The sequence below is a fragment of the Aulonocara stuartgranti genome (assembly GCF_965226115.1).
Source record: "Aulonocara stuartgranti genome assembly, chromosome: 13".
NCBI lineage: Eukaryota > Metazoa > Chordata > Actinopteri > Cichliformes > Cichlidae > Aulonocara > Aulonocara stuartgranti.
Genome location: NC_138949.1, coordinates 186,042 through 330,220, shown reverse-complemented (window position 1 = coordinate 330,220; position 144,179 = coordinate 186,042). Strand labels below are relative to the sequence as shown.

General features: G+C 43.6%; 5 protein-coding genes across 10 annotated transcripts; 3 read left to right on the top strand and 2 right to left on the bottom strand.

Annotated features, from left to right (window-relative positions):
• Nucleotides 1-32,925: 32,925 nt before the first annotated feature.
• On the bottom strand, nucleotides 32,926-55,112 carry qkib (QKI, KH domain containing, RNA binding b; the record flags this gene model as incomplete). The annotated part of the gene is made up of 9 exons (XM_082557859.1): nucleotides 32,926-36,858; nucleotides 37,096-37,183; nucleotides 44,067-44,210; nucleotides 46,873-46,989; nucleotides 47,185-47,321; nucleotides 52,204-52,597; nucleotides 52,740-52,807; nucleotides 54,507-54,581; nucleotides 54,866-55,112. 9 exons carry the CDS (start codon nucleotides 55,110-55,112, stop codon nucleotides 36,476-36,478), a joined length of 1,653 nt encoding a protein of 550 aa, XP_082413985.1. The 3' UTR covers nucleotides 32,926-36,475.
• Nucleotides 55,113-60,060: 4,948 nt separating this feature from the next.
• Nucleotides 60,061-78,001, top strand: prkn (parkin RBR E3 ubiquitin protein ligase). Its single transcript, XM_082556867.1, has 11 exons — nucleotides 60,061-60,143; nucleotides 64,141-64,304; nucleotides 67,720-67,951; nucleotides 68,582-68,697; nucleotides 71,138-71,221; nucleotides 76,270-76,385; nucleotides 76,480-76,616; nucleotides 76,807-76,868; nucleotides 77,255-77,485; nucleotides 77,561-77,678; nucleotides 77,752-78,001. Exons 1-11 carry the CDS (start codon nucleotides 60,137-60,139, stop codon nucleotides 77,853-77,855), a joined length of 1,371 nt encoding a protein of 456 aa, XP_082412993.1. The 5' UTR covers nucleotides 60,061-60,136; the 3' UTR covers nucleotides 77,856-78,001.
• LOC309720199 (uncharacterized protein) lies at nucleotides 61,609-63,935 on the top strand. Its single transcript, XM_082556874.1, has 3 exons — nucleotides 61,609-61,855; nucleotides 62,172-62,307; nucleotides 62,585-63,935. Exons 2-3 carry the CDS (start codon nucleotides 62,194-62,196, stop codon nucleotides 63,371-63,373), a joined length of 903 nt encoding a protein of 300 aa, XP_082413000.1. The 5' UTR covers nucleotides 61,609-61,855; nucleotides 62,172-62,193; the 3' UTR covers nucleotides 63,374-63,935.
• Nucleotides 78,002-98,869: 20,868 nt separating the features above from the next.
• Nucleotides 98,870-124,193, top strand: LOC309720190 (uncharacterized protein). Of its 5 annotated transcripts, none has more exons than XM_082556853.1 (20): nucleotides 98,870-99,010; nucleotides 107,468-107,572; nucleotides 107,740-107,842; nucleotides 107,911-108,071; nucleotides 108,156-108,242; nucleotides 108,390-108,540; nucleotides 108,623-108,784; nucleotides 109,747-109,856; nucleotides 109,934-110,045; nucleotides 110,163-110,191; nucleotides 113,876-113,961; nucleotides 114,040-114,154; nucleotides 114,253-114,423; nucleotides 117,286-117,356; nucleotides 120,905-121,072; nucleotides 121,145-121,263; nucleotides 121,339-121,543; nucleotides 122,900-123,107; nucleotides 123,181-123,239; nucleotides 123,318-124,193. In XM_082556853.1, exons 2-20 carry the CDS (start codon nucleotides 107,498-107,500, stop codon nucleotides 123,550-123,552), a joined length of 2,427 nt encoding a protein of 808 aa, XP_082412979.1. In that variant the 5' UTR covers nucleotides 98,870-99,010; nucleotides 107,468-107,497; the 3' UTR covers nucleotides 123,553-124,193. The 5 variants fall into 5 exon arrangements, with proteins under 5 accessions (XP_082412979.1, XP_082412980.1, XP_082412977.1 ...); XM_082556854.1 differs by having other exon boundaries at nucleotides 113,870-113,961; nucleotides 120,953-121,072; XM_082556851.1 differs by having other exon boundaries at nucleotides 113,870-113,961.
• Nucleotides 124,194-132,415: 8,222 nt separating this feature from the next.
• Nucleotides 132,416-135,794, bottom strand: LOC309719823 (uncharacterized protein). Of its 2 annotated transcripts, none has more exons than XR_014280331.1 (6): nucleotides 135,604-135,794; nucleotides 135,183-135,348; nucleotides 135,009-135,065; nucleotides 134,413-134,587; nucleotides 132,875-133,040; nucleotides 132,416-132,722 (listed from the first exon to the last, which is right to left on the bottom strand). XR_014280331.1 is itself a non-coding variant. In XM_082556205.1 (6 exons), exons 2-5 carry the CDS (start codon nucleotides 135,228-135,230, stop codon nucleotides 132,875-132,877), a joined length of 459 nt encoding a protein of 152 aa, XP_082412331.1. In that variant the 5' UTR covers nucleotides 135,231-135,348; nucleotides 135,604-135,794; the 3' UTR covers nucleotides 132,416-132,722. The 2 variants fall into 2 exon arrangements, 1 of the variants encoding a protein (XP_082412331.1); XM_082556205.1 differs by having other exon boundaries at nucleotides 134,996-135,065.
• Between the last annotated feature and the right edge of the window lie 8,385 nt (nucleotides 135,795-144,179).

Genomic DNA, 144,179 nt, shown 5'->3' with positions numbered 1-144,179 from the left:
AGAAGACCAAGTGCACATGGTAATTTCAAACTTACCTGTGACAAGTGCAAAACTAGAGGAATTCAGAAAGGAAACAAGGAATGATATGACACTGACTAAACTTACAGAGACAGTTTTGGATGGAGAAGCAAGAAACCAAGCTGCAACAGAAATCCAAGCGTATTGGAATTACAGGGAACAAATTTCAGTAGTGGATGGAGTTCTGTTCAAAGGAGAGCAGCTTATTGTTCCTGCAGCACTGAGAGCAGAAATGCTAAAGCGCATTCACGAGGGTCACTTGGGTATTCAAAGCTGCAGACACAGAGCAAGAGAAGCACTCTTTTGGCCTGGAATGTCACAGAGTATCACAGAGATGGTGAACTGCTGTGATGTGTGCAGTACTCACCAGAAATGACAGAACAAAGAGCCACTACATCCACATAGTGTTCCAGAAAGACCCTGGCAGAAGATAGGTGTGGACCTATTTACCTTTGACCAGCAGGAATATATCCTCTTAGTGGATTACTATTCCAAGTTCATTGAGGTTGAGTGGCTGAAGTCGGACACAAGAAGTGCAACAGTTATCACTCATCTTAAGCCACAATTTGCCAGACACAGAATTCCTGAAACAGTGATTTCAGACAACGGACCACAGTTCAGCTCCCGTGAATTCCAAGACTTTGCAAAAGAGTGAGAGTTTTGGCACAACACTATGAGCCCCCACCACACACAGTCAAACGGAATGGCAGAGAGAGGAGTACAAACAGTGAAACTCGTATCTACACCCGTATCTATCATTAATGAATCTGAGGAGTACACCATTGGAGGACATTGGGGCATCACCAGCCCAGCTGCTAATGGGTCGACGCATAAAGACAAGACTTCGAACAACATCGCAAAGATTGAAACCCCAAATGGTCACTAAGACAGTGCAGCAATTGTTGGAAACAAGACAACAGAAACAGAGAGAATACTTTAACCAAGCACTTCAGCAACTGCAGGTTGGTGACACTGTCAGAATGTGGCAACAGGGTGCATGGAATCCAGCTCAGGTGACAGGTTTATGTGAACATCCAAGATCTTATGTCGTTCAGATGCCTGATGGACAGACATATAGAAGGAACAGAAAGTTTCTAAGGCAGTCAAGGGACAATCAAAATGTGACACAGCAAAATGAGTGTGATAAATCACAGGGACAAAGTGAGATGGACATGCAAAGTAAAAATGTCATTCCTACAGAGTTTCCAAGTTCCCCACCCAAAACAGCGAATGGACATATTGCTTCTAAGCCCAGAAGGCTTGTTGAGAAATAAAATGAACATTATGTTTTGAGTATATGCTTTGACTTAAAAAAAAAAACATGGGAAGAAAAAATATGTTCACAAGACAGAAATGTGAGTATGCCAAGAAGCATTTCTTTCTCCCTTTCTTTTTTTGATTGATTGATTGGTTGAATATTTATTTTGAACATGTTGAAAAAGTACAACAAAATAGAATTAAAAGAGACAAATGAACAAAGCAAAACAAAAGGAAAACGAGCAACCACAACTCCAAATAACGTTCATGTTCAAAAAGGAGCAGGAAGAAGCATAAGCTTATTTAATCCCACCCCTTTTCCACTATCTAGTATCAATAGACTACAGAAATACCTCATTGCAATTACATTATATGTTATTTGTAATTTTTATTTATTTTTTTATTTTTTTATATATATATGCATATATGTTTCTATCTATCCATACATACGTATATACACATACGCACATATACACATTTTCAATAACCCCATTAACACCTCAAGGATACACAACCTACAATATATATATATATATACATATATACACACACCCATACCAACATACCCGTGCACCCGCACACACATGAAAATATTAGACAAGAACACCCTATCAAATCTCTACCTTTTCCCTGTACCCTGTAAAAACCACATCCTTAAACTGCTTTTTAAACTGCGCCATGCTTGGACATTGCTTCGTATCTTTACTTAACCTGTTCCACAGCTTCACTCCACACACAGAGATGCAAAAACTTTTTAATGTTGTACGGATACGAGGATGTTTTAAATTTAATTCCCCCCTCAAATTGTATCCCTGTTCCCTTTTAGAAAACATTTTTAGAATATTGTCAGGAAGCAGGTTATTTATTGCTTTATATATAATTTGTGCAGTGAGAAAATGAACCAGATCTGTGAATTTTAGAATTTTCCACTGGTCATGGGCCTTGGTTCGTGCTGTGAGTTACTTTGTTGTTTGCACCTGTTGTTAAAAAAAAAAAAAAGGGGGATGTCATGATATGCTGAACAGTTGTTGTTTAAGGTGCAGTTCACATGGAAGCCACAGGAGGGTGGTGTTGAGCGCATAATAAAAAGTGATGGCAAAACCTAAAAGACGGTGTCATGTCTGCTCCCTGAAGTAATATCGTAACACCGTGTACCTCTGTGCAACTGTGAAACGCAACGGCAAGGGGTTCTATGGCCAGATCAAAAAGCAGGGGGCTGAGAGGAAATCCCTGGCATGTGCCTCTGTGAAGTTTGAAAGGTTTTGAGAATTGGAGGTTAGCTCGTATTGTAGCACGTGCACAGCAAATTCAAAAGTGTTAAATGTTTTGGTGTTAATAGTCTTCTTGCAAAAGTAGAGTTAATTTTACTCTAAGCAGAGTCACATTCTTTTAATGTAACTCTGAGGTGTAAAATGATAGTAGTTAAAATCGAGTGTTAAAAATGAGTGTTTCTATGTCAAATCTGGAGGTGTTACAATGGAAACATTAACTCTTGACCTCTTAACTCTGAACTCCTACAGGGGCTATGACACCAACAGAGTACATTCACAGACTCCGCCCCCAGCACGGCTCCAATCGAAGCTGAAGTGAAGCCGTTTCAGAACATTTTGCTCTACATATTTGAGTTGTTTGCCATGCTTGGTAAGTCATTTTTTCAAAGATTGTTTCAATTATTATTATGAGCTTTTACTTCTGTGGCTCTTTGGAGTTGAGACAAAGCTGTGTGAAAGGCATTAGCCATGTTGCTCGCTGATAGCATAACATTCTGTTTTAGCTAGCTGAAAGGTATTGTTTGCGGGCAAATACCACAGCCTTGAAAAAAGCTTGCATGTGAATTTTCAGTCAAACTTTTGGTCAAATACACTTAAAACAATGTGTAGAATGTGAAATGTTGGTATAATGGTGCTGCTTGAAGCCTGAAAACGATCGCCCATAAAAATAAATAAATAAATAAAATTTAAAAAACACGAGCAAACAGCAGTAGCTGACGTCCTGACTGGATTCTACGTTAGCATAGATCCCTCCAGAGTTTTGTGCACACGGTTTAGGTAAAAATGAAAAAGGTTGAGGTTTTACATTTAGTTCAGTATTACCTGTTGCCTGTGTCTTTGTCTTTTGGGAAAATACTTTACACAAGTAATGGCTTAAAGAGGATTCCTTTTTTTTTTTTTACTGTGCTGCAATTGTTTACTGGATTATTTGTGCCATTAATTAGTGTCAACTAATTTTTATTCAATCTCCGCACAGGATATGCTTGTGAAGATGGAATATGGGGGAGAGCAGAAGTGCGTTGAAGTTCCACAAAGGGATGAATGAAGGACATGCATATTGTTTTGAAGAAATAAGTGATGAGAATGCTGTTATTTGCATTTACCATGTCAGACCTTTTGATAAACAAAATTCTAATGAAAGTGAGAACATGTACACTGTTACATCTTTCAGAAAATGTTTTGAAATTGTGGTGCACAGTTCAGAATAAATGTTTTTCAAAAACCATTGCATCTTTTTAGTAAATGTTTATTTCCAAAAGAAATTTCTAGAAGTTCAGAACAGTAAAGTTCCCGCTTTTTAGAATGAATTAGAAGATAACTCTTACGTAGTTAAACTAAAATGCTCTTTGAGAGTTAATATATAAACTCTTAACACCAAGTGTTAAATTATCAACTCCAGACAGATTTGGTGTTTAACACTAAATCAGAGTTAACGTACCAACTCTCCAAAAAGAGTTAAATTAACACTCTCTGGTGTGGACCCATATAGACACTTTAATAGTGTTGAAGTCAAATCCGACAGTGTTAATTTGGACATGCTGGATTTGCTGTGTGGTTAAGAGTAGAGTAATTTAATCCATGAGGTAAATTTTGCTCCAAAGCCAAATCTATCAAGGACTGCAAAGAGATAGTGGAACTCAACTCGATCAAAGGCCTTTTCAGCGTCAAGAGAGACTACACATTCATCAGAATATGTGTGGCTGGAGTAGACTATATTAAACAGCCTCCTTATGTTAAAATATGAATGACGATTTTTAATGAAGCCTGTCTGGTCTTTTGAAATAATTTTTGGAAGAACTATTTCTAGTCTACGGGCAAGTATCTTGCCTAGTATTTTAGTGTCTGTGTTCATTAGAGAAATGGGTCTATAGGAGGCACATTCCAACGGATCTTTTCCTTTCTTTGTAATAAGTGTAATACAGGCTTCATAGAATGACTGAGGAAGAGATCCCTGTCTGATGCAGTCTTTGAGGGTAATGAAGAGAAGTGTTTGAAAAACTCTGACGGAAAGCCATCTGGACCTGCACACTTCCCAGATTGCATTGAAGCTACAGCTAAGGAAACTTCTAACTGAGAGATGGGTTCATCCAGCCTTGTTCTATGTTCTGGTGGAATTTCAGAAATGTCAAGTTTAGCTAAGAAATCATTCACGGAATTGCAGACAGTTTGGGACTCTGAGGTGTAAAAATCCCTGAATACTTCATTGATTTTTTCATGATCTGTGACTATGTTGCCGTCTTGTTGTCGAATTTTAAGAATACTTTGCCTTGCCCTAGAACCTTTTAGAAGGCTCACCAGTAATTTATCAGGTTTGTCACCATGCATATAAAATTTTTATTTCTCATGTAAGAGTAAACGTTCAGTTGAGTACGTTGTGAGTAGGTCAAGTCTTGTTTTGAGTTCAACACGCTTTTTAAATATTTCACGACTCTATTTAAGAGCATACTGTTCATCAGTCTTCTTAATTTGTTGCATTAACTTATTTCTTTCACGGGTGGACTGTTTTTTTAATTCTTGCTAAATAACCAATAATCTGGCCTCTGATATACTGTAAGCCTTAAAGGCATCCCATACGACAAGGCTGGAAGTCTCTGGGGAAGAGTTGGTGGCAAAGTAAAAGCGTATCTCATCCTGGATAAACTTTACAAAATTTTCATCAGACAGAATGGTTGAATTGAAGCACCACTGTGCAGCTTTAACAGGAAGATGTGGAAGAGACAGAAACAGAGTAAGAGAAATAACTACGCTATTGTAGGCACAGGAGTGGACCTGCTGCAGACAAGTAGTGTCAATGATAAAGTAATCAATTCTTGAATATGTATGGTGCACATGTGAAAAATAGGAGTAATCTCTTTTATGAGGATTTAGGGTACGCCAAACATCACACATTCCATATTCTGATAGAAAGGCATGAATGACAGATGCAGATTTGCTTAGAACATTACTCTTAGTAGATGAGTGATCCGGGGCTGGGTCTAACCAGCAGTTAAAATCACCCCCCAGAAAAAGAGAGTAGATGTTTAAGTCGGGTAAAGAGGAGAATAGTTGTTTAAAGAAATTCTCGTCATTTATATTAGGAGCATACACATTTACTAGGGCAACAAGACTGTTATACAGTTTCCCACTGACTATGACATATCTGCCATATTTGTCTGCTATGACATTGTGGGCCTCAAAGGGAATGTTCTGCCTGACCAATATAGAGACCCCATGTGCCCTAGCTTGGAAAAGTGAGTGCGAATACTGGCCCCTCCAACGGGAGAAGAGACGGACGTTATCAGAAGCCCTGACGTGGGTCTCCTGCAGGAAAGCCACGTCACTGTTATGGTGTTTAACATGTGAGAAAACCTTTTTTCTCTTGACTGGATGATTTAGATCATTACCATTCCAGATCAGAAAGTTTAACTGCAGACTCATCTGATTTATAGAGCAAAGACAATATGCACACTGGCTTTAAACGATAAGAACAGAATAACTGTACAGTGGGTGGAAATTCGTTCAGAACAGGTGAAAAAAAGGAACCAAGTCAGTGTATGAGGTTCATAGCAGTGCAAAACTTTATCTGCCTGTTAAAAAAAGAAGATAATCTTATCACAAACTGGTGTTTGATTTTGAAACAGGAAAAAAGTGGGGAAACAACTGAAAAGTAGGGATGGGTACCGGTTTCTGGTGCCATCATGGCACCGGTTTTGACATAAACGGTAGTAACTAGACCGAAAAGCAGCGCACATGTCGGTGCTTTTTTCCTCCCTGAGATGTCACACACTTTAGATTCTAGCCAATCATTTTACCTTTCCGAGGATAGTAGGCGGGCCCAGGTACGTACATTCTTTTAGAGCAGAGCTACAGATTAAAAATGCCCAAGGTGAAGCGGTCAAAGTCTGGCTGTACTTCACAGCAAAAGATGCAAATTCAGCAGCCTGCAACAAGTGCTTTAAGCTGATACTGTCAAAGGAGGTAACACCTCAAATCCGATGAAACACCTGGTAACGCATAGCGTTTTTTTAAAAGCCGAGAAATGCACAGTATTTGATAGCTTGCTGCGAGACCTCACACCGAGCACATCTACTGCGGGTGGGTTGCCTGTTATCGGACCCAGAGTTAGCAACATCCCCCAAGAACCCGAAGAGGAGAGTCCTGGCCCCTAGCCCTGCCAGTGTAGCAGAAATGACGATGATGGCAGCAGCAGCTGTTCTTCTCTGCTTAATGTTGTTCGTGTGTAATTTACGTTTAGTAGGCTAACCACATTATTACATTAATGCATGTAAGGTGAACTAGCAAACACCGTCGTAGTTACATGCAGCTGTCTTCTTGTTTTGATGGCAGATACTCCCTTCACCCTGGCCAAAAAAGCTAAAATGACCAAAGAAAAAGTGGAAAACAGTTAAACATGAGAGGTTTTTGGACAAAGTGTCAGGGCTCTGTGTGCGGGCAGGCAGAGATGAGGATCCAAATGCAGGACTCGAACACAGAATTGAAACTCAAAAACCTCAGCTTTATTGCTGGCAGGAAAACAAACATGAAGTGATGATGGAACACTGAGACCAAGGACACACAGGTATAATCTGATGGTACGACGCGACACCGAACATGGGAAAAACACAGGGCTTATATACACAGGGTAGTAACGGGGGAATCGGCAACAGGAGGGAGACACAGCTGGGAGAGATCAGGGCTAATGAGACAGGGGGAACAAAGCTGCACACGCTAACATCAGACAGGAACAAGAACCCTCAAAGTAAAACAGGAAACAAAACACACTTTACTAAGACACAGACTAGACAGAGACAGACTTGACACTGACCAAAGGCTACTAAATGATAATCATAATCACAACAGTATCAGATCATAAATCATAATATAGAAAAACACCAAGATAACTGAAACACCAAGTACCAGAGAAACAAAGGAAAATCCATGATGCAAAAGTACCAAAACATAATGAACTCAAAATACTGGGTCCAACAGACCCAGAACCGTGACAGTACCCCCCCTCTAAGGGCTGACTCCCGACAGCCCCAAACAAAAAAAAAGCACAACAAAGCACCAGGCCAGGGCGGGCGGAGGGGGTCCAGGATGGAGGGACAGAGCCCAAACAAAAAAACAAGGAGCACCAGAGTCCAAAAAACGCAGGAGAGCATATCAAAAACAAAACGAAACCAGAGCTCACCAAGAGTCCACAAAAAGTTCAGGGGGCCGACCGTGCACGCGGCAACGGCGGCGACGGGCGTACAGTTCTGGAGGCCGACCGTGCACACGGCAACGGCGGCGACGGGCGAACAGTTCCGGAGGCCGACCACTTGGAAGGCAGTGGCGGCCACTGAGCAGGTTCGGAGGGCGGCTGCGATGCCAGCGGCGGCGACAAACCCTTTCCGGAGGCCGTCCCCGAAGGCCATGATGCCACCTTAGAGGCCCGGAAAACGGCCGGCAGAGGCGAGGCGGAACGGATCGAGCTGGCTCTGACGGCGGCGTGGCAACCACAGGACCAGACGAGGCAGGACCAGACGAGGCCGGACCAGGCGTGGATGAAGACACAGAGGCCGGACCAGGCGTGGATGCGGCTGCGGAACCTGACGGCAGCGGGACGGCTGCGGAACCTGACGGCAGCGGGACGGCTGCAGGTGATGATGTAAAAGTCGCGGGGGACGATTCAGCAGGTGATGGCTGAACCAATTTCCCCGGACCATCAGCAGGTGTGAGGATGGGCTGGCTGGGTCCCCCAGGACCCTCAGCTAACAAGGCGTGAGGCTGGACGGGCTCCTCGGGCCCTCCAGCAGACGTGGCGTGAGGCTGGACGGGCTCCTTGGGCCCTCCAGCTGACGAGGCAGAACGCTGGCTGGGTTCTCCCGAACCCCCAGCAGACGAAACCTGAGGCTGGCTGGGTTCTCCCGAACCCCCAGCTGACGAAACTTGAGGCTGGACGGGCTCCTCGGGCCCTCCAGCTGGAGTAGATGCAGGGCCAGGGGCAATAGGGACCCCTGACTGAGGGTGGAGATGAGAGGCTGATTTAGCAGAAGACAAAGCTAACGATTCCTGCACTAGTTGCGCTACTGACTGGGCCATGGACCGTAATAAAGTCTGCAAAAAGTCTGATTGAGGTAGCGACTGAGCCATGGATAACTGAACTTGAGGTGATAGTGGTGGTGGTGGAGTTGGTGACTGGGCTACAGACGGCTGCTGACCAGGTGACACGGAAAACTGAGCTGAAGGTGGCTGCTGATCGGAAAACTGAGCTGAAGGTGGCTGCTGATCGGAAAACTGAGCTGAAGGTGGCTGCTGATCGGAAAACTGAGCTGGGAACTGCCATAAAGGTTGTAGTGATGGTGGTTGTGATGGTGACTGAGCTAATCCTCCTGAGCCTTCTGAACACGACAAAAACTGCTGGAAGGGCTCACCTGAGCCTCCAGCTGACACAGGAATGGGTGCCGGCACCAGCTGAACACCAAACCCTTCCACCCGAGGAACTGAAACGGGTGGAGGGGAACGCTGGGCCCGAGCTACCCTAGAAGCAGAAACAGGAGGAGCGAGAAGCTCAGGAATGGTCTCAAAATGCCCAATATTGCCAACTGGGTCTGGGCATATAGTCTTAGCAGAGTGGGCAACCTCAGAAACATTCAACCGGGACACAGAACAGTCCCTGGGAAGAGCCACGGTCTTAATAGACTGTAGAGAGGTGCAACTAGAGTCCTTAAATGTCCTTGGGGAACAGACAGCCCCTTCCTTCAGAGAGCCTGAGTTACAGCCTGCAATTTCTGTCCCTACCAACTGCCTGCGCCCTTGCTGAAAAGTACATGGTTGAAAGGCTGGCTTAGAAACATTAACCACCCCCCTTTCAGCTGACTTGAAAACAGAACTTGAAGCCTCCGGAAATTTCACAGCAGTTCGAACATTTCTCCCCCCAGATTTAAGTGGAGTATTCTTATTCATTTTAACACTAGGTTCAGATTGGGCAGAATGAAAACCGGTTCTTAAATCCTCAGAGCAGGGGTTCACAGGGTTAACAAACACAGACTCAACTACCTTTAAGTTAGTGGATTTAGATTCACTTGAATGGCAGGTAGTCTTCAGAATCTTAGGGGTGGATTTATTGTTTGTTATGTTCATGAGTTCAGGAGGTGCATGAGATAGACAGTCTTTGTTGCTCACCACTGCTGACTGTCCAGAGGAAGCGGAGCGACGGCTGCGTGAGCGTCGCTCACTCTGGGAAGAGGGAGATAAGCCAGACTGCGAATCCTCCTGCAGACCGGGCCGAAAGTCTTTCGGTGGGCCGGGCTGGGACGAAGAGGCGGGAAGTTTGTGTAGCTCCGAACGTGGAAGTCCCAAAAACAAAGCAAAGGATTGCAGTGGAGTAAGCCCAGTGTCTTCCACCACATAATCCTTCTTTCGTCGCTGCTTGCCCCTCCTGCAGGGCCTGAATTCTGAGAGCAGCGGTGGAGTGACGCCAGAAAACGGAGGAGCTACTGCCGTCGAGGGAGAGCGCTTGGCCCCTCGCATCCCTGATGGAACAGCTGATGGAACGGCGGTAGCCATCGCAGTTTGGAAGCTGCGGGGCCCACCCAGAGCCAAACGAGACCCATCGAATGGTGACTCGTGCTCCCAGGCACACCTAGCCCCCTGCCTCTCCCTCTCCTTGAGGAAGGTGGAGACTGCGGGTCGCCGATACCATACGGAGTCTGCTGGATCCATTACTGGTCGCGTCGTTCTGTCAGGGCTCTGTGTGCGGGCAGGCAGAGATGAGGATCCAAATGCAGGACTCGAACACAGAATTGAAACTCAAAAACCTCAGCTTTATTGCTGGCAGGAAAACAAACATGAAGTGATGATGGAACACTGAGACCAAGGACACACAGGCATAATCTGATGGTACGACGCGACACCGAGCATGGGAAAACACAGGGCTTATATACACAGGGTAGTAACGGGGGAATCGGCAACAGGAGGGAGACACAGCTGGGAGAGATCAGGGCTAATGAGACAGGGGGAACAAAGCTGCACACGCTAACATCAGACAGGAACAAGAACCCTCAAAGTAAAACAGGAAACAAAACACACTTTACTAAGACACAGACTAGACAGAGACAGACTTGACACTGACCAAAGGCTACTAAATGATAATCATAATCACAACAGTATCAGATCATAAATCATAATATAGAAAAACACCAAGATAACTGAAACACCAAGTACCAGAGAAACATAAAGGAAAATCCATGATGCAACAGTACCAAAACATAATGAACTCAAAATACTGGGTCCAACGGACCCAGAACCGTGACACAAAGTTTGTGTTTTTTCCATTGTTTAAGCACTGCTTCCAGCCAAGAGTGATACCAAATATGCCCTATAGCTGCAGAAAACGCTAACATTGTTATCTTTTTACAAAAAAAACAGCTGAACATGAGAGGTTTTTGGACAAAGTTTCTTTAAGCACTGGCACCATTTCAAAAGTACCGGTTTGGTACTGGTATCGGATAAAACCTAAACGATACCCATCCCTACTGAAAAGACTAACATTTGAATGAAACCTGAAAGCAAGTAAATACTTTCTATGCTGCCTTATGGTAAACTTTGGTAATATTGATGTATAAAGAACAACACTGGCTGATGATGAAATGCAGTCAGCTGGCATGGTGACACTACCAGTATTAACCTGCAGGGCTGGACTGTGACAAAAAAAAATCGGGCATTTTGACTAGAGACCGGCCCAACAGGTATTAAAGCCATAAAGCCTTTGAATGAAAATAAACGTTGTTGTGACAGTGATGTAGAGTCTTTTTGGTATGTGTATGATTTCTATACATTTTACATCAGATAAAAACTTTGGTTGTAAGATTCAGATAATTATTTATTAAAAGTGAGAAATTTTAAATGAGAATAAGAAAGAAAAGTATTTCTTTGTGCCCTCCTCTCCCTGTTAATGCCCTACCTGGCCCCCTGGCAAAACTTTGCTAGACCCGCCCCTGCACAGTTACCAGCTGTCAGCTACGTAAAAAAAGGATCCTGGTGTTATTTGTCTCTCAGAAACAGTTCATAACTTCAACTCATCTATGTCACCTAAAAGGTAAACCTGTTTCTCCATCACCTGTTCAGCTCTGATGATTCAGTAAGGACATCTCCTGGTTTCATCTTCATGTTTCCCTCTCACCACATATCCAAACCGACATCATGACCAGCAGGTTTACAGCTGTGACTCCAGCAAACATCAGCTGATACTAGAAAGTAATATTAAATAAATTCTAACAACAGCTGATCAAGCTTAAACGTGCTGCTGTTGTTTAGCGCGACATCCGCTGGTTTCCTCTTTCTGGCGCAAAGTGGGCGATAAACAAGCAAGAGAGCCGATCAGCTGATCATTGATCAGTTTCATGATTGAAGTAATAACAGGAGAGGGAGGGGAGAGAATGAGAGAAGTAGATGCAGCTGTGCAGCGTAAACACAGAATAACTCCAGCTTTGTGTCTTTTTTTCATTATAGCTAAAGTCCGGGACAAACTGCATCTCTACTCAGCTCAATACGAAACGTGTAATATTTTCTCTGAATGAGGGACCATTCCATTTTTAAGGAGCCATTGGAAACTCTACTAACTAACCTTATAAATAAAATAAAGTTCACTATCAGTAACATCATAGCACCCACCCAGCTGTATAGAAACTCCGTCATGTTAGCTAGCAGTACAAGTTATTGTAACTGACTGTAAAAAGTCAGCACAACGAAAATAAACTCCACCTAAACTTGATTTACTACTAATTGTATTCAGTTGTGTTGCACCAGGGACACATGGAAAAGTTGCATGACACCGGCCCTCGAGGACTGGAGTTTGAGACCCCTGTCATACAGAATATGACAGGTGTGGTTGAACTGCACGAAGACTGAAGTTTCTCTTCTCTTCTGGCAGGACAGGAATGTGGCCTTGTCCTGTGAGCCACTGTAAGGATGTACTTAGAGTAGAACTGGACTGTCACCGGCCTCAGGCTCTTCACCTTTTCAAAGACAAAGCAGTCATTTAAATAAAATATAAGATATTGTTTACCTGTAAATGCACAAAGAGAATGTAGAAATGTAATTATTATCAAGAGTGAACAAGCACTGATAGTGTAATCTACAGCTGTGGCCAAACGTTTAGAGAATGAGAAGTGTTGTTTGTTTATTTACAAAGTTTGCTGTTTCAGTGATAGTTCAATCAATCAATCAATCTTTATTTATAAAGCACTTTTCATACAAAAAACAATGTAGCACAAAGTGCTTTACATAGTTAAAAACAGCCCACCCCACCCTCCAACTCACTCCCCACACTCTCATTAACATAAATGATGTGAATACACACATATCCCCCCCCCCCCCCCCCACACACACACACACACACACACATACACACACGCGCACACACACACACACACACACACACCCACACACACACACACATACACACACGCGCACACTTAAAGAGTAAAAATTGGGCTGGGCTCGCATGAGCCAAGTGAGGAAACACTATAACAGGGAGCCGTCTGCACCGGGAGCCGGTCACAGACCGCAGCCTCCAGGCTGGGCACACAGCAGGAGGGAGGCCAAGGAGCCCCCCAACCAGGCTGAGAGGACCCCAGAGACCCAGCAGCCACAGTCGATCACAGCCCCGGTGCAGAGAGCGCCCTCTGAGGAAACACTGGAGATATGACACAATAGGATATATACAGGGTAAAATGATAAAATAAATAAGAACAGGATACAATATAAATATAAATATAAATAGAGTAAGAAGATTAAAAAATGAATAAGAATAAAATCAATAAATATTAGGTAAAGTCTAAATTAATAATAGAATAACAGGATAGAATAAATAAGCATAAAATAAATAAACGTTAAGTAAAAGCTAAATTAAAAAGGTGGGTCTTGAGCCTGTTCTTAAAAACATGTACGTTCTCTGCGGCCCTGAGCTCCTCCGGCAGGCTGTTCCACAGACGAGGACCATACCACTGAAAAGCTGCCTCTCCGTGAGTATGTGTCCTGACTTTAGGGACAATCAAAAGGCCAGTACCAGAGGACCTCAGGGTCCGCGAGGGTTCGTATGGTAAAAGCAGATCTGAGAGATAAGAAGGCCCAAGACCATTAAGACATTTAAAAACCAATAAAAGAACTTTAAAATCGATCCTGAAACACACGGGGAGCCAATGCAGTGATTCTAAAACCGGTGTAATGTGGGCCCGCCCTCTGGTCTTCGTCAGCACACGAGCTGCCGAGTTTTGCAAAAGTTGTAAAGTTGAAATATTCTTCTTAGGAAGACCAGAGAGCAGGGCATTACAGTAATCAATGCGACTGGTAATAAAAGCATGCATCAGCATCTCCGTGTTGGCCCGAGAGAGAATAGGGCGGACTCTGGCTATATTTTTTAGATGATAAAATCCAATTTTGGTTACATGTTTAATATGTGGGATAAAACCAAGCTCAGAGTCAAAAATAACACCCAGGTTTTTCACTTGTAGCGAAGGACATAGTGAAAATGCCTCTAATTTAGACAAGAGTTTCTCTCTCTGAGCCTCGGGACCGACGATTAAAACTTCAGTTTTGTCCTGGTTAAGCTGTAAAAAGTTTTCTGCCATCCAAGATCGTATATCTAAGATACAGTTAAAAAGGGCATCCATTGGTCTGGTGTCATCAGGAGACACGGAGATGTACAGCTGCGTGTCATCAGCGTAACTGTGGAAGTTCACTCCATGCCTCCTGATGACACCGCCGAGAGGGAGCATATACAAATTAAAAAGTACAGGGCCTAAAACCGACCCTTGAGGCACACCACATGTCATTCTATGGATCTTAGAGGAGCATGTAATCATACTCACCATAAAAGTTCTGTCAGAGAGATAGGAAGTGAACCAGTTGTGTACAGCACCAGAGAGGCCCACCATGTGTTTCAGTCTGTTTAAAAGAATAGCGTGGTCTACTGTATCAAAGGCTGCGCTTAGATCCAGTAGCACCAGGACTGAGAGCTTTTGGGAGTCCCAGTTACATCTAAGATCATTTAAAACCTTTAGGAGAGCCGTCTCTGTGCTGTGGTTCACCCTAAATCCAGACTGGAATATCTCCAGGATCTGTCTATCATTGAGAAAATCAGTAATCTGAGTAAAAACAAGTTTTTCTAAGATTTTACTTAAAAATGGTAAGTTGGATACAGGTCTGTAGTTATTAAAATCATTACAATCCAAATTGCTCTTCTTCAGAAGGGGCCTCACCACCGCCGTTTTAAAGGCAGCAGGGAAGACACCCAACTGAAGAGAGCAATTCATCATGTATAAAAGCTCAGCCTCAAAAAATCCATAAAGTGTTTTAAAGAGTGAAGAAGGGATTGGATCTAAAAGACATGTGGTGGGTCTCACTGTGGAGAAAACTTTCTGAAGGTCCTCAGCATTAACCAGGACAAAGCTGTCCAGTGTCTCCTCAGGTACAATCGAGCCCTCAGATGTGTTTACAAACATATCGCGATTAGATAAAATATCAGATCTGATGGCGCTGATTTTTCCCCTGAAGTGGTCTGCAAACTGTTGTATATCATATTATATCACTTCAAACAGAGATGATCCAGTAATGCTGCACTAATTAGACTAACTATTCACAGAGTTGGGATGCTGTGTAAGACATAAATAAAGCTAAAACACAAAGGTTTGGACACTGTTTTGCATGTTTCCCTACTGTAGGGTCTCTGCAAGCATACAGAGGGGGTACTCTGAGAGGGTCCAAGATGACAACTTTGGAATTCTGCTAGAAACAGTCTGAATTCAGGGTACGGCTATCATTTGTTAACATGACACTTGTTCTTATACATGTAATACATTTATTACCAACCTGAGAGTTTATCCGCTGGTCATTCAACATGACGAATGACTTCTGAAGTTTTAATTCAGCTCAAGACGCTGTAGATTCCCGTCAGTAACACTTTCGGTCCGCTAGTACAAAGTAGAGATGGCACGATACCACTTTTTTATGTCCGATACCGATATCATAAATTTGGATATCTGCCGATACCGATATGAATCCGATATAGTGTTTTTTAATCAACAAAACTGTTTTTTAAATATCTTGCTGCATTTTGTATAAGTTCATACTCAAGTTTAAAACAACAACTACACTAAAGCTATTCTGTTATACCTGTATGCAAAAAAAATATTTCATAGTTCAGCAATACTGATCAATCTAATAAACTTAAACCTACACCATCCTCCCTATTCTGGTATTTTAAAGAGTACTTAGCATAAATATTAAGCAACCTAACTAATAGGGTTCCAACTCCCAGCAACAACAAAAATAAATAAATAAAAAATAGGGAACCACCCCTCACGCTCCACCTCATGATGCTTAATCGACGTAATCAACCTTAATTTGATGCAGTGTGAAAAAAAATGCACAGAAATCAATTATTTTTCAAGAAATATTAAATAGATTCAACATCTTTCTTCAACAAAATTGCAGACTGCACAGATGGTAGCTTCCCAAAGGAAAAAGTACTATAGCTTACTAGGGTATATTAGACTTAACAGTTACTATATGCAGTAATGGACTTCTATACATTTTAGATCAGATTAAAACTTTGGGTGTAAGATTCAGATAAATATTAAATAATTAAAAGCGAGACATTTTAAATGAGAATAAGAAAGAAAAGAATGTCTTTGTGCCCCCTTTTCCCTGTTAATGCCCTATCGGCCCCCCTGGCTAAACTTTGCTAGATGCGCCCCTGCACAGTTACCAGCGTCAGCTACGTTGAAAAAGATCCTCGAGTAGAAAGTAATATTAAATAAATTCTAACAACAGCTTATCAAGCTTAAACGTGCTGCTGTTGTTCAGCCGCTGGTTTCCTCTTTCTGGTGCAAAGTGGGCCAAAAGCAAACAAGAGACACGGACTCGCGACAGAAAAGCCGATCAGCTGATCATTAAGCAGTTTCATGATTGAAGTAGCAGCCGGAGAGCGAGAGGCAGTCGTTCGTTAAGCTTAACTCAGGAATGCTTTACAAACATTCAGAGATGGACTTACACACTTGCTTTACTTCTCTCGGGGATAACTTTGTCGGAGATGAAATGCCGGGTTGCTAGCGAAGCTCCAAATGCTATCCAGACCACCGACAGGTCCCGCATGCCACAGCTGCTCTATCACGTGATGCCTACTGCTCCGACGTGCTAACGTTCTGAGGTGAGTTACGGCGTGTTGCAAGTTTTGTGAGGTGCTTTCGTGATATTTAATGGATCGGATTACATTTTTTATTTTTCTCCGATATCCGATCCAGTAATTTAGGTCAGTATCGGACCGATACCGATACGTAATATCGGATCGGTCCATCTCTAGTACAAAGTAGTTCTATTAATCTGAGCTAGATTAGTCTTCAATTCAATTCAATTCAGTTCAATTTTATTTATATAGCGCCAAATCACAACAAAAGTCGCCTCAAGGCGCTTCATAGATACAGAGAAAAACCCAACAATCATATGACCCCCTATGAGCAGCACTTTGGCGACAGTGGGAAGGGAAAACTCCCTTTTAACAGGAAGAAACCTCCGGCAGAACCAGGCTCAGGGAGGGGCGGCCATCTGCTGTGATTGGTTGGGGTGAGAGAAGGAAGACAGGATAAAGACATGCTGTGGAAGAGAGACAGAGGTTAATAACAGATATGATTCAATGCAGAGAGGTCTATTAATACATAGTGAGTGAGAAAGGTGACTGGAAAGGAAAAACTCAATGCATCATGGGAATCCCCCGGCAGCCTACGTCTATTGCAGCATAACTAAGGGAGGATTCAGGATCACCTGAACCAGCCCTAACTATATGCTTTAGCAAAAAGGAAAGTTTTAAGCCTAATCTTGAAAGTAGAGATAGTGTCTGTCTCCTGAATCCAAACTGGAAGCTGGTTCCACAGAAGAGGGGCCTGAAAACTGAAGGCTCTGCCTCCCATTCTACTTTTAAATACTCTAGGAACAACAAGTAGGCCTGCAGAGCGAGAGCGAAGTGCTCTGATAGGGTGATATGGTACTACAAGGTCATTAAGATAAAATGGGGCCTGATTATTTAAGACCTTGTATGTGAGCAGCAGGATTTTGAATTCAATTCTGGATTTAACAGGAAGCCAATGAAGGGAAGCCAAAACAGGAGAAATATGCTCTCTCTTTCTAGTCCCTGTCAGTACTCTTGCTGCAGCATTTTGGATTAGCTGAAGGCTTTTCAGTGAGTTTTTTGGACATCCTGATAATAATGAATTACAGTCGTCCAGCCTGGAAGTAATAAATGCATGAACTAGTTTTTCAGCGTCACTCTGAGACAGGATATTTCTAACTTTAGAGATGTTGCACAAATGGAAGAACGCAGTCTTACATATTTGTTTAATATGTGCGTTGAAGGACATGTCCTGGTCAAAAATGACTCCAAGGTTCCTCACAGCGTTACTGGAGGCCAAGGTAATGCCATCCAGAGTAAGAATCTGCTTAGATACCATATTTCTAAGATTTTCAGGGCCGAGTACAATAACCTCAGTTTGATCTGAATTAAGAAGCAGAAAGTTAGCGGCCATCCAGGTCTTTATGTCTTTAAGACATTCCTGCAGTTTAACTAATTGGTGTGTGTTATCTGGCTTCATGGACAGATAGAGCTGGGTGTCATCGGCATAGCAGTGAAAATGTATGCTATGTCTTCTAATGATGCTGCCTAAGGGAAGCATGTATAATGTAAACAGAATTGGTCCTAGCACTGAACCCTGTGGAACTCCATAATTAACCTCAGTGTGTGAAGAGGACTCTCCATTTACATGTACAAATTGGAGTCTATTAGATAGATATGATACAAACCACTGCAGTGCAGTACCTGTAATACCTACAGCATGTTCTAATCGCTCTAATAGGATATTATGTTCAACAGTATCGAATGCTGCACTGAGGTCTAGCAGGACAAGCACAGAGATGAGTCCACTGTCAGAGGCCATAAGAAGATCATTTGTAACCTTCACTAAAGCTGTTTCTGTGCTGTGATGAGCTCTGAAACCTGACTGAAACTCTTCAAATAAACCATTCCTCTGCAGATGATCTGTTAGCTGTTTGACAACTACTCTTTCAAGGATTTTTGATATGAATGGAAGGTTGGAGATTGGCCTATAATTAGCTAAGACTGCTGGGTCTAGAGATGGCTTTTTGAGTAAAGGTTTAACTACAGCCAGCTTGAAGGCCTGTGGTACATAGCCGGTTATTAGAGATATCCATCCATCCATCCATCCTCATCCGCTTTGTCCGGGGCCGGGTCGCGGGGGCAGCAGCCTAAGCAAAGAGGCCCAGACCTCCCTCTCCCCAGCCACCTCCTCCAGCTTGTCCGGGGGAATACCAAGGCGTTCCCGGGCCAGCCGAGAGATATAATCTCTCCAGCGTGTCCTGGGTCTGCCCCGGGGCCTCCTCCCGGTGGGACATGCCTGGAACACCTCACCCAGGAGGCGCCCGGGGGGCATCCTTGTCAGATGCCCGAACCACCTCAGCTGGCTCCTTTCGATGTGGAGCAGCAGCTGCTCTACTCTGAGCCCCTCCCGGATGGCCGAACTTCTCACCCTATCTCTAAGGGAGAGGCCAGCCACCCTTCGGAGGAAGCTCATTTCCGCCGCTTGTATCCGCGATCTCGTTCTTTCGGTCACTACCCACAGCTCGTGGCCATAGGTGAGGGTAGGGACGTAGATCGACCGGTAAATTGAGAGCTTCGCTTTTACACTCAGCTCCCTCTTCACCACGACGGACTGGTGCAGCGTCCGCATTACTGCAGCTGCAGCCCCAATCCGTCTGTCGATCTCCGGCTCCCTTCTCCCATCACTTGTGAACAAGACCCCGAGATACTTGAACTCCTCCACTTGTGGCAGGAACTCATCCCCGACCCGGAGTGGGCACTCCACCCTTTTCCGGCTGAGAACCATGGCCTCAGATTTGGAGGTGCTGATCCTCATTCCCGCTGCTTCACACTCGGTTGCGAACCGCTCCAGTGCGAGCTGGAGGCCTTCACCCGATGAAGCCAACAGAACCACATCATCTGCAAAAATCAGAGATGAGATTCTGAGGCCACCAAAGCGAAAGCCCTCCGCCACTTGGCTGCGCCTAGAAATCCTGTCCATAAAAATTATGAACAGAACCAGAGACAAAGGGCAGCCCTGGCGAAGCCCATCACCCACCGGGAACGAGTCCGACTTATTGCCGGCAATGCGAACCAAGCTCTTGCAACGGTTGTATAGGGATCGAATGGCCCGTAGCAATGGGCCAGACACCCCATATTCCCGCAACACCTCCCACAGGACACCCCGAGGGACACGGTCGAATGCCTTCTCCAAGTCCACAAAACACATGTAGACTGGTTGGGCAAACTCCCATGCACCCTCAAGTATCCTGGAGAGGATAAAGAGCTGGTCCAGTGTTCCGCGACCAGGACGAAAACCGCATTGTTCCTCCTGTATCCGAGGTTCGACTAACGGACGAACTCTCCTTTCCAGCACCCTGGCATAGACTTTCCCAGGGAGGCTGAGGAGTGTGATCCCCCTGTAGTTGGAACACACCCTCCGGTCCCCTTTCTTAAAGATGGGGACCACCACCCCGGTCTGCCAGTCCACAGGTACTGCCCCTGATCTCCACGCAACATTGCAGAGGCGTGTCAACCAGGACAGCCCTACAACGTCCAGAGCCTTCAGGAACTCGGGGCGGACCTCATCAACACCAGGGGCTCTGCCACCAAGGAGTTGCCTCAGTGACCTCGCCCCCGGAAATTGGCGGGCCATTCCCCTCATCCCCAAACTCTGCTTCCTCCTCGGAAGACGTGTCAGTGGGATTAAGGAGGTCCTCGAAGTATTCCTTCCACCGCCTGACAATTTTCTCAGTCGACGTCAGCAGCGCTCCGCCAGCACTATACACAGTGCAGGTAGAGCACCGCTTTCCCCTCCTGAGACGTCTGACGATTTGCCAGAATCTCTTCGAGGCAGTCCGAAAGTCTTTTTCCATGGCCTCTCCGAACTCCTCCCACACCCGAGTTTTTGCTTCAGCCACTGCCCGAGCCGCATTCCGCTTGGCCTGTCGATACCTGTCGGCTGCCTCCGGAGTCCCACAGGCTAACCAAGCCCGATAGGACTCCTTCTTCAGCCTGGTGGCTCCCTTCACCTCTGGTGTCCACCATTTGGTTCGGGGATTACCACCACGGCAGGCACCCACCACCTTGCGGCCGCAGCTCAATGCAGCAGCTTCGGCAATGGAGACTCTGAACATGGTCCATTCGGACTCAATGTCCCCAGTCTCCCTCGGAATGCTGTCGAAGCTCTGCCGGAGGTGTGCGTTGAAGATCTCGCGGACTGGGGCCTCTGCTAGACGTTCCCAGCACACCCTCACTACGCGTTTAGGTGCACCAGGTCTGTCCAGCGTCCTCCCCCGCCACCTGATCCAACTCACCACCAGGTGGTGATCAGTTGACAGCTCAGCCCCTCTCTTTACCCGAGTGTCCAGAACATATGGTCGCAGGTCTGCTGATACGATTACAAAATCGATCATCGACCTACGGCCTAGAGCGTCCTGGTGCCACGTGCACTTATGGACACTCTTATGTTCGAACAGGGTGTTCGTTATGGCCAAACTGTGGTTAGCACAGAAGTCCAATAACAGAGCACCGCTCGGGTTCAGATCAGGGAGGCCGTTCCTCCCAATCACGCCCCTCCAGGTCTCGCTGTCGTTACCCACGTGAGCATTGAAGTCTCCCAGCAGGACAACAGAGTCTCCAGGTGGAGCACCCTCCAGCACCCCCCCCAGGGACTCTAAGAAGGCTGGGTACTCTGAACTGCCACTCGGCGCATAAGTGCAGATGACAGTCAGGACCCGTTCCCCGACCCTAAGGCGCAGGGAACAAACCCTCTCGTCCACCGGGAAAAACCCCAACGTACTGGCAGCAAGCCGAGGGGATATTAGGATACCCAGCCCGCCGCCTCTCACCAGGGGCAACTCCAGACTGAGACAGAGTCCAGCCCCTCTCCAGGAGACTGGTTCCAGAGCCCAAGCCATGTGTAGAGGTGAGCCCGACTATATCTAGCCGGTACCTCTCAACCTCACGCACTAATTCAGGCTCCTTCCCCACCAGAGAGGTGACATTCCATGTCCCTATTGCCAGTCTTGGCAGCCGGGGGTCAGTCCGCCAGGGCCTCCGCTCCTGGCCGCCACCCGGCACACAATGCACCTGACCCCTATGGCGCCTCCTGCGGGTGGTGGGCCTGCGGGAGGATGGGCCCATGTCTCCTCTTCGGGCTGTGCCCGGCCGGACCCCATGGACTAAGGCCCGGCCACCAGACGCTCGCCCTCGGGCACCCTCCCCGGGCCTGGCTCCAGGGCGGGGCCCCGGTAACCCTATCCCGGGCAGGGTAAACTGTTCCCTTGGTGTCCTTTTCATAAGGGTCTTATGAATCGCTCTTTGTCTGGTCCCTCACCCAGGGCCAATTTGCCATGGGAGACCCTACCAGGGGGCAAAAGCCCCCAGACAACATAGCCCCTGGGATCCCTGGGACACACAAACCCCTCCACCACGATAAGGTAGCGATTCAAGAGATTCAATATGATCAACCTATTAGAGATAGGTTGATCATATTTAAGATCGAAGCATTAATTAATGGCAGGACTTCTTTGAGCAGTTTTGTAGGAATGGGGTCTAAAAGACACGTTGATGGTTTGGAGGAAGTAATTATTGAAGTTAACTCAGAAAGATCAATTGGAGAAAAAGAGTCTAACTTAACATCAATGGTACTAAGAGTAGCTGTAGATAATATTACATCTGTGGGATGATTATTGGTAATTTTTTCTCTAATGAAAAAAATTTTATTTGTGAAGAAGTTCATGAAGTCATTACTAGTTAACGTTAAAGGGATGGTTGGCTCAAAAGAGCTCTGACTTTTTGTCAGCCTGGCTACAGAGCTGAAGAGAAACCTGGGGTTGTTCTTATTTTCTTCAATCAGTGATGAATAGTAAGATGTTCTGGCTTTGCGGAGGGCTTTCTTATAAAGCAGCAAACTATTTCTCCAGGCTAAATGATGATCCTCTAGATTTGTGACACGCCATTTCCTCTCCAGATTACGAGTCATCTGCTTTAGGGTACGTGTTTGAGAATTATACCACGGAGTCAAATACTTCTGATTAGAGACCTTAGTTTTCACTGGAGCTACAGTATCCAGAGTCGTACGTAGTGAGGAGGTGAAATTATTAACAAGATGATCGACCTCTGTTGGGTTAGCATTCAGATAGCTGCTCTGCTCTGTGTTGGTACAGGGCATTGGAGATGATAACAGTGGGTGGATTATATTCTTAAACTTAGTTACAGCGCTTTCAGAAAGACATCTACTTTGATAAAGTCTACTCTCCACCGCTGTGTAATCAATTATTGTAAATGTAAATGTTATCAGGAAATGATCAGACAGGAGAGGGTTTTCAGGAAACACTGTTAAATGTTCAGTTTCTATGCATATGTTAAAACAAGATCTAGAGAGTGATTAAAGTGGTGGGTGGGTTCTTTTACATTTTGAGAGAAACCAATTGAGTCTAATAACAGATTAAATGCCATGTTGAGGCTGTCATTTTTAGCATCTACATGGATGTTAAAATCACCCACAATAATTATTTTATCTGAGCTCAGAACTAAATTAGATATAAAGTCTGAGAAATCAGACAGAAACTCTGTGTAAGGCCCAGGTGGACGATAGATGATAACAAGTAAGACTGGTTTCTGAGTTTCACAGCTGGGGTGGACAATGTTAAGCATCAGGCTTTCAAATGAATTAAAAGTCTGTCTTTCATTAATTAATAGGCTGGTGTGAAAACTTGCTGCCACACCGACCCCTCGGCCTGTGCTTCGAGGTTTCTGGTAGTTAGAATGACTCGGGGGTGTTGATTCATTTAAACTAACATAATCATCCTGCTGCAACCAGGTTTCTGTAAGGCAGAGTAAATCAATTTGTTGATCAATTATTAAGTCATGTACTAACAGAGACTTGGAGGAGAGAGACCTAATATTTAATAATCCACATTTCACTGTTTTACTCTTTGGTTCAGATGTGGATACTGTATTGCATTCTTTGTGATTGTTTTTGTTTAAGTTGTTTATTGCTGATTTTTAGTTTGTTTTTTGTTGTTTGGGAGCTGACACAGTCTCTATGGAGATGGGTTTTTGGGGGGGTAGCAGGAGGAGAGAAGCTGCAGAGAGGCGTGTAAGACTGCAACTCTGCTTCCTGGTCCCAACTCTGGATAGTCATATTTTGGGGGCTTTAATAAATTTGTCCATATTTCTAGAAATGAGAGCTGCTCCATCCAAAGTGGGATGGATGCCATCTCTCCTAACAAGACCAGGTTTCCTCCAGAAGGTTTGCCAATTATCTATGAAGCCCACATTGTTTCTGGGACACCACTCAGACTGTCACGATCTGAGGAGACAGACCATGCGGTGGTGTGTGTGATGGACCCAGGTGCGAACACAAGAGAGTAGACCGGAGTAAACTTAAACTGAAAGCGAGCCTTTATTATGGCTGATGACAGGTCTCACACAAAGCAGAAACACCGTGACTAAACTGAACTTAACTAAACTGGGAAACAGATATGATAAACTAAGAAGACTCAGAGGACCATGATGATGACTGTAAAGACTGGCCGTGAGGACATGGAGGGTGGGAACACAGACGACGTGACACAGACTGCATGAAACACAGAGACTAAATACACATGAGGGATGATCAGGGGAAGTGGCCACACATGGGAGCACAGCTGACACACATGAACCTAAAGACAGGACAGGAGAAGTGAAACTAAATACACTGACATTGAATACAGACTTTCAAAGTAAAACAGGAAACATGGAGATTAGACATGACATGAACTAAACATAACCACGCAGACATGATGCATGACAGGTAGACGCACGAACCAGGGAGACTGAGTACAGGGAGATGACAGAAACAGCTAAGAAACAAAGGGCTAAACAGCACCCTAGAAATTAACTAGACGAACTAAGCTAAAGCATAAATGAATACAAAAGATACATAAAACTCAATACTGGGTCACACGACCCAGGACCATGACACAGACAGCCAACATTTTAAGGAGAACATGCGGCTAGTCCCACATTGTTTTGGCAAAGTTGCACACCGATTCAATATTGATTTTAGTGACCTCCGATTGGTGTAACCGGGTGTCATTACTGCCGACGTGAATTATGATTTTACTGAATTTACGTTTACCCTTAGCCAGCAGTTTTAAATTTCCTTCAATGTCGCCTGCTCTGGCCCCTGGAAGACAATTGACTATGGTTGCCGGTGTCTCTAGCTTCACATGTCTGAGAACAGCATCACCAATTACCAGAGTTTGACCCCCGGCGGGTGTGTCGCCGAGTGGGAAAAACGGTTAGAGACATGAACGGGTTGGTGGTGTACCCGGGGCTTCTGTTTAGGACTTTGCTTCTTCCTCACCGTGACCCAGCCGCCCTCTTTCCCCAGCTGCTTGGGGTCTGCCGGGGAACAGCTAGCGGGGCCTACGCTATCTTTGGCTGCACCAGCTACAGGGGCCTGGCTAGCTACGGGTGAATGAAGGGTGCGAAGCCGAGTCTCCAATTCAGTAATCCTGGCCTCCAGAGCTGCAAATATGCTACATTTGTTACAGATATCATTACTGCTAAAGGAGGCCGAGGAGTAACTAAACATCTGACACAATGAGCAGGAAAGTGCAGGAGGGACATGTGAAGAGGCCATGCTGCTAACGAGTCGGCTACGAGCTAAGCTAGTTAATAAAGACACAGTGAGTGAATATTGTGAAAATAAATTTGTGAGCAAATCAAAAGAGTGTGCTTCGGATGAAGCCCGTGAAGATTATACTATGAAATTCAGTTAGTAAGTAAGAAGAGTCTTTGTTCAGAAATGAGGTGTTCAGTGACCAGGTCAGACCCGAGGTAATGTGGAGGCCCAGGAATTTGATGTTGTCCACAAACTCCACCACCTCCCGTTGGATGAGGAGAAGTGAGTGCTCTGTCCTCCTGGACCTCCTGTAGTCTACTATGACTACAAGACTATGCAAGACTTGGTCTTGCTGGTGTTAAGCACCAGATTGTCGACTTGGAACGGCGAATCGAGGACCTTGAACAATAGTCAAGAATGGATGACTTAGTCATAAGTGGATTGGAGACGCAACACCAAACCTATGCCAGAGTAACAGCTGGCGGAGGTAAAGACGGTGAAGATGCCCCGGTAGAGGAGCTGCAAACGCTTGAACAGCAAGTGATAAAATTCCTTGAAACGAAGAATGTAAGTATTCAGAGCCATCATATTGCAGCATGCCGCACGCTCCCCAGAAAAGACAGTAAAACAAAAACTGAAACAGGGTAGGAAGCTAAAAGGGACCGGTTTGTATTTAAATGAACATTTAACAAAAAAGACTGCTGAAATTGCAAGACAGGCACGCAGCCTGAGAAAAAAAAATAAGATACAAGTGACAGGATGAGGAACTGCAAAGTAATGATAAGACTAAATGGCAATCCCGAAGAAGCGAAAGTTGTGATGATAAGAGAACTCAAAGACTTAGAGCAATACAAATAATCAGGAATCTGCTATGGAATCTATTGGAAAAGTGACGATTGGATAATGAACAATGGGTATGGAAAGTGTTTCTGGCCTTACGGCTCAAAAAACAATGGAAACAACAAAAACAAAAACACATAAATGACAAGTTTGGACACAGATTATAGGTTTCCATTCAGAGATATTGAAGAGGAAGAATTTGATTATGAAAAGGACTGTCAAGGTGGTTATTTTGCCACACTCTGAGAAAACGAACTTCAAAACGTTTAACTATGCAGAGCACAACATGCAAGACCCTGAAAGTAACATTGACCCAGATACCCACTTCTACAATAACACCAATAATACTTGTGCGTACTATACAGATGACCGATTCAATATGAATATTAAAATGGCAAATGCATTGTCGGTCATACATTTCAATAGTAGAAGCCTGTATAAAATTTTTCTAAAATTACAGAATGTTTAAGTAAGTTAAAAAAGTTTAATATAATTGCAATATCAGAAACATTGCTCGATAATGAGAAAGTTAGTGAAATGGGACTGGAAGGATACGAATTATTTACAATGAACAGGGTGAATAAAAAAGGAGGCGGTGTTGCTTTATATGTTGATAAAGTTTTGAAATGTAGTCTGATTGAATATATGTAAAGCACCATAGATGACGTATTGGAATGTGTTACTATTGAAATCCATGTTGAAAAAGCTAACAATATAATTATAAGTTGCATCTATTGTCATGGTCCTGCGACCATGACTCAGTGACTTTATGTTTATGTTCTTTATTGTTATTACTTTCATTATTATTCATGGCTGTTTTGGGATGGTTTGTGTTTGGGATTTTAGACACTGGGTTCTGGGTTTGTGCTCCCTCTGTTGGTCCCTGGTGTTAGTGTTCCCCTGTCTCGTCAGGTTAATCAGGTCCAGCTGTTTCCCCCACCTGTGTGTGATTTCCCAGTGTCTCTTTGTGTACTTATAGTGTGTGATTTCCTCTGCTCCTCGTCGCGTCGTCTGTGTTCATACCTGGTGTAATCCCCTGCGTGCTCTCCCTGCTGTTCTCCCTTCATGCTCAGGTTTGCTATTTCTTTGTGTAGTTTCTCCCAGTTAGTTCATCCTTAGTTCTGTTTTACCATCCCCACTTTATATTGGATATTATCAATAAATCACCCTCACACCTGAATAAGTGCTGCGTTTTGAGTCCTCCTTCCGCTCTCCACACGGCCGCTGCCCCGGACCGTGACATCTATAGGACACCAGGTTCATGCCTTGAGATATTCAATGAAAAACTTGCTGCTATGTTTAGCAACCTAAATGATAAAAAAGTGCAAATAATTTGTGGTGATTTTAATATAGATTTGCTAAACCCAAATGGACATCAGAAAACAACAGATTTCATCAATACAATGTATAGTAACTCCCTTTTCCCTGTAATTATTGTCATGAGCCTGTGCCTTCTCGGCTGACTCTGTATGGCTACAAGTGTTTTTGTTGTGCTGCATCTCCCTCTCTCCCCTTCCGCGCACTGCGCTCTACCGGGGCGGAGTCATGACGGCTCCAGCCCCTGGCTCGGACACCTGCAAACAATCATCTCACTCACTTCTTAAGGCAGCTGCTGAGAGTGCTTCCTCGCTGGATTATTGTGTAACACTCGTCAGTGTCATCACCTATCTGAGCCTTTTTCCGAGTTTCTGTCGTGCCACTACTTACCTGCCTTTCCTCTCTGTGCCAGATTTCTCGCCAGCCTGAGGACCGCCGTTCGGTGACCTAAAGACCGGAGCCCGAGCTACCTGAGCTTCAGTGGATTGTGTATATAGCCGTTCCCTTCCCGTGCCTGTGTTCCCCGGAGACCCTCTTCCTGTGCCCCCTCACTTGTATATACCCGCACCTGGTGTCTACGTGTAAATAAATTGTGAACCTTAGTGACGGTCTGCCTCTGAGTCCCTCCTGAGCCTGACAATTATAAAACCAAGTAGAATAACAACTGATACAGCTACACTGATAGATAATATATTCACAAATAAAATTGACCATGAAATAGTAGGTGGATTTCTTATAACTGATATAAGCGATTATCTTCCTGTTTTTGCAATTTTCCAAAATTATTTTGGGATTAAAACTGAACAAAAGAATCAAACATTTGATATGATACGACATAGAACAACAAGAGCCATTGCTGTCCTCCAGGTGGACTGAAAGGAACACAATTGGAATGAGGTTTTTGCAAATGAAGATTCAAATAGTGCATATGATGCATTCCTATCAACTGTAATTTCACTATATGAAAAACATTGTCCTTTAATGAAGATCACTAGAAAGCACCACAGATCAAATAAGCCATGGATCACAAAGGGGATAGAAGATGCATGTAAAAAGAAAAATAATCTATATAGAGGACAAAAGATGCTGAAATAAAGTACAAGTTATATAAAAATAGATTAGTAAATATTATAAGAACAAGTAAGAAAGAATATTACCACAAATTATTGGAGCAAAGTAGAAGTAACACACAAGAAACATGGAGGATATTAAACAGTCTAATCAAAAAGGGCTCAAAAAATAAGAATTATCCAGATTATTTTAAAAAAGATAAAGATATTGTGCTTGATAAAACTGAAGACATAGCAAATGAATTTAACGATTTCTTTGTAAATGTTGGCTTTAATTTAGCAAAAGAAATTCCAGAGTCAAGAAATAATAACGACCTAAATAAACATATTACTCAGAATGTGTCCTCCATGTTTATTGGTGCTGTAACTCATAGAGAAATAATTAACATTGTGAAGACATTTAAAAATAAAAAGTCCACTGACTGTTTTGGTATTGACATGATATTAGTTAAAAGTATTATAGAATATATAGTGCAACCTTTCGCATACATTTGTAATCTGTCCTTTCAAACTGGTGTGTTTCCCTCACAAATGAAAATAGCAAAAGTTATTCCAATCCATAAAAACGGAGAGATGTCAGTTTACCAATTACAGGCCAATATCACTACTCCCACAGTTCTCAAAAATTTTAGAGAAGTTATTTGTTAATAGACTTGATAAATATATTGAGAAGCATAACCTCCTAAGTGATAAACAACATGGCTTTAGAGCAGGGCTGCCCAATCCCAGTCCTCGAGAGCTACTATCCTGCAGCTTTTAGATGCATCCCTACTCCAACACAGCTGAATCAAATGGTTTGATCTCTTCAGCATGCCATCATGTTTGGCAAAGGCCTGATAACAAGCCATTCATTTGATTCGGGTGTGTGGGAACAAGGATGCACCTAAAAGCTGCAGGACGGTAGCTCTCGAGGACCGGGATTGGGCACCCCTGCTTTAGAGCATGCCTATTCAACTACGAAGTTAGTTGGGCCAGATTTTCAAACTGAGGAATTTATCTGGGCCAGATTTTTTTTTTTTTTTTTGAAGCCAGTAAGCAGCAGATCATGATCAGTTTCAAACCCACACAACTGTACTGAAAAACAAGTATTTTTTTTATTCCTTTTCCCCTATAAATCTGGTGGTGACCTCTCACAAATGCACACTAAAAGGTCCATTTAAAAAAAAAGGGAGCTATAACTAAACTATTTTTTGCACATTTGAAATACTAATAATAATAACAAAAAACATTTTGATAATTCCCTTTCAAATTAAAATATATATTTCGCTGACCACTCACTTTTCCTGCCATGGATGGAGCCCCATCGGTCACAAGTATACAGACACGCTTCATATCCAGACCATTTTCCTCAAAAAGAGCTTAAATCTTCTCAAACATCATTTCGCCAGCTGTGTGTCCCTCTAACGGTAGCAAGCCGAGCAATTTCCCATCCAAAAAACGGACATATACGCACAACTGTGCATTATCAGTTCTGTCTGTGATCTCCTGCTATAGACATTACATCAGTTTTCTTCAGGTCATCTAACAGCATTTCAAACTCGTCTGACGCCTTCAATTCTACGAATATTTGAACTGTCCTACAGGGGTACGTTTTTAATAGCAGATGTCACACTTACTTTAATTTATTCATCACTTTTCACTGCATCCACCACGGCCAGCATGCAGTATTTCACCGTTTCAGAATCTGTGAAAGGCCTTTTCTTCTTCGCCAAGAAGCAAACACGAAGGGAAGATGCTGCAGCTCTCTCTTGGGCTGTACAGGACCCTCACCATGGTAGCACAACTCCGGTTGTAAGATTATTAAACTCGGTAAAATGAATAAGTATTTGTCAGTCCAGGCAGGGTTAAACCGACAGTTTTCATTGTCAATTTTGCGCCGTTGGAGTGAGAAAGACATGCTGTTGTCGCATCTTATATTACGATGATTGTTTAATATGTTTACATCACGGTGCATTGTGGGTTAAATATTGCTAGGCTACTAGGAGTGTTGCATTCACAGTCTACACTACGCTGTAGGAATTTTTAATTTTTTTAAAATTAATTAATGAATTAATTTTTTGCGTTTTCTCTGTGTTTCTGCCAGGACCACAGGCAGGGCCACTCGCAGGTTGCTTCTGGGCTGCATTTGGCCCGCGGGCCGCCATTTGAATAGGCTTGCTTTAGAGTGAAAAGGTCCACTTCGATGGCAGTGATGGAACTTGTTGAAGGGATATCTAATGCTATAGATAATAAGGAATATACTGTTGGTGTTTTTATAGACTTAAAAAAGGTGTTTGATACAATTGATCATTCTATATTAATGAATAAACTAGAGAGATATGGCATAAGAGGGATAGCATACAAGTGGATGAAAAGTTACCTGGATGAAAGATATCAATATGTCGAATTCAATAATGTAAAATCTAAGCAGTTGAAGGTAACTTGTGGTGTTCCTCAGGGCTCTGTGCTGGGCCCTAAATTATTCAAATTATATATAAATGACATATGTAGTGTTTCCAAACTGTTAAAATGTGTATTGTTTGCTGATGATACCACTCTGTACTGCTCAGGTAAAAACCTAGAACAGCTTCTGACTACAGCGGAAAAGGAGTTAAATATATTAAAAAACTGGTTTGATGTAAATAAGTTATCATTAAATATAAAGAAAACAAAATTGATTATTTTTGGCACTAGACAAATGAAAAATGTATCTAAAATAAGGGTTAATGGAATTGAAATTGAAAGAGTGTACGAGAATAAATTTCTTGGAGTGATAATTGATGATAAGCTGAGTTGGAAGTCTCATATAAACCATGTGAAAACAAAAATGTCAAAAACCATCGATATTCTCTATAAAACAAAGCATGTCCTGAACAAAAAATCATTACACACACTTTATTGCACTCTGTTGCTTCCATATATGACTTACTGTCTGGAGATATGGGGTAATGCATATAAAACGAACACTCTTCCTATTTTCAAGTTACAAAAAAGAGCTATAAGAATTATAAACCAATCAAACTATATAGAACCAACTAACATTTTGTTTATTAATCTGAATACCCTGAAATGTTATGATTTAGTTGAATATAAAATGGCACAGATAATGTATAAAGCACAAAATAACTTGCTTTGCTGCAGTACTCAGAAGCTGTTTAAAGTCAGAGAGAGTCAATATGACTTAAGGGGAACAGATTTCTTTAAGAAAAACAAGATGAGGACAAATATAAAGCAGCGATGTGTTTCTGTTAGAGGAGGTAACCTGTGGAATAGTTATGACAGTGATTTAACAAGGTGTAGTTCATTTTCCTTGTTTAAAAATATGTTTAAAAATAGAGTATTAGAAAAATATATAAATCACGAATGAAAAGAGCAAAAATAATAATACTGAAACTCTTGACTGTTCTGCTTTGATGTAGTTACTTATCTAAGGTGGAAAGTTTTTTTGTTTGTTTTTTTGTTTTTGCTTTGCTTTGTTTTATTCTTTGCTTCGAGCCCTGTGTACAGGAGCTGCATGCAAAAAGATCTTTCGTTAAAAGGGTTGGCGTAATAAGAAAATGATTCAGCCAAGACCTTTTGATTAGCCTTGTCTCATGCTTTCTTGCTTTGTGGTACATCTTTATTCTGTATTCACTGAGATATTTGAATGCTAATCAATCAAATCAAATCAGATTGTTCAATAAACAGCACTGGGATCTCCTCTCTGTACATGGTTTGTCATGAGACACTACTGTGGTGTCGCTTGCAAACTTGAGAACCGTGTTTGAGGAGTGGATAGCTGTGCTTTTGGTAAGAGTGAAAAGAGGCGAACTGAGCACACAGCCCTGTCCCTGTGTGGGACCGGATTGGATGATATTCTGGCCCCTAGTCTCACCACCTGAGGTCTCATTTAAAGAAGCACAACTTTAACTTTCTGCATGATTATTGGGGAAACTAACCCTACATGGAGTTTGTTCAAATTATTTAACCCTGACTAAATTTTAGCTGAATTAACTCATAGGGTCAGGGTTATTTCTTCAATCCATTATAAGGGTGGGGTAAAGGTTTCTGAGAGGTAAAAGCTCAGCTTCAGACACTCTAAACTCTCAGACAGCCAGAAACATGACAGGTGGACTCATCAAAAGCCGTGGGCGCTGCCCCTCTGCAGGCTTCCTGAAACTGTCCATTCAGAAAAAGGTAGGCATGAAGTGAGTAGCTTCACTGAGGTTCAAGATCACCTAAAGAAGCATTATTTTGAAAAGTGACTCAAATCTGCTCTGATACAAAGCCTGAGAGCATTTCTGCTGATGTGGACCAACTGAGCTGTAGCAGTCTGAGTGAAATAAGACCGGTTTCCAGATGAGGCAGGAGCTAAAGCAGAGCCAAAGCAGGTTTAGTAGGCTACAGGTTAATATGAGAAGACTCACGATGTTCACTTCCTGCAGAAATGAAAGAAATTCTGAGTCATTTTTTACTCTGTAAAACTTTTATTTCTTTTTTAAAATGAATCATTTCTGTTTAGAACAAACATGAAAGTCATGAAGCAATGCTACATTTTCCTAACAGCAGGTTTGCTAGTGGTGCTGAAACACGTGAGCATCCATAGAAACATGCACCTAAACAGGAGGCCCTGTCTTCATCATAAATTCAAAAAGCTGCTACAGATTTTTACTTCTATTGCATCTCTTTGCAAAGTTTCACATTTCATAAACACTTCTGCTCTTTACATCTCACATATATATTTGTATACTTTTACACATAAAAGCTACTCTCTCTTTGCGATAAAACTAAAATAATAGAAATAAAAAGACAGTAAGACACGAAAGTGTCTGAAATGGTCAGATGCATTCATCAAGTCGAACATTTTTCTCTTCAAATCTTCTCTGAGGTTTGAACATCTGCTGTACTGACACAGGAGGAGGAGGAGGAGGTCTGTTCCAGAGATCAGACAGATACAGATTAAAATCTCATTAGGAACATCTGTCCCTCACCTGACCACCACCATCACTGCCAGACACCAGCAAACACTCTGGTTTACTGGTTACACCTGAATGCAACCCGCTGCAGACCAATGCTAACTCTCAAAGTTTGGAATCGCTCACAAACGTCCTCATGTTTAACTTAAACAGATCAGAAAGGTCAATTTTTTCTGAATGAAAGGAAAGGTATATGTTCATTTAACACCACGCTGCAACCTGTACATACTACCTGAACCACTTTAGGGCCAATTTCCTCCTTCAACATCTCAACGAACAACCAAGACTGAGTGGTTGAGCAATAAAGGACTCTTTAGATGAGCTGGTGTTGGCCAGCTGGAGCTGGCAAATATCTGAACCGACTGCGTTTACATCCAGTCTGAAAAATAATTCCGACATGAAACACGCATTAATGTCAGAGGTGTAAAATCACTGTCGGCTCAAGCACTTCCTGAAGGTCTCCTGGACCTCCACAGTCCTCCGTGTTAAATCTTCTAGGAAGAGGAAGTTTGTGTTCTGATCTGATCTTTGTATAAATGAGAACAAAATGAAACCACATTTTCTTGATCCAGAGAAGGGTGGACTCCCGTCCCTCACTCTGAAGACGCTTGCCGAGCTGTTCCTGTCGGTGTTTGCGATGAAGAGAAGCAAGGCGAGAGGCCATCACAGCCTGATGTGTGAAGTCTACAACATCTCTCGGCGTTGAGTTTTACCGCGAACCGTTTTCACCAGGGAGACACCGTGATGAGAAAGGTCTCGTGATCACCTCGTGGTACTGCATGTGGACGATCCTTTAAGTTCGGTTCTTTCAGGTAAAAGTCTTTCTGTACGTCTCCTTTCACCCTGCAGATCATCTCTTTAACCAAAGTCCGAGTTTTAAAGGAAAACGTGACATCCTGTGAGAGATCCTCGAGTGCGAATAAAAGTTCACATCTGAGTGTTCGGACCATGAACTCGGTTAATGTGGCGGTCGGGTTTACGCCAGGTTTCTGTGCAATTTCATCGGATTTGTTTCATTAGTTGTGTCAGTGTTACCTATTGATTACTTTCCAACTACAGATTACAGTTTGATTGTTTTAGTACCAAACCCCCGGCAGACAACAGGTTTCTGATCTTTACAAGTTCACAGAGTAAAATCATGTTTCTGATTTCTGACAGGAAGTGACCTCACAGTGAAGCTGGGACTCTGATTAGCTGATTTAATTTAGTGGCCTGATTGGTCAACAGCTGCTAATATTTTAGCAATGTTTTACCATGTAGACTTTTGTTATTTCAAGAAATATAATACAACTTAAAAAAATCATTATTTATTTTTGATCTTTTGCCCTTTTTTGGAGAGAGAAAATCAGAAATGTTCACATTTATGTCTTGAGAAACAACAGCGTAGACTTTAGCTCTACACTGACCGTCAGCAAAAACACCTGGTTGGCGTGTTTTAATCACATAGTGATCCCAGAATACTTGATAAACCTGTCAGTAACCACCAGGGCTTTGGTCACATCACCAATCATCTCTGAGGTCAAAGTTCAGCATTAAATCCGTCATGAGCAAAGTCATTGATGTTTCAGACGTAGATCTGCACAGAGGTAAGTTTTGTTAGCAAACGTCATAGCAAGAACTTTAATTGAAAGCTTCCTGTTTACTGTCTCCTCTAGAGTCACACCTAACTTAGCTATAGGACTGTTAGCTCTGTCATCTATCCACGCTGTAACATGTTTAAAGTAACATATGAAATGGAAGAAAACGTAAAATAAACCCACAGACATCTGTAGCTTTACAGGCCTTACCCTAGCTTAACTTAAAGTCTGACCTGAACTGAAACCCAGATCAAAGTTGGTTTGTTAAAAAATTCACTCAAAGACAGTCCATTATTTTTCATTAACCTCAGAGGATCCGTAAAGTCTTCAAAAGCACGGAGCTGTCTGTTCTGCCTAAAGGTGAACAGCTGTGCCACTGTCACACATCAGGACTGCGTTTCCCAGAAGCCACCTGTTTTCTTACTGGTTTCTTGCTGGGCTGGTTTTCTCGGATCACGTTTAACTCTGTGTTCATTGACATAAAGCGTCCACAGCCTGAAGCAGGGGGCGCTGTAAGCAGTTTTGTTTAATTATAGACTGAGTCCAAATAAAACACGACTCCACGCTTGTTCTGGCTGTGTGATGAGTTATTCCTGAAATTTTAATTTAAAAAATCTAAACTTTGATCGGCCACAGCTGTGTCTGTGTTTGGTTAAAGCACGGTTTTATCAATCATTTCATTTTTAAAGCTCTGACCCTTCCTTTCAGGTGTGTTTGCATTATGGCTGTAACAAACATAGCTTCAGATCAAAGTGAATCTGTGGCGTGGGAAAGGTAGGCGTGCAGCCAGAAGGGCGGGGCTAGGCAGAAGTTTAGCCCCATCAGCCCTTGGAGGACAGGGACAGACCTGTCCATCGTGACAGAACAGGTACGTCATGACATCATCGTTGGTCAGTGATGAAAACAATAAGAAACTTGCATTAAGGCACACACTGGGAGACAATTTCACTCCAGATGAGATCTGAGAGGCTTTCAGGACGAGACTGAACTGAGACATCATCACAAAGGTGACACCCCTTTGAGTGCCTCACTTTGATTGGTCACTGTGGCTCATAAAGGCCAAAGTAATATTTCATGCTTGGATGTGTAAATTTAGCTCTTCCTCTCACAATACCAAAGTCCTCATTATTCTGATATTTAAACCTTTCTAATACTTTTCTCTGAAATTTTATTTCCTGAAGATTACAAATTTTCAAATCACTTGAATCAACTTTTACTTCCTCTCCAAAAATCGGCGTGTTTGCATCGACCTGAAAGCGTCTGCAAGTGGAGGCGTGTTTTCAGTTCACAGGCGTGTTTTCAATGCAGGAAGCTGTGGTCACATGACATCAGTGCTAGAAGTCAGTTCAAACATTTTCAGCCAATCAAACGGCAGATAATGATGGAGCAATGACGACCTCATCCGTCCAGCAGGAGGCACAAGGCCGTGTGTGTGTTTGTTTGATCGTTTGTTTGTTTTGTCTCTCAGGAAGCATGTCGGAGGACCAGTGTAGGGGCAGGGCTCCACTGGCCATGAGTGTGGTGGTGAGGGGTGGGAGAGCATTCACAGGAACAGGGGGGGGCGGGCTTACCCAACATCCCTCCAGAGTCCAGCGGGTACTCCAAGATGGACGCTGGTGCCGCCAGAGTGTACGGGTAATCGTATGGCGTCGTGTAGATCAGGCCAGACTCAGGCCCCACCCCTGCCATCAGTGCCGGTGTTCCATTGGGCAACACTGTCTGGATCTGCCGAATCAGAGGCATGAGAGTGGGGCCTGTGGGGGCGGGTGTACGCAGGGCAGTGGGCGGTGCCAGTACGGGGGCGGGGCCTGAGAGGACACGAGAAGCCTGTTGCGAGACGCTAGATGCTGCGAAAGAAAAGGCGAGGGATGCTGGGTATGGGTAACAGGAAAGGGGAGGGTTTATAAAAAGGGGAGGAGTTTTAGTATGCTTGCTGTAAAAAGACAAAATGAAAATCTGAATCAAACGGTGTGAATGGCATCTAAAACACTGCATGCTTCATGTTTTTCATTTTAACCAATACATTTGGCACAAATGATTCATGTTTAAAATGACTGTGTATGATTGGCCAGTCTGTCTCTTACAGGTTTTGATGCTGGCGTCTCTGTACGTCCCGTTCAGGATGGCCAACTCCATCAGCTGCATCTTCTTCAGACTGTCCTCGCCCTCTGCCTGAAACACAGACACGACTTTCAGACACGCGTGTGCTGTGAGAACATGCAGAACCGACACACACAGCAGCTTAAGTTCACACAGAATTTCATTCAGCCTGAAAGTATCAGATGTATTAAAAAGTATGAAAAACTGTAAAATACATTTAAAAAGAATCTGAAATCAGCCACTACAGAAAGATTCATGTTGTATAAAACAATCTGTAAAATATCCAAACATCAGTAAATGATCACAAAAGATCGTACGGTTACTGTGTAACCTGAGTTCTCTCCTATACTCACTCTACACCTACGACTGCACAGCCACTAACAGCTCCAACATCATTGTGAAGTTTGTGGACGACACTACAGTGGTGGGTCGTATCACCAATGGTGATGAGACGGCTTACAGGGAGGAGGTCAGCGCCCTGACCCACTGGTGTCAAGACAACCATCTCACCCTCAACGTCGCAAAGACAAAGGAGTTGATAGTGGACTTCTGGAGGTGCAGAGAAGTACACACCCCCATCACCATCAACGGCGCTGCTGTGGAGAGAGTGAGCAGCTTCCGGTTCCTTGGTGTACATCTGGCTGAGGATCTTACGTGGTCAGTACACACAAACAAAACAGTGAAGAAGGCGCAGCAGCGCCTCTTCTTTCTCAGGAGACTGAAAAGATTCGGCATGAGCCCCCGCATCCTCAGGACCTTCTATCACTGTGCCATTGAGAGCATCCTCACTGGATGCATCACCACCTGGTATGGCAACAGCACCGCCTACAACTGCAAAGCTCTCCAGCGAGTAGTGCGGTGCTCTGAACGGATAATTGGAGGTGAGCTTCCCTCCCTCCAAGACATCTATAGGAAGCGGTGCCTGAGGAAAGCGGGGAGGATCATCAAGGATTCCAGTCACCCCAGCCATAGCCTGGTAGCCTAGCCTGCTGAAGTGGAGGGCTGAGCAAGGCGATGACCCGAAGGTCCACCCCCAGCACCGTCACCACGTGCTGTCCGCAGACAGATGAACCTCAAGAGTAAACTCGAACAAGACACTCGAGGTCAGTCATAAAGTCCCAGCTCACTGAGCGGGTCCGTGCTGGCCGTGTAAGCCCATGACACAAAGGCAATGCACCAGATAGGGAGTCAGCAGGCTGGAGAGCTTTCACTCACAGGCCGTGTCAGACACAGCGAGGTCTGACAAGCATGTAAACCCGCGGCACATGGTTAGCAGGCCAGAAAGCACAGGCAGTCAGCTACAATGAGCCTGTGTGCACGCTCTCCACATGATCTCCAGCTGGAGCCTGGGGTGCACAGGGCCTGAACCCGGAATCCTAGGAGCACAGTGAGGAGAGGAAGCGTCGCTCACCGAGCAACTGAGTGGGGACCCTACTGGACACACAACCCAGCAAGAAGTGGGCAATGCCAGACAGGGAGCCAGTGCTGCTGGAGCGTAAGCCGGTGAACCGTGGGCAATGTGCCAGGGGAACACAGCCCGCAGCGTCAGCACGGCCGCTGAAAGCAGAGGGCTGAAGTAGGGACGTGACCCAAAGGGTCTGTCCCCAAGCCGCAACACCACCCTGCGCCGTCAGCAGACTGGTGAGGGGGCTGGCGGTCCAGCCAGCCGAAGCCCAAGTGGGGAACACAACCCGAAGGTCCACCCCAGGGCCGGGCGTCTGCTAAGTGCTGTTGCAGCAGGGGCGAACTCGCTACTTGTGCACAGTCGGCCCTACAGGCTGGAGAACACTTACTCACTTACTGACTGGCTCTGACTCACTGCAGTCAGAGCTGAGAAGCCACTCCGCTCGACAATGACAGGAGCCCCGCTGGTTGTGTGAACGGCGCACTGCGGGTAACACACCAGACAGAAAACTGGCTACACTAGGCTGAAGAATTCTCACTCGCCGCAGCGAGGTCCAACTGGCGTGTAAGCCAGCGAATACGGGCAATACTCCAGGAGAGCACAGCCTACCAAGCCACTTGAGCACGGCAGCTGGCTATCGCCATGACAGAAACCCGCGATATGCAGACGACGCCCCAGATGGGAAGCAAGAGTGGGCCCGACAAGACACCTGCGGACAGTAGGGAAGTGTCAGCTCACTGAGCGGGCACCTGATGGCCGTGTGACCTGTGACACAGGGGCAACGCACTAGACCGAGCCAGCGCCGCAGGCTGGAGAATTGTCAACTGCTGGCCCATGCCTGCAGCAGAGCTGGCCACTATGCCCAACTCAAAGGATGTCAGGAAGAAGGAGGGTGGTTGGAGGACAGCTGAACCTAGGCTCCGAGTCCTCCCCGCCTCACCTGAACACGGCCATCTCCACATCCCTGCATAGGCCCCTCAGCACAGCGAGGTGGCCACAGGGTAGACAGGCAGTCCCATCAGGTACAGTGGGGCAAAAAAGTATTTAGTCAGCCACCGATTGTGCAAGTTCCCCCACTTAAAATGATGACAGAGGTCAGTAATTTGCACCAGAGGTACACTTCAACTGTGAGAGACAGAATGTGAAAAAAAAATCCATGAATCCACATGGTAGGATTTGTAAAGAATTTATTCGTAAATCAGGGTGGAAAATAAGTATTTGGTCACCTCAAACAAGGAAAATCTCTGGCTCTCACAGACCTGTAACGTCTTCTGTAAGAAGCTTTTCTGTCCCCCACTCGTTACCTGTATGAATGGCACCTGTTTGAACTCATCATCTGTATAAAAGACACCTGTCCACAGCCTCAAACAGTCAGACTCCAAACTCCGCCATGGCCAAGACCAAAGAGCTTTCGAAGGACACCAGGAAAAGTATTGTAGACCTGCACCAGACTGGGAAGAGTGAATCTACAATAGGCAAGCAGCTTGGTGTGAAAAAATCAACTGTGGGAGCAATCATCAGAAAATGGAAGACATACAAGACCACTGATAATCTCCCTCGATCTGGGGCTCCACGCAAGATCTCATCCCGTGGGGTCAAAATGATCATGAGAACGGTGAGCAAAGATCCCAGAACCACACGGGGGGACCTGGTGAATGACCTGCAGAGAGCTGGGACCAAAGTAACAAAGGTCACCATCAGTAACACACTACAACGGCAGGGAATCAAATCCCGCAGTGCCAGACGTGTTCCGCTGCTGAAGCCAGTGCATGTCCAGGCCCGTCTGAAGTTTGCCAGAGAGCACATGGATGATACAGCAGAGGATTGGGAGAATGTCATGTGGTCAGATGAAACCAAAGTAGAACTTTTTGGTATAAACTCAACTCGTCGTGTTTGGAGGAAGAAGAATACTGAGTTGCATCCCAAGAACACCACACCTACTGTGAAGCATGGGGGTGGAAACATCATGCTATGGGGCTGTTTTTCTGCCAAGGGGACAGGACGACTGATCCGTGTTAAGGACAGAATGAATGGGGCCATGTATCGTGAGATTTTGAGCCAAAACCTCCTTCCATCAGTGAGAACTTTGAAGATGAAACGAGGCTGGGTCTTCCAACATGACAATGATCCAAAACACACCGCCCGGGCAACAAAGGAGTGGCTCCGTAAGAAGCATTTGAAAGTCCTGGAGTGGCCTAGCCAGTCTCCAGACCTCAACCCCATAGAAAATCTGTGGCGGGAGTTGAAAGTCCGTGTTGCTCGGCGACAGCCCCAAAACATCACTGCTCTCGAGAAGATCTGCATGGAGGAATGGGCCAAAATACCAGCTACTGTGTGTGCAAACCTGGTAAAGACCTATAGTAAACGTTTGACCTCTGTTATTGCCAACAAAGGTTATGTTACAAAGTATTGAGTTGTATTTTTGTTATTGACCAAATACTTATTTTCCACCCTGATTTACCAATAAATTCTTTACAAATCCTACCATGTGGATTCATGGATTTTTTTTCACATTCTGTCTCTCACAGTTGAAGTGTACCTCTGGTGCAAATTACTGACCTCTGTCATCATTTTAAGTGGGGGAACTTGCACAATCGGTGGCTGACTAAATACTTTTTTGCCCCACTGTAACCCTGGTCGTCTGACCAGAGTCAAGCGTCATAAACATCATCCTCCTGAGAATCAACCTCCACCGGCACAGGCCTCACAGAGGCGGGGCAATGGGAGGCAACGCTGCAGCCATCATCTCCATTTTAGCCCAAGAGGCACAAGATTGGGGAGGGCTCTCCATGTCCCCAGCCTGCCTGCAGCTGACGTGTCAAGCTCCATCCCTGTAGAGGGAGCGACGAAATGGCCGCCAGCAGGGCATCAGTTACCCTCACGCCCCTGTTAGGGCATGCTGCCCTGCCCAGGGAGGGCCCGAAGGGGCGTCCAAAGAGACCAGGGACAGGGCTATTGGGGGAGGGGCCAAAGGCAAACTACTCCCACCATGCATAGCAGCAACCATCTGCGGGCAGGGGACCACAAATGCTGGGATGCAGCACACTCACTGCCTGCAACCAGACCAATCAGGCAGCAGCGGCACATGAGATAGGAGGCGCTGTGGCTGTATGACATCATCAACCTTGAGGTTCGCTCTACTAGATGGGACCTCAGGAAAGGCTAGTTCCCACACCCGTCATGCTCTAATTAAGAGCTGAAGGGACCCATTTTGCCCGACACTGTGCCTGGGGACCAGCAGGGGGCAGCCCAGGGACAGGTGGGTGACAGGTGACAGGTGAAAGCGTATGCTTGGAAATCTGACATCCTTCCCACTGTAGCCGAGCAACGAGCCGAGTCTTGCTAGCTGCACCCAAGCTATGGGCAACGGCAGACAGGCTAACAGACCGGAGAATGCTCACTCGCCAGCTGTAGCACAGCGAAGTCCCAGTGCCGTGAAGCCTGCAAGGCGGGCAAGATGCCGAGGGAACACGGGCAAGATGCCACACACACAGACGGCAGCTCGATCGGCAAAGGAACCGGGCCACAGGAGACCAACTAGGGGAAACCGGGGCCGAGGGAAAGATAAAGGGGAACCAAGCTAAGGGGAACCACGGCTGAGGGAAACCAGCTAAGGGAGACCAAGCTAAGGGAAAGGGCAGGGGAGAGGCTAGCACCCAGGGAGGCTGCCGAAAGAGGCTCCTGACGGATGCACACACACACACAGCACTCTCGAAGAAAAGTCACTCACACACACGACACAAGTGGAGATCAAACAATCACGTCAAACAGTCATGTCATGTCTGCACAGCTGTTTTATACGTGAGCTGTGGGGCGTGGCCGGGCAAGCTGGAGTGTCTTAAAGAATTATCAACGCCCCACGACCAAGGGGGTTCATACCCCGTATATATGGAATATATAACGGTGTGGAGAGATAGTCTCGATATGCTAGAGACCATTCAAGTCCCAGAAATAAACTTTTGTCAAATTAAGATGACTTGAACTCATGATGGTTACAGTATCCTATGAGCACGCTCAGTAACCAGCCTGCTTAGGGCTGTGCAGACCACATGGGGCGCTGCTGTCCACCACACAACGGCGATTATTTCTACCAATTCCTGAGAGGAAACACAACACAACATCAAACACACACGACACACCTGCCACGAGCTCGTTAGACAATCAGCTCGTCAGTTAACATCTTTCATTTTCTTCAGTCCAACTACAAACTGACTTCTAAACCACTTTGTGTCTCTGCAACATGAAAGTAACTTCAATGCCTCCCTCCAACTTCCTGTTAGAAAACACGCACACACACACACACACACACACAAAGAGAATCATCAGGTGCCCAGACTCACTTCCTAGTTTTTTTTCTTCCTGCCTCTGCACAAATCAAGGAAGTGAGAGTGGAGGAAGTGAAGATCAGCAGAATAACTGCACTTCCTGTCTCTCTCTCTCACACACACACACACGCAAACACACACACTCCTAAATCTAGAAGTGATTCTAACATGAACATGAAGGTTAAAGCCCAAGGGCTGAAACCCCAAAGTGAGGTTGATGTCAGCGACCCGAGTCCGTTTACCTGCCGAATCACCATGGTGACTGATGCTGAGCATCACCAGGTGAGGCTCAGAGTTTCCTCTGATTCTTTAATGCAGCATGTTTTCAGAGTGAGAGATTCTCTGTGTGCAGCATGTTCCTGAAAGCAATGAATGAAGAAGCTCCAGCAGATCAGACTGAAAGTGCACGTGTTCATGGGGCGATCGTGGCTCAAGAGTTGGGAGTTCGCCTTGTAATCAGAAGGTTGCTGGTTCGAGCCCCGGCTTGGACAGTCGCAGTTGTTGTGTCCTTGGGCAAGACGCTTCACCCGTTGCCTACTGGTGGTGGCCAGAGGGCCCGGTGGCGCCAGTGTCCAGCAGCCTCACCTCTGTCAGTGCGCCCCAGGGTGGCTGTGGCTGCAATGTAGCTGCCATCACCAGTGTGTGAATGTGTGTGTGAATGGGTGGATGACTGGATGTGTAAAGCGCTATGGGGTCCTTAGGGACTAGTAAAGCGCTATACAAATACAGGCCATTTACCTTTCATGTGATCAAGTGTTCATGTGATCATGAAACATGAACGCCTTTTCAACCAATCACATTCGTTCCCTCTGATCTGATCTCACGTGCCCTTCATCAGGCTGTGGGACAGGAAGCTGTCATGTTTCACAGCTGTGATGTGAAGCTGTCACCTAGGAAACAAACAGCAGCGCTGAGCGCGCTCAGAGCAACATCCTTCCTGCCATTCAAACCTTTATTCTTCTCTGTCACAAATCAGCAGATTAACCAGTTTCTGCTGCTCCACCTCTGAGGGGTTCACCTCTTTACAGGTTTCATCATCATCATAGACCTTTAATGTCTCTGGTCAGAGCACCTGGCGCTAATAGAGATCCCGGCTTAACAGAAAAAGTTGATAAATAGCAAGTTTTAGAGTTCATCAAGCCAGCGAACTTGAAGAAAGCCTGGATATGTAGAACTTCCTTTGTCCTCACAAAAACACACACAGGTCAGAGGTCAGGGGACTCACAGCAGGCACGAGCAGCTTGGTGACTTCATCTACAGCTCGTTTGAGTTTGATGTCGGCTCGGTTCTGGGCGTCTTCCACCATGATGAGGACATGAAGGTCCTCGTTCAGGTGCTCCCAGTTTGGCTTCCCTCTGTTCTGGTCTTCCTGCAGGTGGAGACATGAGTGAAGACAGAGACAAGTAGTAAATATTCACATGCTGTCTGGTGTTCACAATTGACTGACTTTGGTGAAATGCATCCAGGGAGTTACAGTTTGTTTTTACATTCACTGTCTGTAGTCCTCAGAAGAGGGGCCTCAAAGCTAAAGGCTCTGTGTCCCATTCTACTTTTAAATACTCTAGGAACTATAAGTAAGCCACCAGATCACAACAACAGTCACCTCAAGGTAATTTATATTATAAGGTTAAAAAAAACTGAGATTAACTGAAGGCTTTACAGGGAGTTTTTAGGACTTCCTGATAATAATGAATGACAGTCGTCCAGCCTGGAAGTAATAAATGCATGAACTAGTTTTTCAGCGTCACTCTGAGACAGGATATTTCTAACTTTAGAGATGTTGCACAAATGGAAGAAAGCAGTCTCACATATTTGTTTAATATTTGCATTGGAGGACATGTCCTGGTCAAAGTTTAACTAATTGGTTACACTTTTTAACTAATTGGTGTGTGTTATATGGCTTCATGGACAGATAGAGCTGGGTGTCATCTGCATAGCAGTGTAAATGTATGCTCTGTCTTCTAATGATGCTGCCTAAGGGAAGCATGTATAATGGAAACAGAATTGGTCCTAGCACTGAACCCTGTGGAACTCCATAATTAACCTCAGTGTGTGAAGTAGATTCTCCATTTATACGAACAAATTGAGTCTGTTAGATAGATATGACACAAACCACTGCAGCACAGTACCTGTAATACCTACAGCATGCTATATATTGCGATCTTCTGCTGGCGTTCAGCCTGTTAGCGTGTTAGCAGGAAGTCTGCTGAGTTAGCAGAGGATCGGCAGATGATTGGACGATCGTTTTCTTGCACAGATGAGTGGTCTTAACAAAAACTGTATGAGTTTCAGCACGACATCAGTGCAAAACCAACACCCCCCTCATTCATTGTCCTCCCTCTCCTCTAGCTCCATCTGGCTTGTGTTGAACTGTTGCTACGCCTGTCTCATGTACCTCTGTTAGCGTAGCAGGTGGCTAACCTTGTCAGCGTCACACACGCAGAAACACAAACACGCATGTTTTTTCAGCAGTTTGACCTGAAATGTTTGAAATAGTTTCTTCACTGTGAATCATTCAGAGAGTCTTAATCCTGAGGAGACCGTGTGACTCGGCTGCTTCTGCAGACTCAGAGCTTTCACAGGAAGCAGCTCGTCAGCTCTTATTTTAGAGTCTCAGCTCTTCCTGAAAGTTGGCAGACAAACTTTCTGACACACGGGTGCATGAAGCAACATCCTGTTCGGAGTTGTATTTAAAATCTCAAGCTAAAGACAAATTCATGTCACAAGTCTTTCTTCAGTCTGACAGGACCTAACCCTAACCCAAAATGTCCTGTCCTTTCTGCCAAAGCAGAATGAAACTTTATAAAGTTCAGAATGCAAGCTGGGATTTTGGCTTCAGTTTGAAGTTCAAGCAACAGAAGAGTTTAAGAGCTTTTTTGGAAGGATGTGTGACTTTATTTTTATAGTTTTCAAACTGAACTCTAATCAGTGAAAGTCTCAGTTTTAGGGACAGACCATCCATCTGAGACAGCGACAGATTTTCGGGCTTCGTTGGAGCCACAGATACTTCCTGTTTCGGACATGAACTATTTCTCCAATCAGGCCCATCCCACATTAGTCTGCACCTGCATGAAGAAAGACCCTGCTCAAACTGGTTTGGTCCACTGAGCTCAGGCTGGATCCTGCATGTTCTTCTGCAGGTATCTGTTTCGGGTTGAGTGGACGTTCGCTGTGATAGGATAGAAGTTCAAGTAAAAGGAAAGACGCAGCTCAGCGTTCGTTGATGCACTCAGAACCTGCAGATTCACAACAATAAGCGGTCACTTCACTGAGCGACCTAATTCTACTGACACGTTCTATTCTGACTGATCTCCTCTGTGCACACATCAAACCGAATGTTACAAAGTCCTTCAGAAAATGCACAATAAAACACAAGCAGAATGCAGAGTTAACCCTAACATCTGGAATAAAATTCATAAGAACACACTCTCTGTGATAAGGAAATGTGTCATACCTCAGCAGCCGTGCACGTTCTCACTCTTCTAGCTTCTCAAACAAAGAGAAGGCTCTTCGTTCGTTTTAAATGTTGAAACACATCTGAGTGATGCTCAGGCTCACGTGTTCTGTCTCTGGATCAGCCCTGCATATCTACACCAGATGTGTATTTTCATATGTGTTGTTCTTTAAATGAAAATCTGCTGACTGACCTCTGACTGTGTTTCAGTGTCAGGCATTTTCACTTTTTACGTCACTGCTTTGATTAAACCAAGAAAATCAAATATTTGAAATATAAGAAGAAAAATTTCATCTTATGCCTTCTGTGTGCGTGCGTATGAGCGTGTATTCATATCTTTGTGGGTAGCAATAATTGGAAGTTTACTACACTTATGGGGACCAAAATCCTGGTCCCCACAAGTCTGAAGGCATGTTTGAGACTAAATGTGTTTTTAGTGTCAGGGTGATAGCTAGGGCTTAGGCTCAAGGTTAGGCATTCATTTTTCATGGTTAGGGGCTAAGGAACGCATTGTGTTAATTACATGTCCCCACAAGATATGAATACCTGACATGCTGTGTGTGCATGTGCACGTTACCTTCTTCTTGTCTCTCATAGAGCCTCTTCCTCTCACCATGATCTTACATCCAGTTTCAGCCTCCAGCTGCTTCGCTGTCAGACCGCGAGGGCCCAGAATCCTCCCCACAAAGTTAAACTGACATACACACACAGGTCAGCCTGTTACCATGACAACCTAAGCACTAATCAGCCAATCCTCTTTCAGAAATAGCCATAAATAGTTAGAATGAATCTACTGAGTCGTAAAACTTTGAAACAGAGCAACACTGATGGAAACACAGGAAATGAATTATTATTGGTGCATCACGATGATCCACACACACAGACATACGTCGGGATGCTCCTTCACGGGGACGTAGAGTTTCTCCTGCAGCTGCACCGTTGGGCCGACAGCGTCCGGCAGCTCGCTGCTCTTCTCCGATCCGTTCAGCGTGTCCGTGTACATGTCCTTCCTCACGCGGCTGATCTCTGAAACACACACACACGCAGGAAGTGGAAAACTGTTCTGCGGTCTGGCCAATCAGAAGCTGATTCTGTTTGGAGTTCGTGGCAGAGGTGAGTGGGACGCACAGGCCATCAGCACTAAAACACCTGCAGCAGGTAAAGAGGAGCTGATGGAGCTCGGAGGGAAACAAACAGCTGGAATCAAACTTAACTGAAAACCGATGTTTCAGCGCGCCGTCTTCAGACTTGTCCTTTATGTTCAGGTTTTCAGCGCTGGAGGCACTGTTTCTCTGCGTTTTGTTTTGCTGCTCACCTTTTCTTTGTGTTTGGAGTAAATCTGATCAGACATTCAGGTTTTATATTTGTAACTGATTTAAAGGTCGTGTTCATATTTTTCCAAACATCACCGTGCGAACCTCTGAAACCTGAGGTGACGATGATGTTCTCACCTGATTCCATGATCTGTCATTCCCGTGTCCTCTTTAGCTTCTTGTATCTGCAGGTGAGATGGATGTGATGGATGATGAAGGTGGAACTGATGATCTGTGTGACTGCTGCTCTCCTCGTGGAGTTTGAACCTTGAAGCAGCCAGACGATAACCTGACCTGCAAACATCGGTCAGCTTTCCCTTCATGTTGAGCCTGATCAGTGAACAGCTGAGTGTAATAATGTTCATGTTTCACAGATCAAGCTCAACTGAAGAGAACACTTTAACCTGTGTGGTTTCTTAGTCTTCTAGGTCCTGCAACTCCTTAAGTTCTTAAGTTTAAGGCATTTGGAGGTTCTTGCAAATGTTTCACTGGACAGAACGATGTGGTGTCTCGGGTCTTTGTCCTCTGGTAGGCTTGTCCTCTCGGGGGTCATCCTCACAGTTGCTGACCCACCCTGTAATCGTGTGAGTTATGGGTCAAGCTGTGAGTTGGTGTCGAACCACCTGAGAGGAGGTCTGAAGACTGTGTTACAGGCGGCTGATTGCTGATGGGTCCCCCCTCTGTGGAGACCACCATCCACCTTTACTGCAGTTATAACGGTTGGTGTTCTCGGTCCTTTCTCCTTTACAGAGCCGCAGCTTTATCACTGTGATAACTTTGACAGATTTGGTCCTGCAAATGTTTAACACTGGGACATGTCTGGTTACAAAATAAAGCAAAAAAGCAAAACAACATGTGACAACAATCATTTGACATCACCCTGCAGACGAAGACTTAGGCCAGCAGACCTTTGGAGAGGTCTGTAGTTAGAAACCAGCTAAAAACTCTGTGTTATAGCAGCTAGCTGTGGGGTTCCTCAGGACTCCTGTGTTGCTTCTGTATTCTTTCATGTGCATGTTTTTAGCATGTTGGTTTAACATGTGGCATTGAACGTGTGTTTAAGCTGCAGCTCAGCTCTTTGTTTCTGTCTTGAAACAGCAGCAAGTAGGGACGTGAAACCAGTGCAGCTTTCACAGGAAGTTGCAGTATCCCAGGTAACTGTTTCCATGATGATCGCACATCTTATACTGACCACCACCCCGGTAAGATTTATTTCTCCCTCGCAATGCATGCTGGGAGACTTTATGAAGCTGTCTGTGTGGTGATTCAGAGCAACAAAACAGCCCTCACCATCAGCCAATCAGGAGCTAGGAGTGCGCACACACACGCACACACACACACACACATGCGCGCACACACACACACACACACACACGAACATGCAACTCTGAGTTCTGAGTTCATCCTCATGTCAGACGGCTGTTTGCAGCAGACGTCTGTGAGCAGGAAACAGGAAACAAGCAGCTGCACAGGTAGGAAACACCTGAGCATCTCCTCAGCAGGTTAGAAACACACTAACCTGCTGGTTAGCATCAGAGACTTTCCATCACATCAAGTGATCTCCTCACAGTCTGCAGCTCCTGCAGCATCACGGCCACAATAACCAGCAACATGGGAGCAGGCAACCCGCCCTCAGGACCAGTGTTGGTCAAGTTACTTGAAAAAAGTAATCAGTAACTAATTACTGATTACTTCCACCAAAAAGTAACCCTCTTACTTTACTGATTACTTATTTTCAAAAGTAATTAATTACTTAGTTACTTAGTTACTTTTTAAAAACATGATTTACAACCTGAAGAGGTGATAAAGCGACAGATCTTTCAGCCCAATTCTACTTTTTCTGCATAATCCATCATACAAAATGTAATCAAATGGAAAAGTATCTTTTTAAAACTTGTTTTATCAGTTTTAATCTTTTAACTTTATGCATCAAGCAAAGATTTAATTATATGCAACATTCTCTGACTGGAAGAAATTAGTTTAACATTTAAACCTATTTTCTGCACATTCCAGCACATAAAATAAAATATTTTTTGTGTTTTCACTCAGTCTTTCAAATAGATGCAAGTAAAACACAGCAGAAAATAAATAAAGTCAAAGACTCAGCGGTCCTGTTGCTCTATTTTCACCTGTAAAGCAGGAGTGGGGTAGGCGGAGGTTTACCCTGGTGCAGGTGTGCCGCGGTCAGTGGAAGAATCCGCGAGTTTCTCTGTGAGTTTCCCATTACGTCGTAGCTACTCGGTGCTTGTTGGAAGTTTAGGGGTTTTTTCGCTGTAAAAAGAAGTTTTCTTCCCACGCACAGCGGACACTAATGTTTTTGTCACTTTTTATGGAATCAAACTCAAAGTAAGGTCAGTACTTCCACGCTTTAAACGCTGCACGCTCATACTCTCTCTGCACTCGATATATGATCCATTGTTGATCTGCACACAGCTGTTGTCACGGACGTCGCACTCGCTTACGTCACTGTCATGAGACAGACAAAAATCACGGTTTTAGTAACGCAGTAACGCAGCGTTCCTACGGGAAAGTGACAGTAATCTAATTATCGTTTTTGCAATAGTAATCCCTTACTTTACTCGTTACTTGAGAAAAGTAATCAGATTACAGTAACGCGTTACTGCCCATCTCTGCTCAGGACACACCTCCAAAATAAACCAACGTGCTTTCAGTCCGCCTACAACATTCACTTCAATGTCAATGCCCCGAGTCATGGCGCAGAGGAGGAGATCACCAGTCATGAAAGGTTATCGTATAAGCACCATGTCCTCACATGGTCTCTTCGTCACCCTCATTGTCGCCCTGATTCCAACGTGAACCATCACAGAGGTCTTCAAAGGATCATCTTACACTGAGGAGTCAACACAGAGACCTAACAGGCAGGAACGTCCTCTCTACAATGGTTAAAATGGGATGTTGGTCCTCACAAAGTCAGACAGACACACACACACTGGTACTAGTGGTTTTACTGTCTGAGGCTATTACAGCAGGGACGCCAGCCAGAGGGGATTCTGGGTAAATTGATTTTCTTCTCTCTCTCTGACTGACACACACACACACACACACACACACACACACACACACACACACACACACACTTCATCTGAGCTTTTGAATTAATTGATTAGACCAATTAAATGATGAATAGCTGCACTTAGTGTAATTGAGACGCACACAGAGGACAGAAATAAAGAGGAGTAAGGTTTCATACTGTGGTGTGTTCAGGTGCTGTTGGAAAAGCAGTGTTCAGACACATGCCACAATTCTCCCTAGCGTCAGGTCTAGCCGTCCAATCACAGCGCACTTTCTACATCAGTAACTCACAGGTAAACAACACACCTGACACGTTGGCCATGTTGGTCCGAGTTCACAGGACTCTACTGTAAACGAACCTAACTGTTATTAAGTGTTTATTAGGTAAATACCCCCTGTGGCCATCTAGTGAAATGCAGTCTAACCCTAGCATCTACAACCCGGCTCTAAAAAAGCTCACTCGCTGAGAAAATGTAAATGTAAGCAGAATATTGAGTCATATTTCATTATCTATAGAAATCAAGTGTTTAAACTGAGGAAATCATTTCACCGTTTTAATATAAATATCAGATATATTTGAATTGTCTCCAAAAAGCCTGGTGTTTAGCAGCCAATCAGGTGAGCGGGCAGCAGGTCAGTCTCATGACTGGGTATAAAAAGAGCTTCTTGGAGGGCGTGTGCTGTACAGACGTGTCTATATCCTGCACACCTGAGTGTCAGTGTAGTGATAGCAAAGCTCATCTGGGCATGTGTGGCTAACTTACAGATAGCCGGCCAGCCTCAGCGTGCTCGAAGTATGAACTTCATGGAAAAGCAGATCACCTGACAGAGACACAGGTGAGCTAATGTGAGCCAGGTGGACGTCTGCTGCATCAGTCTGCAGATCAATCGACCCTCACTGACCATGAGCTTCTTGTATTTCAGTCCTTCTCAAACTGTGAAACTTTATTCAAACATTCACACCTGCAGAAAACATCTGTGCGCACACAAACTGAACCAGATGTTCTCATTCCTCCACCTCGATGTCCGCTGGAGCACTGCCACATAATGTCAGCAGTCACATGACCACAATAACCTCACAGCAGCCCAGAAGGCTCCAACAGCACAAACACAGCCGAGGTCCAGTTCAGGAGAAGCTAGCAGACAGCAACAAGAGCCGCCTGTGTCCCATCCACCTGTCAGTCACAGAGGCCATGCCCCTAATAATGCAATGAGGCTGTAAAGTGACTGAGTTGGATTCCTACTGATTAGTGAAAATTGTGGGTGGGGTTAAACGTGCCAGCTCACCCATTTGTTTTTTAATCTTTCTGATCAATGAAATCAATAAATGATGATCAGTTATTAAAATCCATGATCACTAAAGTATGATACGTTACTCGAGTATGCTTCAGACAGTACTTTTACTCTGAAAACACATAGCACACTTTCTGACAGTACTTACTGCAGTACATGTAGTACTGCCAGCACTTTAACTTGTAGAAGTTTTAAAAGAAAAAGTATCAGGATGGTTTCAGTAAACTTTTCCTTTGATTTAAACCCTCTCGCGCGCGTGCGGGTCTCACCTTCGTCCAGGAGCCTCTCCAGGTGCTGGAAGATTCCGCAGAAGTTCGGCAGACCGCTCATCAGCTTCTTGTCGTTCATGAGTTGCATCAGGTAATCCGGACCGGGTCTGGGCTTCTCCCTCCCCTCCATCCTCCCCACCACGACCCGCCGAACTACACGGATCCGGACCGCAGCGGACTGCACGGCATCAGCATGAATCCAGACCCGCTCCAGACACGGAGGCGCCTTGAGTCCCGCACGCTCGGCTCCGAGTCCGGGTTTAACGCTCCAGCTGCTTCGGCTTTGCCCGGCTCTCCGCCCTCCGCTCCGCGCAGAACAGCGCTGTGTGTCGGCCAGCAGCGGCTCTGAGCCTCCGCTCCGCGCACACGGGGGGGCTTCAAAATAAAACTCTAACTAACTAACTAACTAACCAAATAACTAACTAACTAACTAACGTGTGTGTGGTATTTTGTTCCCAGGCGTCACCATCAATAAAGCTGCTCCGTTTGAACGTGTCCCTCTAAATAGTTTTATTGGTTTTAATGGTTTTTTTCACATGGAAATGAGTCTCGTCCGCCTCCTCCTCTTCCTCTCCCTCTTCATCACCCACCTCCTCTCCAGAGCCTGGGACTCACAGAAGAACAAAGGAGGGGAAAACAAAAACTTTTCTTCTTTGTGAGTTTGGCTGAAAATCGCTTTGGGTGATGAAGAGCAGGAGGGAAATGAAGAGGAGAAGCGTGATGAAGAGGAGCAGGTGCAGCTGCTCCTCAGAGCAGCTCATGAAGAGTTTAAGGGTTGATCCGTCACCTCCGTGAGGAGGTGTTTACTTCCTGTAATGAAGGCATCCTCACCGTCGTGCTCACCTGTACACTTACCTCAGGGGTTGGATCATAAACACATCTAAAACCTGCAGGATCCCGGCCCTCGAGGCCTGGAGTTGGACACCTGTGCTCTACTAGCTCTGAGTTAACAATTACTGAAAGTAGTTTTTTCCTTGCCTGCCCAGCCCTTTCCTGGTGTGGACCCAAAGTGCCCTTTTGTTGAGGGTTTTTTGTGTATGTGTGGCGTCCTGCCTGTGCTCCTCAACAATAATATTTAACTTTTAATCACAGTTCTGCTAAATTAAAGGATCTTTCTTGCATCTGTCACATGATGACCATTAACCAGTGATCGCTCTTGACTGCAGATACGAGTCGGGAACCAGCTCGCAAAGAGCCCCTACGTTTTGACACTTGAGCTGTGAGGAGTTGTGAGAAACAGAAAGTAACTGGGAGACGCAGACTGAGGCAACAGAAACCAGTTAGTAGGTGAATAGCCTACACTGTAGTCTACAAAACACAGGAGTGTTAGCTTATTATGGACACGTGGGTCAGCTGTTCTGTGGAAACATGGTGTGTGTGCCTGTACATTACCTGTCCTTTATTACCTGCACACGTGTCCTGGTCATTAGCTGCTAGCTAACTGTGTAAGGCTGTCATGGATCTGCAGCTCTGTCCACCATCTCAGGGAACAAGTTTAAGAAATCTTATCGAGTGATATATCACATGAGAGGAGAGAGCTACCGCACAGATTTTCATTATTTTAATATGATGCTCTACGACGTTACAACGATACCAGAAAGTTCCTCAAAATTACACACAGCACAGATAAAATCTCAAAATTTTATAGAAGCCAAACATTTCCGCAGATTTTGCTCCAAGCATATGTGTAAATATCATAAAACTGGATAATAAAACGGAGGCTGCTCAGCCTGAGCTGAAGGCTCTGAGTCTGAACAGACAAAAAGTCACCGTTTTGGTTTTAGGACGTCTTTCAGCTGGTGGAGGTCAGTCGGGTGGACAAACAAGCCCATCTGGGGTCAGCTGACAGGGTCACGTGACCAGAGCCTGGACGACCTGTTACGAGTGGAACAATGAAAGTTTTCTCTGACGGACAAACAACAGAGTGAGAGTGTGTGAGCGCAGGCGAGGTGTGTGTGTCCACTGGTTTCATCAGGAGGTCACTCCAGTTTCTCCCCTTTACTTTGATCACATGATCAGAGCACCACATTGTCAGCTGAGCACTGACGAGTACTACAGACTACTTCAGTGTACTGAGAGGTACTACAGGGAACCACAGTGTAACAGAGATTTATGCAGTACTTGTACTGGCATTTTGTTTTCGGATGAATTTCTGGAACGACAGAAATCTGCGGACCTCTCTGCCCACTCTGATTGGTGGGAACAAACAACATCGCTGTCATGTGACCTTTAGGAGACCTTCAGACTGCGTAGGTCACACTGACCTCAGATCATAAGGTCAAAGGTCACGGTGATAGACTCACAGCCTCCTCTGTCTGCATGGGGTCTGTTCTGAGCTGGCTTGAGCTTCTTCTGCTTCTCCTTTGGTTCGATCCACACTGTGGACAAGCGCACGCACCTGTGACTCACCTGTGCACAGATGCTCTCTGTCATCAGGCTCTCTGAACGCTGACTCAGTGAAGCCCTTTCATATCCACAGCCTTCAGTCTCATCTTTAGAGGAAGGTTTAAAAGCTCAAAGACAGACATCAGCAGTCTTCTTGTGGTGTGTGTGTTTGTGTGTGTATGTGTGTCACAAAATGTACTTGATAATGAGGGTGGGAAGTTGCAATAATCCCCCCAAGGACCAGAAGCAGACAGAAATGGACCCAGGAAAATCAGACCATCCGCAGCCACCAAGAGTACCGAAGACCCGAAGCCACACATCTCTGCGATATCCACCTGCCTATCCCAGCAGGAGAAGGAGGGAGGCTCCAGATGTGGTGGCAGTCCCAGACAACCAGTGGCGAGAGCAGCCGAACTCGCCAGAGGACGGCCACCCCAGTGCGAGCCGGAATCAGGGTTCCAGGGATCCAGGCACCTATAAACCGCCCGGTACCTGGCAGGTACCTGGGAGCCCCCTCCCAACATATTTAAGATTGAATCATTAACTAATGGCAGGACTTCAGACATGAGAATGACACCAACAGAATGATCTGCCATTTGACTTTCTTACTTTTCCCTATGAAGCACCGTTGCCTGTGGGAGGGCTTCCAGGAGATTCCACAGCTGTTTCTGTGCAGGTTCATCCATCCATTCTTTTCCACTTATCAGGGTCGTGGGGCATGGGGGGGCTTACCAAAGGCTGAGAAGCAGGGTACACCTTGGATAGGTCGCCAGTCTGACGCAGGGCTAACACAGACAGCCATTCACACCTACGGATAATTCCAAATCATCGATTAAACTAACCCCACTAACTGTGTGTGTTTAAACTGTGGAAAGGCCCCGGCCACATGGTGCTTTATATTCTAAGGTAAAGCAAGCATTTGGTGACAGTGGGAAGTAAAATCTTCCTTTTAACAAGAAGAAACCTCCGGCAATACCAGGCTCAGCGAGGGGTGGGCGTGGTTACAGGAGGGAGATAATAATAATAATAATAATGGATTGGATTTATATAGCGCTTTTCAAGGCACCCAAAGCGCTTTACAATGCCACTATTCATTCACTCTCACATTCACACACTGGTGGAGGCAGCTACAGTTGTAGTTACAGCTGCCCTGGGGCAGACTGACAGAGGCGAGGCTGCCATATCGCTCCATCGTCCCCTCTGGCCAACACCAGTAGGCGGTAGGTATCTTGCCCAAGGACACAACGACCGAGACTGTCCGAGCCGGGGCTCGAACCAGCAACCTTCCGATTACAAGACGAACACACAATCGCCACGATCGCCCCTAGATAGGCGATTTAGTCATTATCATACCTGCACACAGCTGCACAGGTGCGGCTCTGCAGGAATCATTGACAGAGTCAAACTGAGTTAAAGCTCAGTCAGCAGCTGTAGTACTGCACAGAGTACTGCAGTACTGTAGTGTAGTGCTGGGTGTCATACAGTGTATGATACAGTATATAGTAGTAGTACTGGTAGCTCTTTATGTGTTGACTGTCCAGGTTCACTTTGTGAGGACGTGCAGTGAGCATTCCTGCTCCCCTGCGTGCCTACCCTCTCTGGGACTCCTCCTCCTCCTCTGATGGACGAAGGAGGTCCTGGGAAAAGGTCGTGGTTTTTGGTTCAGACTGATTACCAACCCCACAAATCACCACAGACACTTTCATTAAAGGAGCAGCTCCTCTAAGATGAGGAGGCCGAAGAGGAGTCAGGGAGACGCCACCACGTCTTCCTCTTCGTCCTGCTCCTTTCACATTTTCTCCCACAGTCGGGCCTTTTAGGAGTCCTGGATCAGCTCTGGCTGTTTGGGTTCAGTCCAGACCTCCGAGCTGTTTGAAAGGAGGCCGGAGCGCACCCCCGCTCCCCCTCCTCCTCCTCCCGTTGTCAGCAGCGTTAGACTCTCAGAGCGTCTTTCAACAGGGAAGAAAAGAAAACGGTCTTCATGAAGAAGGCCGGCTGGTTTCAGGAAGTAAGGGGGGGCACAGTGAAGGAGTCTTTGTGTCGGCTGTTTTCCGCCCAGCGACCACTGATTCATATTCAAATGGAGTTCTGAATGGACACACACAATGATGTCATTCGAAAGAAAGAGAGAACTCAGTGGGAAGAACGTCATGTGACATGTTAGTCACATGACGTTCTACAGAACAGAACCATCTGTACAGCACCTCCTCAGTGGTCCAGCTGCCTCAGCCAGCTCTGATTGGATGATCTGGGGTTTTATCAGGTGGGTGGAGCCACCAAAATTGACTGAAACCTATTGGTTGGTTTCTTGATGACCTTTGACCCTGCACAAACAGTGTTACTGAGGAACAGAATGAAGCTTTTTAGGACGCCCGTCCTGATAAAGCCTCCCTCCTGTCCCAGCAGCAGGGAGAACACGTTCAAGGTTGAAGGTTGAAGGTTCTTTATTTGTCACATGAATAGTTATACAAGTATAACACACAGTGAAATGTAGCCTGACACGCTCCTCGACATGTGCAAAAATGGGGGGGGGGGGGGGGGGGGGTAGAGGTAGAACATTATATATATATAGTATATACACTGGGTGAATGTGCAGTAGTAGCAGCAAGCAGGTGAATTCTGTACATTAATATGAATAGACATCTGACTATTTTACAGGATAGACAATATAAACATATTTAAAATGAAAGGAATTGAAATGTACATTGTGCCTTGGTTTAGAGTGTCTGGAAGAGTCCTGTCTCAGTCAATTATAGATGATGTGAGAGGGCGGGTGTGTGTGTTTAGGGCACGGATGGCTTGGGGATAGAAGCTCCTCTTGAGTCTCTCTGTCCTTGCCCGGAAGATGCGGAACCTTCTACCAGATTGCAGAAGTTGGAACAGTTTGTTGCCAGGATGGGACGGGTCCTTCAGTATCTGCTCTAGTCCGGCATCTCCTGGTGTAGGTGTCCTGAAGCGGGGGGAGAGCAATCCTGCAGCAGCGTTCTGCTGTACAGATCACTCTCTGGAGAGCTTTTTGGTCCTTCACACAGCTGTTCCCAAACCACGATGTCATGTTCTGTGTGAGGATGCTCTCCACAGCGCCTGTATAGAAAATCCTGAGGATCTTTGGAGAGACCCTGAACTTCCTCAGTTGTCGTAGGTGATACAGGCGCTGCCTAGCCTTTTTGGTCTGGACCTGAATGTGGGCAGCCCATGTCAGGTCTGAGGAGATGTGGACACCAAGATACTTGAAGGACTGCACCCTCTCCACTGGAGCTCCATTGATGATAATGGGCTTGTAGTCTCTGTGCTGACCCCTTCTAACGTCCACGTTAGACTTCATGCAGTAAATTGTGTCACATTTACATAACTCGTTTAAATACTCTCCTCCTGGGAGTGAAACAAACACATGTGCATAAGGCCCAAAATGTTGCTGTTCACAGCTGTCGGGACAAACAGACTCTGAGCCTCTGCAGGAACCCTGTGTTTGTTCTCTGCAGACATCAGTGACTCTGACCCCAAATGCTCCTCTTCCTTCCAGCCTCTGTAGTGCACTATACATTCACAGGCTGCTCTCATTTATATGACCTCCAGAAGATTTGCATTTTGTAGTCCATCTTCTGGATATTGTAGTTTCAGCACGGTGGACACGCAGCATCCCATTGTTAAGCAGAGACGAGTGTGAGGTCGTTCCACTTCTCAGCGCACCGCTCTGCACTTCTCCTCACCTCCTCTCTCAAGCTCTCGAGGCCTTTAAACCCAGAGTTCAAATAAATCAGCCAGGCCCTCTGCAGGGGAGCAGGTGAACTGTCAGAAAGGGAAACTGAGCCACTTCCTGCTGCAGACGTCATTTCCTTGAAAATCATAATCAATAACTGGGCATCAGACAGAGGTCGGGATGTCAGAACAAGAATTCAACCGGCAACTGTGAGGAACCCGGACAAACACATAGACACAGATACACACACACAAACACAGATACACGCACACACAGACACACACACACGTGTGTGTATTCATATCCTCATGGGGACATCTCATTGACTTAACCCTTCCCTAGCCCAGGGGTCGGTAACCTGCAGCTCGGGAGCCGCATGCAACTCTTTGGTCCTTATACTGCGGCCCTGCGTGGTTTGGGTAAAATAAATGAGAAGTGTTTAGCTGAAGTGTATTTTATTTGTGTTTAGTTCTTTTTTAACTTGTAGTTCTACATTGGAAGATTATTGTGATATTGAAATATAAAAATAAAATTATATTTCATTATTTTTCGTTGCTCAAAATAAGCGTCACACTGGCGGAAGCCGGTGTAGCCGCCGAAACGCTGTGCATTTATCGAGACTTTCGACCCCAGGTAGGCCAGTTATGGATCTTCGGATCCACATTATGTCACCAGCTGTTCTCCACCGTGAACTGTGTTAAAAACAAACACGCTCACGCCTCACAGACGACAGCTTACAGTCCTGTAAAGATGAAAGTGACTTCGTACAGCCTTGATCTGCAGACGCTGTGCGCAGAGGTTCAGGAGCAGAAGTCACGGCAGGCCCGACGATGTTTGCATGAACACGTTTTTCAGCATCTCTTTATCGACCGCTTTTCACACACGGTTGCTGTACGCACACAGCAGGCTGTAGCTTTGCAGCTCACAGCCCGACACACACCAACACAACAGCATAGAGAGCACAGACTTGTGATTTTGGGTGCCGCTCAGGTGCATCCGACTCCCCTGCAGCGGCGCTGCAGACCACGCCCCGCCACACACGTTAACATGGTAAAATACATATTTATGCAGAATTTTGCAATATTTTTTTTAGCAGCATAGTGTTTTTTTCCAATTATTTTTTAACATTCAGGTCAAAGCTCCAAAAACCCAAAGGCGATACAAGGGTGGCGGCTCTCAACAGTTTTTCTTTGCTACATGGATCATTTTAGTTCAGCTTTTAAATTCATGTAAGAGACCTTCAACTGAGTGTCTTTCCTTTTTGTTATATTTCTTTAAGAGTTCAAAATGTGTTAATTACATAAATAAAATGTAGTTTTCTCTGTAGCACTTCATGGATTTCATAAGCAACACACCTTAGTTGCTCACACAAAGCATAAAGGTAAAAAAAACAATGTATACAGTGTTATCTTCATTTTAGATGTCAGAAAGTATTTGTGGCTCCCAGTGTTTTTGTTTGCGTGGAAACCGGGTCCAAGTGGCTCTTCGGGGGTTAAAGGTTGCTGACCCCTGCCCTAGCCCCTTAACCTCACCTAAATGTAACCCTGACATTAAAACCATATTTTGAGTCTCAAAAGTGTCTTCAAACTAATGGGGACCGGGATTTTGGTCCCCACGAAGACATTAATACCCATACACAGGTACACACACACACACACACACACACACACACACACACACACACCTGACACACAGCCCTAAAGCTACACCTCCAACCAGTAGGTGGGGGTAATGCGCCTGATTGTTGGAGTCAACTGAAGACGAAGAAAAAAGAACTACAGCCCCCAGGGGGCACTGCGGCCCGCAGACTGTAAACACACATGAAGGACGGAGAGAGCAGAGAGAAGCATGATCGGTGAGTCTACCGGACCGATCAGCTGATTGATCCGGTCAGTCAGCTGATCTGCTTTTTTTGGTTGATGCGGGTCAGTGAGGGTTCTGTGTGGGCTGTCCTGTGTGCGGATCGGTGGCTGTGTCCCAATTCAGGGTCTGCACGCTTGAAATACGCATTTTAAGGGCGATTACGTCACCGCCACGCGACGACGGCTGTCCCAATTCGAAGTGTACTTCAAATGCGCCGTCGATTTCCCCAAATATCAAGCGTGGTCCGGTGCACGCTTCGTGGTCCCATATATCACACAGTGGCTGTCTCCCAATTCAGGGTCTGCAGCCTTAAAGTACGCAGCCTCAACGATCCTCAAGGGCCGCGTACTCAAAGACCGCTAAGGCCGGAAGTGCGAGGCTTGTGAAATGGGACGGTCTAGCCTCCGTTGCGCTGATACTGTTGTTTGTCAATAAAGTAAAAAAAAAAAAAAGCCTCCGTTGCGCTGCCCAGGTTGCCTAGCAACCATGATAATAACAGCTGGAAACGTGTCATAGCTTTGTTTGACAGAAATGAAGGAGAAAATCTTTTGTTCATTTGTTTGTTTGTTTCTACATGAGCTTTGATCATTCTCTGTGAGATGAAGCTCAGCTATTGAACGGCGTATATTTTAAAGTAAAGACTTTAAAACCAAGTTAGTACAAATGTCACTAATGTCACATGACTTTGCCGACATGTGGCCAACAGGAATGTTTTATTGTTCTTCGTTATTAAACATTTGCACATAAATAAGTGACATAATATTCAGTACTTAAAGTGTACTCTTCGGGCGCCCCTCATCCGCCGTTTTTTTCTGCAAATTTATCCACACCCACTGCTGCGCTATGCATTCTGGGATATGTTGGGCCACGAAGTCTACACTGCCACAGCCTTAAAATTCAGGGAAATGAAGGACGCATTTCAGGGTCGCATTTTGAGCAGCCTTTGAATTGGGACAGCCTTCGGCGCGCCGCTGTGACGTAATCGGCCTTGAAATGCGTACTTTAAGGCTGCAGACCCTGAATAGACTACTTGCACTAGGGCATGTGACGTATTTCCGTTTCCAAATAGTACCGCTTGTGCGTTTCCGGTACGTTTGCTTATCTATCGGTAGCTATGCTAATGTCGCTTCAGAATGAGTATAAAAAGGAAAGTGTTTAAAACAGACCATTTTCAACAGCAGGAGAAGAAATACTCCGAGCATCGCTGTGTCCCACTTTGTTCAGCTTCAGCCAAATTTAACGGCATACTAAGTTTTCATGCCTTTCCGACCCATTCCACTTGAGAAGACAATGGCTGGTAAACATACGCCGGGATCATTTCACGATTACCTCTCACACCAGGGTCTGCTGCAGACACTTTGCCAGTGATCAACTCATAGAGCCAACAACCCTCGATGGTCGAAGGAGGCTTATTAAAGGTGCTGTACCAACACTTTTTGAGTAGAATGGCTATAAAGTTGAACCACCGCGGCGTAGTGTTTGGGAGAGAACGGAGCGACGCCCTGAACTAGTTCGTCTTACAAGAGATCATGACTACTGCTCAGTCCCCGAGCCGTCTGCATTGGACATATCTGCATCAGCTGCAGAAGACCTGTTCAAAGACGTGGAGACTCTGAGGAAGGAAATACAGGAGTTACGTGTCCAGCGAGAATTTGGGTTACAGCGTTTTGCTGGCTCCGACACTGACATCCGATTCTATACCAGGTACATCTAAGTTCTATTCAAGCTAACTGTTTAAAATATACCAAGGTCACCATCAGTTAAATTTAGAAAGTTTTTCCAGTCTTAATGAAAACAAAATAGAAATTTACTTTTTCTCTGCTGATTGTATGTTTTATGTAGATGCTTTAGTATTTAAACGATATCCTAATGCTACAGGTAAAATACAACACCAAATACTCTTAATCAGACTATTTTATACAGCATTCCATTAGCATATTTGTCACAGTTCACATTATTTTTATGTCAGTGTGTAATGTTAATTAATGATTGACACGATGTATGGCTCTCTCGTGAATAGATTTCCAAGCTATGATCATTTGATGGCATTCTGGGTTTTGATTGAGCCTTGCATCTATAAAATGATCCGGGTTTCAAGAGCCAAGTCAGCTGCCAATCGGAACGAAGAAGTGTTGACACCTGCACGCACATCAACAGTAGGTTATGGGTTTGTTGGTAGTTAGAACTAGAGGTGTAATGTTATTGTATTTATGTACAATAACATTACATTATGTACAGTAGCATACATACACAGGTGTATGTATGCTAGACTCAGTATCCTTTACATACATACACCTGTGCACTACAGCACCTCATTGTTTACCCCATGGTACGGTATGCATAACCATTACAAAACATTTAGCCAAGAAAAGCATAATTTTACTAGTTCATAGCTTAAGGAGTAACATTTTCCCTTTTGTTTTCACCTTCCAGAGGCAGCTGCTACAGCCAATTGACGAGTTTTTTCTTTTCCTGGTTTTCCTGTCAGTTGGTTTGAAGGAGAGGGACCTGGCACACCGATTTAACATACACCAGTCCACAGTGAGCCGCATTATTGCAACATGGACAAATTTTCTTGCCACTGCACTGGGGTCTCAATGCATCTGGCTTACACGTGAAGGAGTGCAAGCTTACCTCCCTGAGGAATTCAAAGATTTCTCAGACACCCAGATGATCCTTGACTGTACAGAGCTGAGGTGTCAGACACCATCCTCACCACTTCTCCAAAGTGAAATGTACTCTTCGTACAAATCCCACTGTACGATGAAAGCCCTGGTTGGCATAGCTCCACATGGTCCAGTGACATTCATCTCTAATCTGTATGCTGGTTCGGTTAGTGACAAGGAACTATTCAAACAATCAGGCATTGCTGAGAAGTTGACTGAAGACATGGCAGTGATGGTAGATAAGGGCTTCCTAATCACTGATTGTTGTAAATGCAAAGTGTACTGCCCACCTTTTCTATCTAAGCAGAAGCAGATGCCAGCATACCAGGTTAAGGAGACGCAGGCCATAGCCAGACTCAGGGTACATGTGGAGCGAGTCATTAGGAGGATCAAACAGAACAAACTTTTTGATAGCATCATTACCATGTCACATGTTTATAATATCAACCAACTGTTTGCAGTGGCATGTATGCTGTCAAATTACCAGAACACAGCATTAGTTAAAAAATGGGTTAAGGCTCTGATATCTATTCTGTATGACTTACAGCAGTTATGACATGGTCTGATTTTCTCACCCAATAAAGGAATATTTCATATATCAGTCTACTCTTCATTCTATCAGACACAGTTATCACAGCTCGTACATTTTCCTTTTTACACATGTATGTAAGCATTGAGCCAAATTTAGTAATGTCAACATATTAAAAGAACAATATTTGTCTCTTATATATAATACATCTATATATACACTGTCACAGATACTCGTCTTTGAGTGAAGATTTGAGGTGATAAGAAATATAAATAACTGCAACTTGAATCTTTGACCCAGAGTTCAAGCTCACTGCTATAACACACACACACACACACACACACACACACACACACACACACACATATATTTACAGTCCCGTGGTCTCAGCCTCAGATACTCAACTAATCAAAGTGATGTCATGACAAAAATGAATGACCAACAAAACATTTTTTCTCCTTCATTAATTTCAAACAAAGCTGTATGTAACGTTTCTCGTGGTTAGTATCATGGTTGCTAGGCAACCTGAACAGCGCGACGCAGGTTAGACCGTCCCGTCCCATTTCACAAGCCTCTCACTTCCGCACTTCTCGTACTTATAGTACGCACCGTACGTAGTACGCGTAGTGCGTGTAGTGCGCGTGCCTCAAGCGTGCAGACCCTGAATTGGGACACAGCCAATGACCTGATTAGAGTTCAGGTGCTACACGCAGTGACGTCATTTTACTTTCAAAAGAACACGTGGCAAATAACCTACGTGAAGCTGAAGTGTGTGTGTGTGTGTCTGTCCTCAGTGTTTGTGCGCTTTAACCTGGGCCCTGGCGTCCCGGTGGAGTTGCAGGAGGAGGCGAGCGTGGCTCAGCTGAAGGAGGTGGTGGGGAGTCAGCAGGGGGTGCGGCCGGAGCGCCTCAAGGTGCTGTTTGCAGGCCGGGAGCTGCAGAGCACCGCCACACTGCAGGTACGCTAGAGGTCAGGGGTCACTGCGGGGTCGAGGCATCTGCAGGAGGAAGTGATCACTCAGAGGGGTCTACATGCCAGTGATCTCCTCCTCTTCCTCGAATTTCAGTAAAATTCCGGTTAAACTATCTAGTTTTCTCAAACAGGTCCTCTCCTTCTCCTCGTCTCACATGTGGACACTTTGGAACAATAGACTGATAACCGCTAGAAAGCCATTATTTACCAGAAACTGGTTTGAGAGCGGCATCTTGTTTGTAACTGACTTGTTAGACTCTAATGGTGCTTTACTGGATTATGTATCTTTTCTGAAGAGACACAATTTAGACTGCCCACTAAAAGATACCAGAAAGGTTTGTCATGCTATCCCATTAGCTCAGCTATTATGCAACACATTGTTACATTCTAACATCAAACCAGCGCTGCCAAGCTTCAAAATTGGAAACTTTAATTTAAATGATAGTACAATAAGTTTATTAGAGTGAACTTCAAATCGATTCTTTTCCATGAGTTTGACTCGGGTAGACGTGTGCAGGCCTTTCACGGGGATCAGTCACTAGTGGAAAAGGTGTTTTCTGAATTTGTTAAGTAGCCTGTTCCTCCAAAAGTTAAAGAAACCCATTTTAAGGTCATTAATAATAAATACCCCGTATCTGAATTTCTAAAAAGGAGGTTTACATTTGGACCCGTGTTCTTTTAGTGATTCAGCCTGTGAAACATTACACCATCTGTTTTTCTCATGTCCTGTATCAGCTGGTTGTCACTCAAATCAGTGAAAATAACTCCTCCCAGACTGAGCTCCAACAGGGAGATCAGTTTGAGAACAGAAAAAAACACCTCTGCACATGAAAAAACACTTAATACACCAAAGAAACACATGACAAGCAACGGGGGGGTGCAGCATCGGGAGGGAATAAGTGTCGAAGGCGTTTGGAAAGGGAAGGGAGATGAGTGTGTGCATATCAGTGTATATGTATGTGTGTGTCCAGAGTTCAGCTGGGACAGTGTCCTTCGCCCTGCCAGGCTAAGTAAACAGTCTTCCTGCCAACCCAGGTGGCCTTTATTCCTCTTTTAGGTTTTAGAGAACAGACTGTGAGAGAATGTTCCAGGGAAAGTAATACAAAAAACACGAGACTAGACAAGGACACAAGAGGCTAAGCAGGGAAGCTAAGGGAGAGGAGGAGGAGAGGAGAAAAGTGCGACCGCCTTCGTCAAGAGCAAGAGCAGAATATAGATTACCTTCTATGCAATAATAACTCCAGTACTGAAAAGAATGGTTCAGATCCCTCCAATCTAAATAATTTCAGGCCAATTTCAAATCTGCCTGTCTTAGCCAACGTTCTGGAAAAGATAGTGGCTGCACAGGTTCATCGTCATCTCACTGGAAATAACCTGTACGAACAGTTTCAGTCCGGCTTCCGTTCATGTCACAGTACAGAAACATGTCTAGTAAAAATCACCAATGATCTTCTGCTTGCAGCTGACTCTGGACTCATCTCCATCCTCATTCTTCTTGAGCTTACAGCAGCTTTTGCCACAATCTCCCACCACATCCTTCTTCACAGATTAGCATCTATTGGCATCAGTGGTACAGCACTCGCCTGGTTTACTCTGGCTGCTCACAGTTTGTTCAATTACTCTCTCACAGATCAGTATCTACTCCAGTTAATTCTGGTGTACCCCAAGGCTCTGTCCTGGGTCCTTTACTTTTTATCATCTATCTCCTACCCCTAGGTAATATTATCAGGAAGCCTAACTTCCAGTTTCACTGCTGCGCAGATGACACCCAGCTCCAAACCCACAGCTACTCTCCCACCCACATCCATTTCTGACTGTTTAAGTGAAATCAAGGTCTGGTTTACTCACAACTTTCTTAAATTTAATAAAACAGAATTCATTTTAATAGGCACCAAATCAAAACTGACCAAAGTCCCAACCAGTCTTTCGTTATCCATCGATGACTGTTGTCACACCCTCCCCTCAGGTTAAGAGTCTTGGTGTCATCATCGACAGCGCTCTGTCCTTCGCAGCACATATAAATTATATTTTCATCTCTGTAATATTAACCGCCTTCGTCCTTCACTCACTTCAAACAGTACCGCCATACTTGTCGATGCTCTTGTCACATCTCGTTTAGCTTACTGTGAATCCCTTTCTTTGTGGTCTACCTCATAAATCTCTCCATAAATTGCAGTTAGTTCAAAATACAGCTGCTCGTATTATTTCCAGAATTAGATCCACTGAACATATAACAGCTGTTCTTAAACAGCTCCATTGGCTTCCAGTTCACCACCATGTCAATTTCAAGATCCTTCTTCTCACTTTCAAAGCGCTTCATAACCTCGCTCCTCCATATTTATCTGATCTTCATACGTACTCACTCCATCGTACACTCCGCTCTTCTTCCCTTCTGTCTGTTCCACCTGCTCGCCTGACTACCATTGGACTCAGAGCCTGTCACTAATGAGCCAAACGCTCTCACCACTTTTAAATCATGTCTCAAAACTCATCTATTCAGCATTGCATACAGCTGATCTGTCTTAGTCCATTTTTACCTTGCTCAGTTTTTATATTTGCTTTTATACTTTTATGACTGAATGACTGACTAAATTAGATTTTACCATGTTTAATATATTTTTTGCTGCTATTGCTCACGTGTTTTTGTAAGGTGACCTTGAGCGTCTGAAAGGCGCCTATAAATAAAATGTATTATTATTATTATTATTAGAATAAAGATATGATGCACCAATGCAGACCAGTTCATTGCTATTAAGAAGTTGGATATGGTTATTGTCCGTGAGAGGGGGGCAGAGAGTTCAGGAGCCTCACAGCCTGTGGATACAGGCCGTTGGCCAGTCTGGATGTTCTGGCCTGTATAGACCTGTACCTTCTCCCTGAGGGCAGCAGATGGAAAAGGTGGCGCGCAGGGTGATGTTGGTCCCGCAGGATACTGTGCACCCTCCTCAGACAGCGAGTGGGGAAGATATTACTGATCTCTGGCAGACTTGTTCCAATAATTCTGCCAGCTTCTTTCACCACCCGCTGGAGTGCTTGCTGATCGGCCTTGGTGCAGCTGGGGAACCACACTAGAAATCTATACGTCAGAACGCTGCTGATGGCACAGTTGTAGAAGTTCAACATCAGAGATCTGGGAATGTGTGCGCTCCGCAGTCTCCTCAGGTAGTAGAGGCGCTGTTGGGCCTTCCGTACAACTGAAGAAACTGAAATCCAGCAGATCTGTTAAAATCTATGATGACGTTTCTCATCTGTTACTGTTTTGATTTTTGCCTCCAGTCTTTTGTTGTTTTTGTTGTCTTTGAATATTGTTCTACAGTTTTATCCTCTACGACAGTTTGTATTTGCATTGTTTTAATTATTAATTTAAAAAAAAACCTCCTCTTCCTCCTCCTGTCACTCAGGGCTGCGACCTCCCAGAGCAGAGCACCGTCCACGTCGTCCTCCCTCCTTCAGGCGCCTCCTTTCAGCGGCTCATGCAGGAGCATCGAGCTGAGGACGGAGAGGAGGAGCAGGAGCAGGGCTCTTTGACCAGGCTGGACCTCAGCTCTTCTCGACTCCCTGCCAACAGTGAGGGAGGAGAGGGCAGAGCAGAGGGGGAGAGTCTGAAGGAGGTGCAGGCTGGAGCTCACAGCAGTGAGTATGTCATGGTTACAGGTGCCTCGATGCCCCGTCCCTTGCTGCTGCTGAAATTCCTGAAATGTAATGTTTTTTCTAATGAAACAAATAGCACACTGGACTCTCAGAAAGACTTATTTATTTATTTTATAACCGATTTTTATTCAATTTAAATTTTATTTTAACTGTTGCCTCAGCTGACAGTACATCCTGTTTGAGTCCCGAGTTTACGAGGGCACCTGAATGCATCACCTGTCTCTGATCAGTGATCCATCACACACCTGAGATGGAGGTGTGAGGGAGGAGTCTGATATATTTCTGATGAAAGAATTAAAAATGAGCTGAAACACGTTTTTATACATGAAACACATGAAGTGCTGTAATACTCCCTTCAGAGTAGTATTACTCAGTACCTCGCTGGAGCTGTGAGTTCCAGTGCTTCTTGTTTCTTATGTACGATGATAAAGTAAAACGTTTGTATAGAAATGTCCCTGAGCACTTGAGCGCCACCTTCTGGTTGCAGTAGCACATTACATTCTTTCTGCTGCCTGGAAAAGACGAGTACCACCAAATACCCTGAAATTGTATTTATAACCCTAATCATGCTTGGCAGCACCTTACTACTCTGACTGTGTACTGTGTGTAAAGGTGTGCGTACCTGCAGTACCTTCTTCGTGTTCTGTAAGAGCTGCCGCTCCATCGAGCCAGGAAAACTGCGAGCGCGCTGCCGACGCTGCAAACAGACGGCGCTGACGCTCAGCAGGGTGAGAGACGTTTCTGCTTAAACTACACAGCAAAATCTCCAGTGTTAAATTAACACTAGAGAGTGTCTATATGGGTCCACACCTCTGAGTGTTAAATACAACACTGTTGAGTGTTAAATTAACACTTTTGACAGTGTTATATGTTTAAAAGTAACCTAGTCAGTTTTGAAGATTAACAAAGACTAACACTGAGCTGTGCTGATTTTCTAACACTGGAAAATAACTCAAAATATTAGAAATATTCCAGTGTTAGAAAATCAGCACAGCTCAGTGTTAGCCATTGTTAATCTTCAAAACTGACTAGGTTACTTTTAAACATATAACACTGTCAAAAGTGTTAATTTAACACTCAACAGTGTTGTATTTAACACTCAGAGGTGTGGACCCATATAGACACTCTCTAGTGTTAATTTAACACTGGAGATTTTGCTGTGTACAGTACTTTTATTACAGTGCTTATACTGCAGTACTTGTACTACAGTGCTTATACTGCAGTACTTGTACTGCAGTGTTTGTACTACAGTGCTTATACTGCAGTACTTGTACTACAGTGCTTGTACTACAGTGCTTGTACTACAGGGTGGTCCATTTATATGGATACACCGTAATAAAATGGGAATGGTTGGTGATATTAAAGTCCTGTTTGTGGCACATTAGTATATGTGAGGGGGCAAACTCCTCAAGATGGGTGGTGACCATGGTGGCCATTCAGAAGTCGGCCAGCTTGGATACAACTTTTGTTTTTTCAATAGGAAGAGGGCCATGTGACATATCAAACTTATTGGTAATGTCACAAGAAAAACAATGGTGTGCTTGGTTTCAACGTAACTTTATTCTTTCATGAGTTATTTACAAGTTTCTGACCACTTATAAAATGTGTTCAATGTGCTGCCCATTGTGTTGGATTGTCAATGCAACCCTCTTCTCCCACTCTTTACACACTGATAGCAACACCGCGGGAGAAATGCCAGCACAGGCATCCAGTATCTGTAGTTTCAGGTGCTGCACATCTCGTATCTTCACACCATAGACAATTGCCTTCAGATGACCCCAAAGATAAAAGTCTAAGGGGGTCAGATCGGGAGACCTTGGGGGCCATTCAACTGGCCCACGACGACCAATCCACTTTCCAGGAAACTGTTCATCTAGGAATGCTCGGACCTGGCACCCATAATGTGGTGGTGCACCATCTTGTTGGAAAAACTCAGGGAACGTGCCAGCTTCAGTGCATAAAGAGGGAAACACATCATCATGTAGCAATTTCAAACATCCAGTGGCCTTGAGGGTTTCCATTGATGAAGAATGGACCCACTATCGTTGTGCCCCATATACCACACCAAACCATCACTTTTGTTGTTCCAACAGTCTTGGAGGGATCCATCCAATGTGGGTCAGTGTCAGACCAATAGCGGTGGTTTTGTTTGTTAACTTCACCATTCACATAAAAGTTTGCCTCATCACTGAACAAAATCTTCTGCGTGAACTGAGGGTCCTGTTCCAGTTTTTGTTTTGCCCATTCTGCAAATTCTGTGCGCCGATCTGGGTCATCCTCGTTGAGATGCTGCAGTAGCTGGAGTTTGTAAGGGTGCCATTTGTGAGTAGCTAATATCCGCCAAAGGGATGTTCGACTAATGCCGCTCTCCAGTGACATGCGGCGAGTGCTACGCTGTGGGCTCTTGCTGAATGAAGCTAGGACAGCCACTGATGTTTCTTCATTAGTGACGGTTTTCTTACGTCCACATTTTGGCAAATCCAACACTGAACCAGTTTCACGAAACTTAGCAAGCAGTTTGCTAACTGTAGCATGGGAGATGGGTGGTCTCGTAGGGTGTCTTGCATTGAAATCTGCTGCAATGACCCGGTTACTGCGTTCACCAGATATCAACATGATTTCGCTCTTCACGTGTTAACCTCTTCGACATGTCAATGGCTGTGAACAAAGAGAAACTTGTAAATAACTCATGAAAGAATAAAGTTACGTTGAAACCAAGAACACCATTGTTGTTCTTGTGACATTACCAATAAGTTTGATGTGTCACATGGTCCTCTTCCTATTGAAAAAACAAAAGTTGTATCCAAGATGGCCGACTTCTAAATGGCCACCATGGTCACCACCCATCTTGAGGAGTTTTCCCCCTCACATATACTAATGTGCCACAAACAGGACTTTAGTATCACCAACCATTCCCATTTTATTACGGTGTATCCATATAAATGGACCACCCTGTACAGTGTTTGTACTACAGTACTTGTATTACAGTAGTTATACTGCAGTGCTTGTACTACAGTACTTATACTGCAGTACTTGTATTACAGTGCTTATACTGCAGTGCTTGTACTACAGTACTTGTATTACAGTACTTATACTGCAGTGCTTGTACTACAGTACTTGTATTACAGTACTTATACTGCAGTACTGCACTGACTGTGTGTGTTGCAGGGTCCGTCCTGCTGGGACGACGTGCTCCTTTCCGGTCGCATCCATGGCATCTGTCAGTCAGAGGATTGTCAAGGCAACGAAGCGGTAAGGGGCGAGGCTTCACCAAAAAGCTGAATCAGTGATGAATCAGAAAATAAGCAGCGGCTCAGAGACTTATCTGCAAACTATTGATCAGCTGTCAGAGGGGTGGAGCATGACTTCATTTTTTTCCCCAGATATTTTTATTGAATTTTCTGCATCCATTTTACAAAAGACAACTTGAACAATATGCCGTTTTCTTTTTGAAGAACGTAAAACAATATGAAACATACATTCCACCTCATAATTACAAGAGTACCAGTAGGTGTACAAAAAGGAAAAAAAAAAGGATCCAAGCTAATAATACAAATAGTAAACCCTGGAGTACAAGATAGCAGTTCCTGAGTGGACAAGAGAGATATGCAGAGTTTCAGAACCCACACCCCTACACAAACAAAAAACAAAACGGAACAAACAAAATGAGTGGTCAGCTTAGTCGTCGAAATAAGTCAAATCCGTAAGAAAAAAGAAATATGTATAAAGTAGATAAATAAATGCCATCATAAAGTGCAGGCACAATAGAGTCTGTATAGTTAAGCATTAGATAAAATAGAATAAAGTCTGAGCTGGCTAACTGGGAGTGTTACGGGACTGGAAAGTCTGCACATGATCAAAAAAGGGTTGCCAGATCTTAAAAAATTTGACCATAGACCCACGCAGGGTGAATTTAATCTTTTCGAGTTTGCTAAAATGCAAAGCATCTCTGATCCAGATTTCCCAGGATGGGGGAGAAGGGGACTTCCAACATAACAATATTCTGCGTCTTGCCAATAAGGTGAGAAATGCTACCAAATCCGCCTGGGGAGTCGGCAAGACAACTGTATCAGGAAGAACCCCAAACAAAGGGGTTGAGGGCACAGGTTGGAGGGTTAGCTGGATGATCTTTGATAGAGTCAGAAAAATATTAATCCAGTATTGTTTGATGGATGGACATGACCAAAACATATGCATTAAAGAGGCAGGTGTTTGATGACAGCAGTCACAATCAGGGCTAAGGTTGGGGTATATTGGAGCTAGTCTGGCTTTAGTCCAGTGTACGCGGTGTAAAATCTTACATTGAATTAACCTGTGTTTGGCACATAATGAGGAGCCATGGACCCGGTAAAGAATTTTATCTCAAAAGACATCCTGAATCACACATCCCAAATCCGGCTCCCATGCCATTTTAATAGCCGAGGTTGAGGAGTTGCCAAATGAACATATTCTCCCATACAGACAAGAGATCAGGCCCTGTGATGAAGGGGGAGGCAATAGAAGGTTATCAAAGTCATGACAAGGAGGTTAGATGGGAACTGAGAGGATTTCTCCTTAACAAAACTCCGGATTTGTAAGTAGCGAAAAAAGTGACTTTTTGGAAGGCCAAATTTAAATGAGAGCTGTTTAAAAGAGGCAAATGTATTCTGAATATACAGATCAGAAAAAGACCTGATAACCAAGGAGGCCCACAAACAAAAAGCACCATCAACTAACGAAGGCTGAAAAGAGGGATTTTTCAAAATGGGTGACTGAAGGGAAAAAAGTTCAGCTTAAAATAACGACGAAATTGATGCCATATTTTCAAGGTAACTTTGACAATAGTGTTATTATAAAAACCTGCACTCGGAGGCTGCTTTTGGGCATAAATCAGGGCTGGTAAAGAGGATGAGGCACAGGAAGAAATCTCCAAGCTCAGCCACGCCGGGGCATTATTCATACCTTCCCCCTGTAGCCAGTACCTGAGAATACGAATATTACATGCCCAATAATAGAACATAAAGTTTGGTAAAGCCAACCCCCCCATCTTTTTCGGTCTTTGAAGATATGTCTTGCGTATTCTAGGGTTTTGTTTTGTTTTTGTTCCAAATGAACCGAGAGAATCTTGTCTAATTTAACAAAAAAAGAAATTGGGATAAATACAGGGACACACTGAAAAAGAAAAGAACATTTTGGAAGGATGTTCATTTTAATCGCATTTATACGCCCTGCCACAGACAGATGGAGAAGAGACCATCTGTCCAAATCCTGCCTAACTTTCTCCACAAGTGGGTTGAAATTAAGCTTGAAAAGATTATGAAATCGACTTGTAATTTTAACCCCTAAATATGTACAGTTGTCCAATACAAGTCGAAAAGGCAGTGCTGTACACTGATATTTCTGTGCAGCAGCATTCAGAGGGAACAGTTCACTCTTGCCGAGATTCAGCTTATAGCCAGAAATAAGGCTAAACTGTTCAAGTATTGAGAGCACCAAAGGAAATGAGGATGCTGGTTTTGAGACATAAAGAAGCAAATCATTTGTATATAAGGAGACCTTTTGTTCCATACCATTTCTAGTAACCCCGGTGATACCTGGGTTAGATCTCAGCGATATGGCCAAGGGCTCCATTGCAATTGCAAAGAGCAATGGCGACATGGGACAGCCCTGCCTAGTCCCTCTGAACAGAGGAAAAAAGTCAGAATATGTGCCATTTGTTTTGACAGCGGCAAACAGGGAAGTATAAAGAAGTTCCAACCAGGAGATGATTATCCACACGCATCGCTAAAAGTTTAGCAAGGATTTTATAGTCCACATTTAACAAAGAAATGGGACGGTATGAGCCACATTGTAATGGATCATTATCCTTTTTTAAGATCAAGGGTATAGATGCCTGTAGTAGAGAAGGTGGGAGGGATCCAACTTCAAGTGAATGCTTATACATATTTACCATGAGTGGGGCCAGTCTAGGCATAAATTTACGATAGAACTCAACGGGAGACCCGTCCTGTCCAGGACACTTAGAACACTGCAATTTGCTGATAGCTTTCAGGATCTCTTCTACAGTTATTGGTCCCTCCAGCCGAAGACTGTGTGTTTGATCAATTGATGGGAGTTTAAGATGATTGAAAAAGGAGTCCAAAGATTCAGTGCTAAATACAGATTCAGACGCATAAAGAGAATAAAAGTCTCGAAATTGGTTATTAATTATTTTAGGATCCATAGAAACACTGTTTGATGTCTGAATCCGAGGAATGGAATGTGCAGCTGCTGCACTACGAAGCTGATGGGAAAGCAGTTTACTGGCCGTATCCCCATACTCATACTGGGAGTGCTGACACTTCAACAGCATCTCTTCAGCCCGAGCAGAGGACAGGTGATTAAACTCAGTCTGCAAGGACAGCCTGTCGTTATAGGAATGGGTATCGTTTAGGTTTTATCCAATACCAGTACCAAACCGGTACTTTTGAAACGGTGCCGGTGCTTAAACGGTGCTCGAACCGGTGCTTAAAGAATGGAGAACACAAACTTTGTCCAAAAACCTCTCATGTTCAGCTGTTTTTTTGTAAAAAGATAACAATGTTAGCCTTTTCTGCATCTATGGGGCATATATGGTATCACTCTTGGCTGGAAGCAGTGCTTAAACAATGGAAAAAACAAACTTTGTCCAAAAACCTCTCATGTTCAGCTGTTTTCCACTTTTTGTTTGGTCATTTTAGCCTTTTTGGCCAGGGTGAAGGGAGCATCTGCTATCAAACAAGAAGACAGCCGCATGTAACTACGACGGTGTTTGCTAGAAATTTATTTTGCCTCAAACGAGGCAGTGGCAGAGGAACACAGAGTGGCAGAGTTTGAAATATTACTGTTTCTGGGTCACAAAATAAACTTTAAAGATATTTTCATGCCAGAATGGTGCTGTGTAAACTTCTAATATCTGCTCGATTCATCAAGACATCACATATTTGCACAAGTGCTCTAACGTTTTTGGAGCACTTACGAAGTCTAAAATGATCTGACACAATCTGGGCACCAAAAATTGCAAATGATGGAGGACCTTGCTCCTTTTAATAGGCTGATTCAGACCTTTACAATTCCAGCTACAGAACGTAAACGAGTGACCTGCTTGTTGGTTATTAATATTTAGTTGCGATACCATGTTAGAACAAAGACAAAAAAACAAAAGCTGACCGGTGAGAAGCACAGAAAGAACAAAGTCAGTGTACAGAACAGTACAATATAAAAACAAAGAGAACGCCCAAACTTCCCCCTAAATGCTGAAGCATCTTCCCAAACAAGATGCGCGCACCCCCCACCAAATACACCCCTGAGCACTTCTTCCCAACCATCCAAAGTCTCAGTTGAGTTCAAGCTCCTTACAATACAAGGCAGAGACAAATCAAGGATTGTATAAAAATATATTAGAACAAGACACATCCTATAAATCAAGTTCACCTCAAATAAATGTTACTAAAAAAATAAAAAAAATAAAAAATTTCACAGAAGTTAACCAAGATGAACATATCAGCCTAACGGGCTAAGACACTTATGTGTCCTGAGAGGCAGGGCCCCCCAGGATCTTATTGGCAAAGTCCGTGGCAGACGCAGGATCAGTAAACTTACGTACAACTCCATCTGGAAGTGATATCCTCAGTTCCGCTGAATAGAACAGGCCGAACTTGATCCCAGGACTAGAGTGCAGAAGGTGCTTCAAACTAGTAAACTGCGAACGTTTTTTAGCCACTGCAGGTGTGAAGTCTGGAAAAATGGAGATCCTTCTGCCCTGGTAAAGTAGAGGAGAGTTTGCTCCTGCAAGACGTAGCAGCTGTTCCTTGACATGGAAGTAGTGGACTCTAATGAGCAGTGGGCAAGGAGGTGCTCCATCTCTGGGCTTTGGTCCAAGGGATCTGTGAACCCGATCCAACAGAGGTGCTTCATTCCGTTTCAGAAGATCTTGCAGGAGATGGGAAATAAACTCGCTAGGGTTAGATTCAATTAAATTCAATTCAATTTATTTATATAGCGCCAAATCACAACAAAAGTCGCCTCAAGGCGCTTCATAGATACAGAGAAAAACCCAACAATCATATGACCCCCTATGAGCAAGCACTTTGACGACAGTGGGAAGGACAAACTCCTTTTTAACAGGAGGAAACCTCCGGCAGAACCAGGCTCAAGGAGGGGCGGGGCCATCTGCTTCACACCATGGTGTCTAACAGCGCCCCGCCTCACTTCAGTTTTTCCGGGAACTTTTGATTGTCACATGAGCCATCACAGATAATGTCATTGATTAAGCCAGGTGGAGTGTGTGTGTCTGTCTTCAGGAGTTTTACATGAAGTGTGCGTCTCACCCGACGTCAGATGATGACCTTTCCGTGGCCCTCGACCTCATCATGACCAACACCAGAGGCGTGCCCTGTATCGCCTGCACCGATGTCATGTACAGCGCACACACACACACACGGACACACACACACACACACACCACCCATCACCCATCAGCCAGGTGTAATCCCACCCCTTCTGCCTCTCAGGGGCGTGGTCCTGGTCTTCCAGTGCTCGGAGCGTCATGTGATCTGTCTCGACTGTTTCCAGCGTTATTGCCAGACGCGCCTGAATGACCGGCAGTTTGTGTACCATCCTGTGATTGGCTACTCGCTGCCGTGTGCAGGTGGGGACAAGGGGTGTGGTCAATGCAACCTTCACTCTCTGTAGAAATATGTCAGAACAAGACTGCCCAAGAATCTGAATTCATTTTCAATGATCATTGTTCATTAACTGCAGACAGGAGCATGCGACATTATCAGACATGTGTGAGTGTGCACACGCGTGTAAACATGTTTCATGTGTTAATGTTTCAGTCGGCTGCGACGACTCTCTGATTAAAGAAGTTCATCATTTCAGGATCCTGGGAGATGAGCAGGTACACGCAGTACTGCATCACAAAGATAATTATACAAATACTCTCACACTTACTGTGAGTGAAACATTGTGAAGTCTGTCAACACTCGGCCAACAAAAAATGATCAAAAAATAAAAACAAATAAATAAATAAAAGAGTGAACGTGGCAGACAGATGTCAGACAGACTCTCAAATATGAAATCCCTGAAGAAGATTTTTGTAAGCAAATGGGAACCAGTAAGAGCCAATGAGAGGCCTCTGCCTCAATCCTAGCCAATTACTGTGAGCAGAAAGGGGTTACCATGGCAACGATAACGCAAGAAAACCAAAATTCATCCAGTGAGCATGCTCCAGGTGAGTCAGCTGAACCACCTGCACCCTCAGTCACCTTTGCTGTGTCCTCTCAGTATGGGCGCTACCTGCAGTATGGCGCTGAGGAGTGTCTGCTCACCACTGGAGGAATGATGTGTCCATCACCTGGCTGTGGGGCGGGGCTTCTCCCACCTGATGGCAGAAGGAAGTTGGAGTGTGACCGCCGGCTTGGCTGCGGCTTTGTCTTCTGCAGACTCTGCAGGGGGGAGTACCATGAGGGGGCGTGTCAGGCAGTGACAGCCCCGCCCACAGGGGAAGCAGCACAGGTGAGCTGGCCAGTTACAGAGGTTGTAGGACGATGACGAAAATAAAACAATCAGCTGACTCCTCTTCTTCCTCAGGGCTTCGTGGTCGGGGAGGAGGCGTCGCTCATGGGGAGATGGGAGTCAGCGTCTCTGCTCGTCATCGCCGAGTCGACCCGGCCCTGCCCAACGTGTTCGGTTCCCGTGGAGAGAAATGGTAAGGGACAGCTGTGGTGTCATACATGTCGAGGATCGTGTGACAATGGCTGACACGCTGTCTCCCCCTGCAGGCGGCTGCATGCACATGCACTGCCCGCTGTGCAAGGCCGAGTGGTGCTGGCTCTGTGGAGTCCCCTGGAACAGAGAGTGTATGGGAAACCACTGGTTCAGTTAAACGGGTCACATCACTGCTTGCGGTCACAGAAAAGACTGATGGCTTTAACATGTTCTTCCTTTTTGTTGAAGCCCTTTCACAATAAAAGTCAAATGAAGTTTTTAGTCTGACTGACTGACTGTTTGAATAAACATGTGGATCCAACAGTGGGAAAAATGTTTATTTTCACCCTTGGACTTTCAGGTTTTACTGTCTCCTTTGTTAATTTGAGTAAACATTTCTGAGTTAAAATATCTTCACGTGTATGCTGAATCGTCCAGGTAAAGAAAGTTGATTCTGTTCATCTGGACGTTTTCAGATGAGAAACGTTTCATCATCAGGTGCTACGGTGGCCCCTAGAGACAAAGCACGTACAAACTCCAAAACACAACGGAAGTGCTCCAGGACGTAACTACACAAGCCAGGTACTTCCTGGCTTGTGTAGTTACTAGGTACCAAAGGCTGATTGAAATGCGGCCCTCAAACGCATCCTTTATTTCCCTGAATTCTAAGGATGGGTCGGTGTAGCCTTCATGGCCCAACATATCCCAGACTTCATAGTGCGGTGGTGGGTGTGGATAATTTTGCCAAAGAAAACAGTTGAAGCGGGGTGGCCGAAGAGTAAAATTTCAAAAGTAAGTACTGAATATTATGTCACTTATTTATGCGCAAATGTTTAATAATGAAGAACATTAAAACATACTGTTGGCCACATGTTGGCAAAGTTATGTGACATTAGCGATGTTTGTACTAACTTGGTTTTAAAGCCTTTACTTTAAAATATGCGCCGTTCAATAGTCGACCTTAATCTTACAGAGAATCTGATGATTTTATGGATAATTAAAGTCAGTCATATATCCACAAACACAACAAGCTGAAAGTCAGTGATGCTGCTCGGTTTGCAGTCCTGAATATCACGGCACAAGCAGGATTCACTGCACTGTTAATGTTAGCTATGTTATATTGCTGCCTCTGTTCGGTGGTGTCGAGCCAAACGGACTTTAACGTGTGTTTGAACGAGCTGACGGTTCACTCGTTAAGCTAAAAGAAAGATGCTTTAATCACAGGAGTCAAACATGTGTCCACTGTATATGTTTAAAAGTAAGCTAGTCAGTTTTGAAGATTAACAAAGACTAACACTGAGCAGTGCTGATTTTCTAACACTGGAAAATAACTCAAAATGTTAGAAATATTCCAGTGTTAGAAAATCAGCACTGCTCAGTGTTAGTCTTTGTTAATCTTCAAAACTGACTAGCTTACTTTTAAACATTTAAACACTGTCAAAAGTGTTAATTTAACACTCAACAGTGTTGTATTTAACACTCAGAGGAGTGGACCCATATAGACACTCTCTAGTGTTAATTTAACACTGGAGATTTTGCTGTGTATAAGGATGTTATGTGTTTGTAGACTTTCTGCCCAGTTTGACCCATTTAGCAGAAGTCAGCCTGTTTAAGGCTCTGATATCTATTCTGTATGACTTAAAGCAGTTATGACATGGTCTGATTTTCTCACCAAATTAATGAATATTTCATATATCAGTCTACTCTTCATTCTATCAGAAACAGTTATCACAGCTTGTACATTTTCTTTTTACACATGTATGTAAGCATTGAGCCAAATTTAGTAATGCCAACATATTAAAAGAACAACATTTGTCTCTTATATATAATACATCTATATATACACTGTCACAGATACTCGTCTTTGAGTGAAGATTTAAGGTGATAAGAAATATAAATAACTGCAACTTGAATCTTTACTGAAGCTCAGTATTTGACACAGAGTTCATGTTCACTTCTGTAATAACTAATAATGATTAATATAATAACTATAATATTGGCCATATTATATTTACATTACCAAAGTGATATGACTTTAGTCTCACGAACAACATTACAGGGCTCTAGAGTGCGACCAATTTGGTCGCAAATGTGACCAAATTTTTCAGTGGTGCGACTAAAAAGAAAAATTTGGTTGCACCTTTGCGACCAAATGTTCGGGTAGCAAAAAAACAAAAAATCTGCAACCTTCCCTGTGGTCAACAACAGACACACATTATGCCCCTATCGTGGACTAAACCAATCAGAGATAGTAAGGGGCGGGACCTCTCTGATTGGCCGTGGTCCAGTTGAAAGTGCAGGTGGAAGTGGGAGGTGAGTAGCTTGAATAAAGCGATATCAATTCATTAAATCCTGAATCGACTTTTAAATATAACTGTGTTTTGCCAGAAACGCCAGATTCTCAGATTAACACCAGCACTGCCCAGCCTTCTACCTTTCTACCTTTAAAACCCACCTTCCAGCCAAATGGCTGGTAGGCTTTTAGCTAGGCTTTAGCTTCAGCCAAGTGGAAGCTAAATTGTCTAGTCATTCATATGTAAATTAGGTTGTTATCTGGGAATTCTGGAGGGGAGTGGGGGTGTGTGAATGAGGGGGTGGGGGAGTTGCTAAAAGCTGTGAACTTCCTTTTGTGTTCGTCTTGATGCATTCTCAATCATCCAGGGAAATAAATCTCCAAAAGTCACCAACTTGGAGTGGTTAGTTTCCTGAGCCACAAGGAAACTTGTGTTTCAGTTTGCCATCTTAGGGAGAAATCAACACACATGGGTGTATGTCCTTTGTTGCTGAGATTTATTGATAAAAACAGTACAAAAAACCAACCATTTGTACACATATTTACAAATAATAATAAAAAGTGAGTACATTTCAACATTTTCTGTCACCCTTTACAACAAAACAAAGTGTGGCGTGGATGTGATGGACCAGATGGTTCGGGAGTACACTGTCCGCAGAGGAACACGGTGCTGGCCAGTTGCCGTGTTTTATAACATGATTGACATGGCAGCACTGAATGCACATGTGCTGTATCAAGCATGCACCGGGACGAAGGAAAGACGGGTGGACTTCCTGGTGGAGCTTGCAAGAGAGTTGGCTCACTCTCATGTAGCTGCGAAGAAGGCAAGAAAAGAACAGTTGTTTTGGACACAACCCTCCACACATAGCCCTGGAAAAAGAGCCATGTGTCAGGTCAAACACAAATGCAAGAACAATCATGCCACTGTGCGATGTGTTCACTGCAACAGATACACATGTGGTAAATGCAGACTACAGATACCATGGCAGTGCCAGGATTGTGAGTGATTGCTGAAAATGTTGAAATGTACTCACTCACTTTTTATTATTATTTGTAAATATGTGTACAAATGGTTGGTTTTTTGTACTGTTTTTATCAATAAATCTCAGCAACAAAGGACATACACCCATGTGTGTTGATTTCTCCCTAAGATGGCAAACTGAAACACAAGTTTCCTTGTGGCTCAGGAAACTAACCACTCCAAGTTGGTGACTTTTGGAGATTTATTTTCCTGGATGATTGAGAATGCATCAAGACGAACACAAAAGGAAGTTCACAGCTTTTAGCAGCCCCCCTCCCCCCCCCCTCATTCACACACCCCCACTCCCCTCCAGAATTCCCAGATAACAACCTAATTTACATATGAATGACTAGACAATTTAGCTTCCACTTGGCTGAAGCTAAAGCCTAGCTAAACACCTACCAGCCATTTGGTTGGAAGGCGGGTTTTAAAGGTAGAAAAGCCGAATGGCTGCTCTCTGGGACTCTAAGTGTTTTAAAGCTCACAAGACCATTTCAACAACAACCAAACAGCAAATGAGAGCAGGGGTCCGTTCTTCGTACCTCGCTTACTACATCCAAGATCAAATCATCGCACCAACTTTGAGCTCGCTATTCCGGTTCTCCGAACACACCTGTTGTTGACGATTAGTACAGCTGGATGAAGTAATGTGAGATCACTGGGTGGCTTAACAGGGGCTACGCATCGATAGTAGAAACATTGATCGGCAACCCTTTGATTGGTCGGCGAAAATGTCAAAGGAGCGCGCTCAGTATTTTTCGGCAGCAGAGCAAGAACTCTTGATTGAGGGATTTCAGGAGTTTCAGAGTTTAATTAAAACGCAAGGGAACACTGCAAAGGCTGCAAAAGCAAGGAGAGAGGGCTGGCAGAAAGTTGCTGACAAATTAAACTCGTAAGTACTTTATTAATAATAATAATAATAATGGATTGGATTTATATAGCGCTTTTCAAGGCACCCAAAGCGCTTTACAATGCCACTATTCATTCACTCCCACATTCACACACTGGTGGAGGCAGCTACGGTTGTAGCCACAGCTGCCCTGGGGCAGACTGACAGCCCCAGGGCAGACGCAGGCCCCTCTGGCCCACACCAGTAGGCGGTAGGGTAAATCTATTATATTATATTACATTATATCCTCTTTCACATTAGAGCCACAACAGGACCCACTAGAACATGGGAACAAGTAAAAGTGAAATATAAGAATATTCTACGGAATGGTAATATTTATCACTTATATTGCTTTTAGTCTCTTGGAAAGAGACCCTGAAATAATCTGTTTGTTTGTTCATAACAGCACCCAGGAAAAGGGCAGAGCAAAAAAAGACAGGTGGTGGTCCTGCACCCCCACTTCAAGAACAGTTTCCTGTCTCCAATCTCTGTTTTCTGTATTATTCATTCGCTTATTACCCACCAGTCTACTGTTGTTCACAGCGCTGTGGCTGCTGTCTTTTTCTTTTCTTTTTTTCACTTAAATGACCTCGGACAAGAAAGCCTTTTTTTTCTGTTGTTCAATACTGAAGAAATTTAAACTTCATATGCAGAACATTGTAGAATATTTTTAAGGTTATCTGCTATAAAAAGCCAGACCAGGAAAATCTCCTTCATGTTTTTCTGTTTTATTCTCAGTTACTTTCACACAAAGGCATCTGCTGTGATGCTCACAATTCTGATGAAGTCAGTACTGATAAATGATCAGAATTATAATATTTCTGACTGTCTGAGGCTAAGTTGAATCGAATCGGGACTTTGAAAACCGGAATCGAATGGATTGTAGAAATCAGTGATGATACCCAGCCCTATGAGCAGCCTAGGCACGACAGAAGTGGATGTAGCTGTAATAGGAAAATAACTATTGCTAACTTTTCTGTTAAGGCCTGATGCTTCTGAAATTAATAGCCAGTGCTCTGACACGGTGTCAGCAATCTTTGAATGCTGAAAAAGCACAGTGTATCCAGAAAAACACATTATATTATATAAATTATTAGAAAATTTGTGTGCGCCTAACTTTTGTGCCGTCCGCCCATGGCAAAAAGTTAGTCTAGAGCCCTGCATTAGCTAATTGTTATTTACTAGCTTTTATTATTATTAATCCTTTATTTATCCAGGTAAAAAATCTCATTGAGATTAAAAATCTCATTTCCAAGAGAGACCTGGCATCATAGCAACAAAAGTCACATATCACATAGGTATATAACATTTAAAACAAATACAATATCCCATACAAACATGTGTAAAATATACAATAACAGATCAAATTAAGAGTACATTTAAAAGCAATCACACTGAGTAAAAGAGCTGTTCTCTCGTTCCTTTAAAACAGACTTAAACTCTCCCAAGGTAACCAATTCTGATAATTTCAGTTCCTTCTGCAGATTATTCCAGGAAGCAGGGGCAGCATATTTAAAAGCCCTTTTCCCCAATTCTGTTCTAATTTTTGGGACAATCAATTGTATGATTTAGCTAATCTTAAAATGACTGTTCAGTACAGAAATGAAGCCCAAAAATCATGTTTTACAGTCCTGTGGTCTCAGCCTCAGATACCTATCAAATCACACAAAGCTCATGTAGAAACAAACAAACAAACGAACAAAATATGTTCTCTTCATTTCTGTCAAACAAAGCTGTATGACACGTTTCCAGCGGTTAGTATCATGGTTGCTAGGCAACCTGGGCAGCGCGACGGAGACTAGATCGTCCAATTTCACAAGCCTACAAGCCTTGCAGTTCCAGCCTTAGCGGTCTTTGAGTACGCGGCCCTTGTGGACCATTAAGGCTGCGTACTTTAAGGCTGCAGACCCTGAATTGGGATACAGCCCATGTGTTTGCAACAAACTTGCCATTTATTTTGCAAATCGAGCTCAACACTGCCCCTAGCATCCTGGAGCAGTTCCTTTGTGTTTTGGAGTTTGCATGTGTTTTGGATTTTGTACGTGTTCTGGGCCCTATTTCAGGAAGCCGGTTTAGAAAACTCAGAGTTAAAAATGATACACGGGGTTGAGTAACCCCGAACTGTCCAACTCGGAATATTCGGTTTCAGAAAGGCTGATAACAATTAGTTCAATCAACGCGGAGTTGCTTTAACCCCAAATTAAGGGCACGCACGAGGATACATAAAGCCCTGATTAGTGGAGCACAGATTAAGCGAGTCACCATGGAGACGGAGGGAAAGAAGGCGCGGTCAATGTATTTTACAGCGCTTGAGGCCGAAATTCTGATGGCAGCATATGCCGATAACATGCAAATTCCGCGGAAAAAAGGTAACACAGCCTCAGCTGCAAAAGAAAGGGAGCATGCACGGCAAAACATAGCCGACAGAGTCAATGCGTGAGTGTTAATTTAAACATTGATCTAGGGATTTCCACCCATTTAACACGTTATTTTATTATATTTTATTTTATTTTATATTTTATACTGTCACGGTTCTGGGTCCGTTGGACCCAGTATTTTGAGTTTATTATGTTTTGGTTCACTTTTGCATCATGGATTATTCTTTGTTTCTCTGGTACTTTGTGTTTCAGTTATCTTGGTGTTTTGGATTGTTTCTCATTCTCTTGTTGTGATGTTTATTATTCCATCCATCCATCCATTCGCTTCCGCTTACCCTTTTCAGGGTCGCGGGGGGTGCTGGAGCCTATCCCAGCTGTCATAGGGCGAGAGGCGGGGTACACCCTGGACAGGTCGCCAGTCTGTCGCAGGGCCAACACACAGGGACAGACAACCATTCACACTCACATTCATTCGAACATTCACACCTGGGCCCTGTTTCAGGAAGCCGGTTTGGAAAACTCAGAGTGAAAAACGATACTCAGGGTTGAGTAACCCCGAACTGTCCAACTCGGAATATTCCGTTTCAGAAAGGCTGATAACAATTAGTTCAGTCAACGCGGAGTTGCTTTAACCCCAAATGAAGCGCGCGGACGAGGATACATAAAGCCCTGATAAGCGGAGCACAGATTAAGCGAGTCACCATGGAGACGGAGGGAAAGAAGGCGCGGTCAATGTATCTTACAGCGCTTGAGGCCGAAATTCTGATGGCAGCATATGCCGATAACATGCAAATTCCGCGGAAAAAAGTAACACAGCCACAGCTGCAAAAGCATGCATGGCAAAACATAGCCGACAGAGTCAATGCGTGAGTGTTAATTTAAACATTGATCGAGGGATTTCCACCCATTTAACACGTTATTTTATCATATGTTATTTTATTTGTTATTTTATACATTTTATTTTGTGATGTGATGTGAGCGCAGGTGCAACCCAACAGGCCCCAAACGTGCCTGGCAGCAAGTAAAAATGAAATATAAAAATATAGTCCAAACAGGTAAGGTGTAATTGTATTATGAGCCATAGTGCTTGGTCTGTTTGTCCCATGTAAATCAATTGCAGTTAGAGGCTACATTAATTTTCTTTCTGTAAGCACTTATTGAAATTATCTGAGCACATTACAAGTACATATTTGCTTACTCTGTATGCTCAAATGTGGCCCGTTATAGCCAACAGAAAAAAAGCGGAGGCCCGAAAAACAGGTGGGGGTCCTCCACCACCACCACTCACAGAGGCTGAGCAGTTGGCCCTCAGCCAAAACAGTGGGCGCCCTGTGGCTGAAGGCATCTCTGCGGGGACATCCTCTGAGTCAATAACCCCGCAAGACACAAGTGCCTACATAGGGGGTAAATTCAAAATAATACATGATGTGCATACATCCTTTCTTCACAGTCACCTTTGCAGTGCGACACATTCATTTAATAAACTCTTTACCATAATGAATTATTTTGTAGTGAAGTTATTTTCCGACTGATTTTGCCTTCCCTCAGTCTTGGTTGTCTTTGAGAGCATAATGACAATGAAGTGTAAGGTGCTTGGTATGTTTGTTAATTGCCATTTGGTCCCTTGTAAGTTATAAGTGACCTGTATAAACCTCATATTCTATCAGTTGATGGTGGTGGTGTACTGCATCTGGTGCAGCCTCCTGTTGAGCCAGACCAACATGCAGTTGTGAGTAATACTCCACAGATTATATGAGTTTACAGTAGAACAGCAATGTTGTTTATTTCTTTACTGCAGGAAAATAATGAAGAAACATTGACAGCTGTTACAGAGGAGGAAGCAACAGAGACACTTTATGAGGTTTACATCTTTTAATACTTTGTGTACAGGAAACACAGGCGACCAATAAAGCCAGTTGAACAAAAAATCTGTTTATTCTTCTTTCAACATGTTGAGGTGATGGGTCAAAGGAAATGATTGTGACATATGGTGTCTCTGACTGCGCTTCCATCTTGTATGTCCGTGGGAGGGTCAGGATGTTCATGGTTTGGATCACTGCTGATGTTTGGTTCAGAAGGACAGTGTTCTCCTCTAATTGTGGCAATGTTGTGAAGAATCACACATGCCACAATAATGTCACATGCCCTTTCTGGGGTGACCCTGAGTCTTTGCAGGCACTGGAACCGGGCCTTAAGCATTCCGATAGTCATTTCAATTCTGGCTCTTGTCCTGCAATTAGCCAGATTATATCGCTGCTGTGGGCCCGGTTCAGGGTCAGGGTAAGGGGTAAGCAAATAGGGTAAACATGGATACCCCCTATCACCAAGCAAGTAGCCAGTGAACTCTCCTAAGACAGAAGGATACACTTCAGTTCAAATGTCCCTGAAGCAATTGGTCTTTATATATTTTAAAGTATTTTCAACTCACCATGTCCAAATTTTGTGCTCAGTGTACATTCACGGAATATTTGTGAGTCATGGACAGAGCCTGGCCACTTGGCTTCCACATTTGTGATAATGTTGGCAGCATCACATATGATCTTCACAGTGCAGAGAACACAAATTAGCATCCATTACTATAATGAAATAATTTGTTAGTTTGACATGCTACAGGGAACTATGTACCTGTACATTAATGCTGTGGAAAGACTTCCTGTTCACATAGTCTCCTTCATTTACTGAAGGAGCAATGATTGGAATGTGAGTGCCATCTATACAGCCAATCACGCCTGGGAACCCTGAAAATAAATGTAAAATTTAAGTAGTCCAAGTATCACCACATCATACATTAAGTTTTGGTCATCCTGATACCTGCAATTTTGTGGCATCCCTCTTTGATAAATCTTGTGGGTCTGTGACCGGGGAACACCACAAACGTGTACAGGAGACGTTTCAGTGCAACTGTAACATTCCTGACTGCCCGACAGACGGTAGCCTTGGAAACGTGCTCAGCGTCACCAATATTATACAGAAAGCTCCCGTTTGCAAAAAACCGAAGTGCAATACAAATAATATGTACAGAACTGAGAGAATGTCTGCGATGTGTCACATGAGCAATATTAGGCCTGAGGATGTTATTCAAATAAATTATAGATTGTGCTGAAAAACGGTAACGTTCGCACAGGAGATCATCAGGTAATGATAAAATGTCCAAACGCGCTCTGATCACTCTCTCCCGGCGGAGAGCTCTGCGGAGAATTTGGGCTTCACGATCTACTGGCTCTTCAAGGAAGTGGCACCATGTCTGACACTTCCTACTGTCAGGTTTCCGACAAAGGGGCGGAGACAGTCAGGGTTAGTTGTAGTAAACCTGCTAGGGGGCAGGTTAGCTTCACGGCGTGTGTCGTCATAGTGACTCACTCAGGCTGCAGCTGAACTCGCTTTGTGAAACCGAAAACCCAGAGTTTTCGTTAACTCAGGGTATACTTACTCAGTTTTTCCACTAAACCGGCTTCCTGAAACAGGGCCCTAGTGACAATTTGGATTATCCAATTAACCTATCCCCATAAGCTACATGTCTTTGGACGGTGGGAGGAAGCCGGAGTACCCGGAGGGAACCCACGCAAACACGGGGAGAACATGCAAACTCCACACAGAAAGACCCCGGCCTGATGGTGGAATTGAACTCAGGACCTTCTTGCTGTGCGGCAACAGTGCTAACCACCGTGCTGCCCATGTTTATTATTATTATTATTATTATTATTATTATTATTATTAGAGTTTCATGTTTCTATTATCCATGTTTTAGGAATGGTGGTTTAATGTATAGTTCAGTTCCATGTTTCATTTTCTGTCTCTGTGTTGAGTCCATGTCTCTGAGTTGTGATTCATGTTTCCTGTTTTATTGTGAAAGTCTTTGTCTTATGTTAGTGTGTGCAGCTTTGTTCCCCATGTCTCGTTAGCCCTGATCTCTCCCAGCTGTGTCTCCCTTCTGTGGCCCATTTCCTCATTACTACCCTGTGTATTTAAGCCCTGTGTTTTCCCATGCCCAGTGTCGTGTCGTACCCACAGATTATGCCTGTGTGTCCTTGGTCTCAGTGTTCCATCCTCACTTCATGTTTGTTTTCCTGCCAGTAATAAAGCTGAGGTTTTTGAGTTACATTCCGTTTTCCGAGTCCTGCATTTGGATCCTCATCTCTGCCTGCCCGCACACAGAGCCCTGACATATACATTTTATTTTGTGATGTGATGTGAGCGCAGGTGCAACCCAAAAGGCCCCAAACATTCCTGGCAGCAAGTAAAAATGAAATATAAAAATATAGTCCAAACAGGTAAGGTGTAATTGTATTATGAGCCATAGTGCTTGGTCTGTTTGTCCGATGTAAATCAATTGCAGTTAGAGGCTACATTAATTTCCCCTCTGTAAGCACTTATTGAAATTATCTGAGCACATTACAAGTACATATTTGCTTACTCTGTATGCTCAAATGTGACCCGTTATAGCCAACAGAAAAAAAGCGGAGGCCCGAAAAACAGGTGGGGGTCCTCCGCCACCACCACTCACAGAGGCTGAGCAGTTGGCTTCCACATTTGTGATAATGTTGGCAGCATCACATATGATCTTCACAGTGCAGAGAACACAAATTAGCATCCATTACTATAATGAAATAATTTGTTAGTTTGAAATGCCACAGGGAACTATGTACCTGTACATTAATGCTGTGGAAAGACTTCCTGTTCACATAGTCTCCTTCATTTACTGAAGGAGCAATGATTGGAATGTGAGTGCCATCTATACAGCCAATCACGCCTGGGAACCGTGAGAATAAATGTAAAATTTAAGTAGTAGTTCAAGTATCACCACATCATGAATTAAGTTTCGTTCATCCTGATACCTGCAATTTTGTGGCATCCCTCTTTGATAAATCTTGTGGGTCTATGACCGGGGAACACCACAGACGAGTGCAGGAGACGTTTCAGTGCAACTGTAACATTCCTGACTGCCCGAAAGACGGTAGCCTTGGAAACGTGCTCAGCGTCACCAATATTATACAGAAAGCTCCCGTTTGCAAAAAACGAAGTGCAATACAAATAATATGTACAGAACTGAGAGAATGTCTGCGATGTGTCACATGAGCAATATTAGGCCTGAGGATGTTATTCAAATAAATTATAGATTGTGCTGAAAAACGGTAACGTTCGCACAGGAGATCATCAGGAAATGATAAAATGTCCGAACGCGCTCTAATCACTCTCTCCCGGCGGAGAGCTCTGCGGAGAATTTGGGCTTCAACATCTACTGGCTCTTCAAGGAAGGGGCACGCCATGTCTGACACTTCCTACAGTCAGGTTTCTGACAAAGAGGCGGAGAAAGTCAGGGTTAGTTGAAGTAAACCTGCTAGGGGGCAGGTTAGCTTCACGGAGTGTGTCGTCATAGTAACTCACTCAGAATTAATCTAAACTCGCTTTGTGAAACCGAAAACCCAGAGTTTTCGTTAACTCAGGGTATACTTACTCAGTTTTTCCACTAAACCGGCTTCCTGAAATGGGGCCCAGGGCCCCGTTTCAGGAAGCCGGTTTGGAAAACTCAGAGTGAAAAACGACACTCACGGTTGAGTAACCCCGAACTGTCCAACTCGGAATATTCCGTTTCAGAAAGGCTGATAACAATTAGTTCAGTCAACGCGGAGTTGCTTTAACCCCAAGTGAAGCGCGCGGACGAGGATACATAAAGCCCTGATAAGCGGAGCACAGATTAAGTGAGTCACCATGGAGACGGAGGGAAAGAAGGCGCGGTCAATGTATCTTACAGCGCTTGAGGCCGAAATTCTGATGGCAGCATATGCCGATAACATGCAAATTCCGCGGAAAAAAGTAACACAGCCACAGCTGCAAAACAAAGGGAGCATGCATGGCAAACATAGCCGACAGAGTCAATGCGTGAGTGTTAATTTAAACATTGATCGAGGGATTTCCACCCATTTAACACGTTATTTTATCATATGTTATTTTATTTGTTATTTTATACATTTTATTTTGTGACGTGATGTGAGCGCAGGTGCAACCCAACAGGCCCCAAACGTGCCTGGCAGCAAGTAAAAATGAAATATAAAAATATAGTCCAAACAGGTAAGGTGTAATTGTATTATGAGCCATAGTGCTTGGTCTGTCTGTCCCATGTAAATCAATTGCAGTTAGAGGCTACATTAATTTTCTTTCTGTAAGCACTTATTGAAATTATCTGAGCACATTACAAGTACATATTTGCTTACTCTGTATGCTCAAATGTGGCCCGTTATAGCCAACAGAAAAAAAGCGGAGGCCCGAAAAACAGGTGGGGGTCCTCCACCACCACCACTCACAGAGGCTGAGCAGTTGGCCCTCAGCCAAAACAGTGGGCGCCCTGTGGCCGAAGGCATCTCTGCGGGGACATCCTCTGAGTCAATAACCCCGCAAGACACAAGTGCCTACATAAGGGGTAAATTCAAAATAATACATGATGTGCATACATCCTTTCTTCACAGTCACCTTTGCAGTGCGACACATTCATTTGATAAACTCTTTACCATAATGAATTATTTTGTAGTGAAGTTATTTTCCGACTGATTTTGCCTTCCCTCAGTCTTGGTTGTCTTTGAGAGCATAATGACAATGAAGTGTAAGGTGATAGGTATGTTTGTTAATTGCCATTTGGTCCCTTGTAAGTTATAAGTGACCTGTATAAACCTCATATTCTATCAGTTGATGGTGGTGGTGTACTGCATCTGGTGCAGCCTCCTGTTGAGCCAGACCAACATGCAGTTGTGAGTAATACTCCACAGATTATATGAGTTTACAGTAGAACAGCAATGTTGTTTATTTCTTTACTACAGGAAAATAATGAAGAAACATTGACAGCTGTTACAGAGGAGGAAGCAACAGAGACACTTTATGAGGTTTACATCTTTTAATACTTTGTGTACAGGAAACACAGGCGACCAATAAAGCCAGTTGAACAAAAAATCTGTTTATTCTTCTTTCAACATGTTGAGGTGATGGGTCAAAAGAAATGATTGTGACATATGGTGTCTCTGACTGCTCTTCCATCTTGTATGTCCGTGGGAGGGTCAGGATGTTCATGGTTTGGATCACTGCTGATGTTTGGTTCAGAAGGACAGTGTTCTCCTCTAATTGTGGCAATGTTGTGAAGAATCACACATGCCACAATAATGTCACATGCCCTTTCTGGGGTGACCCTGAGTCTTTGCAGGCACTGGAACCGGGCCTTAAGCATTCCGATAGTCATTTCAATTCTGGCTCTTGTCCTGCAATTAGCCAGATTATATCGCTGCTGTGGGCCCGGTTCAGGGTCAGGGTAAGGGGTAAGCAAATAGGGTAAACATGGATACCCCCTATCACCAAGCAAGTAGCCAGTGAACTCTCCTAAGACAGAAGGATACACTTCAGTTCAAATGTCCCTGAAGCAATTGGTCTTTATATATTTTAAAGTATTCTCAACTCACCATGTCCAAATTTTGTGCTCAGTGTACATTCACGGAATATTTGTGAGTCATGGACAGAGCCTGGCCACTTGGCTTCCACATTTGTGATAATGTTGGCAGCATCACATATGATCTTCACAGTGCAGAGAACACAAATTAGCATCCATTACTATAATGAAATAATTTGTTAGTTTGACATGCTACAGGGAACTATGTACCTGTACATTAATGCTGTGGAAAGACTTCCTGTTCACATAGTCTCCTTCATTTACTGAAGGAGCAATGATTGGAATGTGAGTGCCATCTATACAGCCAATCACGCCTGGGAACCCTGAAAATAAATGTGCAATTTAAGTAGTAGTCCAAGTATCACCACATCATACATTAAGTTTTGGTCATCCTGATACCTGCAATTTTGTGGCATCCCTCTTTGATAAATCTTGTGGGTCTGTGACCGGGGAACACCACAGACGAGTACAGGAGACGTTTCAGTGCAACTGTAACATTCCTGACTGCCCGACAGACGGTAGCCTTGGAAACGTGCTCAGCGTCACCAATATTATACAGAAAGCTCCCGTTTGCAAGAAACCGAAGTGCAATACAAATAATATGCAATGAACTGAGAGCATGTCCGCGATGTGTCACATGCGTAATATATGGCCTGAGGATGTTATCCAAATAAATTATAGATTGTGCTGAGAAACGGTAACGTTCGCACAGAAAATCATCAGGAAATGATAAAATGTCCAAACGCGCTCTGATCACTCTCTCCCGGCGGAGAGCTCTGCGGAGAATTTGGGCTTCACGATCTACTGGCTCTTCAAGGAAGTGGCACGCCATGTCCGACACTTCCTACTGTCAGGTTTCCGACAAAGGGGCGGAGACAGTCAGGGTTAGTTGTAGTAAACCTGCTAGGGGGCAGGTTAGCTTCACGGAGTGTGTCGTCATAGTGACTCACTGAGGCTGCAGCTGAACTCGCTTTGTGAAACCGAAAACCCAGAGTTTTCGTTAACTCAGGGTATACTTACTCAGTTTTTCCACTAAACCGGCTTCCTGAAACAGGGCCCTGGCGTTTGCATGTGTTTTGGATTTTGTACGTGTTTTGGAGTTTACATGTGTTTTGGCGTTTGCATGTGTTTTGGAATTTTGTACGTGTTTTGTATTTTGTATGTGTTTTGTATTTTGTACGTGTTTTGTATTTTGTACGTGTTTTGGAGTTTGCATGTGTTTTGGATTTTGTACGTGTTTTGGAGTTTGCATGTGTTTTGGATTTTGTACGTGTTTTGGAGTTTGCATGTGTTTTGGAGTTTGCATGTGTTTTGGAATTTTGTACGTGTTTTGGATTTTGTATGTGTTTTGTATTTTGTACGTGTCTTGGAGTTTGCATGTGTTTTGGAGTTTGCATGTGTTTTGTATTTTGTACGTGTTTTGGAGTTTGCATGTGTTTTGGAATTTGTACGTGCTTTGGATTTTGTACGTGTTTTGGAGCTTGCATGTGTTTTGGATATTGTAAGTGTTTTGGATATTGTAAGTGTTTTGGATATTGTACGTGTTTTGGATATTGTACGTGTTTTGGATTTTGTACGTGTTTCGGATTTTGTACGTGTTTTGTATTTTGTAAGTGCTTTGTATTTTGTACGTGTTTTGGAGTTTGCACGTGTTTTGGAGTTTGCACGTGTTTTGTATTTTGTAAGTGTTTTGTATTTTGTACGTGTTTTGGAGTTTGCATGTGTTTTGGATGTTGTACGTGTTTTGGAGTTTGCATGTGTTTTGGATATTGTTAGTGTTTTGGAGTTTGCATGTGTTTTGAATTTTGTACGTGTTTTGGAGTTTGCATGCGTTTTGTATTTTGTACGTGTTTTTTGGAGTTTACATGTGTTTTGGATTTTGCATGTGTTTTGGATTTTGTTCGTGTTTTGGAGTTTGCATGTGTTTTGGCGTTTTCATGTGTTTTGTTGTAGTTTTCTCTTGTCCCCTCCCCAATAATACCAGGAGTGACATGTTTAGCTGCATGTTTTCCTTAAACTGGTGGCTGTCTGAGTGGTGTCCCAGAAATGATGTGGGCTTCATAGATAATTGGCAAACCTTCTGGAGGAAACCTGGTCTTGTTAGGAGAGACGACATCCATCCCACATTGGATGGAGCAGCTCTCATTTCTAGAAATATGGACACATTTATTAAACCCCCCAAAATATGACTATCCAGAGTTAGCACCAGGAAGCAGAGTTGCAGTCTTACACGCCTCTCTGGAGCTTCTCTCCTCCTGCTACCCCCCCCAAAGACCCATCTCCATAGAGACTCTTTCAGCTCCCAAACAGACAGACTCTTTCAGCTCCCAAACAGACAAAAAACAAACTAAAAACCAGCAATAAACAATTTAAACATAAAAAATGACAAAGAAATAATACAGTATCCACATCTGAACCAAAGAATGAAACAGTGAAATGTGGATTATTAAATATTAGGTCTCTCTCCTCCAAGTCTCTGTTAGTACATGACTCAATAATTGATCAACAAATTGATTTACTCTGCCTTACAGAAACCTGGTTCCAGCAGGATGATTATGTTAGTTTAAATGAATCAACACCCCCAAGTCATTCTACAGTAACTACCAGAAATCTCGAAGCACAGGCCGAGAGGGCGGTGTGGCAGCAATTTTTCACACCAGCCTATTAATTAATGAAAGACCAAGACAGACTTTTAATTCATTTGAAAGCCTGATGCTTAGCCTTGTCCAACCCAGCTGTAAAACTCAGAAACCAGTCTTGTTATCATCTATCATCCACCTGGGCCTTACACAGTTTCTGTCTGATTTCTCAGACTTTTTATCTGATTTAGTTCTGAGCTCAGATAAAATAATTATTCTGGGTGATTTTAACATCCATGTAGATGCTAAAAATGACAGCCTCAACATGGCATTTAATCTGTTATTAGACTCGATTGGTTTCTCTCAAAATGTAAAAGAACCCACCCACCACTTTAATCACACTCTAGATCTTGTTTTAACATATGGCATAGAAACTGAACATTTAATAGTGTTTCCCGAAAACCCTCTCCTGTCTGATCATTTCCTGATAACATTTACATTTACAATAATTGATTACACAGCGGTGAAGAGTAGACTTTATCAAAGTAGATGTCTTTCTGAAAGCACTGTAACTAAGTTTAAGAATATAATCCACCCACTGTTATCATCTCCAATGCCCTGTACCAACATAGAGCAGAACAGCTATCTGAACGCTACTCCAACAGAGGTCGATCATCTTGTTAATAATTTTACCTCCTCACTATGTACGACTCTGGATACTGTAGCTCCTGTGAAAACTAAGGTCTCAAATCAGAAGTACCTGACTCCGTGGTATAATTCTCAAACACGTAGCCTAAAGCAGATGACTCGTAAGCTGGAGAGTGTAGAATAAGGAGGGGATGTTTTTCTCATTATCATTTACTATTTTAATATGGCATTATTAGTTCATCAGAAGTATATAACCAGCTTTGCATTAAACATAAATTGAAGTTTTTGACCTTACATTATCCTTTGCATTACAGTGATTGTTATAACTTTAGTTTGATCTTTTCTTACAGGTACCAGAATAATAACATGATTTTCCATTGCAGATGTAACCATGATCATTCCATACACATTGCAGTTTGTTGCTTATTCTAGAGTTGTGCTCAAGTTAATTAAAGGTTAAAAGCTACAGCCAGCGCGAGTCTGGCTGATCTATGGAGGGCAAAGGCTTTGAGCTTGGAAGGCCGCACGCGCTTACACAGCACTTATAAGATGTTATTCTTGGTGATTTTGTGCTTAGTCATGTTCTAATATGTTTTAAGTAGAAGTAGCTGATCCAGCAATATTCATTTAATATTATATACTTGATTTAGAGCAATACACACTGATGGTCTTAACAAATGAAAGAGTCCTTGTAGCTGCCATGTTGTGTCTTAGCAGGGTACAGACGGTTCCAGGAGATGGGGGCAGTCAGCGTCTGCCCTCGGGAAGGAGACAATGTTATTCTTTGTGTTAAATAAAATTGTCAACATTGATTGTATTACACCTGTCACTACGCATGAAGGGGCGTTCTAATACCCTGATTTCATAAAACTATGGTGATGTGTTTTTTGAGACGAGATCTGAGGCTGTCTGCATACAGTGTCCATCTCCCACGTGTGTGATTATTAAATCATCGTTTGACTCAACCCGACCGGACCAGTGTTGTTATTGTGGGTTTTTCCTCTGGTGTCCATCCCCAATATTTTGAACTCGTAACAAGAGGAAATGGTGTGTCCCAAATTTAGAGGATCATCATTTAACCTGGAGAAATAGTTTGTTGCTTTATAAGAAAGCCCTCCGCAAAGCCAGAACATCTTACTATTCATCACTGATTGAAGAACATAAGAACAACCCCAGGTTTCTCTTCAGCACTGTCGCCAGGCTGACAAAAAGTCAGAGCTCTACTGAGCCAACCATCACTTTAACGTTAACTAGTAATGATTTCATGAACTTCTTCACAAATACAATTTTTATCATTAGAGAAAAAATGACCAATAATCATCTCACAGATGTAATATTATCTACAGCTACTCTTAGTACCATTGATGTTAAGTTTGACTCTTTTTCTCCAGTTGATCTTTCTGAGTTAACTTCAATAATTACTTTCTCCAAACCATCAACGTGTCCTTTAGACTCCATTCCTACAAAACTGCTCAAAGAAGTCCTGCCATTTATTAATTCTTCAATCTTAAATATGATTAAACTTTCTCTAATAATCGGCTATGTACCACAGGCCTTCAAGCTGGCTGTAGTTAAACCTTTACTTAAAAATCATCTCTAGACCCAGCACTCTTAGCTAATTATAGGCCAATCTCCAACCTTCTTTTCATATCAAACATCCTTGAAAGAGTAGTTGTCAAACAGCTAACAGATCATCTGCAGAGCATCTGAAGAGTTTTGAAGAGTTTCAGTCAGGTTTCAGAGCTCATCACAGCACAGAAACAGCTTTAGTGAAGGTTACAAATGATCTTCTTATGGCCTCTGACAGTGGACTCACCTCTGTGCTTGTCCTGCTAGACCTCAGTGCAGCGTTCGATACTGTCGACCATAATATCCTATTAGAGCGATTAGAACATGCTGTAGGTATTACAGGTACTGCACTGCAGTGGTTTGTATCATATCTATCTAATAGACTCCAATCTGTTCATGTAAATGGAGAGTCCTCTTCACACACTGAGGTTAATTATGGTGTGAGTCCTCTTCACACACTGAGGTTAATTATGGTGTGAATGTGAGAGTGAATGAATAGTGGCATTGTAAAGCGCTTTGGGTGCCTTGAAAAGCGCTATATAAATCCAATCCATTATTATTATTATTATTATTATTAATTATGGTGTTCCACAGGGTTCAGTACTAGGACCATTTCTTTTTATATTATACATGCTTCCCTTAGGCAGCATCATTAGAAGACATAGCATACATTTTCACTGCTATGCAAATGACACCCAGCTCTATCTGTCCATGAAGCCAGATAACACACACCAATTAGTTAAACTGCAGGAATGTCTTAAAGACATAAAGACCTGGATGGCCGCTAACTTTCTGCTTCTTCATTCAGATCAAACTGAGGTTATTGTACTCGGCCCTGAAAATCTTAGAAATATGGTATCTAACCAGATTCTTACTCTGGATGGCATTACCTTGGCCTCCAGTAACACTGTGAGGAACCTTGGAGTCATTTTTGACCAGGATATGTCCTTCAACACACATATTAAACAAATATGTAAGACTGCTTTCTTCTATTTGTGCACCATCTCTAAAATTAAAAATATCCTTTCTCAGAGTGATGCTGAAAAACTAGTTCATGCATTCATTACTTCCAGGCTGGACTACTGTAATTCATTATTATCAGGAAGTCCTAAAAACTCAGCTAATCCAAAATGCTGCAGCAAGAGTACTGACAGGGACTAGAAAGAGAGAGCAGATTTCTCCTGTATTGGCTTCCCTTCATTGGCTTCCTGTTAATTCAAAATCCTGCTGCTCACATACAAGGTCTTAAATAATCAGGCCCCATCTTATCTTAATGACCTTGTAGTACCATATCACCCTATCAGAGCACTTCGCTCTCGCTCTGCAGGCCAACTTGTTGTTCCTAGAGTATTTAAAAGTAGAATGGGAGGCAGAGCCTTCAGTTTTCAGGCCCCTCTTCTGTGGAACCAGCTTCCAGCTTGGATTCAGGAGACAGACACTATCTCTACTTTTTTCTTTTTATTTTAAATGTACTGAAGAAGCACTCCAAAATTATTCAGTTTTTTTTTTGTGATTAATATTTTATTGTGCTTTTAGACCACTACAGTCCACTGCAGAGACCGGTTACATCACATAAAACATCAGCATAGCAGCAGAACAGCAGCAGAGAATACAAAACCAAAATGAGGGGGACAAACAAAGCAAGAGATGAAAAACAAAACAAAACACAACAAAACAACAAAAAAGGAAGCCTGTATGAGCAGGGTTTTAAAAGTTTTGCAACTTTCATTAGTTTTTATTTTTATTTAGTTTTGACTTCAGATTTTCAATTTTATATCAGTTTTAATTAGTTTTTACCAATTGTTTGCTAGTTTAGTTTAGTTTTTATTTTTTTGAAAATCCTTAGTTTCAGTTTAGTTTTGATTAGTTTCAGTTATAGTTTTAGCTGTGTTTGCAATAATTAAGTGTAACAAAAGGTCAACAGGTCGCCTGTCTGTTGCAGGGCTAACACGCAGAGACAGACAACTCACATTTCCACCTATGGGTTCTCAGTGTTGGGGAGTAACGGAATACATGTACCGCCGTTACGTATTTAAAATACAAAATATGAGTAACTGTATTCCGTTACAGTTAACGTTTAAAAAGGTGGCATTTAGAATACAGTTACTTTGTTGAAATAAATTGATTACAGGACGGTACTTTCCTGTTTCATATTGTGGCGGGTCAGGACTGTTTGGGTTTTGTTTGACAGCTATGTTCTGTTGTTCCAGGCAGCAGCGTTACGGTTGCCATGGTTACAGGGTGACTCTCTCTCTGCGTGTTTCCTGGGTGAGAGAGCGCCTTTTTGTTGTTGTTGTGCTAAGCTAATAGGCAGAATGCTACAGATATAGCTCTAAAGAATGTAGCATCATAGGCAGTGTAGTCCGTGCTGCAGGGAGAATGGACTGCCATACACGTTATGGGTCTGTGAGCGAGGGAGGGAAAAAAAGGAAAAGTACAAGCTGTCATCGAGGAAAAACGGGAGCTGGAAGCATGTAAATATAATAATAACCACTGCAGCCAAGAAGAGTGCCTGACGAGTCCAGTTGTAAGTAAGCTATTAAGACTCGACTGTACACCGTGTTCGTGTTTTCCTCCGAAAACAATAAGTTCTGTTGGAGCAGCCTTTCAACGCCTCTCTCTGTCTCTCGCAAGAAAAGTTGACCCACACAACAAAGTAAAGCTATTTTTCGGCTACGGAACCCACGGTATTAGCCAGAGGTCCCTTTACTACGGTTCGGAGCCACGGACCTTCAGTAATAGTAATAAATCACACAGCAATAGTACATTCACGTAGTTGTAAACAGCATGATAATATATTAAGTAATCCAAAGTATTCAGAATACGTTACTCTCATTGAGTAACGTAACGGAATACGTTACAAAATACATTTTGGGGCATGTATTCTGTAATCTGTAGTGGAATACATTTTAAAAGTAACCTTCCCAACACTGTGGGTTCTTTAAATAAATAAATAAATAACAGCAGATGAACAACCATTGATACCAGGCAACTTTAAATTTTATATCTTGGCCCCAATGAGACTATTAACTCTTGCAGCACCGGGTGTTCGTAATTTTGGTTCAAGTGAATTGATAAACTTTTTTAAGGCAATTGACTCACACAGTTATGTAGATATCCCCGTCCTGTTGTCCCGGGATGCATCACGCTGCCTTGCCTGGGGTTAGCTTCTGTTTTCTGGGAATGAGGGTTGAGTGTGCTCCCTTCTCAAGGTAAGCTAGGTTAGCCTTCTTGTGTGAGCTTTTCAACTGCGCTTTAAGGTTTGTGGGATTTTTTCCCTTTAGAAATGTCCCTCATAATTAGTCTCTTTCCACTACAAGACACTTGCTTTATCCAAAACACAGTCATATTCAAAGTAATCCCAAATTGGACTCTGGCGCGTTCTCCCGACTTTTCCTGACATGATTCTGCGCGTGGACGGAGCAGCAACACAGACGACTTGACTAACGTACTGGCCACCTGCTGGCATAATGAGACAGCAAGAAAAAATCTGGAAACTAAACTTCATTTTCACCCTTGACTATTGTATGACACGCACACATCAACGAAAACTAAACACATTTTTGCTATAAATTCAGTTAATTTTAGTTAGTTTTGTGAACACTCATTACAGTTTTAGTTAGTTTTCCTTTTTTTGTTTTTATTTTTATTTCCGTTAACGAAAATGTTTTTTCACTTCTAGTTTTCGTTATTTCGTTAGTTTTCGTTAACAATAATAACCTTGTGTATGAGAGTTGTTCTAGTGCAGCGAGTCTGCCTAGTTGAACATGCCATACAGAAACAGGTGGGGTGGAAGGGGCCTTCAAATCTGAGACCAGAAGTTTTGGTCTAAGTTAACTGATAAATCCGCTTCCCATTTTGCAATAGGAAGTGATGTTGATTCATCTGTTTTAGAAAGCATTCTGTATATTTTGGATAGTAATTTGGGGTTTTTTTGTTGTTTTTTTTAATATTTTTATTGAAAAAAGAAAACAACAGTACTTGCAGTTACCAAAATACAATCAACCTTTCTTTATTTTCCTAAGTAAATAAACACACATATATATGAAAAGAAAACCCACAACGCCCGCCCCCCCCCCAGTCCCACACAGATCAACACAACCATCAATTTGGGGGGTTTTAAGAGTAAGAAATTGAACCACACTTGGTGGTGTTTGTAGTTCAACTTGACCCGGTTTAAATTTCTTTTTTACTATGGATTTAATTTGTTGATATTCTAAAAATCTTTTCTTGTTGATCCCATATTGTGTAACTAGTCCGTCAAATGAAATTAATTCTGTTCCTTCTAGTATATGTTCTAAATATTTTTTCCTTTACCACTCCAATCTGAAAAGTTTATCATATTATTGTTTTGTAATATGTCAGGGTTGTTCCAGATAGGTGTACGTTTGCATGGGATTAATGAAGACGCCGTCAATTTTAGAAACTCCCACCATGCTGTCAGAGAAGAGCTGATGTTGATGCTTTTAAAGCATTCATGTCGTTGGATGTTTGAGCTGATAAATGGTAGGTCTGAGATCTCTAGATTATTGCAAAGTGCTTGTTCTACATCTAGCCAAGGTTCATCTAAGAGGGTATGTTTTAGCCATCCTGAGATAAACTGAAGCCTGTTGGCTAAGAAGTAGTGCTGAAAGTTAGGTAGTTCTAATCCTCCTCTATCCTTGGTCTTTTGTAGTGTTTTTAAGCTTATACGTGAGGGTTTATTTTTCCAAAGGAATTTGGACATACATGAATCTAGAGATCTGAACCAATCTTGTGGCGGTTTAGTTGGGATCATTGAGAATAAATAATTTATTTTTGGTGAGACCATCATTTTTATAGCGGCAACCCTTCCCATGAGTGATATGGGTAGACATTTCCATCTAGCCAGATCATCTTCTACCTTCTTTAAAAGTGGGATATGGTTTAATTTAGTTAGATCTGCAAGCTTGGGAGAAACATTAATACCTAAATATTTTATATTTCCCGATTGCAGTGGTGTAGAAGAGGAATTACTGTATGGAGGCAAGGCAAGGCAAATTTATTTGTATAGCACAATTCAACAACAAGGTGATTCAAAGTGCTTTACAGAGACATTAGAAACAAAAACAAATAAAAAGCATGATTTAAAATTGATTAAAACAAGCAAACAAACAAACTAACTAAACACACACATTTCACACCTGTTCGCGCGATCTGAACCCTTATCGTAAGGGGAGCTACCAGTCCTTCTGTGGACGAGCTACTTTCTATTTTAAATTCCCTGAATTTAAAATACTCTCTAGACCCAGTCTAGACCCAGTTGGGGAGCTACCCAGAGCTCTAATCCCACACCTGTTTGCGCGATCTGAACCCTTATCGTAAGGGGAGCTACCAGTCCTTCTGTGGACGAGCTACTTTCTATTTTAAATTCCCTGAATTTAAAATACTCTCTAGACCCAGTCTAGACCCAGTTGGGGAGCTACCCAGAGCTCTAATCCCACACCTGTTCGCGCGATCTGAACCCTTATCGTAAGGGGAGCTACCAGTCCTTCTGTGGACGAGCTACTTTCTATTTTAAATTCCCTGAATTTAAAATACTCTCTAGACCCAGTCTAGACCCAGCTGGGGAGCTACCCAGAGCTCTAAACCCACTTAACAAACAAACAAACAAACAAACAAAACAGTATATAAAATCAAAACAGATAAAATCAGAACAGTAGATAAAATCAGTAGTTAATGTAAGTTTTGAAATTTAAGCTTAACAAACAAACAAAACAGTATATAAAATCAAAACAGATAAAATCAGAAATAGATAAGATCAGTAGTTAGTGTAAGTTTTGAAATTTAAGCTTAAAAGTGTGGATTTGGTGCTTTATTCAAATGCAGCTGAGAATAGGTGAGTCTTCAACCTGGATTTAAATAAACTGAGTGTTTCAGCTGATCTGAGGCTTTCTGGGAGTTTGTTCCAGATATAAGGAGCATAAAAGCTGAATGCAGCTTCTCCGTGTCTGGTTCTGACTCTGGGAACTGATAAAAGACCGGATCCAGATGACCTGAGGGATCTGGAAGGTTCATACTGGGTCAGGAGGTCACTGATGTATTTTGGTCCTAAACCATTCAGAGCTTTATAGACCAGCATCAGGACTTTAAAGTCTATCCTCTGACGGACTGGCAGCCAGTGTAAAGACCTCAGAGCTGATGTGGTCCACTTTTTTGGTCTTAGTGAGGACTCGAGCAGCAGAGTTCTGAATGAGCTGTAGTTGTCTGACTGATTTTTTAGGTAGACCTGTAAAGATGCTGTTACAGTAATCAAGCCTACTAAAGATGAATGCATGGACTAGTTTTTCCAGGTCCTGTTGGGACATCAGATCTTTTATCCTTGAAATATTCTTGAGGTGATAGTAAGCTGACTTTGTTATTGTCTTAATGTGTTTTTCTAAGTTTAGGTCTGCATCCATCACTACACCCAAATTTCTTGCCTGGTTTGTGGTTTTTAGGTGTATAGATTGAAGTTCTCTGGTGACCTGTAATCGTTTTTCTTTGGCGCCAAAGACTATTACCTCAGTTTTGTTTTTGTTTAGCTGGAGAAAATTGTGGCACAACCAGTCATTGATTTCCTCAATGCATTTACCAAGAGCCTGTACAGGGCCTCGGTCTCCTGGTGACATTGTGATATATATTTGTGTGTCATCTACATAGCTGTGGTAGTTTATTTTGTTGTTCTTTATAATCTGTGCCAGTGGGAGCATGTAAATGTTAAACTGAAGGGGTCCCAAGATGGAACCTTGGGGAACTCCACATGTGATACTTGTCTGCTCAGATGTGTAGTTACCTATTGATACAAAGTATTTCCTGTTTTCTAAGTATGTTTTGAACCAGTTTAGTACAGTTCCTGAAAGACCTGCCCAGTTCTCCAGTCGTTTGAGTAATATGTTGTGGTCGACTGTATCAAATGCTGCACTGAGATCCAGTAAAACTAAGACTGACATTTTTTCACTGTCTGTATTCAGACATATGTCATTGAACACTTTGGTCAGAGCAGTTTCAGTGCTGTGATTCTGTCTAAAACCTGACTGGAAGGCATCATAGCAGTTATTCTGTTTTAAGAAGTAATTGAGCTGTTGAGAAACTGCTTTTTCAATGATCTTACTTAAAAATGGGAGATTTGAGATCGGCCTGTAGTTGTTCATTTGTGTCTTGTCAAGATTGTCCTTTTTCAGTATAGGTTTTATTACAGCAGTTTTTAGTGGTTCTGGAAACACGCCTGATATTAAAGAAAAGTTGGCGATCTGTAACAGGTCTGACTCCAAAGTCTTTGAGACCTTTTTGAAAAAACTTGTTGGCAGGACATCTAAACAGCAAGAGGAGGAGTTCAGTTGACCTAAGATGTCCTCCAGGTCTTTGCTGTTAATAGGGTGAAACTGTTTCATGGTGTTTAAACAGTTTTTCGGTGGACACAGTACATATTCTGGATCTGCTGTTGATGTACCAATTGCTTGTCTAATTTTTTGGATTTTTTCTGTGAAGAATTTGGCAAAGTCATTGCAGGCCATGGTCGAATGAAGTTCAGCTGCCACTGACACAGGAGGGTTTGTTAGCCTGTCTACTGTAGAAAATAAGACCCGAGCATTATGGCTGTTTTTAGTGATGATGTCAGAGAAGTAGGACCTCCTTGCACTCCTCAGTTGTAAATTATAATTGTGAAGTTTCTCTTTATAGATGTCATAATGAACCTGGAGGTTTGTTTTTCTCCATCTGCGCTCAGCTTTCCTACACTCTCTTTTTTCTTTTTTCACCAGTGTGGAGTTTCTCCATGGAGACTTTTTCCTTCCAGAGATAACCTTCACCTTAATGGGAGCAATAGTGTCCATTACATTTAACATTTTTGTCATGGTCCTGGGTCGGTGACCCAGCGCTTTTAGTTTATCATTTTCTAGATGATTGTTTAAGTTCTGTGTTATTTTCGATCTGCCTCTGAGTCTGCGTCTGTACCTGTCTGTCTATGGTGTCTCCCCATCTGTTTGTGAATCTGTCTGTTTAGTTCAATGTCTTGTCTGGTTCCATGTATCTGAGTTTCCTGTTTTATTGTGAAGGTGAGTGTGATCAGTTTAGTGTTTCCCCTGTCCCGTCAGCCCAGATTCCTCCCAGCTGTGTTGCCCTCCTGTCTCTCATCCCCTGATTACTGGTGTGTGTATTTAAGCCCTGTGTGTTCTCCTGCCTGTTGCCGGTTCGTCTGTGTAACTCGGTGTCAGTCTGTGTAACTCGGTGTCAGTCTGTGTAACTCGGTGTCAGTCTGTTACCCTGTGTTCCACGGTGTCCTGTTCCTCGTCTGCGTCTCTCTGCTATTCATCAGCCGTTGTCATATGCTCCCAGGTCTGTTATTTTAGTTCTCCCAGTTTAGGTGTCTTTAGTTGTTTGTTATGCCCCACTGTTTGTTTGCCACTACACCTCTGTAAATAAAACCACCGGTATCTCATCCACTGCCTGCATCTTGGGTCCTCCTTCTATATCCACACGGCTCGCCTCGGCAGCCGTGACAATTTTAGCATTGAAGCTATTGACGAGCTCATTGACTGAACCTTTGGACAGGTCAGGTGTTAATGGGAAGACCTGGTTAAAAATTGCACTACTGTGTTCAGTTATACACCGTTTTGTGATCACTGTTGTTGATATATTTATGTGGGCTGAGATTTTACTTTCAAAGAAAACACAGTAATGATCAGACAGGCCCACATCAGACACAGTAACCTTTGAAATGCTCAGGCCCTTGGAGATCAGTAGGTCGAGAGTGTGTCCTCTATTATGTGTGGCCTCTGTTACATGCTGAGTCAGCCCAAAGTTGCCCAGAGTGTTACTCAGGTCTTTAGTCCCTTTGTCCTGAGGGTTGTCCACATGAATGTTAAAATCCCCAACAATAATTACACAGTCGAAATCAACACAGATCACAGACAGCAGTTCACTGAGGTCATTAAAAAAAGTCTGTGCAGTATGTGGGAGGCCTGTAAACATTAAGAAACACAACTTTGGATGGGGCCTTCAGCTGTAAAGCCACATATTCAAAAGACTGAAAACTTCCAGGAGATAGCTGCTTACATTGAAATGATTCATTAAATAAGACAGCAACCCCTCCTCCTCTCCTGCTCACCCTGGCCTCACTGATAAAACTGTAGTTAGGAGGGGTCGTCTCGATGAGAACAGCTCCACTGTTACTTTGGTCCAACCAAGTTTCAGTTAAAAACATAAAATCAAGGCTGTGCTCAGTGATTAAATCATTAATTAAAAATGTTTTCCCAGCTAAAGATCTAACGTTTAATAAAGCCAACTTAAGTGTTTTAGAGGTATTACTTGTCCCCTCGTGTTTGGGAGCAGTCTGTGGCACACAAGGTATGTTTACTATGTTTAAAGATCTTTTAGAGTGCAGCTCTCTGTGTTTTGACCAGGCCACATGTCTCCTTCTGTCACCTAAAAGTACAGAGATTTTAAAACCTTCTAGTTAACAGGGTCCCAGCTTCTCCTGGGAAAAGTCACCACTGCCATAATCCTCGCAGCCCGGACCCTCCACACATCACACATCAGACTGCGGAGACAAAGCATGAAGGTGGTAAGGAGGAACTAAGGGGGGCGAGGCTGGGCAATGTGACTTCGATTGCTCTGTTGAGGGTGGGGCTCGATGGCGAACCTTTGGCCGCTCTGGTGGGGGGTTTATGGGGGACAAAAAGGGATTGGGCCGGGGGGTAGATCTGAGCCCAGCATTGACCCGCTCCATCATCTCCTCAGTGAATTAGACGTAGGCTGTCGGGGATTCCCATGATGCATTGAGTTTTTCCTTTCCAGTCACCTTTCTCGCTCACTATGTGTTAACAGACCTCTCTGCATCAAATCATATCTGTTATTAATCTCTGTCTCTCTTCCACAGCATGTCTTTATCCTGTTTTCCTTCTCTCACCCCAACCAATCACAGCAGATGGCCCCGCCCCTCCCTGAGCCTGGTTCTGCCAGAGGTTTCTTCCTGTTAAAAGGGAGTTTTTCCTTCCCACTGTCGCCAAAGTGCTTGCTCATAGGGGGTCATATGATTGTTGGGTTTTTATCTGTATCTATTATTGTACGATCTACTCACAATATAAAGCGCCTTGAGGCGACTTTTGTTGTGATTTGGTGCTATATAAATAAAATTGAATTAAATTGAATTGAATTTTGTATTTTGTAAGTGTTTTGGATTTTGTAAGTGTTTTGGATTTTATACGTGTTTTGGAGTTTGTACATGTTTTGTCTCTAGGGGCCACCGTAAGGTGCCATCTTCAGTCTCAGCTGACTGCAGGTTTCCAACCTTAAACAGGACATTTACACAATGACTGAAACCAGCACCACTGAATGAACAGTGGTTTGCATATCAGTTTATGATATGCAAACTGTCATGACCATTGATCAACAACCACTGATCAAGAAGGTGACGTGATGACGAAACGTTTCTCACACTGAAAACGTCCAGATGAACAGAATAAACTTCTTGGGATTTCTGAGCAACTTTAGGCTCATGCAGAGGTCACATCAGTTGGCTTTGTTTGGTCCCTGCTGAAGTCTTGGTGGTTTGAAGTTGGCGTGTGTGTGTGTGTGTGAGAAAGAGTGAAAGAGAAAGAAAGCTCTAACTATATATGAAGCCCTTTATGAGTTTGCACAGATGCTTTTTGTATTAAAATGAGTTCATTCACGCTCTGAATCTGGTCCTCATGTTGGGACCGATGGGGAGCACATCATTGATGTTTAGGAGACAGCTCAGATTCATTATGTGACTAAACAGGAAAACAAAGAATTTGTACAGCTTTTGTTTTTTTTCTACTAACAAAGAAGTAAAACTGAAGCATATCATATATCATACTCGTCTGCTTGAACCTTGGGTCAACACCTGAACGTGGACCGAGGTGGAACAATCTCCACCCACTGATAAGATAAACCATAAACCTTTGAGCTGCAACACATCACCATCAGCTGACTTTAAAGGTTTGTTTTCGTCAACTGAAACCAGCAGAGAGCTCAGAGGTACATCAGAAGCAGGATGAAGAGAGGAGCCCAGGGGGGTCTATGTAATACTGGACTGGAGCTGGAGGACATGACAGGAAGAACCGTCCAGGTGAGTGGGATTTTCCTCATATGCAGCCAGCTGGAGCTTAACTCCTCAATGCTTAAAAATATTTGTACTCATAAAAACTTTATTTGATTGCTTGGTGGGTGTCTTTAACAGACTTTAGCAGAAAAAACAGTGTATCCAGGTGTCCTCAGGTATTTACTTGTCCTCAGGAATCAGGGTGTCCACAGGGATCCAGGTCCTCTGTGTCAGCAGCAGCTTGGTGGGTGTCTTATTACAGAGGTCGCTGGAGGCAGAAAAGAAGAAAGCTTACAGGTAAGTCCAGCTGAGCTCAGTCGTTGCAACAAGTCTGAGTTTGGTCTTCATCAAAGCTTCTTTTTCAGGATTTCAGGTGGAGGTCAAATACTGTGGTCTGGCTGAGGATGATGAAGATGACAAAGAGCAGAGGGACAAAATAGACAACATCAACAAAAACCAACAACTCAACAAAAAACTGCTCGATCACTTCAGACATCTGGCTGCAACCAACCAGGACACTGACCAGGTAACAATCAGTGAGAAGTGTCCGTATAAAATCAAACCATTTTTCTTTTCCTCTGTTTGTATTCATGTTTGTGTGTTTGTTCAGGTGGACCTTCAGCTTCTGGACCGGGCGATCTCAGACGGAGCTGATCCGAACGCCTCAGACAGATATGGACAGACCGTCCTGCACGAGGTCACACGGGAAGTCACTTCTGCCCTGTTAGCCGTTTGTTCACACACCTGCAGGACGGTCACTGAGAGCTTCTGGAGAGCTTGTGCTGTGTCTGTGTGGTACAGGTGTGTGTCTGCAGAGAACTAATGCAGGTACGTGTGTGTTCAGATCTCCAGAGCGTGGAGCGTGGATGTGATGCGGTTCTTCCTAGACCGGGGCTCAGACCTCCTGCGGCCAGATCAGTTTGGAGTCACTGCGCTGCATGTGGCCTCGGCGCTGGACTATCAGGACATGGTGCAGTTCCTGCTGGACCGAAAAGGTCTGTGGACACTAAAGCATGAACAGTGTGTGATGGGAAGTCATGTGATAGAGTCACATGACTGCATGTGTGTTATGATCAGCTGATCCGGAGGCTCGCACCTTTCTGGACAAGCAGACCCCGCTTCACTACGCTGCGAAGAATGATGCCGTCGGTTCGATCAGGCTTCTGCTGCAGGCCGGAGCCTCCATCAGCTGCACCGACTACAAACGCAGGACACCACTGCAGCTCGCCGCTAACGCAGGTACCACTGACACACACTGCAAAAATTGCCTGTTTAGAAATAAGGAAAAATAATAATTGACTTTAAAGAAGATCCTGACTATAATAAGTGAAATAAGATAATTACACTCGATAAGATTTCTTGAAATAAGAAAAATTATGTAGACAAGTATGTTTGAAGTCAGATCAACTGAAAACAAACCCGTCAGTAATGCTTTCAGTGTTGTTTCTTTTTCACTTTGAGAGGAAGGATCTTCTGGTCACCCGTCTGTCACAGGGCTAACAGTCTTGCCTGTGGACGATTTGGAATAAGCGATTAACTTCAATCTTTGGACTGTGGGAGAGAACCCAGAGGGGAGGCACAAGGCAGATGCTGGAGTTGAACTCAGAACCTTCTTGATGGAGGGAGTGGTGCTAGCTACTGGACCAGTTTCCTGTCCATGTTTTTAAAAGTCTGTACAAGAAAAAACTGCACTGCAAAAATCGATTTTCAAGAAAGTAAAAAAAAAAACTTTGTTTCTGAACATTTTTTCGTATTTTTTGTCTAAAAAGAAACCATATTCTTACCAAGCAAAATTAAGCACATGCTAGGAAAATATGTCTAACTTTTCTATAATAAGATATTTCAGAGACAGACACTATCTCTACTTTTAAGATTAGGCTTAAAACTTTCCTTTTTGTTAAAGCATATAGTTAGGGCTGGACTGCGGACCCACAACAGGTGTAGGCTGCCGGGGGATTCCCATGATGCACTGGGTGTTTCTTCTTCAGTCAGCTTTTCACTTATTTACTTCGTTGCATTTGATTATTCGTTATTATTAACCCTTGGCTCTCTTCCACAGTACTTCTTTGTTGCGTCTTCCTCTGCTAACCTCCAGATGGCCCCGCCCCTTCCTGAGCCTGGTTCTGCCAGAGGTGTCTTCCTGTCAAGAGGAAATTTTTCCTTCCCACTGTCTGATTGTAATCATCTCTTTGTGTCTTCAGAGCGTAGTGATGCAGCTCGTGTGCTGTTGGAGCTCGGGGCGGAGGCGGGGCTGAAGGACTCTGATGGACAGTTCTGTATAACAGCTCTGATTGGCCGGATGAGCCCAGTGGTATAATGTCCCACATAAAAACAACACAGCTGTGATTCGTTCACAGACATTGTTATGTAACATGTGGTTGTGTTTAGGCTCAGCTGGCTCTCAGTCAGTTCCATGTTTTCGACCGAATGACCAGGCAGCACTACTACTACCTGAACCTGCTGGAACCAGAACTACACTCACCTGAGGACCAGCTGTCAGGTGATACTACAGTGTGCAGTCTGGCGTACAGCAGCCTCACAGCTGCAGTAGTACTTCTGCAGTAGTGTTGATATTACAGCTGCTGGTCTTGCCTAACACCCCTCTGTCTGTCTGTAGGTGTGTGGGTCGGTGAGCCAATGTCTCCGGTAAGTTTCAACAGTAAGTGAAGGGATTCAAACCTCGGCATCCCCATTAGCACCACCTGAGCTACATTTAAAGAAAAAAAATCATCTTGTCCGGAGGGATCCCCATGATTTAATAAGGCATCCTATAATATTACTCATGGATTAGTGTCCTCTTAAACTAAAATTAGGATCAAACTGTAGAAAAAAAAATGATGATGATGCAGATGTTTACTGGGAGTTGGGGCGTCTACATGACTGAGTCAGGTTCCTTCACTAAGTGCCTGTCTGAAGTTCTAAACAGCTCTTTGGATCAACTCCTCGTCCTCTGAAGGATGTATGATGGTGTGGGTACACATCTACTCTGTGGCCTTGGGATCACCGCTCTGCTTTTTGTGTTGATGCGGTTATTTTAGCCTCATTGAGCTATCCTGATGGTTCACTGCCAAGCGTGAAGGGCAGAAAAGAGAACGCCTCAGGTTTAAGGTCATAGTCCTCAATAGGAAAAGGGTGGAGGCCGTACTCCAGAACAGGGACAAAGTGGAGGAGTTTAAGTATGTTGGGTTCTTGTTTAAGTGAGGGCAGACACATGTCAACACATAGTTTAGCACCATGACTGCAGTGACACTGTAGCTTTGGTGAAACCAAAGGTGTCCATATACCAGCTGATCTACTCCCACCCTCATCTACACTCACAATAGTGATGGGATTTCCGGCTCTTTTTGGAGAACCGGCTCTTTTGGCTCGGCTCACTAAAAAGAGCCGGCTCTTCAGGTTGTTTTGTTGCTTTAATTAATTTATTATTAACAATAATATAAAATTATGCACAAAAGGAATTACTAATGTAAAAAAAAGTGGTTTTATTTATATATGTTTATATATAAATATATACGGTAGCCCCTAGAGACAAAGCACATACGAACAGCAAAACACATTTCTAGCGTTAACTGAAATTCCAAAACAGAGCTAACTACATCACTTAAATTACACAATTGAAAGCATATGTGTATTGTTTGTGTATTTATACTAGAGATGGACCGATCCGATATTACGTATCGGTATCGGTCCGATACTGACGTAAATTACTGGATCGGATATCGGAGAGAAATAAAAAATGTAATCCAATCCATTAAATATCAAAAAAAGCACCTCACAAAACTTGCAACACGGCGTAACTCGCCTCATAACCGTAGCACGTTGCAGCAGTATGTGTCACGTGATAGAACGGCTGTGTGTATTTGTAGCCTCGCTACCAAACCGGCATTTCATCTCCGAGGAAGTTATCCCAGAGAGAAGTAAAGCAAGTGTGTAAGTTCATCTCTGAATGTTTGTAAAGCATTCCCACGTTAAGCTTAACAACCGATATATGGAGCGACTGCCTCTTCTTGCTGCTACTTCAATCATGAAACTGAACAATGATCAGCTGATCGGCTTTTCTGTCGCGAGTCCGTCTCTCTTGTTTGTTTTTGCACCAGAAAGAGGAAACCAGCGGCTGAACAACAGCAGCACGTTTAACCTTGATAAGCTGTTGTTAGAATTTATTTAATATTACTTTCTACACCAGGTTCTTTTTCTACGCAGCTGACGGCTGGTAACTGTGCAGGGGCGGATCTAGCAAAGGGGGGCCGATAGGGCATTAACAGGGAAAAGGGGGCACAAAGACATACTTTTCTGTCTTATTCTCATTTAAAATGTCTAGCTTTTAATAAATATTTATCTGAATCTTACACCCAAGTTTTAATCTGATCTAAAATGTATAGAAGTCCATTACTGTATATAGTAACTGTTAAGTCTAATATATCCTAGTAAGCTATAGTATTTTTTCCTTTGGGAAGATACCATCTGTGCAGTCTGCAGTTCTGTTGAAGAAAGATGTTGAATCTATTTAATTATTCTTGAAAAATAATTTATTTCTGTGCATTTTTTTTTCACACTGCATCAAATTAACGTTGATTACGTCGATTAAGCATCATGAGGCGGAGGGTGGGGGGTGGTTCCCTATTTTTTTTTGCTGGGAGTTGGAACCCTATTATTTAGGTTGCTTAATATTTCTGCTAAGTACTCTTTAAAATACCAGAATAGGAAGGATGGAGCAGGTTTAAGTTTATTAGATTGATCAGTTTTGCTAAACTATGAAATATTTTGGGTGCAGTGTATTTTTTACATACAGGTATAACAGAATAGTATTATTGTTGTTTTTTATTTAAACTTGAGTATGAACTTATACAAAATGCAGCAAGATATTTAAAAAAGTTTTATTGATTAAAAAACACACTATATCGGATTCATATCGGTATCGGCAGATATCCAAATTTATGATATCGGTATCGTATCGGACATAAAAAAGTGGTATCGTGCCATCTGTAATTTATACACAAGCACTCATATATATTCAAATAATTTTTAAAAAAATGTTTATTTACCTGTTACTACCACACACCAAATCCGGTCATTGGTAATTCTTGGCTTATGTAGCCACTAGGTAACAAAAGCTCAACACTGCGCCCTAGCATACTGGAGCACTTCTGTTGTGTTTTGTTTGTGCTTTGGAGTTTTTACGTGTTTTGGAGTTCGTACGTGTTTTGGAGTTTTTACGTGTTTTGGAGTTCGTACGTGCTTCGGAGTTTTTACGTGTTTTGGAGTTTGTACGTGTTTTGGAGTTCGTAAGTTTTTTCGAGTTTTTACGTGTTTTGGAGTATTTACCTGCTTCGGAGTTTGTATGTCCTTCGGAGTTTGTACGTGTTTTGGAGTTTGTACGTGCTTCGGAGTTTGTATATGTTTTGGAGTTTGTACGTGTTTTGGAGTTCGTAAGTTTTTTCGAGTTTTTACGTGTTTTGGAGTATTTACCTGCTTCGGAGTTTGTATGTCCTTCGGAGTTTGTACGTGTTTTGGAGTTCGTACGTGTTTTGGAGTTCGTACGTGTTTTGGAGTTTGTACGTGCTTTTTCTCTAGGGGCCACCATAAATATACTTTTATTTATTCACTCCGCATAAAATGTAATAAATAAATCATATATCCTGTGCTACTGCAAGTGTAACTACCGCCCCTCCCCCCTCTTCCCAGCGCAAAGCACAAGGCTTGCATGCGGAGTGAAGCGGAAAAAAGTGAGAGAGAAAGAAAAAAAAACCCCACAGCTCCCAATAAGGAGCCGACTCGCGTTGTTCACTTCAAAGATCCAGCTCTAAGAGCCGTTTCTCTCGTGACCGACACATCACTAGCTCACAAGCTGTGCTTAGTGACCAAAAGTATAAGACTGAAGATAAATGAAGCAGAAACAAGCTTCCTCTGCAGAGGATCTGGGCTCAGCCTTACAACAGGGCAGGAGCCTGGAGTAGAGCCACTACCACTACACTACTTAAAACGGCTTCTAGTATGTGTCAACACAATTCTCATCATCCTTGGGCTAGGAGTCATTGCTTGAATAATTCATGGGTCAGAGTTCAGAGGGTCAATAACCAAAACCATCCAGTGAAAATGGTCAGGTACAAGGACTGTACTGAACATGAGTGAAAAGCAGCCAATGTCCAAAGAGGAACAAAATAAAATACATAAGCAATGGCTCAAGACTTTTGCACAGCACTGCTTGACGGAGCTTAAGAACCAGTGCAGGTTATTTTTGTTTGATGGCATCAGTGCACAGAGGATTTTATTTTACGTGCTATAAATGCAGTCGGACATCAGCTGTACCTGTATCTGTTCAAGCTGCAGATGGTGATTCAGGAGGAGAAACTTGATCTCATCATGAATCCCGTCTTCCTCAAACTGATCCGCGTCAAATGGAATCTCTACGGCAGGTAAAGTCTCTCTGACTGACGGTTATGTCAGGTGATAGGACACTTTTCTACCTGCATGTCTGTCTGTCCTGCTGACAGGTTTGGGGCATGGCTTCTCCTTATCCTTAACTTCCTGTTTAATGTTTCCTGGACGACTGTCGCTATCTCAGTGTCTGTCCACCGAGACTCACCTGATCGTTATGTCCTCCCCGAGGTAACCTGTCTGTCACACCTAACCTATCTATCTATGTGTCACCTGTGTATCTCTCACATGCGTTACTCTAACATTTATGTTACACCTGTCTGTCTCAGGACTGGTGGTGTGTCCTCTTTGTGGTCTTGGCGCTCCTGTTGACCCTAGAGGAAGTGCTAAGGGATGTGCGGGACATCCTGCGCTCAAGGAAAAAGCTCCACCTCTGGCAGCAGTTGGTGAAGCATCGTCTCCAGAGTGACCTGAGCTGCTCACATCCCATGTGGCCACAGGTAGGAATCAGGATGATGTGGTGGACAGGAACAGGAAGTATCAGATATTTCAGGTGTATGTCTGTGAAGGTTCTCAGTCATCCAGGTCATCGTAGTCAAAGGAGCTTGCAAAGAAAAGTGTCTGGACTTCTTTAAGTTACTTGAAGACGTTTCACCTCTCATCCGAGAAGCTTCTTCAGTTCTAAGGTCAAATGGTGGAGAGTCCCAGATGTAGACAAAGCAGAGTTGTTCCTAAGAGCCTGCGCCTTGGATCCACTGTCAGGGGATACAGAGCAGACTTGATTCTACAGAGAGCACAAAATCACCTTTTAAGTGAAAGGATAAGACAGGTCCATTTCACTATAGATGCCCTCCAGATCAAGATCAGCCAGACCCTGCAGGAACTGGAAACCCTTCTACCCTCTCCAATCTTAGAAGAGGTTTACAAGTTTGTGGACAAGGCTCAGCGGGCCCAACACTCTAAAGGAAAAGAAAGACAACGCAGGAAATTTCACACCTTGCTTTCAAAAACACACACTCCTCATTCTGAACCTACACAACCCAGAGAAGAAAACACACCTGAAGACAGTCAGGAGAAATGGGTTAAGAACTTTTCAGACAGGATTCTCACTGAACCTGAAAAGAGAGTATTAGCCAAAGGACTACATTTTTCCATTTCTCCACAACAGTTGCCCATAGTGGACCTCATCACAGCCACAGAATCTGCCATACGGATTAATAAATTATCACAGACAGAAGCAGAGCAAATCAGGATGAAAGTCTCAGCCACGCTCTCCAGTGCCAAAGTCCCTCCATCCAACCTCACAATACAGGAAAAGAAGGCCGTTGCTTCCCTGAGCAAAGACCACAACATCACTGTTTTACCAGCTGATAAGGGAAGATGTACCGTGGTCCTAAACACTACAGATTACCATACAAAGATCACTACTCTCCTCAGTGACAACAATACCTACGAAGCCTTAAAGCGAGACCCCACAAGCAGCTACAAAAAGAAAGTTATAGTTTGCCTTCAAGACTTTGAAAAGGACAAAATTATTGACCACCTTACATATCACCGCCTTTACCCAGGGGATGCCATACCCTGCATTTACGGACTTCCTAAAATCCACAAGGAAGCTGTCCCACTCAGACCCATAGTCAGTAGCATAAACTCAGCCACTTATAACATTGCTAAACACCTTGCTACCATCCTTGCTCCTCTCGTGGGGAACACCCCACACCACATCAAGAACTCCACCGACTTCACCGACAAGGTCCAGAAACTTCCCCTGGATCCAGATGAAACCATGGTGTCCTTTGATGTAGTCTCTCTCTTCACTTGCATACCCACCACGGAGGCCGTGGAGACTGTCAGAAAACGACTACAAGAAGAAAGCTCCTTGGAAGACAGGACCAACTTCACACCCGATCAGACCTGCACACTGTTAGACCTCTGCCTCACCACTACATATTTCAAGTACAACGAAGGCTTCTACAGACAAAAACATGGCTGTGCCATGGGCTCCTTCGTGTCACCTATTATAGCCAACCTTTACATGGAGGAAGTGGAAAGGAAGGCTCTTGGCTCTTTCAAAGGAAGAGTACCCAGCCACTGGTACAGATATGTGGACGACACCTGGGTCAAAATCAAGACACAAGAAGTGGAATCCTTCACTGCGCACATTAACGCTGTGGATAAAAACATCAAGTTCACCAGGGAAGACACAAAGGACGACTGTTTGCGTTTCCTGGACTGCGCTGTGCACATTGAAGAGAACGGCAACCTCAACATCGAAGTTTACCGGAAGCCCACACACACGGACCAGTACCTCCTCTTTGACTCCCATCACCCTTTGGAACACAAACTTGGAGTAATTAGGACCCTACACCACCGGGCAGAACATGTTCCCTCTAAGCCTGAAGGAAAAAAGAAGGAACACACACATGTAAAGGAAGCACTCAAAACGTGCGGATATCCTAAATGGGCGTTCTTAAAGTCAGCAAAGAGGCACAGAAAAGAAGATCAGACACCAGCAAGGGAGGATAAGAAAGACAGACGCAACAACATTGTCATCCCCTATGTATCAGGTGTATCAGAGAAACTCAGGAGTTTTCTCCAAGCATGACATCCCAGTGTATTTCAGACCCAGCAACACGCTCAGACAAAAACTGGTTCACCCGAAAGACAAAACGCCAAAACACAGACTTAACAATGTGGTGTATGCTGTACAGTGCAGCGAGGAATGCCCAGACCTCTACATTGGAGAGACCAAACAGCCACTTCACAAGCGCATGGCACAACACAGAAGAGCCACCTCCACAGGACAAGACTCAGCAGTCCATCTGCATTTAAAAAAGGTCAAAGGTCACTCTTTTGAAGATGCCAATGTTCACATTTTGGACAGAGAGGACAGATGGTTTGAAAGAGGAGTGAAAGAAGCCATCTATGTCCACTGTGAGCGACCATCTTTGAACAGAGGCGGGGTTTACGACACCAACTGTCTGCCATCTATAATCCAGTTTTGAGATCCCTTCCCAGACGCCTTAACGCCCACTCACATCCTGGGCCAGCTGACCTCAGGAATTCGCATGATAAGGTGGGGCCAGGTTTCACAATGAACACACCCGAAACTCTGGCTGATTGGGACCCACACCCAGTTTCACACCTTGGCTCAGGCGATTAGAGGATCATCAGGGGGTCCTTTTGTCCCTTTGTGGAGGGAAACTCCCACTAGGTTTATATCTGGGACTCTCCACCATCTGACCTTAGAACTGAAGAAGCTTCTCGGATGGGAGGTGAAACGTCTTCAAGCAACTTAAAGAAGTCCAGACGCTTTTCTTTGCAAGCTCCTTTGACGTTTCAGGTGTATGTTGTGTTTACAGGAGAGAGAGTTTCTACTAAACCAGTTCAAACTGGTTGACAGGAAGAGAGGAAGCTACTGCCGGGACCTGTGGTACTGACACACACACACACACACAGAACAAAAACCAAATGTAATCATGTGTGAAACAATCACTTTATTACATTTTAGCTTCACTATGTCCCAGTGTGAATGCATGGTCAGAGCAATCAGAAAGAGTATCTGCATCACGATGGACATCAGGTGTGCAGATCAATATCACAGCAAGAAATCAGGACATTGAAACCCCCACCATCAAAAGTATAACGCAGAGAAATCAGGTTCAGCTCTAGTATCTACTATCTAGTATCTAGTATCAGTCCACATTAATCCACTGAAGGAGGTGGAGAAAAAGCTCAGAAAAGGTTAAAATATGGTTGGTGTGATCTTTAAATGATCATTTGCATGGATCAATGAAAAAGGAAGAAATTCATCATCAGCTGAGCAGGGGGTAGATAAGAGAAAAGAGTGAAAATGTCAAAAGAGCATCGGCTGTACTTTTGTGATTGTTGAGAATGAGAAGCTAAGTGCATCATTTTTTAAAAATAGCAGCTGGATAAAGAGAAAATTGCTTCCTTGAAAGAGAATAAATGTGCAGTTCAGTATTGAATATTAAATGGTAAATGGCCTGTATTTGTATAGCGCTTTACTAGTCCCTAAGGACCCCAAAGTGCTTTACATATCCAGTCATCCACCCACACACATTCACACACTGGTGATGGCAAGCTACATTGTAGCCACAGCCACCCTGGGGCGCACTGACAGAGGCGAGGCTGCCGGACACTGGCGCCACCGGGCCCTCTGACCACCACCAGTAGGCAAACACGGGGTTAGTATCTTGCCCAAGGATATTTGGCATGCAGCCAGGAGGCAGCCTGGGATCGAACCACCGACTTTCTGATTAGTGGCTGACCTGCTCTGCCACCTGAGCTACAGCCACCCGACAAGACACCCAAGGAAAATTAACAATAGAATAAAACACATAATAGAACAAAGACAAAATGAAGAACAATAGAACAAAAGCACAAGATAAAATTAACAAACATTGGGTTCACAGTGAACTTGCAGATTTGAACAGATGGGTTTTGAGTTGAGATTTAAACTGGAGGAGAGAAGCAATGTTTCTTATATGTGGGGTCAGAGAGTTCCACCGCCTGAGAGCAGAGCAGCTCTGGTGATGAGGCGGAAGGAAGGCACAGTAAGCTGGATAGAAGAAGAAGATCGAAGTGAGCGGGCAGAAAAGGTAGTGCATAACAGGTCAGAAAGGTAAGGAGGTGCGAGGTTATGAATGGCCTTGAAGGTGAGCAGAAGAAGTTTGTACATTATCCAGAATTTCACTGTGAGCCAGTGAAGTTCCTGAAGAACAGGTGATGTGCTGGTAGGAGGGGTTCTGGTGAGAATGCGAGCAGCAGAGTTCTGAACCAGTTGAAGCTGATGGAGGGATTTTTGGGGGAGACCATGAAAGAGAGAATTACAACAGTCAAGGCAGGAGGACAAGAATGGACATAGGCTGTCTCCCAATTCAGGGTCTGCAGCCTTAAAGGCCGCATTTCAAGGCCGATTACGTCACAGCGGCGCGCCGAAGGCTGTCCCAATTCAAAGGCTGCTCGAAATGCGGCCCTGAAATGCCTCCTTCATTTCCCTGAATTTTAAGGCTGTGGCAGAGTAGACTTCGTGGTCCCATATATCCCACAATTCATAGCGCGGCAGTCGGTGTGGAGAATTCTGCCGCAGACGGCAGAAGCGGAGCGGCCGAAGAGTAAACTGTGAAAAGTAAGTACTGAATATTATGTCACTTATTTATGTGCAAATGTTTAATACCATTAAACATTACTGTTGGCCACATGTCGGCAAAGTCATGTGACATTAGTGACGTTTGTACTAACTTGGTTTTAAAGTCTTTACTTTAAAATATACGCCGTTCAGTAGCTGAGCTTAATCCTACAGAGAATGATCAAAGCTCATGTAGAAAGAAACAAATGAACAAAAGATTTTCTCCTTCATTTCTGTCAAACACAGCTGTACGACACATTTCCAGCTGTTAGTATCATGGTTGCTAGGAAACCTGGGCAGCGCAACGGAGGCTTTTTTTTTTAAACTTTATTGACAAACAACAGTATCAGCGCAACGGAGGCTAGACCGTCCCATTTCACAAGCCTCGCACTTCCGGCCTTAGCGGTCTTAGAGTACACGGCCCTTGAGGATCGTTGAGGCTGCGTACTTTAAGGCTGCAGACCCTGAATTGGGAGACAGCCATAGACTGGGTGGAAAGAGAAGGACGTAACCTGTTAATGTTGTGTAGATGGAAACAGGCAGAACGGGTGAGATTACTGATGGGAGAGTTAAAGGATAGTGAACTGTCTAGGATGACACCAAGGCTCTTAACCTGAGGAGAAGGGAAAACTGTGGAGTTATCGATAGTGAGAGAGAAATGATTAGCCTTCACTAGGTTGGATTCAGTGCCAATAAGGAGGATTTCAGTTTTATCCTCATTGAGCTTAAGAAAATTAGAGCTGAACCAGGATTTTAGTTCAGATAGGCATTCTGTAGGGAAAGAAGGTGGGAGGGAGGAATCAGGCCTGATTCACCTCAGCAAAAAAGTGAAGATCAAATTTGTGGAAAATGGTACCTAGAGGGAGGATGTAAATTATGAAGAGAAGAGGGCCTAAGACTGAGGCTTGGGGTACACCAGAAGTGACCAGGAATAGATGAGAGCGGAATGATTTCAGCTGAATAAACTGGGACAAGAAGATATGATTGGAAACAGGCTAGGGGTGTGTCAGAAATGCCGAGAGAGAAAAGTCTGTTTAGAAGGATGGAGTGAGAGATGGTGTCGAAGGCTGAGCTCAGATCCAAAAGGACGAGAATGTTGAGAAGACCAGAGTCAGCTCCGAGAGGAAGATCATTAGTAACTTCACGTAAAGCAGTTTCTGTACTGTGACATGAACGAAAACCAGAAATCTCTTGTAAATGTTATTATTAAGCAGGTGTGAATGAAGTTGAGCTGCAACCGTTTTTTTCAAGTGTTTTAGAAATGAAAGTTAGGTTAGAAATCAGACGGAGGTTGTTAAAGGGCTAATTTGGACTAATCAGGACTAATTTGTCATGGGAGACCATACCAGGGGCCAAAAGCCCCTTGACAACATAGCCCCTAGGATCCTTGGGACACACAAACCCCTCTGTGACTTCTTTACACCAACAGGAAGTTTCACTACACCCACGGCACCCCAGCTCCACTTGTGCCCATGTTGTTCTCTCCAGGTATCTGTCTGCTCGTCACCCATTTGGCTGCTGTGTGCTTCATTTTACATTTTGAGTCCTTGTCTTTTCGTTTGTTTTTCTCTTCATTAGATTAACTAGATTTTCACAACTGACTTTTGTAAAGTTTCTTTATTCTTTCCCAAATTTTAAAGAAACCTCAACTCTCTGTTGTATTAATTCATTTTTTAATATCTGAAGATGTCGTCTTGTTGGATCATGCTGATGGGTTTGTGTGATTTTTCTGAAGTTTATACAGATGCATATTTGCTTTTTCAGAGGTTATATTCATGAAATCTTTATTTAAAACTTTTTTAAATCACAAAGCAACACTCTGACTTCAGGAATGTCTTTGATTGGCTGGTGTACTTTCTGCTGACTGCATCGTTCAGTGTCCATGTGGCCGATGTGATTGGACCGTCCACCATTCTTAACACCATGAGTTTGCGTATGTTCTCCATCACCATTGTCTTCCTGTGGTTGCGACTCATGAAACACGTCAGAGGCTTCAGGTACTGAAAAGCTACAGTCTACTGCAGAACCGTATGGCTATTGCACAGATAAAGTTTAGTGTGTACTTGCAGGCTGATGGGGCCGTTCATCGTCATGTTGGGGAAGATTGTTGGGGATGTGATGCGTTTCCTGTTCCTCTATGCGGAGATCTTCATCCCGTATGCCTGCAGCTTCTGGATCATGTTCGGAGGTCTGTGTGTGGGAGTAGGTTGGTGTGTTGGTAGTTGATGACATCATGATAACAGTAAGTTAACCCTGCCCCCAGGGATGGCTTCAGTTCCCAGCATGCAGTCTGTCCTGGGCCTGCTGTACAGTCTGTATCGGATCACTCTGGTGGACGAGTACGAGTACGCTGCCATGGTGGCTGTGGATGATGTCATGGCTCCTGTGCTGTGTGGGACGTTTCTGGCAGCGTCTTCAATCCTGTGTGTTAACCTGCTGATTGCCCTGCTGACTGATACCTTCCAGAGGTCAGAGGTCACACCTGCATTTGATAAAACTTTATGTTGGGGGGCAGAAACTGGGACTGCTGCACCAACAAGCTGAAGTCAATAATCATTTCAGCTTGTTATAAACAGCCGCTGTGAGAGTAGCAGGGGCGGATCTACGGGGGTGGCATGATCCTAGAGCCACCCTAGTTTGCTTAGCAAAATGCTGTTTATTTAAAATAATAAGCTAGCATTTGGACTTTGAGCCTGGCTGCAATTAACACTCAATATAAATTCTAAAACTAAATATATTGCATAGTGTTACCTCCCCTCCTCCACACACACACACACACACACACACACACACACCACTAAAAAGTGGTTTAGCCCATAGCACGGACTGGCTTTATTTCTTGTTGTCAGTAGCAACCGATGCTGACAATTGTCCCACACAATCATTTTGAATCAATACGTGGACATTTTCAGATTTCAGCACAGGCGGTTGGTTGTTACACTCTGGAAATGGAATGAATATGAGTGTTATTAACCCGCTGGGGTTGACACGCGCCGCACCCCCGAATCACGTGACCGATTTAAGCGGACATAGCTACGAGCTGCAGACATGCTGAGTCTCCATTTCAGCTTGTGTTCAAGACTTCAAACTATATGCCAGTTTTCCATTTTATTTTATTTTATTTATTTATTTATTTTTTTAACCTTTATTTAACCAGGAAGATCCCATTGAGAGTTAAAAAATCTTTTTCAAGGGAGACCTGGCCAAGATTGGCTGCAGCAAGTGTCTCACAGTTACAGAAATTACTAAATCAAACACATGCAGCAACAACACACATGCAATACAACTTTCTAAATACTATCTTACGTTTTGTGCGGGAAGAAATGGTGAAAACCACATTTTCTAAGGACAGTGCTTGGATCATCATGTGTGCACCACCAGCTGACAGCTGCTATGAGGTAAACATGCTGCTGTGCATTTTGGACACACATCTACACTTTGGTCTCATCTGTCTGAAGGACATTGTTCCAGAAGTCTTTGTGTTTCTTGATAATGTAACTGCTGATAGAAGCAGCAGGATGATCTGTGAGGTGTACACGTCAACACTCTCTGCTCACATTCAGACTAATGCAGCACTTCCAAGTGCAGAGGGATAATGAGCCAAAGCAACAACGCCACATTTTAGGAAGATACATTTGATTTCTCTGCTTTATGTCTCAGTAAAATCCACTAATTCCAAACATTCTGTCGCCTCATTTCATGTTAAAAATGTCACAATGCCCCAGTCATTCTTAAGAGGATTATGTACAAAAATATATTTTAAAAAATCACATCTTGACTTTATTTAAAATGAGAGAACAAGTGTGTGTGTCTATGTGTTTTAGGGTTCACGATAACTCACAGGCCAATGCTATGATGCAGCAGGCCGCTGTCATCCTGCAGGTGGAGGAATCCATGCCCCTCCTGCGTCATTTCTACGACAACCAGTACATCTCCAGCCACTGCTCGCCATTGGTCGAACCCTCTGATGATGGCATCACAACAAACTTGCATTACCATGATGAGATGGGACGAATTACAGTGCAGATCAAAGTGCGTTTCTGAAGAACAAATTCTGATCTAAAGTCATGTGCTTCAGGTTCTCATGGTATCTGTGTGTCTGCAGGAGGTTCTAGACCAGTTCTTGGTCCTGCAGCGGGAGGCGGAGACCACAGAAGGTCCACGGTGAGATTAGCAGAACTCCATCACTACTGACACACAATTCTTCTTCATTCAGCTTCTCTAATGTGGATTCTCATTCAGAGTCCAGATGGACCAGGACCAGCAGAACCAGCAGGAGACCCAGAGGAATAAGTGCCAGCAGAGCCAGGAGCTTCAAGAGGACCATGATAAACAGAATCAGAACCAGGACAACAAAGACAAATGTCGCCAAATCCTACAGAGGCAGACCCAGGAGCTTCAGGCCTTGCGAGCAGAGCTGAAGGAGCTCCAGACTCTGGTCTTGCAGCTGGTTAAAACCAAGACCAACTCTGTATAAGAGCTGTGGGTTAGACTGGGAGGAATGTCAGAACCATTGTTTCATGTTTCTGTTTCTCCAGAATCTCCTCTGGTCCAGGACTTCCTGTTTAATTGTTATTTACAAACTCTCATAAATGAAAATACCAGTAAGAAGTTTGCTAAAGGTTCAGTGTCATTCATCTTTAGCTGGTATTTTGGTAGCCATCTTGGAATGAATGTGGACTGTTATTTGAAAATAAAGTCCCCCCCGAAAAAATAACATCACAGCTTCATTAATGGTTCAGTCCAGAGACATTAGCTGTGTCCCAATTCAGAGGCCCCATCCTCCTCAGGACCCGGCCTTCACAGTCTACGTGGGCCGGGTTCTCCGAAGACTGAGAAGGCCGGAAGTGTGAGGCTGTGAAATGTGATGGTCTAGCCTTCAGATCTGCGTCACCGCTGGAATTTAATAAACTCAGCCGTCTGCTCCTTGCTATCTAAAATATAACAGGACACTGGCGTAAACTCTCGACCATCTCACACTTCTGTTTAATCAGTTTTCTGTTTGACGTTTATTCAGCTGTGTGAAAACTAGAACTTTAATTTCAGCCAAACTGATTTACTCAGAAACAAATAAAACACTGAAAGAAGCCAAACAATAACATTTTTAAGTTATCTAAGTGACTTATATATCATGTTTAACCTGAGTAGTGAAGACTGCAGGGGATTGAAACAGGGGCGGATCTAGAGAAATTTTCTTAGGGTGGCAAAATCAAAGCCTTTTTTTTTTCAAACACATATGCAGGTGGTTACATATGGTTAAAATTATTCAAATGCAGTAAGTATACACGTTTTTCATATAAACAAAATTACATAACTTAATTATTGTCTGTAACCCACATAATTAAACACTTTAGTTACATAAAACATGTGAGTTTTGATCTTATGTACTGTATAGCCTGTATGATAAATAAATATGTAGCCCAATAAGTATCCAGAAAAGCTACACAACATCGGGCGGTTCATTTACAAACACAGGTCTAACTCCAGTTAGAAAATAATCAAAGTGTTACATGCTTAAATTACACAAAATGTCAGAAATCTGCACTGTCAAGAACAAAAATGTAAACCTAATTCTTCATGATTTGTTGGAGTCACCCTCCGAGGTCGAAAATATAACTGGTCATTTTGGACATTTGTATTTCACCTTCAAATTCTTTCATTTTATTTTTTTCCTGCCTTGCTTGGTATTGTGGAGGTATGTAATAATGACAGGAGAGGTCTCAGTGTCTCACTCCAACTTTATTAACTGACTCTCAGAACTTCACATATAGTGAGCGCCAAAATCTCCACCCCAACACTTCCCTTCAACTTGGGTGTGAGTGGAGCCACCTGGTGGTCCGCCACACATACCCCCCCCCCTGAACACACAGTTAGGTCTCTATTCAGTCCAGGACCCTGGGTCTAAGCAAACGACCCGAACGACTGAACCTGGGAGGGAGAGAACAGGCAGAGGAAGGTCCATCCTGTGAACGAGGCTGGTGAAGGCGAGCAGGAAAGGCAGGAGGAGGCTCAAACGCCGGTGGTCCGGGGGTAGTCCTGGGGGGAAAACCAGAGTTTGTCAACCCCATCGAAGGAGGGCGGCCACGGCGAGGGGCCTGGGCCGGCACTACATTACCGTCCGGAAAAACGTGCAGGTTTAAGTCTGTCAACACACACAGTCTCCCTTCGACCCCCAAAATCCAAAACAAAATGTTTCTGGCCCGGTTCATTAACCCTGAATGGGCCGTCATACAGCGGCCGCAGCGGTGTCCTGTGGGCATCGTGCCTGACAAAAACAAACTTAGCAGTCTCTAAAGTCTTTGGAACAAAGGTGTCAGGCACGCAATGGTGCACCGGACCAGGAACCCGAAGCGAGTGCAAAAGCGGGTTGAGAGATAGCACCGATGGATCGAAGCAGGGAGGAGGATTTTTGGACAAGAATTCTCCAGGCACGCAGAGGGGCTGACCAAACACTAGCTCAGCTGGGGAAGCGCTGAGATCCTCCTTAACCGCAGAGCGCAGCCCAAGCAAAACCCACGGGAGGCGGTCAACCCAATTGCCATCCTTTAAGGAGGCGCGAAAAGCAGCCTTAAGCGACCGTGGGAACCGTTCACACATCCCATTAGCTTGCGGGTTGTATGCAGTTGTGCGGTGGACTTTAGCCCCCAGTCCATCAGCCATGGCTGACCAAAGCTCGGAAATGAACTGGAAGCCTCTGTCTGACGTAATGTCCGCGGGTGGGCCGAAACGCGAGACCCAGCTTGACAAAAACGCCTTGGCCACCACTGCTGCGGTAGCGGACGCCAGGGGGACCGCCTCCGGCCACCTGGTGGTCCGCTCAACAACAGTCAAAAGGTGCGTAAAACCTTGTGACTGTGGCAGAGGACCCACCAGATCGACATGCACATGATCGAAACGTTTGCCGGGTATGAAGAACGGCTCCAGGGGCGCCTTGGTGTGTTTATGAACCTTCGCACGCTGGCAGGGAATGCACGCCAACGCCCATTCCTTAACAGATTTGCGAAGGCCTGGCCAAACAAATTTAGAGCTGACCAGTTTAACAGAGGCCCGGACCCCTGGATGAGAGAGAGCATGTACCGAGTCAAAAACTTGACGACGCCAGGAAGCGGGAACCACTGGGTGAGGGCAGCCGGTGGAAACGTCACAGACGAGGAGGGGGCCACCGTCCTGCACGGGTCTGTCCTCTAGTATGAGGCCCGTCTGGGTGGATTTAAGCGTGAGGATGTCCGGGTCACCGCTCTGATCGGCAGCCATGGCGGAGTAGTCTATGCCGAGAAAGACGGGAGAAACCAGCGCACGGGACAAACAGTCATCCACATGATTGGATTTACCAGCCACGTGCCGAATGTGCGTGGTAAACTCAGAAATGGCTGCCAACTGGCGCTGCTGGCGTGCACTCCATGGATCAGAAACCTTGGACATGGCAAACGTCAAGGGTTTGTGGTCCACGTATGCGGTAAAGTGACGACCCTCGAGAAAAAAACGGAAATGACGAGTCGCCAGGTGGAGCGCCAGTAGCTCCCTGTCAAAAACGCTGTAATTGCGTTCGCTGTCACGTAGCGTACGGCTGAAAAAGGCGAGCGGTTGCCAGACACCCGAGATTCGCTGTTCCAGCACCGCACCCACCGCTATGTCCGATGCATCGGTGGTCAACGCAATCGGCGCTGAGGGGGATGGGTGGGCCAGAAGGGCAGCATTAGCTAACACTGACTTAGCATCAGAAAACACTTGGATGCTTTCCGGAAACCAGTCAACGGAGTCATTAGCTTTCTTACCTTTTAACGCCCCATAAAGGGGCTTCAGCAGATGTGCCGCTCTGGGGAGAAAACGGTTGTAAAAATTCACCATCCCCAAAAATTCCTGCAGTGCCTTAACAGTCGTGGGACGCGGAAATTCCGAAACAGCTCGGACTTTGTCAGGCAACGGAACCGCGCCCTCGGCGGAAATACGGTGCCCAAGAAAATTGAGAACGGGCAACCCAAACTGGCATTTAGACGGATTAATAATCAGTCCATGCTCCGCCAAACGCTGAAAAACCTGCCGCAGATGGAACATGTGCTGCTCCTTCGAGCTGCTGGCCACCAGTATATCATCAAGATATACAAAAACAAAGGGCAGCCCGCGCAAGACCGAGTCCATCAACCACTGGAAGGTTTGGGCGGCACCTTTCAGGCCAAACGGCATGCGCAGAAACTCGAAAAGGCCGAAAGGTGTAATCACGGCGGTTTTGGGGACATCCTCCGCGCGCACGGGAACCTGGTGATATCCCCGTACCAAATCGATCTTCGAAAAAACCGAAGTCCCCGCAAGATGGGCGGAAAAATCTTGGATGTGGGGAATGGGATAATGATCGTTCTCTGTGACATTATTACGACGACGGAAATCCCCACAAGGTCGCCACCGACCATCAGATTTAGGCACCATGTGTAACGGAGAAGCCCAGGCACTGTTCGAACGCTGCACAATGCCCAGACGCTCCATGGTGGCAAATTCTTCCCGAGCGACAGCCAGTTTGGCAGGGTCGAGGCGGCGCGCGCGCGCGAACACCGGGGGCCCTACTGTAGTTATGTAATGCTCCACCCCATGCTTCGTCACCGTGCTCGAGAAAGTGGGGACAGAGAGTGAGGGAAACTCAGAAAGCAAACACTGAAAAACGTCACCCGAATCTACTGAGTTAGCATGCACCACAGGCTGAGCACCCCGAGTCAAACAGGGTAATGAGGAAAATGACACAGCATCAATTAAACGTCTGTTAGCCACATCAACCAGTAGTCCGTGAGCACAAAGAAAATCAGCGCCTATTATAGGCACAGAGCTAGCAGCAACAACAAAGTTCCACTGAAAGTCACGGTCGTGAAAGCAAACAGTCACCAACCTTTCACCGAAGGTTTTGATGGGAGAGCCATTAGCCGCTGTTAGCAATGGCCCGCAGCCCTTAGCTAGCCTGTCCGAGCCAGCCGGGGGAAGAAGGCTCTTCTGTGAGCCGGAGTCCACCAGGAAACGCCTCCCCGAGCGTGAGTCCTCTAAGAAAAGCAGCCTTTCCTTGTTGCCAGCGGTCGCGGCTGCTACAGAGCGCTGACATGCCCGTTTCCCTGGGTCTGGAAACTGCAAGGCGGGAGGCAGCGCCGTGCCTTCGCTCCAAAACGCTGGTGATTAAAACAAAGCCCCTTTCCGCGGTGCCGCCGTGCAGCGATTCCGGCCACCGTGGACGAGTCAGAGGGCCCCTGGAGCATCGGTGAGGGGGCGGGGGAAAACGCTGGTGAGTCCTGAACAATCGCCTGGACGCCGAAAGTCCTGGTAGCCAGGAGGATGCGATCCGCCTCTTCCGCAAGGGAGCGGTAATCCTTCATGGCCAATAGCGGGGAGTTGGCAAGGCCAGCGCGCACTGGAGCCGGCAGCTGTCGGAGAAAGAGGTGGGTGAAGAGAAATCCTCCGTCATCCGCGCCCAGCAAGGACAGCATGCTCTCCATGAGCTCAAGAGCGGTGCCGTCGCCCAGGCCCGCGAGGGAAAGGAGTTTCTCGGCTCGCTCAGCATCAGAGAGGGAGTAACGCCGCAGCAGCAGCGCCTTGAGGGCGGCGTACTTGCCTTGGGCTGGGGGGTCCCGGAGGAGAGTCATCACGCGGCGGGTTGACGGCGGGTCAAGTGAGGCCACCACATGGTGGTATTTAGTATCGTCGGCTGAAACTCCACGAAGAGCAAACTGAGCACGAATGTGCACGAACCATGAAGGAGGATCGTGAAGCCAAAAATCCGGCAATTTAAGCGCCACAGCAAACGCAGCCATTGGCGGAGGTGAAAGTCCGGCGGCAGCCGATGCTTCCAGGCCGGAGCTGGCTTCGTCGTCGAGCCTTAGCATGTTCGCTACAGGGGTCACCAATGTGGAGGTATGTAATAACGACAGGAGAGGTCTCAGTGTTTCACTCCAACTTTATTAACTGACTCTCAGAACTTCACATATAGTGAGCGCCAAAATCTCCACCCCAACACTTCCCTTCAAGTGTGAGTGGAGCCACCTGGTGGTCCGGCACAGTATCATTATTTTCAGCTCAACCTCACGTGTTTGAATTTAGTTGTTTTTTCATTGACATACTGTGTTAACACAACTGATATGAAATCACACAAAGAACTTAAAATCCTAGAAGTTTGTTTTTTTTACTGCAAAAACCACAGACATGTTGACTAAATAATTTTTATAACTTAAAATGCTAAATAAATAAATAAATAAATAAATAAATAAATAAATAAATAAATAAATAAATAAATTGTACATTTTGAAAACTTATGCACACATTTTGTAAACACAATTTGTAAACACATTTGGCCACAACTATTTAAAAATATTACTAAAACTAACACGAGAGAACAATCAGGTTTTGCAATAAGATGCCCCACAAATTATGTGTGCCAGTAAAAAAAAATAAAAATTTGTCCACCACAAGACAGGAGAACAGCACAGGGATAAACATGCAGGCCTGACAGCAGGAGGTGTATCACTCCGCTGGGTTTCTACCTGCACACTACAAAGTGCCTTTGTGAATTCATTAGTGCCCTCACTGACACACAAAACAAATCAACTGTTGCGGAGTATAGCATGGTGGAAAAGAATGGAGAGAATCCCCCACTAAACTTTTGGGTTGGCATTACTTTAGTTTTTTTGTATTAATTGCATGCTTTGGTGTTTTTGTGTGTGTTTGGTGTGAGGTGGGAGTGGAGATTCTCTAGTCCAGCTGCCAGTTATTTGGAGTCGAGTACAGGGAGCAGCTGATTGGGAAGGATTGAAGCCCTTCTCTATAAAGGGGAGAGGAAACGGGAAGGGGGGTTGTTGTTTTTTTAGTAGGACACTGGTGCAGCAGGGAAGCCTCTGAGACTCCAGGATGAAGTGTGCACATTTTAAGGGAATGGATTTTTAACCTGGCCTGGTTTTGCTTTTAAAATAATCCAAGGATGTTGGGGGGAGGACTCATTTTAATTAGGATTTGTGTGGCTCTGCTGGGATTAAAAACACTGGATTGGAGACTCTCTGTGCCCATGGAAAGGAAACTGGCCAAGTTTTTTTTCCTCTTTATTTATAGAGTTTTTACATGTAAGTTGACATATCAGGCCCAATAAAGCAAGTACCAACCAATACAAAGACATATCTCAATACAGATTAGCCCATTAAAATTTGGATGATAACAATAAAACAAATAAAAGAAAAATAAAGAAAAAAAAAGGAAAAAGGGAAAAAAACAAACGATGTCAAATATTAATGCCAGACTCGACCGTGAGAACTTAACATTTCCTCTGAGTCTGAATTTTATTTTCTCCATTTTTAAAAAGAACATAACATCTTCCAGCCAACATGATCGGGCTGGAGGGTGAGGAGCTTTCCAAGACAGCAAAATTCTACGGTGTGCCAGCAGTGAAGTGAAAGCGATAACATCCAGCTGCTTACAACTAAGGTTTAGGCTGGCATCTTCAGAAACACCAAAAATGGCAACTAATGGGCATGGTTTGAGCGTAACGCTCAAACCATGAGAAAGCACTTCAAAAAAAATAGTCCAGTATAACTGAAGTGTCGGCCAGGCAAAAAACATATGAGTTAAATCACAGGTCAGGAATGCCGGGGTATATTTTAGATAGTCTAGATCTTGAGAAGTGTAATCTGTATACAGTCTTAAACTGAATAAGAGAGAGTCTTGCACATGAGGCTAAGGTATGAATTTTGTCAATTACTTTGTCCCAGTAACCTTCCCCAAGCTTTTTTTTTCCCTTTCTCTCTTTAAAAAAAAAAAAAAAAAATGCATTTATCGATCACCTGGATCACCTGTTGAGAAAGAAAAAAGAAAACAAGCAGAAGAGAACAAGAGTAATAGAATAAACAACATCACAATGATATATGGGAATATGACAGTAAATACTAAATATTACACATTATTGTGCAGCACATAAGATCAACAGAACACAGTGTGCTTTGAGGTAGGAGCCAAAAAGGGTGTATTTTGTGGGTGTGATCACCCGTGTGTACACCTGTGAGCATGGACGCGCTTGTTTTTTGTTTTTTTAAAAGGTTCCTTCATGTAATGATCTGCTAGAGGGTGTGGGGGGGCCACAGCCCCGTCCTCCAGGGCATGAAGCAGGTATGGAGGAGATCAAAACTCCAGACATCCAGAGGCCCACAGAACACAAGAGACCAAGGAAGACCAACAGAGGGGCAGCCGCGCCACTGTCCCAGAAAGAGCTGAGGAGAGCCCCAGATGAGAGCTCACTTAGCAGCCGCGGAGCAGAAGCCAGGGGGGGTTGCAGTGACGCGCCCGTGAGCTCCGCCGGCAGCCAGCTGTGCCTGAGTGACCGAGCCCCAGGCCGAGAGGCCGGGGGCACCCCACCTCTGAATTGGCCCGAGCGAGCCCCAGGCTCCAGGCCCCAATAAGCGGCCGCCAAGGAGTGAGCCGGTGTGTACCTGGACGCCCACCCCCAGACACAAAGAACCACCACCAACGCACCGATGTCTGAGGGAGTCCGCCACTGGCAGGGGAAAAACCAAAATAACCACCGGGTTGAGTCAAACGATGATTTCAATGATCACACGCGTGGGAGATGGACACCGTACGCAGACAGCATTAGATCTCAAAATGGTGGAGCATTGATCAAACTCTTATAGCCTCTAGTGGCCCCCACCTAATCATAAAAGCCTAAACATTCACATGCTTTCTCTCACACGGCGCCTAAGCTACGACCTTGGCTCCCTGTTTATCTGCTCCTGCTGAGATGGGGCAGAAAACTCCAGTATATTCTGTTCTCTTCTAATCAGACAAATAAGGCGATGACTTTCTGCGAACAGTATTTCTTATAACTCAGCAGTATAATGCATCATAAAACAATATCATTCATTCACAATAAATCAGCAGTCTAATGTAATGCAAATCAGTTTAACAGATGCAATAGTTACACTGTTAGACATTTTATTGTATTTTTACATTAACTTACTGGCAACACTATTGCCAGTAAGTTACTGTAATTACTGATCTACAGTATCTTTACTGTTGTGATGTTTTACAGTTCAACCACTTTACTGTAAACATATATTACAGTATAACAGTTTTACTGTAAACGTGGTTTACAGTTAGAAAGACTTACCGTGATTAAGTTTTATAGTATCACTGTACTGCAAATGTGGTTTATGGTATAACACTGTAATTGTGTACAGTATAATTTGTTTAGACTGTAATTGTGTTTTACAGCATATAAAATAATATTAACATTCATATTCAATATAAGAACATTTACAAAAAACAATATAATTCAATAAAGTAGTCTCAGAATAGTGAATTAAACCAACATTTATTGTTGATATTTTTTTTAACAAGAAAAACATTTTTCAACTGAATAAAAACAATGTCAATAACCAAAATAAATAGAAGCGTACATGAAAACTACACAGTCCTTCACCTTTCTGTGTCTGATTTTTTTAAGGAAAACAGTTTTTCATTCCACTAAAAACAGGACAAACCCACCAGCATGAACATTAAATAAACTATTACAATTGTAAAACAAAAATCATTTACAAAATGTAATAATTATCAGTGGGTCCCAGGAAATAGAATGTGACATGGGATTTAGATTTCCGTTACCAGGATGGTCGGGTTCAGCGTAGTCTTTATCACCACCTGTCAAAGACACATCATCAATATTCATGTTTGCTCAGGTTATTCACTTGTTCACATCTGTCTGAGATCATTCATACTGTTGTATGGATGTGTGTACAGTATGTATATAATTATCAGCTATGTAAAAGATATTATCATCTCTGTATTCTTACCTAGTTGGAAGTCCTCCATTCAAACTCAGAGAGCCGCTGGAGGAAGGTGGTGATCCGAGGGCTGATGCTTGTAACCTTCCTCTTTACGACACGACCTGTCTTGCGGCTTGTACCAAGTTTTGCAGGGCATTTTGTTCCCATGTCTGGATTGATCCTCACAAAGAACCTTTTAACGGAAAAAAGGCTGCTTTAATTTCAAAATTAAAACATACATTACAGCAATCACCAATATGTTTCTGCAACTGTAGTCAAGCTAGAGTTGGGCGATATAAGATTTTTTCATATCACAATATGTTTTTTTCATTTCAGGCGATAACGATATCTATCACGATATAAGCCAAATAACTATATTTGTAAGATTTAAATGTGCCGTTGCTCACAAGTAAAATGTGAAATAATCAGCAGCTTGTTTTTATTTAAATATTTATTTCCCATAATAAGTTCAACAGGGTAGATGTACTTAAGGAACATGAGACTTTTTCAGATAAATAAAGGCAAATATTACAAACTACACAAAAGGCAGCCGCTAAAGCGTTTAAGTTTCAAAATAGAACAAACAAAACAGACTAAATTGTCAATTCCACTTAGAAACAAAATATTAATTCTAAAAATAAATCTTAGTTTGTTTTACAGAAGAACAGACAAAACTAACTTTTGTCAATATCAAATAAACTGAGAACTAAAAGGAAATTCTCAATCTCTCCTTGTTGTATAGCTGAGCTTTTCAAACAGTTGTAACAGTTACTTTAGTCTGACAAAAGCCGAATGATGAATTAGCGCTTCCAGTCAGAGACTGAGGCTACGTCCACACGTACACGGGTATTTTTGAAAACGGAGATTTTCCGTTTTCGTTTTAAAAAATAATCTCGTCCACACGTAAAGGCAGAAATGAAGGAAAACGCTGCTATGAACATGCCAAAGCAGCAGGTGGCGCTAGATTCCTAACCGTGCAGAAATGTTGGCCAATCAGAAGTCTAGAAGCCTCGGTGGGAAAAAGTAAACAAAGCTGGGGCATAGAAGCAGAACAGAGTCGTATGTGTGGACGGACAGTAACTGTGTGTATATGTAAGCATTTAAACACTGCAGAGAGTAGAATTAACAGTAACAGTATTGTAGAAATTCATTTCACCGAAACAATAACGTGGCGCACAGTGTGACGCATGCACCAGTTTATTGTATTTCCAGACTTGCTTTCGGCACAATTTACAGTGCACGCTACTCTGTTTTTTGTCAGACTTGAAATAGCCGAAATACCTTCACACTACGGAACTTCTTTGGCTCTTCCGTTCGACAATCTCTCCGACGCTGCGGCTGTGATTGGTTCGGCTCTGCGCTACTTAATTTGGATTGGCTGACCTTTTTTTTTTTTTTTAAGAGGACAAGAGCGGCGAGGTCTATCGCGATAGTTTAATTTCTCTATCGAGTAAAAGTTATATCGCGATACATATCGTTATCGTTCTATCGCCCAGCTCTAAGTCAAGCTATCACATATATTTCATTCTTAAATGGTGTAAGCTTTAATGGTGTAAAGTATTTACCTCTGTATCATCTCCAGTGTGATGGACGCTGACTCCTGATACTCAAGGTTGAAAACGTAGTATGACGTAAAGAATACAGCAAGGGTGCTGGCAAAGTCATGCATCTGCTCAGGCTCATAAAATGCCTTGCCCTCCAAACTGATCATCCAGCGGCTTGCAGACATGAAATTATTCCCTAAAAACAGACAAGAGTCCAATAAGACAATGTGCTCACCCTTACAAATAAGGTTTCCACAAGAATGCTGGATAGCAGGCCTCACACTGTACAAAAATAGAATCCACACGGTTTGCTGCTATTTCTCTTATTATTTATTATGTAATGAAAATTATGATCAATTACAGGAAAAAACTGCCTAATGTTTTGGCATTTTGGCCTGTGCTGAAATGTTAGGCTGTTTTTTCCTGTTGGTCATTGTGTATAATAAATAATAAGAGAAACAGCAGCAAACTGTGTGTATTCTATTTTTATACAATGTAAAACAGACAAACCCCTGTTAAGTAAGTTGTTGTGGGTACAAATACCACAATAATTACATAGATTTTTTACAAAAATATTACAAGAGGATTGAAACTATTTACTTACCAAGCGCTATTACCCTTGGTGTGATGGGTAAGGTCATCTCTCTCTCAACAGACATCTTGGTGGAAAAAGCCTTTAAAACACAAAAGGAACTGATTTGAATGATGATACCCAAAATCATTGAAATATTTTTCCTTTGTTTATGTTGACAGTATTGAGAGTTCATGTGTAAAATTTTAAATATAATTACGTCAGCCAAGATGAAGATTGAGTCCTCTTTTTCTTGGAAGTACTTCATCAGAAGAAGGATGGCTGCTGTGGCGATCTGGTTGTGGTTCAGCTTTGCACTGTGCACTCAAGTAGCAGATGTTCAATCTCCTTGTTCCACTGAAGTCTCTGGCTTGCAATGCACCACACTGGGCGGGAAAAGACAGAGAGACAATTGTTAATTTAATGTTGCATTTATTTAACCCTTGAAAAATATATTTACATAAGTAAATAAAAGGGAAAAAAACACACAACCCATCTTTTCCAGAATAATTCAGCTAATGAGCTATTTCGGCCAAGCTAACACCGATTTTAAGCCCCCCCTCCCCCCCACACACAAAAAATATATATGCTCTTAAAAATTAATAAACGAGTATGTTAGGTAGGAGAGTCCTTTGTATTACCTTATGACGTCCCGTTTGCAGTTTCCACACAGAGGTCCAACAATAACGAGGTGCAAAATCTTTTGTCCTGTCGAGCATATCGTAACGAAGAGTTAACAAAGTTGGCCTGTCTTTCCTCTCCTGTCAATCACTGGATCACAGGTCATGTCAGTCAGGATATGGAGTGGTGGTTGGTAGAGGTAGGTGGTAGAGGTAGGTGGGTGGGCGGGGCCAGCATGCATTCAGTGTGTGTTTCACTAAGTTGGGTTGACTAGTTCCCAGAAGAGTTCTGTACATGTTGCATGTTCAGTAAATGAGCAATTCAGTTACTGCTCGACTGAGAAGCCGCCGCCAAATTATTACAATATTCTCCACTGAATGAAGTTCGCCTTTCTGCGTCTTTTTAAAATAACTTTATTCACTACTTGTCACGAGTACAAAATTACACAAAAACAGACAGCAGCAACAACCTAAGTGAAATCCAACAACAGAATAGTGGCAAGTAAAAAAATTAACAAAAGGAAGTGTGAATGTTGTTCAGGGTTAATCAGAGATAAGTGATGGAGATGCAGCAATGTGAATTCTGCTTTTTTTATTTGTAGTTAACCTTATAGTCTTTACATATGAATGGAAGTCAATTAAGAAAACACAGAATTTTGGGAGAGATTTGGAGAACCTTGCTTTATAAAATTTCCCTACAAGGAGGCCTTTCTGCATTCTTTTCCCTCTCCCCAGGAGCAGCTGTCACTTGAATTGATCTCTATGGCAACGCAGTGGCAAGCACACATTTGCAGCAGCTGTGCATGTGCATACAACTGCATGCAGCAGATTAGATGATCAGAATTATTGAACCTTACACACAGGCAAGTCCCCTAAAAAGTCAAAACCATAATACTTTCACTGGTATCATACTGACAAATGGCATAGGTTGGAGGAAAATCTGGAAATGGTAGGTATAACTACTACCGCAATTTAAAAAAATACAGTAAGTAACCTTAATATACCCATAATGCAAAGCAAATTACAGTAATTAACTGTAGAAACGTTTTCAGGTAAGTTACTGGGCATTTTGTGGTATTTTACTGTGAAAAATACAGCAAAGGTTAACAGTGTATCACCTTCTTCTAATTCAGGAGAATAATGCAAACTAAAACTACATAATAATTCACAATCTTTAATTAGGGGTATAACATGGCATAAAATAATATTCTAATCTCACACTCCCCCTGATGAGCTCTTTAGAATAAAGAGCTCACCTACACTCTGCAATCCAGTGTGGCCGAGTTCATTTCTTCTCACTCCTGAGGCCCTTTGTCCCCCTGATGGGCGAACCATATGTGAGATGACCTCTGTGTTTGCGCAGTTCAGATGCAAGAAAAACTGTTATTACAACAGTAGCAGGTACAGATGACACTCCCCAGTTCTCCCACAGCTTTATTTTGGTGCTACCTTATACCCTTCAGACGTACTCAGACTAGAACCTCTGTCCAAGGAGCTTTTAGCCTTTATTTTATTGCTGCAGCTACCAGTGTTGTCCAGTTGGGTGATCCTCTGCTCTCCTTTCTTCAACCTCAGGGGTTAGACAACCCTTCAGTCGTTGCACAGATCAGGGGATTATTCTGCCCTGATTTCAAACAACGATCTGTGTATCCTCGGGTCCTGTGTATCCTGTGCATCCCCCAGAAAAAGGAACAGGAACGTGTCCCCCTTTTGACCATGAGCCTCTCGAACCTTGTTGGTCTGGTGTTCCTGGATTTCCGCCAACCCCTTCATGGTTATTGCTGTGTTTATGGGATCCATCCTTTGAGGTGACTAATCGAAGCCCAAACGCCATGACCCTTGGACCCAGTTGGTGTCTCGGCAGTCACTGTGTCTGTCTCTGCTGCGAAGGATCCTCGTATATTTGTGACCTCGTCTGGTGTCTGTTCCTTTCTCTGTAAGAGACAGAAAACCAAAACACCTCTCTTCCTAGCCCTAATAATCTAATGTTGTTATCTACTGACCTTCTGGTGATTCAGAATTGGTTTAGAATATTCAGAATGTCCCAGGGACTTCTTCTAATCATATCCTATGCATGTGTAAGCGTGTTGGCATTTAGCCCTCTGCACTCAAGGCATTTCCTACACTTTATCAGTCCGGACCATCACGCAGAACAAAGCTTATGACCTTCAAAAGACCGAGTGCCAACTCATTATAAGCACATTTGCAAGGCGTGTCTGAAAATTATTAAAACCACTCATTTTAACAAAAGACATCAAAAACAAATTAGCCATTTTTAATTCTAACATTTGCCCCCCCCCCCCCTTTTGACACATTCCCATGTGTCAAATCAACGGAGCTAGAAAATTAAAAGAAAAGGTTAGTGACCTCATATCTTAGAAAGTATGAGACCTTCTCCTATCCAGTGTCGTTGCTCCAGTCTGTCATCCTGTGCCAGGGAATGAAGTCAATTTAATTGTCATGTTAGATCTGTTCAACTCCTGGCTCCGCCCAGAGCCTGCATCCGCAGAATTGCCATGAAACAAAACCTGTATTAATATGAACTTCACTTGAATATGAACATGTCGACACAGCAAAGGAACATGCTCTCCTTCTCGAGGACAGGCACTGACTCCCACTTATCTCCTGGAGCCAACTGTCCCTTAGGGAGACACAACATTGCAGCTACAAGGTTCTGCAGATTGTTAAGTTGATCTGTGTGTAATGCTCTGAATCAGGTATGTAAAATTAAATGAATGTCGTTTAATCAACTGCCACTACTTAAAACTTAGCAAAAGATATAACTGAATAAAAGATCACAAAGAAAAGCATGACATCGGTGTTATGTAAGCGCGTGCGGCCTTCAGTGCTCGAAGTCACTCCAGTCTATAGATCAGCCAAACATCGCGCTGACTGTAGCTTTTAACCCTTATTAACTTGAACACAACTCTATAATGAGCAACAAACTGCAATATGTATAAAAATGATCATGGTTACACCTGCAATGAAAGATCATATGATTATCCTGACACCTGTAAATAGAAGATTAACCTGAGGTTATAACAATAACTGTAATACAAATGTTAATGTAATGTCAATAGCTTCAAGCAATGTTTAATGCAATGCTTGTTATATGATTCTGATGTAACGATAATGCTGATGCTGAAATAACAGTAAAACACCCCCTTTTACACCCACTTTACATTCATGGGAACTGTGTGGAGAGGGTATGCTCCATGAGGTTTCTGGGCGTGCAGATCTCTGATGACCTCTCCTGGACTGCAAATACTACGTCGGTGGTTAAAAAGGCCCAGCACCGTCTCCACTTTCTGAGAGTGCTCAGGAGGAACAACCTGGAGGAGAGGCTGCTGGTGACATTTTACAGAGCCACCATAGAGAGCATCCTAACGTACGGCATAACAACATGGTATGCAGGGTGCTCAGCTGCGGACAGGAAAGTACTGCAGAGGGTCATCAACACAGCCCAGAAGATCACTGGCTGCTCTCTGCCCAGCCTGGAGGTCACTGCAAACTCTCGGTACCTCAGCAGAGCTGGCAATATCATCAAGGACCACTCTCACCCCAGCAACCAACTGTTTGAACTATTACCGCCAGGCCGACGGTACAGGTCACATAAAACCAGGACAAACAGATTCAGGGATAGCTTCTTTCCCAGAGCTATCACCGTAGTAAATAAGCACAAAAACAATTGAACCTATTCCATACCGTCACTGTCATTATATTATGCTGCTATTCATACTGTCATTATATTAATGCTGCTATCCTGTATATATTGTACATACTATTGTTTGAGTACTTACGATTGTTTTTTTGTACTTTTTATATTTTACATTTATATTTATTATTGAAACTTGCACCAAGGGAGTGGCACTCCAATTTCGTTGTACTCTGTACAATGACAATAAAGGCTATTCTATTCTATTCTATTCTATTCTATCCCGTTCATAAACGTCACACATAAACGTTTATAAATGCCTCTTTTAAATTATATTTCCCCCTGTTTTTCCCTTACTGACCACAGCAGGGGAAGCTTTGTTTTGATTCAGCCATGAATCCAGCTCACCTGATTCATCACTGAGCCCCACCGTCACTGGCAACTGACAGAGTGGCGCTGCATACTCGTCCTTTAATGTCACTATTTCCAATCTGTTAATTAGAGTGCTTAAACATGAAGTAGACTACGTCCACAACAAGTCAATACAGTTGTAAATGTGGCCAATTATCAATCTATTACCAATCAATAATGAAAAATAGCTTTTATTTTATGCATGCTTTTAGTCAACCACTCACCCAGAGGATCTCCAATCCCAGAAATTTCCTTCTCCTTAATTAATGAGTCCGTCCTCCTTCCATGCCCTGGTAACTGGTCCATCCAGAGCCATATCATCTTGAAATATACATACAACAAGCCAAACCACACCTTGGTCACACCAACCCTTTTCCGCCCTGAAGATGTCCAACGCCATCTTAGTCTGGACCAAGGTTTTAATAGTTTTGCAATTTTCATTAGTTTTTATTTTTATTTAGTTTCGACTTTGGATTTTCAATTTTATGTCAGTTGTAATTAGTTTTTACCAATTGTTTGCTAGTTTAGTTTAGTTTCTATTTTCTTTTTGAAAATCCTTAGTTTCAGTTTAGTTTTGATTAGTTTCAGTTATATTTTTAGTTGTGTTTGCAAAAATTAAGTGTAACAAAATCCCAGTTTCATCATATCAGTCATGCTCTTCTGCTTATCCTTGGGTATTGAGACTAACTATTAACTTTTGCAGCACCAGGTGTTCGTAATTTTGGTTCAAGTGAATTGATAAACCTTTTGAAGGCAATTGACTCACACAGTTATGTAGATGTCCCCGTCCTGTTGTCTCGGGATGCATCACGCTACCTTGCATAGGGTTAGCTTCTGTTTCTGGGGATGAGGGTTGAGTGGGGGAGCTCTTTGAGGAGGGGGAGTGTGCTCCCCCTTACCTTTTCAAGGTAAGCTAGGTTAGCCTTCTTGTGTGAGCTTTTCAAGTGCACTTTAAGGTTTATGGGATTTTTTCCCTTTAGAAATTTCCCTCATAATTTGTCTCTTTCCACTACAAGACACTTGCTTTATCCAAAACACAGTCATATTCAAAGTAATCCCAAATTGGACTCTGGCGCTTTCTCCCGACTTTTCCTGACATGATTCTGCGCGTGGACGGAGCAGCAACACAGACGACTCGACTAACGTACTGGCCACCTGCTGGCATAATGAGACAGCAAGAAAAAATCTGGAAACTAAACTTCATTTTCACCCTTGACTATTGTAGGACACGCACACATCAATGAAACTAAACACATTTTTGCTATAAATTCAGTTAATTTTAGTTAGTTTTGTGAACACTCATTATAGTTTTAGTTAGTTTTCCTTTTTTTTATTTTTTTTTTATTTTCGTTAACGAAAATGTTTTTTCACTTCTAGTTTTCGTTATTTCGTTAGTTTTCGTTAACGATAATAACCTTTCTCTGCACACTGGAATAAACATAATCAACATGAGCAACATTTTACTGCGTGTTATTTCACCATCTTATTGATTCCAATGCTCCATCCTTATTTGGTTTGCGACATTATGTTTATCTAGAACTCCACTCTGTCTCTAAATGTTTGAAGAATTTTTCATGTTTGGGGTCAAATTTTGAGAATTTGACCATAAGTAAAATTTATGGTGTCATCACCCCCTTCGGGGCTTACCTTTCCCAATGTTGATGATATTCCTCCCTATTCTTTGCAAGTACCCCCTTTTGGTGGCGAGAAACTGTTGGTGTGGTCAAGTGGGTGCTGTAAAAACAAAAGCTCAGGACAGAACAGTTATCAGTCATGTACTTCATACAAAATTAGCATATATTTGATTTCATATTGATCCTCTGAGTGTAATGGTACATTTTAATTTGAATTTATCGAAGCTAAACACAATAATTTTTCTTTATTTGGTCTTGTTCTTGTGCAGCACCACCTCTCAGCACATGCCCCTGTCGGTTCTATCCTACTTTTAAATTGCTGACTATTTCAAGAAAGCACCTAAAAAACGGAGACCAGTGTTTGTTATTACATATCTCCATTTTGAATGTGACAAGCCTACCATTTCCCTGTTATTCCGAGCGAGCCCTTCCGAGATGTATCCAGTCTGCAGTCAGAGATCTTATTCTGAGTATTCACAGCAGCCGTAGCCTCTCCAAGATCTTATCCGTGCTGACTCAATGAGCCCATTTTGAGAAACTCATGCCTCTCCCATCGTTCCAATCCCAGTGGGCAGCCTTGTGGGGGTTTGAACAGCCGGTTCCGCTTTCTTAATTCTTCGATAAGTCAGGGCCAGGCCAGCTCCGATCAGCCAGAACCCTGTTACCATGGTTCCGAATAGGTAGATATCTTCAGTACTCAGGCTCACCCAACCCAAACTTCTTGTTGAGAAAGGGGTGTCAATTGCATTTAGGGACCAGTTGATCCAATCCATAATTCCTCTTTTAGGTTTTAGAGAACAGACTGTGAGAGAATGTTCCAAGGAAAAGTAATACAAAAAACATGAGACAAGACAAGGACATAAGAGGCTAAGCAGGGAAGCTAAGGGAGAGGAGGAGGAGGAGAAAAGTGCGACCGCCTTCGTCAAGAGCAAAAGCAGAAAGAAAAAAAAAAGAGGGGTCTGTTAAGAGGGGTCTGAGGAAGAGGTTAGCATAAGCCTGCAAAGGTTTTTATCTGGCTCCAAGACCATTATCAGTCCTTCCTTTCTTCTTGCCTCTTTTTTGGCCATTTTGCAAGCTTATCCCATGGCTATTAGCTAAATGTTTCTATACAAGCTAACACTTCACCGTGTTGGAATTCGGCAGGGAAAAAAAAGAAACTGAGTTCGGCCTGATTTTATGTTATAAAGATGTCCTGTACGTGCGCAAAATACAAGTGCAATGAGTCACTTCTAATAATCTGAGTCCGTTTAGATCTTTTTTTTTTTTTTTTTTTTGCCTGTCCCGTTTGGCTCTTTTGCCATCAGAATTGTTGTCTAAAGGCAAAGAAAGATGCCCAACGGATTTACTTTACCAAATTGACCATCCCAGCCTTGCCGTAATGGTCTATTTGATTCACCTTTTATTGTTCATTTTATTTTCATTTACTGAATACGGGACAGACTTGACTGGGGGAAAGAAGGGGAGAAAGAAAGAGGGAAAGAGAAACAGCTGAGAAGAGGGACGGGGGAGAAGGGCAAAAGACAAAAACCAACAGAATGAGCAGAAAAAAAAAAGAAGAAAAAAAATGCATATAGCAATCACCTGGGTCACCTGCTGAGAAAGTTTAGATCATTTAAAACGTTAGGTACTCATCAGAAATTCACGAGCTTACAGAGAAGTGTCCACACAGGTCGCCATCTTGGCTCCTCCAGCAACTGATATAAGATGCCATAAGCTGAACACAGCTTCAACCGTCTGTTTGTTGAAAAATAGTAACGGACTGCATTTTCTTGTTAGTAACTTTAACGGCGTTGTAACAATAGGAATAGTAATTAGTTAGATTACTCGTTACTGAAAAAAGTAACGCCGTTTGTAACGCCGTTAATTGTAATGCAGTTATTCCCATCACTGATTATTAGAGAGGCACTGGGTTTTTACATTTGTATTGATCCGTATTTGATCTGTTGATTGTCATCACAATAATCGGCCTGTCTGGCTCCATTTTCATTCACTTGTGATGAAAATGGACCAAAACAGAATAACTGACACACCACACTAACGATACTATGAGGTGACGTTATAATACACTAAAACAATCATAAAATGTTGTATTATTACTGTTAACCATTCCTCGCCGTCAGTCCCTTGACCGTGGTCGGGAGACGCGAGGGGAGATGCTTCCTCCAGGGCCGAAGTTTGTCCTCCTTCGGGGTTAACTCCCTTCACTTTTGTGGAGTAGTGAGGCAGACAGAAATCAGCCGAGGCACCGGAGAGTACTGAAGAGATGAGGCTTTAATAACAGTACTGCACACTTCGAAAACACACTGCATAGCCTGTAGCCCGTTAGAACGCTGCTCCCGGCCGCCCTCTCTACCCATGACACACTCTCTCCATTTTTATTTTTAGATAAAAGTGTTAGCCATTACCGCATATAAGGTGAGGTATAGTATCAACGAGTGCACTTCAGTGACAAAGAGGTTGGCTCAAGTAAGGTGTACATACATGTGCAAAATAAAGCATTTCAAGTGCTGTTAAGTAGAAAAGAAATTACACAACTGTAACTATTACATGGCGACCGGGAATAACTAACTTATCCTAGCATCTAGGAAGGCACAAATACAAATGGTTAAGTGCATGTAGATAACCCCGTAGGTCCTTCAGATACTTTACTCACTTTTGTTTTTAAATGTAAACACTGGAACAATGAAAAATATAGCTCTTTTAAACCATTGTAGCTAACAGTGTAGGAGGCTGAAACGATTTAAACTTGAACTGAATCTTCAGTCCTACTTGGAACTGTCCATGGTAGGTAAACCAAGCTAAGTGATCCACACTCCATACCGATCTGGAGCTCTGCGCCGACGAGTTGGTCGCTGAAACTGCTGGCCCGGGTGGTCTGGCTCACCCACCACACCCCC

Coding starts and splice junctions, on each gene's coding strand:
- prkn (XM_082556867.1), top strand. Junction 67,952..68,581: donor GCAGGCTGGAGCTCACAGCA/GTGAGTATGTCA, acceptor CTGTGTGTAAAG/GTGTGCGTACCTGCAGTACC. Junction 76,386..76,479: donor ATCGCCTGCACCGATGTCAT/GTACAGCGCACA, acceptor TCTGCCTCTCAG/GGGCGTGGTCCTGGTCTTCC.
- LOC309720199 (XM_082556874.1), top strand. CDS start 62,194: ATGGCATTCTGGGTTTTGATTGAGCCTTGCATCTATAAAATGATCCGG. Junction 62,308..62,584: donor CACCTGCACGCACATCAACA/GTAGGTTATGGG, acceptor TTCACCTTCCAG/AGGCAGCTGCTACAGCCAAT.
- LOC309720190 (XM_082556851.1), top strand. CDS start 107,498: ATGAAGAGAGGAGCCCAGGGGGGTCTATGTAATACTGGACTGGAGCTG. Junction 108,785..109,746: donor GCAGCTCGCCGCTAACGCAG/GTACCACTGACA, acceptor TTGTGTCTTCAG/AGCGTAGTGATGCAGCTCGT. Junction 110,192..113,869: donor TCGGTGAGCCAATGTCTCCG/GTAAGTTTCAAC, acceptor TATCTGTTCAAG/CTGCAGATGGTGATTCAGGA.
- LOC309719823 (XM_082556205.1), bottom strand. CDS start 135,230: ATGAAGTACTTCCAAGAAAAAGAGGACTCAATCTTCATCTTGGCTGAC. Junction 135,066..135,182: donor CAATCTTCATCTTGGCTGAC/GTAATTATATTT, acceptor TGTGTTTTAAAG/GCTTTTTCCACCAAGATGTC. Junction 133,041..134,412: donor ACACTGGAGATGATACAGAG/GTAAATACTTTA, acceptor TTCCGTTAAAAG/GTTCTTTGTGAGGATCAATC.